This window comes from Lepidothrix coronata, unplaced genomic scaffold (genome assembly GCF_001604755.1).
Source record: "Lepidothrix coronata isolate B3197 unplaced genomic scaffold, Lepidothrix_coronata-1.0 Scaffold99, whole genome shotgun sequence".
NCBI lineage: Eukaryota > Metazoa > Chordata > Aves > Passeriformes > Pipridae > Lepidothrix > Lepidothrix coronata.
Window position 1 is genome coordinate 3,239,328 of NW_016690279.1, and position 139,065 is coordinate 3,378,392.

Below are 139,065 nucleotides of genomic sequence, written 5' to 3' on the forward strand. Positions count from 1 at the left end.
AAGAGACAGGTTTGTTTTTGCCTTTTGACTTTAAACCTGAATAATGGTTGCTGGCTGTTTACTTTATGCCTCAGAAATCACATTGTCTGGGCAAGATAGACCTCAAACCTTGCCAAGAGCTTATGTGGCTGTTTCAGTATGGCAACATTGGAGAAAAAGTACCATCCCATTAATAATGTGTCCTGGAGCACACATCTCTATTTAGGAGATGCTCAGAAAGGATTCTGAAAGACCTTGAGAGAACAGAAGGTAATCCTCCAGACAGCATGGGAAAATTCTTTAAGAAAGTTAACTGTGTATGGGAGAGGTAGGCTGGGTAGAGTCCTTGGGTTTGTATGTACTTCCTAAACAAACACCACATCTCCCCCTTCCCCCCCAAAAGGGGACCTTCTTGAAGTCATAGGGGGATATTCCTGCTGGCAAATGTGAGAAGTTAAACACCTGTCCTGCTCTGAGGAACCCCCAAGGTCTCAGCTATGTGCATATGTGTGTATTGTGTAGCTTTGCTTTGTTGAGCCTTTCTTCTCTAGTGCCCCGTTTGTGCCTTGTTTCTGGACTCTGAGCTAAATCCTGTCTGCTTCTCTTTGTGCCTTTTTTTGCTTTCTGCCAGCAGGACAAGCTGCTTAACCCTCTAGACCTGCCCATCACTGTAAGTAACTCAAGCCTGGGGGCTGGTCGTGTGGAGCTGTAGGCATGTTAGCTTTCCTCCAGCTGTGCCTCCTTGTATCCCAGGGAAGATGCACACAGGCTTCAGAGAGGGGATGAGCCTAGGGAGAAGGGTGGGGACATACTCAGACTGTGGAGGGGAAAAGAATCAGCAGCAAGAGAAACCTTGAATGACTTACTGTGAAAACAAGATCACACAGATGATTGTAAAAGGAAACTGGTGACTGATCAGGTGAACCAGTTGTAAAACTGGGACCAGTTCTTTAGCAATCTGAGTGTCTTTTAACTTTTTATACCCCAGATCTCAATGACAGTTTTATATCCAGCTGTGTCCTTGTAAAGATAGAGCTGTTTGTCTGTGAAGAGCAGTCACAAAATCTGTTGCTGACTGGGGGCTAGAGCATAAATTCTGCCTGATCTGTGACTTCTCCCTTATGGGAATTGTAGTATAAGAATGTTTTTTGCCTTGTGCTATCTCCATGGAAATCACCACTCTTGTTAAGAGGTTGATTTGCAGCCTTCTTATCTTGAGATTCTGGTACATTTTTTAGATTTTCTGGGTGGCACAGAGGATGTTCCACTTTTGCCACGGATGCAGTGCCTTCAGAGGGGAAACTGCTGTCTCAATAAATGTTACATAATTTCTAAAATTAATATATATGCTTAATACATGAAAATAAGAAAAATTATACTTATCTACTGGTAATTCAGCCAAGATACAAGCAGACAAAATTCCAAGGGATCTTTCACTTTTTTTTTGTTTTTCCCCTTGAACACAATCCACATGACCACAAAGGGCCATGAAGCTGATTAGGAAACTGGAGTACCTTTCATATCAATAGAGCCTGAGAGATTTGGGATTGCTCAGCCTCAAGAAAAGAAGGCTCAGGGAGGTCTTCTGTCTATAAATATCTGATGGAAGGGAATAAAGAAGTGGGAACTCATCTCAGTAGTGCTTGCTGACAGGACCAGAGGCAGTGGGCACAGCTTAAAAGAAGATTCCATGTGAACATACACACAAACACACAAAATTAGTGTTAGAGTGATCAACACTGGAACAGGTCACCCAGAGAGATTATGGAGTCTCCATCAGTGGAAATATTAAAATCCTGACTGGACACAGTCCTGGGCAACCTGCTCTACCTGATGTTGCTTGAATCAGGGGAGTTGGACTAGGTGATCTAAAGACATCTCTTCCAGCATAAATGCTTCTGTGATTTTGTGACTGTGTCAAGCAGCAAAGTGGGCCCTGTTGGACTCTCAGCAGAACATAGACCCCTTAGCAGTGGTTAGACTGTGTGTGTGCTCATGCTTCTTTCTATGCTGTTTAGAATTGTTTAATTGTCTTTGTCTTTCCCCCTTTTTATCTGCTTCAGTCACTTGTTACTTCATCCCGTGTACAAACTAAATCCTTCAGAGTAAGGATTCCTTGTGTCACGTGCATGAACAAATCCCAGCAGCAGGCCTTGTCCTGTTCTCAGTGCTGCATCTCACAAACTGTAGTAAAAAATAATGACTCAGAGGGCAGTGTGTTATCTCTAAAAGCTGTAAAGTATCTATCTAAAGTATCTATTTCATCTAGATACTTCATAGATATCTTCCACTCAAGCACTGAGTCACTTCGGTTGTCACACAAATGCTGCTGAACTTGCAGCCATCACAGCTTGGCTGTCAGTCAGTGTTATCACTGTCTTGGCTTAGGAGGTTTCTATCTGGATCAAAAGTGATAATAGGAACTTGGAAAAAGGTTAATGCACACATTTGACCAGGCTTTTTACAGTCTGTCAGGAGCAGGGTTGATATGAGCAGTTGGAACAGTCTTGGATTGCTCAGAATGTGCAGCTGATTGAATGCAATTGTCTGAGACTCCACATCTGCTCCCAACTCTCAATCTGCACTGCAGAGGAATGTGAAGAGATCTCAGACTGTCAGATCTTTTGGACCTCTTCCAGATGATATAATGCCCAACAGATTTTTCTTACCCAGAGATTTTGCTTGTAGCAGCAAACTCTTGATAACGTTCCCTTTTGACATTAGCACTTGTGCCGCTCTCCTTGCAGGTGTAATGAAATCACTGCTATGTTAGAAAGTGCATCTTCACAATTTACAAGGAAAGCACAGGTTAGGTTTTTGCAGGTGCATGTGTAATTGGTGCTGGAACTGGAGGCATCTTGCATCTGCTGTGACTGTTTGTCATCATTACTCCATGGCTGGGAAACCCTCCTCACCTGGGGAGGGAAGCCATGCAGTAAAGAGGGAAAGTGGAAGCTTTCCTGTAAGCATGAAAATTACTACCCTGCCTTTTTGTAAACTGAAATAAATGCTTCTGCAAATTGTGCTTAAACTGACTTCTGAACATCTCTTTGGGAACTGAGACAAAGGAAATGTAAATGTCAGAGCGGGAGGAGATGTGAAACCTGCATCCTCTAGCCCTTGTTCTCCTGGGTGTACCTTGGTGTAGAAAGCTGTGAAATGCTAATTGGAGGAACCTCTTGTAGATGACAGATTTTTCCTGGGCAACCCACAGTATGCTCCCTGCTGCCATACCTGAAGTATCATTAGATGTCCAACGTTAAGCTAAATTTGCTTCTGTGCTTTGACCACACCAGTGCCTTTCTCCACATTAATGTTTTGTAGGGGAGCCATCTCTGAGTTGTGCCATGGTAAAGATGATCCTTGCATCCCAACCTGATGCTTGCTTTGTGGTGAGATGCCATGCTAAATTGACAGTGTGTAGTAGAAGCACTTTGTTGTGTGCCAGTGCTATCTCCAGTCCATAGGCTTATTTCATTCTCTCCTTTCTGCACAATGTGGGCCTTTTGTTTTATATTTCACTCATGTTATTTCTTCTCTAAATTCCACAACAGGAAATGGCTAATGCATTTGCCCAGAAGCATCTGAGGTCTATAATCCTGAATGTAAGTATGTCTGGAATAACCCAGTGCTTCCTAAAGTTCCCTCAGTAGAGGTTTCACTTGTGCATGGTGTAAAGTCAGCTGCCCTCAGGGCACTTCCTGAAAACTGACTCTTTCAGAGGTGAAGCTGGGGTCACTCACTTGTTCAAAAGGGAGTCATCAGGATGCTACTTTCAGCTGTTACAGAGCATTATCATTATGCTTCTGGTGGAATATGGAGGTTAAACAGCTGAATCTTCACACAGAGAGATGTGCATGCAGCCTGGCATATGCCTAGAGCTAATACCTAAGTGTTTATTTGTACTCCCTTCATTTCCCTATCCTTTATTTTGCAGCATGTGATCAGAGGAAACCGCCCCATTAAAACAGAGATGGCCCATCAGCTGTACGTGCTCCAGGTCCTGACCTTTAATCTCCTGGAAGAGAGAATGATGACCAAGATGGACCCCAATGATCAGGTGACTGTTAGAGCTGAGTAAGATCTGATAGAATAGGATGTACAAGGGGCCTTATACCTGAGCTCCTTAGCTCTATAGAATTTGCAGTAGATGGTGCATAAGGTTCCAAAACCACCCCTCACATTGTAGTCCCTGAGATCAGGGTATGCTCATGACTATCCTGCTGCTTGCTGTGGGATTTTGAGATGTAAGTGGTCACTGGAAGCCATATACTCCTTTCTTGACCAGTGTGATGCCAGCTGTCAAACTGGTTACTCCACCTCTATGGAGGGCACAGCATCTGATCCATTTCTTTGCAGTATACGAGGAAACTGGGCACTTTTAAGTATCTGTTACTCAGTTCTTAGATGCATTGTAGTCTTTAGTGAGAAATGCCTTAGCATTATCTGAAAGCCTAGAAATTGCCAACAAATACTTTGCCTTACTCCAGTGTACTGAAACTTCCAATTTTGAAATGGATTGCCTCTTGTGTAGTGTAAATGACCTCTGGCATTTTTCTGTATTTCATTGTGTGACCTCTGAAAGGAGCGGTAGTTCTGTGCATTATGTGAAAATACTGCCCCAGTGATTGATCACGTTGGCATTTCCCTGCCTTCTGTCTTTCAGGCACAGAGAGACATCATATTTGAGTTGAGAAGAATTGCATTCGATGCAGAGTCCGACAGCAACAACGTCCCTGGCAGTGGAACAGAGAAACGCAAAGCCATGTACACCAAGGACTACAAGATGCTGGGATTCACTGTAGGCATCTAGAGAGAGGGCTGACTCTAAACCATGTGAAGGCAATCTAAACAATCTCCATTGGAGTTGTGGGGAAATAAGGAACAGAAATAGCTGTTTGCTTTACCAAACTTCTGCATCTGAATTTAGAAATTCAGCTACACTCAAAGTCCCAGGGAAGTTTTATGAACTTACCAATTAGTTAAATGCCAGGGTTCATTAGGCACATTCTCTGGAGATGTTTACTTACTATGTGCACTATGAAGAATGTGGAATCAGCCTTTCTTCTAGAAAGTTTGGATGGCATTGTCATCCAAGGTTACCTCTTGGATAGGTGTGAGAGAGTGCTTGATGGACAGGCAGTTGTAAAATTCATTCAGAAAATTTTCTCACACAATTTCTTTGAGCTAATTTGTTTGTATTCTTTCTACACCTTCTTTTTACAGAATCACATCAATCCAGCCATGGATTTTACTCAGACTCCTCCAGGGATGTTGGCATTGGACAACATGCTCTACTTGGCTAAATTTCATCAGGACACCTATATCAGGGTGAGTGAAGCTGCTGCTTTTTACAGATGCCAACAGCTCAGCAGGTCTTCTTAGTGTGTGTGGCACCTTCTTCTTGTAGATTGTTCTGGAGAACAGCAGTCGAGAAGATAAGCACGAGTGTCCCTTTGGGCGCAGTGCCATTGAACTCACCAGGATGCTTTGTGAGATCTTGCAGGTTGGGGAACTCCGTAAGTACCATTTATTTCCCAGCTTTACAGATTGCTGGGCTGATGCTTCTGGAAGTAGCTTACAGGCTGCCCAGTATTCACAAGCATTTGAACCTTGATCTCACATCTGTCCTGTAGGGACAGGGGCAGCTTGTTGGTGTCCCAGTGTCAAAATAAAGTAAGAAATTTGGTGTGTGTGTTCTCTGGTTCTCCTGAAAAAGTGACACGAGCAGAAAGTTTCAACTTCCTAAGCTTCAGCAGGGTGCTGTATAAAAAAAATAATCTAGAAACCATCATGAACTTGAGAGAAGTTTATTAGTGCTGACAATCTCAACACAGTATTCTAAGAAAATTAACCACTGTAAGAAATTCTGCCAGAGGAAAGTGGGAAATACTGCAAGCAGTCATTTTTGGGGACTAGGATGAAAAGGGCACATGAGTCATAGAGGTTTGCATGGTGAAGTGTGGAGATAGTTGCTGTTCCCAATAAACTGTCTTAATCTCTTGGAGTAGGTACTATCTCTTGGAGTAGGTACTATTGTGCACTGTCAGGTGTCTGTCTGTCACTGTAGTGGATTTTAGGTACGTTTTGTACAATATGCTCACGTGGTTGTGGTTTGTTTCTCCCTGAAGCCAATGAAGGCCGGAATGACTATCACCCCATGTTTTTCACCCATGACCGTGCGTTTGAGGAACTGTTTGCCATCTGCATCCAGCTGTTGAACAAGACCTGGAAAGAAATGAGGGCGACAGCAGAAGATTTTAATAAGGTCAGGGTGGTGAAGAGATATTCTTGTAAAATCTTTTGCAGATCAGCACGTGTTCACTCAGCTTGTACAATTCATTAAAGAGTAGGGCACAGAAGATGTGAACGGGGCATTGATGTGGGCTGTAAGGGGGGATGGCTCAACTTATCTTTGGTATGACCTGAGGTCATTTGTAGTTTTTCTTGATCTTCAAAGTCACTAGTATGTTGATACTCCTGGCCCCACTTATCCCACATCAGTTCTGTGTGCCCTGGTTCTGTGATGCCAGTAAGCAGCAAGAATGTGACTTGCTCTTCTCTCTTCCCCACCTCTTTAGGTTATGCAGGTTGTGAGGGAACAGATCACACGGGCTCTCCCTTCTAAACCAAACTCCTTGGACCAGTTCAAGAGCAAGCTGCGCAGCCTGAGCTATTCAGAGATCCTGCGGCTACGCCAGTCTGAGAGAATGAGCCAAGATGACTTCCAGTCACCCCCTATTGTGTACGTGCCTGACAAAAACACTGCCTTCTGTGCTTGCTCTTATCTCCACTTTCTGCTTACTCTTCTGTATTTTGATTGCCAGGGAGCTGAGGGAGAAAATCCAACCTGAGATCCTGGAGCTGATAAAGCAACAGCGCCTGAACAGGCTTTGTGAGGGAAGCAGCTTTAGAAAAATTGGAAATCGCAGAAGGCAAGGTAAGGGGACAGTGTCTACTGCATTTTTCTCATGTGAAGAACTATAGCAAATAAGATCTAATGAACTAATCTGCCAGCAGGCATGTTGCTGAAAGAGAGGCTGATTATCTGGGCTATCCGTATCAGCCAGTAGTTTGGGATGGCACAGATGTGCATTTCTAAGAATCCCTCATGAACAAGAAGCTGTGCTGAGGAGCTGGGGGAGCAGATGGATTGGGTGGAGAGGCTCTAATGTTAGTGACTGAAAGGCTTCCTGTGAATGATTTTGCTCAGCTTACTCTGCTTGGTGTGTGTTCCAGAAAGATTCTGGTATTGTCGCCTGGCTCTGAATCACAAGGTGCTACACTATGGAGATCTGGAAGATAATGCCCAGGGGGAAGTGACCTTTGAATCTCTACAGGAAAAAAGTAAGTCCTGATTACAGGCTGTGCACTGTTCTGTGCTCTGCTGTCTAGAGGCTGAGTATAATCCTAGATAAAGATGAAAGAGCTGTGGCTGAAACCCTGACTGAGGTGATACCAACTTTCAGTCCTTCCCAAATTCTTCAAGTCTTGGAATTGCTTGGTGTTTCTTTTTTAACAGCCAGCTGTTGGGATCTTACTGGTAATGTGTTTTGGAAAACTGCGGGAAGGAGCCAAAAAAACAAACAATGCTCAGTTTGCAAAGACAAAACAAAGTTCTGTCTCTTCCTGGTTAGGATTGCTTGTTTGGGAGTTTTACTTTTTCACTGTTAGTTCCAGTTGCAGACATCAAAGCCATTGTCACAGGGAAGGATTGTCCACACATGAAGGAGAAAAGTGCACTGAAACAGAACAAGGCAAGTGCTCCCTTTCTGCCTGTCATTAGTATCTATTTCTGTAGCACTGAAGTCTGAAAGAGAGGAACAGGAGCAAATGGTCTCCCACAATGCAGATGTGTTGTTTTCAAATCCTATCTCCTATCTGGGCCTTTTCCTTTGTGACTGCTGGGAGCTGTGGGCACTGTGTGGTTGTGCTATAGTCTATTCAGAATTGTTCACCAGTGTGGGAAAGTGTACTGAGCTGCAGCAAGGCAGCTCCTCTCAGGTTGGCAGGCAGAAGGTGCTGTAACGTTTTGTTCAGTTGGTGACTGAAAGATTCTTTTCCATTCAGGAAGTGTTAGAATTGGCCTTCTCCATATTATACGATCCCGATGAGACCCTGAACTTCATTGCACCTAATAAATACGAGGTAAGAAACACAGTGATCAAGCAGTAGAATATATAGCAATTAGCTTCAGAGATTAAGAAGAATCAGTTGCTTCTCATTAAAGACTTGAACAGGCTGTCTCCCACCAGGTTCATTCTTAGAATATGTTGGCGATGCTTAATGTGAATCATTTTTTTTGCAGTTACTTTTTTCATTTAAAAAGAAAAAAATAATCCCACATTAATTTCCCCTAGTCTTCACTGCTACTTTCTTTCCTCCTATGATGCCTAGAATAGGTTTGCTTTTCCTTGTGTTATGCCACAACAGAAACTCTTGGCCCTCTCCTACAGCCATGAGGTCACACTTAACCTCTAGGCTTGTAACTTCCACTGGAAATCTGTGGGCCCTGTTTTGGGGTTGGATATGGGGTTTTTTTTCCTATTTTGAAGCTATATAGGAGCATCTCTAATTGTTGCATGGATGGAAAGGTTCAACGTAACCTCTCATTTATGCCCTCATGGAGTCGTGAATTACCCTTTCTTTTCCACAGTACTGTATCTGGATTGATGGGCTTAACGCTCTCTTGGGGAAGGACATGTCCAGCGAGCTGACCAAGAGCGACCTGGACACGCTGCTGAGCATGGAAATGAAGCTGAGGCTCCTGGACTTGGAGAACATCCAGATCCCCGAAGCGCCGCCGCCGATCCCCAAGGAGCCGAGCAGCTACGACTTCGTGTACCACTACGGCTGAGGCACCGCGCCGGCACCGCCCGGGCCGCGCTCGGAACCGGGACCCGGGGGCGCCCGGGGCGGGGGACCCGGCGCCGCCCGCCTTTTGTATCGGTTCAATAATAACCAGTAGCGCTCCGAGCCGCCGCCGCCTCCTCCGCCTCTTTCCGCCCTGCGCGGAGCGTCACCGCGGCGCGCCCGCCCCGCTCGGGCCCCGGCTCGTCCGCCCGCCCCGCCCGGCAACGTCAGCGGCGGCCCCGCTTCCCCCGCCGGCACGGCCCGCTCGGCATCGCCGCCCCCCTGCCCTGCCCTGCCCTGCGCTGCCCCGCCGACCCCTCACCGGCATCCCCCATCCTCCCCATCCCCGCTCCTTCCTCCTCCTGCCGTCCCTCCCGGCGCGGTGCCGGGCGCATGGCGGCGGGGGCGGGCGGCGCGGCCCTGGGGCGGGCGGCGCTGGCGGCGCCGCTGGTGCTGCTCTACTACGGCTTCTCCATCGGCATCACCTTCTACAACAAGTGGCTGATGAAGGTGCCGTGGGGGTGGCGGGGCGGGCGGCGCGGGGCGGCGGCGGCGGGAGGGCGGCGGTGACAGCGGCTCTCGGTCCCGCAGAGCTTCCCGTTCCCGCTGCTCGTCACTCTGCTGCACCTGCTGCTCATCTTCGCTCTGGCGGCGCTCGCCCGAGCCCTGGCGCGGTGCCGCTCCGGCCGCCCGCGGGCAGCGCTGTCCTGGGCCGACTGTCTGCGCCGGGCGGCCCCCGCAGGTACGGATGGAGGGGAGGGGAAGGGGGCCGGGGGCGATGAGTTTTGGGCACACCGCAATATTAAAAAAAAAAAAGGCGTTAAGCTGTTGGAGAGCGTCCAAGAGGAGGGCCACGAGGATGGTGAAAGGTCTGGGATTAAGGTTTATGAGGAGCAGCTGAGGGCACTTGGCTTGTTCAGCCTGGAGAAGTGGAGATTGAGGAGAGACCCCATTGTGATCTTCAGCATTCTCATGAAGGGAAGCAGAGGGGCAAGTACCGATCTCTTCACTCTCATGCAGCTGAGTAAAGGGAGGTTTAGGTTGGATATCAGCAAAAGGCTTTTTACCCAGAGGGTGGTTGGGTACTACAACAGGCTAACAAGGGAAGTGGTCACAGCCCCAAGCCTGTCTGAGTTCAAGAAGCATTTGGACAATGGTGTCAGGCACATGGTGTGACTCTTGCGATGTCCTGTGCAGGGCCAGGAGTTGGACTCTGATCCTGATGGATCCCTTCCAACTCAGCATATTCCAAGCGGCTGCTCAGGATTTCCCGCTGCACTCTGACCACTTCTGGAGCCATTTGTTGTCCTGGGATGGTCAGGGCCAGTCCCCTGGTACAGGGTGAGCCAGGGGGTGCAGCTGTCTCTCCAGACCTGCATTTCCCTACCAGGTGCAGGGCAGGTGTAGGTGCTACCTGGAGCCTTAGCTTGAGGTGTGCTACCTTCATTGCTCATTACAAAGAAGTGTTAGTGCAGGGAGAGGCCACACAGAACATATCTTTGTGAAGGAGCCACTGGCACATGAGAGCAAATAATGAGAATCTTCTACAATACCTCAGTAAGTTGTTTCTGCAAGTAACATTTTCTCTTTAACATTGGTATCAAGCCATGCATTCATGTTATTTCAGCAGCTTTCTCAGGTTGGAGCCTGATAGAGAAGTTCATCATATGTGGCACACAGAACTGTAGCTGAGACCAAGGAGTGAAGCTCCTACTCAGAGCACAGAACTGTAACTACTTCTGCAGTTCTTTGGCTGTATGTTATGTTGGCTCCCACAGAACAGCATCTGGTCTAAGATCTCTGGCAAGGTTTGCAATGCCTTACATAAAATGCCCCCTGGTTTCTTGAAAAATGCTTTCTCCACGTCTGCAGCAATATTACCTTTCAGCATAGCCTGCCCCTGGATCAGCAAAACTGTTTCTTGTGGTAGGAAACTTATGTACAGGGGATTATAGACTGTAACAAATGCTGCACCCAGGGTTAAGAGTGTGTGCTAAGGATTGTTGCTTCTTCAGGCTTCTTGCAGTGGCCCTCAGACTTAGCAGTTACCATGTTCTGATACATTCAAAAAAGACTTTATGCAAATTTGTGATGGCTTTCAGTCACAGGGAGGGCAAGAGTTATTTCTGGCTTTTTAACAGTGCTTGTTCAGTGAGTGCAGTGCTGAGCCCAACATAAATCACAGGGAACAAAACAGAAACATAAAGACCTGAGAATATCTGAGCTATGTTGGTACTGAAGAGTTAACATGAAGAAAATTTTTTTTTTTCCCCCTTGGTACTGAAGAGTTAACATGAAGAAAACTTTTTTTTTCCCCCTGGTTCTGCTCTGATCTCTGTGTTTTCGGTCAAGTAGCAGGGCTTTGTGGTGGGTTTTTTTAGGTAGTGGATGACAGTTAACATCAGGATTTTTTCATTGATTCTTTAGCTCTGTCAACTTCCTTGGATATTGGGCTGAGTAACTGGAGCTTCCTGTATGTCACTGTCTCCCTGTGAGTACAAACATCACCTTGCCTGAGTGGGGTTTGAAAAGTGCTTTGTCAGGCTCTGTTTCTTGAATAGGTGTTTGACTCGGTGGGGTCAGCACACAGGGTCTGTGATGGCTTGTTGGTAGCAATGTAGAAGTGGGTGATTGGTTTCTAATAGTATTTTGATGGGAAAGACTACACTGGAGGGGACTGACAGTGTATTTTGGTTCTTACAGCTACACGATGACCAAATCCTCTGCTATTCTCTTCATCCTGCTTTTTTCACTGCTCTTCAAGCTGGAGGAAATGGTAAGGGTGCCACACAATGCTTTAGGGAGGGAGAAGGTCGGGCCCGGGGAAATAGGCAGTACATGCACAGGAAACATGTAAGTAGAGGGAGAATGCAGCTCTGTGGATGAATCTGAAAAGCAAGAGGTTGTGTGTCTCTGTTGTGTTTGATCTCACGCAGAGAGTGACGTTGCTCCTGGTGGTTCTGCTCATTGCTGGGGGACTCTTCATGTTCACCTACAAGTCCACCCAGTTCAACGCACAGGGGTTCATCCTGGTGCTCTGTGCCTCTTTCCTTGGGGGCATCCGCTGGACTCTCACACAGATACTTATGCAGAAGGCTGAGCTGGGTACGTAGGGTGCTAGGAAAGGGGGGGGTGGTGCTGGTAATGGGGAGGGGAATAAGGAGGTGGTAGCCCTCGCTGCAGAAACAAAACATCTCCTGTAAGGGAAGGTGTTTGAAACCTGGGGCAGGGGTTATCTGTTGATGGGTGATGAAGGTGGCTTGGTATCTGCAGCAGCACAGGTGTGGGCATCACAAACAAGGTGTGTGTCTAGGAATGGTGCTGATAAAGGCTCTGGGAGCTATTTTATTCCCTGGCTTGTTGCTACCTGGTCTGTTATTGATTCTCCTCTTTCAGGGCTCCAGAATCCCATTGATATCATGTTTCACCTGCAGCCGCTCATGTTCCTGGGGCTCTTCCCACTCTTTGCGGTGTTTGAGGGTGCGTGAGTTAATTAGAGAAAGCAGGGATAGCTTTATAGAGTGGTTGGGGAGACTGCTTAGCAGTTTGGTGTTTTGAGATGATTCATTTAGATAAGTCAACAGCTGTGAACTTTACAAAGCAGTTAGAGATCTGGAATTACCTTATGCTGGCAAATCATTAAAGAGTGCGTAGGAATAGTAGCCTGCCACACTTGTGGAAATAAGGGCTGTGAAGAACTGGCTCCACATCCTCCTGATACTGGAATGTGAGCAGCCCACCCCCATCCATCTTGTTGAAAGGAATTCTGGGAGTTGGGGAAGGTATTCTGCTACTCACTGTCTTGTTCCTAGGCCTGCCTTTGTCCATATCAGAGAAGCTCTTCCGTTTCCATGAAGCAGGAATGCTGTTCTCTCTGGTAGGGAAGCTGTTCTTGGGTGGAATTCTTGCCTTTGGTCTAGGCTTTTCTGAGTTCCTCTTGGTTTCCAGAACATCTAGCCTCACCCTTTCCATTGCTGGCATTTTTAAGGTAAGGCATGGTTCCTGTGCTAACACTAGAAGGCAAGTACTGAGTCATCCCTATTGGGCCTTATGTGATGGGAACTTCCTTTAGATCCTTAGAAATGATTGTTATTTTTGTTCTCCTCGCACAGGAGCTTGATGCTTTGCCTTTCAGTCTCTGCAGTGAAGTCCCTGACAGCAAAGGGCCAGAGATAGTGGCTGTTCTATAAAAAATACCATTAGTGACCAAAGTCTGTTGTGATGTGGGATAGACTAAAACACGTGGGCCTCATGAGCAGTGGATGGTGCGGAAGGGAGGAGGGGTGAGAAGGGCAAGCTCTTGCATCAGACCTGTATGTGAACAAACCATTGGTTTGAGCTATCTCTGTAATCTAGTTTGGCACATCCTCCCCTCCTGCTAGGAGTCCAGCACACATACTTTTGAGCTGAACTCTGACATGTGAAATCTGTCTGGTCCAGAAGTTGGAAGATTCCTCTGTAACCAAGCTATGCAGTCAGATGACTTAAAATCCCACATCCCAGTTTGACAGGTTGTTTGTTCCCAAAGACTGTTTTTAGAACTCCGTGCGCATGAAAGAATGTGCTGATGGAAATTTAGCAGCCTGGCATCTTGATCTGGGCTGCAGCTGTAAAACATCTCGTGCATATCTCCTCAGGTCCTGCCCTGCCACTTGTCATGTTTTTTTGTTTCCACAGGAAATCTGCATTTTATTCCTCGCCACACATTTGCTGGGAGACCGCCTCAGTCTCTTGAACTGGCTGGGCTTTGCTGTCTGCCTGTCGGGAATCTCCCTTCATGTCGTTCTCAAAGCCGTGAATTCCAAAGGTCATTGTTTTAAATCACTTTGTGTTTCTTTGTGGGCTTTCTCATAGCTTCACTTGGAGCTGTGTCTGGTTCCAGCTCCTTTGCCAGCGTCAGGTTTGTTGTGTGCTCCAAGTTTGTCACTAAACAGGCTGTGTCTGCACACAGGTGACAAAACACTGGAGCCACACAAAGAGGCCAACTCTGACCCTGACCTGGAGCTGCTGCTGCACCATACTGAACATGGGGACAAGGAGGAAGAGGATGTTGAAACCCCACAACAATGACTGAACATGAAGCACAAAGTCTCTTGCTCTGTTCTTACCAAACCTGCCTGATATCTGTCTAGGAGGAAAGTCCAAAAGTCTCTGTGACCACCCAAAGGAGAGCCAGGGCCTAGTGAGAGAATTCTGCTGCTCTGCTACAGTGTGAATCTGTAAATGCTGCACAAGAAACAGGCAAAATTCCTTTCACAGGAACTTTGAAGACAAGCCCTGGTTCAGTGGATGTGGAACAGCCCATGAGACACAGAAATGCTCCAGCAAGTCTGTTAGGGGATCCTGAAGGCTGAATACTGAGAGTGTAGACCATGGGCTGTAGAATGTGTGTGGACATACCTGGACTGCAGGCTGAGTGGTTCAGGGATGATTTTACTGTTTTAGGCTTTGGCTTCAAAAGAGAAGGTAGATATACCTTCCCTCCCCTTTTTTTTTTTAAATGTTTCTACAAAGTAGGAACTTCCATCCTGGTGGGAGTAGATGACTGTATAAATCCTTAGGGTTGTCCCAGTGAGAAGGACCCTTTGTGCCTGGTGACCTCCATGTTCTGTGTGCACAGTAAGGAGAGAATTAAATGCTGGTATTTGGGACCAATTGAACCTGCCAAGTGATGTTGGTTGGAGGCAGGATGAGGATGCAGGAGTACCTCTGGTGCTACAGGCCAAGGGGAGAGAGAGCTGTGTCACAGGAGGCCTAACTTGAGCAATAAGCTTATCAGAAAGTATGTGGGGTTTTGAGAGGGGGATTTTTTGTTTTTTAAATAAACTGTTTTTCTGATTCCCTTTTGTCTGTGCACTATGTACCTATGCTTCATGAAGCAGAGGTCATTTGTCTTCTGAACTCCTTTCCTTTTAGAGCTTCACTGACCTTGCTGCTGCATGCCAAATTGTTTCTGAGGCCTGGCAAACAAAACACTTGCCCATGAATAGGATCATTGATCTCTAGAACTAAAACTTCCTGCAGCCTCTCATATTTATGCCAGCCAAGTGAGCATACTGACTTGTCTGCCTTCATGTATCCTGGGAAGACTTTTAATATTATGGCTTTTGTAAGAATCTTCCTTCTTTGCCATGCTGGATTGGATCAGTTAATGCTGCAGCCTTGTCCAGGAAAGAGGGGTAGTGCAGGATTTGAGATGGCTTTTTCCTTTCTGCTAACCCTCAAGTGACGTTGGGCAGGTGGCCGGTTCTTTGCATGGCGGAATTTTCGCCTCTTTGAAAGTTTTGTTCAGTACTAACTTTTGTAGTTTTTGGAGTGGAAATAACTTAAGAGAGCTCCCCCAAGGGATAACAGTGTGATCTTTCTCCTGACAGGAGCTGGGTATTAAAGGGAACTCCTCGTATTCTGTCTGAGACCTGAACCATTTTGACTAGGCTGTCCCTCTGTAATCTTGCTTCACAGTTTTCAGATATGAACTCTTGATGACTTTAATCAAGAGCATGTCCTGCAAAAAAAAAAAAACAAAAAAAAAAACTGTTCTGAAGAAGAAAAGTTTTGTTATTAGTGATCATCTTTGATGATGTTCTGGTAACTGACTCCAGAGCAGACAGCAGGTGGTGCAGCTTCCTCATGTAAAGCTACTGAACCAGCACTTCCATGCCAGGTTGGCACACCAAGGTATTCTGTGCATCAAGTGGAATGCCTGGAGCTGAGAATGGCTTGGTGTGTCTCTAGCTGGATTTTCCAGTAGCTGGGACTTGTGATGCTTCCAGCAGGATTCACCCTGTTTATCCCACCAATAGGTGTGAGCCCCAAGCATGAAATACTCTACTCGGTGTGGTGCTTTCTGCACATGATCTGTGTTCAGCCATATCACAGCTGCTTTTTGCAGTTCCCCTTCTACTCTCCTAGAACTGAACCCCAGGCATCCTTCTAGTGTAGAAGGATGGGGTAGAATCTCGGGCTGGGATTTCAGGTCCCTATAAATGCCACGGTAAAGGCAACTGTTCCCAAGCCAGAGTTTGCACCAGGTACGGTGCTTGAAGATGAAATCTGTGCTTGTGAACTGTAGAGCCCTGTAGTCTCTTTGCTTCCAATCTCGTTTCCTTTTTAAGACAGAGGTGATGCCCTAGAACTGCAGCTCTGTCCTGGAGCTCTTGGAGCAAATCTTGATTGCCTGCAGCGAGGTGCACCTGACCTTGCAGGCTCAACTAGTGCAAGCAGCAGGTTTAGTGTAGGAGATCAGTGAGCAACATAAAAAGGCTGTGGCAGGTGTCCACGTGGGAACTGGCAGGAAGGGGTAAAACCTTTGAGATTCTTTGGGAAAATGGCAGTGTTCCTCTCTAGGTAACTCCAGTGGGGCATGGTGTGGGGCTCCTTTCTGTCCCTGTGTTGCCTGGCTCCTCTCCCAGAACCCTCAAGGGTTGAGGGGGTGGGTCCTGTGTGAGAGGCCACTACCTTCCTGCTGGGGTCAGTTCTTGGAAAAGGTAAGGGAGGCCTCGTCCTCACACTTGCTGTAGTCCTGCCTCCAAGCTGAGTCACCCTACACCTGGATGTGGTCTTGCTTGGCAGCAGTGCTGGGTGACTTCTAGAGAACATGGCAGAGTTGTTGGTAAGCTTTGGAGGGGTTGGGTGGGACTGTGCTGGTGCAGGGCAGTGCAGCAGAGTGTTAGAGCAGCAGCACAGCTCGTCTGTTGGATACTGTCCATCTTGCTTGAGTGGGCACTAATGTTTAATGAAAGGAAGAAGGAACCCCTGTCCACCCTCTTTTGTCTAAAGAAAGACATCTACTGTGCATTGAAAATGCCAAAAATGGAAAAACAGGCAAAGATGAAGGACTTGGAGGAGAAGGCAGGAGTGCTGCAGAAATCACACAAAGAAAATGAGAAGGCACAGTCTTGTAGTTGATAGTCTTGAAGTGCAGACTGTAGGCATGAAGAGGTAGGGTTGGAATCTGCTGAGGAGACAGGACAGAAGTACAGGGGATGGTAGTGGGAGGTGGGAGTACCAGTAGATTCTCTTTGCCCCTGGAAATAGCCCTGGGTGGCTTTGCAGCTCCTTGGCCAGAGGTAGACAAGGCTTCTTGGTGTTGCTGAAGCTGTGTGGGGCTTGGATTGATGCAGTGGGCTTGGGACTGGAAACACTGGGGAAACCTAATTGTGTGTGCAGGCACAGGGCCATGTCTCCGGCCCTTAAAAGATCTCTTTGTGCCACACTGTGGTCTCTGTGGCCATCTGAGAGGGGTGGTGAAGCTCACGGGTCATGCAGACCATTTTCTGGCAAGCCCTGAGTCAGGAGCCACTTTAGGGGGTGGGAGAAGTCATCTTCTGTACAGACAATCATTGTGTGCCACAGTTTTTGGTTTTGCCCCCCCCTTTCATCAAGGGAGGTGTGTGAAGGCTGAATGTTCTGGGCTGTTCTGGAGCACTACAGTGCTGGGGAGAGCACACACGTGTGTTTGTGCTGCCCAGACCTTCCCTATCTGTGCCAGCCCACGCACTGACACACAGCCATACCCAGGGAGTGCGGGGCTGCCACTGAATATTGATGGTGTTTGAACTCATTAACCAGCGGAAGCAAAGCTGAACGAGTCTCAGAGGTGCTGCTCTCCTTCCGCAAACTCTGTTCCTGCCTGTTAGACCAGGTGTTTACATGTGTGATGATTCTGCCTCTATACCCATTCTCCTGGGAGGCCTCGTTATTTGAAGAACAGATGCTTGGCTTCCTGCTAAAATTTCAATACCATAAACATCCTGAGGGCAAGGAGAAAGTGTCCCTGCAGACCCCTCTGCACTCCTCTGGTTCTCTGCCCAGCAAACAAGGTATGTAACATCAGCAAGTTACTGTGGGGAAGCCAGGCTATTTCCAAAACACACAGGAGTAGCCAGGCAGAGCAGCAACACAGGGCCTGGTGCCCAGCAGTAGGGCTGCCTCAAGATGTGCTTCATTTCTTGTGTCAGCTCAACATCTCAGTAGTTTGTATTATGAGGTTTGTGGTTGGTGCCTTGTGAGGTGGGGAAGGGGGAGCTCGGATGCAGATGGGTAGAAGGCTGGTTACCACCAGCCTGGGGCTGTAAAGGGGCTCACATTCATCTGCAATCTTTGCAGTGGCAAATAATTGCCCCTGACTCCATACCCCTGCATCTGCACTGAGGCTCTTCTTTTTTTTCATCATTGTGGTATGCAGATTTTCATGTTCACAGCCTTGCATCTATGCAGGTTTTTTCTGGGAACTGCACCTACCGTTGTCTTCTCCCCATCACTGTGACACTTCCATCAGCCACCTTCCACACTGCCACATGACCCCTAGAAAGGCAATGAAAGGAGAGGGGTTTGAGCAGAGGAGAGGGGAAAAGGCAGCTGGCCAAGAAGGGTGGAGAAACAGCAGAAAACAAGAAAAGTGAATGGTTGGAGATCTCCATCACAGAATGACTGAGGTTGGAAGGGACCTCTGAGGTCATCTTGTCCAAGCCCCTGCTCAAGCAGGGCCACCCAGAGCTGCTGCCCAGGAACGTGTCCAGATGCCTTTGAATTTCTCCAAGGATGGAGACTGCACAACCTCTCTGGGCACCCTGTGCCAGGGCTCAGTCACCCTCATGGGGAAAAGTAATTCTTGGTGTTCAGAGGGAACCTCCTGTGTTTGAGTTTGTGCCCATTGCCTCTGGTCCTGTCCCTGGGCACCACTGAGAAGAGCCTGGTTTCATCTTCTTTCCACCCTCCTGGCAGGTATTTATATACATTGACAAGTCTTCTCTTCTTCAAGCCGAACAGTCCCAGCTCTGTCAGCCCTTCCCTGTGTGTGAGGTGTTCCCAGGCCCTTTGCTGGTCCCTCTCTCCAGCATGTCCATGTCTCTTGTAGTGGTGATCCCAGCTCTGGGCACAGCACTCCAGCTGTGCCCTCACCAGTGCTGAATACAGGAAAGGACCATCTCCCTTGACCTGCTGGCAATTCTTTACCTCATGCACCCCAGGAAATCGCTCCCTTCTTTGTGGCAAGGGCAGGTCGTTTGCTCACTTGAAGATGCAGGTATGCAGCTAGAGGGCAAGAACTTGCCCAGCCTAACACTGCAAGAGGGTTTGCTGGAGCAGAGAGCTGTCCTGCAAGGCCCACACTAGCATAAGTAGCCCTTCCATCTCATTTTGTCCTCTCCAGCCTTGCAGAGCTGGGTAATTGCTTTATCTATCAGAGCTCTTTGCATTAACAGGCGGTAATTGGCACCTGTGTTAAAGAGCCTGGTTTCAATTACTGCTGAATGCAGCTCAAACTCCAGAGCTGGGAGATTACATGGGGGAGGAGCTGTAGTGCTCACGTTTACTCTCTGTCTTTCCACCAGGTGCTCCTCTTTCCCCAGAGATGAAGCTTTTTTTTTTTTTTGCATTTCTTTCTTGTGCCTTGAATCTGCAAAGCAACCAGCAAGGGCTGCCCGGAATGCGTGGGGCTGTGGCTCTCGGGAGCTCAGCGCGGGTGTGGCTGGCACACTGCTCCTCTCCCTTCTTCCCCATGTCGATGTTTCTTATAGAAGCCTTTACTGCAAATCCAAACTGAACGGTGGGGCAGCAAGGTATGGGAGGGAATTGGTCTTTGTAGATAGTGGTGTTCCCCCACCCGCAGTCCTGGGAGCTTTCCCGGTCTCTCCCCTCGGCTGTAAGTCTCTCGTTTTGGCTTCCACTGCATCAGCTCAGTGTGCTGGGCCCAGCCCCCTCCTGCTGCCATTCATCATTTCTGATCCAGTAAATTACAGCACCATAAAAGTGCACAGGGAATTGTCTTCTGTGTTTTAGAGTCACGAGCCCTTAAATTTCCATTTGTTTAGTGGGTGATGAATAGACAGTTGTGGTTGGTGCTGGAACCATGCAGAGTGGTGGGAGAGCTCTGGCTACAGGGTGACTAGTGCTCCCTCCTGCAAGCTCAGCACCAGAGGCCTCATCCGTTTGTGAGGAAGCAGCTGTCTGGGGCTCCCCTTTCCAACACAACTCATTGATTCAGGTCATAAGAGCCGTCAAAGGTGGGGTTTGGAGAGGCTAAGTCTGAATGTTAAGTCTCTCTGCTCTGTAGGTGTTTCTGTGCCAGTCAGTCCCTCTCCAGCCAATGCACTCTGCTGCATCTGTGCTGCTCCTGCCCCTCTTCTCCCCAGTGAGCTGGAGGCTGCACATGCACCACAATGCCTACACTGTGGGGGTGGGGGCACATGGGGGGTATGGCCATCCCTGCATGGTTTGCTTCCTTCTTTCTGTAGGTGTCTGTGTTCTTGCAAATGTAGTTTTAAGTCAGTCTTGCAGCACTTTGGACCTGTCTAATGGTTTTGATACTAGATGTAAACGTAGCTACGTGACTCGTGCCACAGTTAAGTCTAAGTCCTGCCTTGAGCAATAATAAATTCCTGGTCTAAGCTGCTCTGCCTGCACTGCCGATGCATGACAGTTTTTCCCCTCTTCCCCGTCTATTCAGACTGCAGGCCACTGGGAAGAGCCTGGGAGAGGCCTCCAGCTCTGTTCTGCTGCTCTGGGGTACAGCACAGGAGTCATTCCACTGCCCTGTACATCCACCACTTGCCTGAGTGGCAGGAGAAGGCACAGGAGGAGTTAAACAGTGCTGGAAAAATTGGCGTTTAATCCATTGCTGTCCCTTCTAGCAAACCTAGATGGGAAAATGCCTCCCTGTTGGAAATAGCGCCTCTCAAAAATGGAAATGCAGGATGGCTGGGGATTAGGGTGCCTATCGCTGGAAATAGTTTTCTTATCGTCTCTCTGAGCTGAATTGGTGGGACAGCCTCTGAAAATTGAATTGCCTTCTCTGTTTTGGTCTCTGCCATTGCATCCCTCCTGTGCTCTAGCTTTGCACCCACCTTCCCAGGCTCTGACCTCCCTTGTCCCCATCCTCAGCAGAGCAGACCCCTCTGAGAGGGTCTGTGCCTGTGGAGAGGGACTGTCCCAGCTGGACGGTGGACAAAGATTCATCCTTTGGACTCTCAAGCCCAGAAGGATTTGGTGCCTTTTCCCAAGAGTCCCTTTCCTCGACCTTGCAAGGACAGTGGTGGCCTGGCAGAGCCTGGTTTAGGACAAGCATGAGTGAAGGTGTGAAATGATCAGAAGAGATTGGCACTACTGGAAACAAACATTGATGATGAGGAGCTGGGACCAGGGTAGGTGGGAGGCAGAGGAGGAGATGAGGGGAGCTAGAATAGATCAAGGAGAGACCTTGAACACGTCAGAGCAGGAACAAGAGTGATTGTGAGGTGATGGGCAGCCTGAACCCTGGGTCTTTGCTGTGCCAGGTGGAGGCATCTCTCCCACCAGCACTCAGGCTCCATCCTGGGATGGCCAAGGTGGCTCTTTCGGTTCGTCCTCGCAGTCTCTGTGGTTCGAAACATGGCACACCACAAGCACCAGCCAGTCTGCACCCAGCTGTGTCCCCACAGAACCTGGGGGATTCACTGCTCCCCAGGCCCAGAGCAGGTGAGGCTGAAGGCAGATCAAACATTTTCTCGAGGTGCAAACTGCAGGGCACGGCCCAGGTGTGGGTGTGCCAGTGATGGGTGTCCAGGCACAGTGCAGGGACTTCTTTAAATGTCTTTTTTCCAGCATTCAGCTGGGGATAATTCTCTTTTACTGAGCTGTATTTTACCATAGGTTGCCAGTGCCTGATTTAATCCTTGTCTCTGTCACAGTATTTTTTTTTGGAGGAATTTCCCATCTCTTGTTCAAGTGTGAGCCATAAGCACAAGAGGTGCTGAGTGTCCACCCGCTGATGGCTTTTCAGTGCACCAACCTGCAGTCACGGTGCTGCTCCTACACACAGTTGCTGCTCTTGGTTCTTCACCTGCCAAAACACATTGAGTTTGAAAGTAAAAATTATTTAGGACTAATTGGAGAGTTTTTGCTGCTCTTACAGAGCCACCACCTTTGGTTAATGGAATCTGAAGCAGAACTCACTTTCAGAATAGCCCCTCTGCAGTGAGCTGGAACACATCAAGTAATTGCTGGCTGTCAGGGCAAACCATTAGCCAAGGACCTGGTTCCTCTTGGAAGAGCAGGCTGTGCTCGGGCTGCAGGGGCTTGCTGTCTGCCCCAAGAAAGAGAAGTCCTCCGTTCTTACTAGGGTGCTATTCTTGCCCTCTGATGAAGGACTGACATGAATTGCTGACAAATAATGGGAAAAACGTTACCTTTAATCACAAGAGTGCTTCCTTATGTGCTGGGGGGCAGCTGTGGCCAGGTCTACCCACATGAGAGGGGGGGAGCCTTTATCTCTGCAGAAAGGAAACTATGGCCAAAGGCTTTATGCTGTTTGAGGGCTCTGCTAAAGAGCTCATTCCTGGAGTTAGGATGCAGGTTTGCTCATTGATCCCCAACAGCATCCACACCTGCATGGGAGGACACACCAGTGTGTTACATGTGACACAGGCTCAACCTGCAGTGGTGGCCTGGAAAGGAGGGACACGGATGGGGGCAGACCAATGGCAGTCACAGAGCAATCCTTTATGCAATTTTGGAAAGTTTTATTGTTGCCAGCCCTGCCTGCACTGGAATGGACTGTCCAGGGAAGTGGTGGAGTCACCATCCCTGGAAGTGTCCAAGAAATGACTCAGTGGGGCACTTAGTGCTGTGGTTTAGTTGATGTGGTAGTGTTTGGTCAAAGGACTCGATGATCTTGGAGGTTTTTTCCAACCTTAATGATTCTATGACTCTACACTTCTGCACAGCCTCAGTCCTGCCCCCTGGCCCCGTGCCTGGGGAATGGACCCATGGAGTTTTCCCAGGAGTATTTTGCAAGGGGGTTGTTTCCCCAGCTCTTGGTCCTGGTCCACCTGCACTTAGTGGAGGCCAGCACAGAGCTACCCCTGTGTCATCTGTCAATGCAAAGGGTCACCAGCTGTGCCTGGCCTGGATGTGCAGGGTGCCCTATGGGGCCATCACGGCCCCCTGGCTGTGGTCATGTGTTTTAACAGTTTGTCCAAAGCAACTTATTATTTCATTTTGGGTTAAAACTGATAAATCAAGGTGACTTTGGGGAGAGAAATAATTCCTTTTGCAGGATTTGCATAATCCTGGCTGGTGATATGATAATGGTGTTTGTTAAAGACAGAACACAATGAATTAATACTGTTAAGTTGCTGCTGCAAAATGCAAAGCAGGTAATTTACTGTGGGTGCAAAGAAGAGTGTGAGTACAGCAGGCTTGGCAGTGCAAGCAGCAGGCCTGGAAGACTCATTGCCACAGGTCCAGACCCTGGCACAGTCAGCAGCAGGTACACCCTGCATTCTGCTTGGCCCTGGCTAAAGGTTGTGCTCAGCTTGTCCAGGGAAGGACTGGCTGTTTCAGTCCCTTTTCCCACTGTCTCTGTGGGGCCAGGAGCTGCTTTGTCCCTTGGATCATTCTGGAGAGCCAGCCATGCAGGGCCACTTCCCTGCTGGAGGAGGGACAGGGGAGCTGAGGGTGACGTGTGTCTGCTGGGTCTGAAGGGACCTCTGGGTACAGAGATGCCCTGGTAAGGAGATGGACCCTGGCACTGGTGTTCATGCCACCTTGGCCACCCTCAGGAGCCAGGAGACTCTGGAGGCTGTTCAGCCCCAAAGAGTTTTCCTCCCACATTGAAGACGAAGGCCCTGGGGTGGGTTCACCAGCCTGGAGACTGCTCTGCTCCAGCCTCAGCCCTCGGCTCCCACCTTGCTCAGCTGGGCTCAGCTGAGGGAATGGTGCTGCAGGACGAGCAGGGAGGAAGGGCTGCTGTGAGGCAGAGGTGGAGGGAGGTGCTCGGGAAAGGTGCACGGGTGCCTCGCTCATTCCTGGGGCTGGTGCTGCACTTCCAAAGCCATCCTTCCTGCCAGACCCCACTGGAATCCTAATGCACTGTTTATCTCTGCAGCTCCACGGCTCTGTGAGAGGGAGATGCTGCGAGGGAGCCAGAGCAGGATTTCGAGCTAATTGGATTCTATGTCTCCGTGGCTTCCCGTGTAGGCAGGCGACTGGGATTAGTGCAGTGTTTCTGAGGGATGGAGGAGAGCAAGGATGACCTGCATAGGGATTTCCTCCTGCATAGCCCCTGCTGACAGCTTCTGGAAAAGACTGTTGTGGACAGGCTGTCGAGGTAGAAGGGCCCAAAGCAGCGTGTCCCCACTCTGTCCATATCGATTCTGCTCTTCCTAAACCTTTAAACCAAGTTCAATCCCCTTCCCAGGGAAGGAAACCACTCAAACACCTCCTGAGCCTGAGCCAGGGGACTGGTCTCTCTTGCTGACTCCATGTGGGGGGAACCAGAAAGAGAAATCAAACAACTGGTGGCTCCTGCATGTAGCCAGCCAGCTACCTGGCTTTGCTCCCCTTTCCCTCCCCAGGCCTGGCTGCTGGCTGGGAGCAGTGCCCATTTGAACCTTCTCCCTTCCCCCCCCACCCCGTTCCTCGCTTTGTCTCGGAGCCTGTCAGGGCAGGATTCACCTCATTAACGGAGATTTATTCCTGTATAAACATTTCATTCCTTTAATTGCCAGGCACTCGTGCTGCAGGCAGCGGTGGTGGCGGCTCCGCGGGTGCGGGTGCTGGGACACCGTGCCAGGTGTGTGTGTGGGGTGTGCTGGCACACGTGGCACACGTGGCTGAGTGACACACCACGGTGCCCACATGTAGGAGCATGTGCAGGACCAGTCTGGGTACGTCTGTGTGGCCCCAAGCTCTGTGCTGGCAGATACCAGCAGGTCTGTGGGGTCGTAGAATCCCAGAATGGCTTGGGTTAGAAGGGACCTTCAAACTCATCTTGTTCCAGCCCCCCTGCCATGGGCAGGGACACTTTCCACTAGACCAGATTCCTTCAAGCCCCGTCCAACCTGGCCTTGGACACTTCCAGGGATGGGGCAGCCACAGCTTCTCTGGACAACCTGTGCTAGGGCCTCACTGCCCTCACAGGGAAGAATTTTTTCCTAATATCCCATCTAATTCTGCCCTCTGTCAGTGTGAAGCCATTCTGTCGTCCTGGCACTCCATGTCCTTGTCACAAGTCCCTCTCCACCTCTCTTAGAGCCCCTTTAGGCACTGGAAGGAGCTCTAAGGCTGCCCTGGAGCCTCCTCCTGTCCAGGCTGAACATCTCCAGCTCTCCCAGCCTGTCTCCAGAGCAGAGGTGCTCCAGCCCTCAAAGCAACTCCATGGCTGTAGTTCCGTGGCAGGGCTGGAGTACTTTCCTTGCTGTGCAGAGGAAGGGCCAAGGCTCAGAGGTGCCCTGGCTCTCCAGGCAGTGTAGGAGAATGTTGAACAGCCCATGTGTCAGCAGCTGTACACCCTGAAAGCTGTTGGGATGTTGGGTGTCCAGTATCTCTGCTGTATCCTGGATGGGGGGATGGAGTTCTGGAGCAGCAAGAGAGGCAAGCTCTCCTCAGGGCCTCTTGGCCTCTCTGGGGTGTACCTGGGGTCACTGTTTCATGGCTCCTGGCATGACAGGACATATCTTGGGCTCCCTGATCTGTGATCTGTGGAACAGTGTGTTCCCTGGGTCCTATTGCTTTGCCAGGGTGCTTATCCAGAGAGCACACACTGAGCCAGGAAGGAAGCTGACAGTGGAGAGGGAGTCTGAGCCTTCCTGTCTGGCCTAAGCCAAACCACAGGGAGATGCTTCCACGGTGAGGGCCAGGGAGGGACCCCCCCAGGAGATCTAAGATGTGGCCCATTCCTGCCTGCCCTTGCCACTTACTCCCCATGGCACTACCAAAACGCCACCATCTCCCGAAAGCTTCCTGGCAGTCCCTTCCCAGCCATGGAGCATCTCTGGGGCCCTGCTCAGTCAGGCATTGGTGCAGGAGGATGCACTCAGTCAGCAGTGCCTGCTGGGTTATGGGAGCAGGGGTGGCAGGTACCAACCTGCTGCTGCAGTTTGAGGTCTCTTCTCCCACATGTTCATCCAAATGTTAATTTTATGGATGCCTTTATAAATCTTGTGGCTTTCCCCTGTCCACAGGCTACATAGATTTCATCTTGTTGAGAGGTGACACTTCTGGCCTTTGGTACCGGGCTGTCAATTGAATATTCTGAGAGTAGTAAAAAACTTGGGACCATATTAACTCATGATTACTTTGCTGCTCCCTCGTGTGACTCTTTCTGTGCCATCTGAAATTCTAGGGTGATGAATAGGTGCCTCAGCTGCTGGCAGAGCCACAGGCATGGAACAGCAACAGCCAGGGCCAGCCTCCTGCCTGGAATATCTACATGGAATCCAAACTGAGCTGCTATTCTCCTGCTTGCCAAGAAGATGGAGGTTCGTGCCCACCTCTCTGTTAGACCTGGCAGTCTAACCCTGCCTCTGAGACCCTTCCATGTGTTCTGAGCAGGGTACACCTGCAAGTCTGCCAGACACACAGCACATTGACTGGCCAGGCTGAAAGCAAAGGCTTTGCTCTGCTCGCTGTGAGACAGCCTTGCTGCCGCCAAGCCTGGAAGAACATGTTTGGGTCATTCCATCAATGTAAAGGTTAAACGTTTAGCTGCAGCTATTGAAAACAAAGCAAAAGCAGCAACACCACCACCAGCAAAAGAATTGGATGCCTTATGAGTGTCTAAAGACCTGCATCTAAGAACCTACCGGGTACAGTGCACTGAGGTCCTCACTGTGCCCTGCCCTGTGTCAAGGGTTCTGCCTCTCTGCACTTTGCCACCTGTGGGCAGCTCTGCAGTGGCTCAGCCCCACTTCACCCCAGTTGACAGCTTTCCCAAATGGATTTTTGGACTCTAATTTTTGCCTGGGAATTTTGAAGAAGCGCCTGATTTGCTCTCTCTGCTGATTAAGAGACCTTCATGTTATAGCCTTGCTTTCAGCCACTCAACCTCTGTGAGTATGCCAGTGACCTACTCTAAGAGTTATTTGAATATAGGTCTTTTGTTGAGTAAATATGGACCTAGAGCAGGTTTTTTCCTACCCTGCACATCTCCTGTTTCAGTAAATCAGTAGATGGCTCATACATTTAACTCATATTGTTTTGCAAAAAAAGCACATCAAAAGTTTCTATTTTAGCATCATAGAGCAGGTTGTCTTATGGACAGCATGGCTTGCAGCTTTCACAGTTCCACAGTTTGTCTTATTAAAAGACAAACTAAAACCTCATCATGATGCAATATGCCTAAAAGTCCCATAATGCCTGAATTCCCTCTTCCTGTCACATCTGTGGGCATGTCACAGCAGCTGTCTTGCTGCCAGGCCATTGTCTCTGGAGTCTGGGCTCACCTTTTGCAGTCATGTGCCTGGAAGACCTGCAGAGTCCAAGGCAAACAGCAGGAGACACAGGCAGAGGTCCTGCTCCGTGTGTATTCCTGCCTGTGCTCTGTCTCTGTGTGCCTGTTCTTGTCACCCTGTCTCCCCAGGGTTGTTGCTCTTCCAGGCTGGTGCTGGCAGGGTCAGCCTGTGATGGAGCTGTTTGGGCTTGAGCCAAGCTCACATCCCACCCTGACACAGGAGGGGCTCAGGGGGATTGTTCACTTTATAATCCTGTCTGGAGCATCCAGAGCAGCACCAAGTGCTTGGACCCCCCTCCTCCATGCCCAAGGCTGACTCTTTGCTCCATGCAGGAAGCAACAGCTCCTGACAGTGCCCGTGTGAGAGCTGGCAAGGGCTGTGCTGAACAGGTCTTGGTGCTGTGGCAGCTGGCATCTCCTTGGGGACGGTGCCAGGTGCTGTCATTCTTGGTGCAGGGTGTTGGCATTAAGTGCTGGTCTGTGCAAACTGCTCTCCATACCCCGTGCCCCTCTCCTGTCCCTCTCTGGCAGTTGCTGCCCCTGTTAGGTGTGGGTATGATCCACTGGAATCCAGCTGGCCCTGGTGACCAGCAGACTGATCCACTGGGGGACTTCATCAAAAGGCTCAGTTGGGAGCAGCTGTGTGACTGCTGACTCCTAAACTGAGCTCTGGTGTGATGCCTTGCCCCCCCTGTGCTGCTGGACATCGGCCCAGCCACAGGCTGCAGCTGAATGAGGTGGATCTGGGGTGCAGGCACCCAGCGAGCACCCAGGTCTCTGCTGGGCTGTCACGTGAGGAGCAGCAGCAGATGGATGTGGAAAGCCTTTAAATTCAGCACATGATCAATACTAAACTGATCTTCTGGAGTCTCTTATAAGATTACCCCAGCTTCATGCATCCAATTGCAAAAAAAATCACTCAGCACACCAGGGAGATGTGAGAAACGCTGTGGCCCCCGTTTAGGATGCACAGAGCCAGAGTAAGTGACTTCACAGTTGTTTATTGCAGTAAATAATTCATCCACTTTACATTTAGTATTATTGCTACCCCCTGCCCCTACCTCAGTCCCTTTCTCTCAGTTTCCCTCTCTTGTCCTCAAATTCCCATGCTGGGTCATTTCTGTTGTCATGATTCCCTACCACACACACGTGTGTGCTCATACACACACAGAGGCACAAATCTGTCCTGGTCCAACTTTTCCTGACTGCCATACCAGGGAGAGCAGTGCTGAGGTGGAGACAATGCTGTTTCACTGCTCAGCTCAGTCCATGCCCAAGTCTGGCTTTGCCGCCTTGGTCTCTGCCCCAGCGCTGCTTTCACATGGTGCCAACGTGCAGAACTGTTTGGAATACATTAGCATTGCTAATAGTATTTCTATACTAATTAGTAATGACATTTGAACAAACTCTGTGGCGCAAATTATCAGCCAGCCAGGTGTGGAGCAAGGGCTGCAGCTGACACAGAGCAGCAAGGAAGGGGTGGGTGCTGCTCTGACGTGGGACCAACCTGGGGCAGGTTCACCTCACCTGGTACCTGTCTGGAAGCCCTGGGCTGCCCCACACAGCCAGAGCCAGGAGGGACAAGGCAGCTGGATGGGATCTGCTGTGTGGGGCGTGCAGCATCTGGGTTTGGGTGCCTGGAGGGCTCTGCACTCCCTGATCACACCAAATTGCCACTGTGGACTCTGGGGGGCTTGCTGAGCCTGTCAGCTCCTATGTCAGTGCAGGTTTTTCCAGCTGCTAAAAACAGGTTGATGGGAGTCCCTGCCATGGGATGAAGCTTTCCTAGTCCTGTCAACTGAGACAAGGTGGTTATATACATCTCTGAAGCCCTTGGCAGCATCCTGCTTGTGGATAGTTTTGCAGAAAAGACTGGGTATAAATTGGTGCATGTCTCTCTGAGTGGAAAATTGTTAGAGTCTGGGAGAGTGTCAGGAAGAGCATCACACCTGCATGCTCCAGGCAGTTGCTCCTGGCCATTCTGGAGACACAATATAGGCTAGAAGGACTCTTGGGCCAGACTTTTGCTGCTCCCTGTGGAAACCATTTTGATTGTGTCTAGAGCCCTACAGGCACCTTTTAGGAGTGCTCTCATTTGCACAGGTGGGTGCTGCGAGGCTCTAATCTCACCTCTGGTTCTCTCCACTCCTGATCACTATGGAGGGCCAGGAGTTGAGGTCATGGTGGCAGTGGTCTGACCTGAACTGCATCTTCAGGGATGGATCCTCCTTTAACAAGCACTGCCCAGCCATCTCCACAGGCTCTTTTAACACTCCTTCCAGCAAGGCAGCAGGTGATTTTTTGGAGTGAAATGATCCCAGCATCCATATGGTACTTTGGGATCTGTAAGTACAGGCCAAATCAGTGTTACTCTCATCCACTGCCTTGAGAGATGTCAGCAAGATCTCACCATCTGGGAGGCAGTGGCTGCTCTGGGTGTTTTGACTCCACGAGAGAAGCCCTGAAACGCCTTGGGGTCATTTTTTGATGTGCCCCCCTGGGGCCCCTCCTGGGCTCTGGTTTTTGGGGGCTGGAGGTGCTCAGCTACTTTGCCAGTTTTTGAGCCCTGCTGCTCCTTGCACAGGAATCCGTCTGCAAAGGGGTTGTTGCCCCTCCACAAGGTGTGAATCCAAGGCCTCCAATGCCTCGGGCATGCGGAGCATTGCACTCCCAACAGCTCAGGTAGGCACCTCCACATCATGGGTGGTGTCCCCAGGAGCAACCTCTAAGCTGTGCCAAGGGTTCTCCACCTGACCTTGGCCTGAGGTTGTCCACTATGTCACAAGAGGAAAGCCTGGTTCCTAACCCGGAATTGTAGCCAGGGTGGGGAGCATGAGGAGGGGTGTGCACAGCTCTGCCAGCCCCCCACCACTCTGCTGGCTGCCAGCAAGTGCAGGGGGATGGAGGAGCACAAGGCAGGTGCCCAGCATCTCTGCTGCCTCTGGAGCCAGCCCCTGGAGCAGAGCACTCCGGATACCCCTGCAGATGACAGCTGGTGGCACTCAGCACCTCTGGAGCCGTTCTGCAGGCTCTGAGTTTGCTTTCCATTCGAGGTGTGTGCCTCAGCTCAACCCCACACGCTTCCCATGGGGTTTGGCATGCTGTGCCCTTGGGGCTGCCTGCTGACAGTGCTCCTGTGCCAGCAGACAGCAGCTGGGGCTGGGGCTGCACTCGGCCGCGTCAGGCTGAGCTGACAGGCCTGGTGTGAAACAAGATGAATGGGCTGAAGTTGGTGAAAATTATTCTAATTTATAATCTGCTGCTTTGTGGAGCTCCCCAATTAATTCTCTCCAGATACATAAGTAGGCCACATGTTTGCTTTGCTTCAAATGTAATAAACATTACACTCTGTCCCCAGCTTTTGGTGCTGGTTGCTGTCAGAGCATTAGTCCCTGTAGCTAATTCCTCACACCTGTCTCCCAGGCTCCTGGGACCTAGGCTGGGCACGGGGCGGAAACACCAGGCTCCAGGAAACTTGTGGCATGGAGAGATAAACTGCTGATCAAAGGGCTAGTGCACAGTGCCTCTGAATATTTAGTCACAGGCAAGGCAGCCCAGCCCGCTCGGGAGAGGGCTTTGTTCTGACGGCAGCCGGGGTGGGATGGGGTGCTGGGATCTGTGCACCCCCAGGCCACGAAGAACTGGTGAAGGGCAGGGTCCATGGGCGATGCAGCAGTGATGGGGAGGCTGCTCTTCACAGCTCTGCTGGGGTCTGGGTGTCAGCACAGGGCTGCTGCAGCACCCAGGCACCAGCCTTGTGCAGGGAGAACAGCCTTGTGCAGGGAGAACAGCCTTGGGCAGGGAGAACAGCCTCTCTGGCTGGTGCAGAAGTGGCCCCTGCAGCCGTCCTCAGGGAAGGGTGCTCTGCTCCTGCCCTCCATGGTGCTGCAGAGCAGGAGCTGAGCACAGCCCCTGCCACGGAGCCTGGCCAGGAGCTGCAGCCCAGCTGAGCCTGGCCAGGAGCTGCAGCCCAGTTGCCCAGAAAGAGGCAGAGAGGGTCCCAGCAGGTAGCTGGGATGTTCATGGCCCTAAAGCGCCAGGATGCCCAGGGAAAGGCCTGTACTGCCTCTGCAGCCAAGGGCAGTACTACCCAAGAGTCTGGGCACTGCTGGCCCAGGCAGTGTTGTCAGAGGGAAAGAGAGGTCATGGGCAGCCCCTTGTTCTTTCAAAGGACTCCTGTGTAAATAGCAATAGAATCAATTTTGCAATGCCTTGCTGATCCCTCTCACCTCCTTCCTTACCCGCAAGGGATGGAGGGTGATTCCAGATTTGCTGATAACAAGGATGCAGAGAAGTTTGCAAGAGCAAAAGCCCCGGCTGTGCTCTGGTGCTGTGTTGAGCTGTGAAGAGCTGCTTTGCTTGATGAGGTGCCTCTGGTGGAGGGTGAATGAATTGGGGTTGGTACTTCTACCTAGTTTGATGCAACGATGGCTTATTGATTGCCGTGCAGAAAACTGGGGGAAGCTTACGTGGCACTTTGTTTTCAACATCTCCAGAGGAAAGAGAACTTTAAAAATAAGTTTAGAGTGTAGTTCAATAGTGAATTTCAGCACTGCTGCCACTAGCAGCTCTTCTCTCTCACCTGACTTTACCTCTCACATCCACAGCTTCTCTGCTGGCATCTGAGTGCAAGCAAAGGACCTGCCTGGCCTTTGGCTCCTGTCCTGCCCTGGGTGGTCCAGAGCCAGCCACACTTATTGGTGGCCCAGAGCCAGCCACTCCATGTCCTTCAGTGAGCCTTAGGGCAAGGACAAATTCCTGGAGCCCTGGTAGGGGAGAGGTTCTGGCTTCATACTCTGTGCCCCAGCACCCAGTTCTGTGCTTGCTGTAGGGCATGAGGAGCACCTGCCAAGTGTCTGAGCACACTGAGGGGATGCACTTCCCGCCTGTCCTTCATGGTGGGGCTGAGCATTCGCTCCACGCTTCCATGTTCTACAGGAGGAGCTGTGTTGAGGGCTCTCAAGGACAGAGATGCCAGCCTGGCCTTGAGGCACACGGCCCCCCCTTTTCCTGGAGCCCCAGACACAGGCACTTGTGTGCCCCATGCAGGCCTGCCAGGGAGGGGAGCCAAGCAGCAGCCGTTATCAGGCTCACACAGACCTTTCCCATCTGGCTCCTCTTCTGAAGAGTGATCCGTGTTCCCTGCAGGTGCCGGCAGCCGTCACCATCACGGGAGGTGCAGCCAAGGCGGGAGGTGCTGCTGCTCTGCCTGCAGAGTCGGGGGCTGCCCCCTCCAAGCCAGGCTGGTGCAGCCCTGGCAGCACCTCCAGCCCCTTTTCTCCCCTCAGTTAGGCAGGTGGGAGCTGGCAGGGAGCCCTGAGATTTGAGTCGGCTCATGCAGCTTGAGCTGCGTTGCAAGAGGCTGGAAACACAAAGCTCAGTCTGGGTCTGGGTCCAGAGCACTGGGGATGGAGATCTGGGGGGCAGCAACAAGAGGATGCACAAGGCCCTCGAGACTCTAAAGCCACCACTTCTCCCAGCTCCTGTGAGGGGCAGTCCTCCCCTGGCCCTGTAGGGGTGTGCCAGGGCACTGCACACCGGGGGGCAGGGATCTGCTGGCAGACATGGTCCTTGTCGCCATCGATGCTCTTTGTTGTCCCCACAGCCATTTGCAAAGTGCCACTGGCAGCGCGTGGAGGTTAAAGGAGAGCTGCCCACCAGGCTGGAAGGAGCTCAGACTGAACACCTTCCCTGTGGTGTTGTCAAGCCCTGTGACTGCAGAGCCACTGAGACTGAGCCAGGACATTGTCATCTCTCCTGTTTCCCCTGAAGCTATCCACGGAATTTCTGGGAAGGGCTGAGCTGAGTGGATGCCCACCACCCTGTTGTCAGACGCTCTTGCTTTTTTGCACAGCCTGGCCCGAGGCACAGGTGTGGGGCTTGGACTGGCTGTGCTGTGGAGTTGGGCTGCAGCTGTGCCACTGGCTGCAGACGCTCCTGCACAGCTCAGGGAAAGCAGCAATCCCTTGGGTGCCTGCTGCTAGCTCAGTCCCTGGCAGATGGGCAGGGGTGCTGGCTCTTGGGGAGCTGTGCCAGGACACGTTTCCAGGCCTTAGGTGGGAGAGTTTCTCCCTGATGGATGCAGTTTGCTTCAGAGGTGGAGCACTCACTGCAGGAGCAGACCAAAGCTGATGGGCAGAGGGGCAGCCAGGCTGGTGAAGCGAAACATTTCAAATGCTTTTCATTCCAGCTCTCTGCAGCCCATGCCTTGCCAGGAGCTGCTCTCTGTTTTCAGTTAACTTGGTAACCGCATCAGGACCCACTAAACAAGCTTTCCAAGGATGTTGCAGGAGCCAAGGCAGTCCTGGGTGTCTTGGTCACGTCCCTGGGGACAGTGCTGCTGAGTGTTGCTGGCACTGTGACACAGCTGCTCCACCTCTTGGCTTTGGGGATCCCCAACACCTTCTCTGGTGATACTGAGCCAGGGGTTTGGCTGCAGAGAACCCCCAGCTGCCTCCTTGGAAAGGACTCTGCTCTCAGCCTGGGTTGGACACTCCAGCACAGCTCTACTCCCTCTGCATGTGTTTCCTGCTCTTTTCTCCCTCCACCTACACCCACAGAGACAGGACAAAGGACCATGGGGAGTTAGAAAAGGCAACAGAGCTGAGCACTGAGAACCACCAAGCCCCATCTTTCATGGTACCCCACTTACTACACACACCCTGCCTGCACCCAGCTTCCCCATCCTGTTCTGGCTCCTGTCCTGAATATACTTTTACATTTAGTGACTCTCAGAGGTTTTTAAATTTAATGGGTTCCTTTTTTTTCTTTCTTCCTTCTTATCACCTGAGCTGGATCCTCTCTGAGCTACTGCCAGCTCCAGGGATTACAAGTGAATAATTTAGGTCTGATGGCACGTTTGAAGTTTAAGAAAAGGAAATGGCAAGTATAGCCTACTCCTCATCCCTACCCCAGAGCCACGGTGCAGGCTGCTGTTGTTTCTTCAGCGGTAATTTCAAGGATTCCCTAAGGAGCCAGGCTCTGCACATGGCATGGCCCCTCTTGGGCATGGCCATCCAGGTCCTGGCAGCCTGGAGGTGAGGGCTCCCAGGGCACCACAGGGACAAGGGGCTCATTTTCATCCAGCTGCCCTTACAGCCCACGATGCAGCTCCCCAGCACCAGCAGGAGGATCACTGTGTGTGCCATGGAATGACCTCCCTGCCTGTGGGAGGCACTTGGGGATGTGCCAGCCTGGTGCCAGGAGGGGTTAAATGCCAAACCAGTGTGTGTGTGTGTGTCCTGGCAGCTCTGCAGCATAGCCAGGAAGGGCAAACATGCCCTGCTGGAGAGCTGGGTGCTGGGCTGGCTGCTGCTGGAGGTGCCTCAAGGGTCACCAGCCTGTTGTCTCCAGGTGCTGGGGGAGGAAGGAGAGCCTGGCAGTGTGCTGAGCAATGGCAGCACAGAGCTTTTGGCTGGTTCCCCCACCTTTGCTGAGCACTGACACACTTCTGCTTGACTGACCTGCACAGGCTCTGGAGGCAGAGAACTCCCTCCCACGTCCAGGGCTGTGCTGCCAGCAGTGGGCTCTGGGCTGTGCTTGCACAATGCCAAGCACGTTGCTGGTTCTCAGGACAGGAGGCACAGGAAGATACTCTGGGAAATTATTTTTGCCTCCCTGCGATTCACTCTTCAGAGCTAAGTCACTTTTATCAGCTCTGGTTCAGCCCCAATGAAGGCAATCTTTCCTCATACATACACTTCTCTCTGCAAGGTGGCTCTGGCAAAATTTAAATATGAACTTTAGTGGTTTCCAGGAGCTCTTGGAAGAACTAACAAGCGTATCACAGGGTCCAGCATTAAATCCTTCCCTGCTGGGATGCAGTAGAGAACGGAAACTGTCAGGCAGTTTGAGATCCACTTAGCAATTAGTGCAGATGAAAGAAGCACTAACGCGAGAGCCCTGGTCTCTGTGCTTCTGGTGGGAGGAGGAAAGGAACGTGTAAGAGAAACATGACAAAATGTGACTGTGTATCCCACAAAACAATGAATCATTTTAACATTTCCAATCCTTTTCATGCAAGCAGAAACTGTCGATCAGTACGTGACAGAATTAAAGACCTGCAGTAAAACCTCGGAGCTGAGGATCTGTGAGAATTGTGAACACAGACTAATCTGTGTGATTCTGAATACAGCATACCAGGAGAGACCAGCAAATGTACAGGAGTCAGAAGTTCCAACAGTAGAAGTCTTCTGGGCAAAAGGGCTCCTCTGCCCACCCGGAGGAACACCCACTGGAGAGGAGAAACCATCACTGGCAACAGATATGGAGCAGCTACAGAAAGCAGGAGTATTTCCCAGAAAACTCCAAGGTACAACAAATGAGGCCCTAAGCCATATCCTTGTAAAAGCCTGCAAAATGTGATTCAGAATGTGTGTTCACAAAAGCTGCAGCCATATCCATGGCTCTGGAGGATTTGGGGCCGGCAAGAGCATCTCATAGGCTTTACACTCTGAAATGGTGAAAACAGCCAAGAGATGCCCTTCTATGACTCTGTGCCACGGCTAACTTCAGTCCAAAGTCAAATTCAAGGTAGGTTAGTAGGATGGTATCCCTAGAAAAAGGAAGGGCAGGCATAAAACAGCTAAACAGGGGACTTGTTGGTTATGTGCACGAGGGACATGATGGACTGTGCTTGAACCTAGTCGAAAAATATCTTTACTGGGCCATTTGAAAAGTAGTAGGGAAGACAAAAGTGCACAGTTTGGAAATACTAACTGGAAAGTTAGAATCATTCTTTGGTAACTGAGTGAGCACAGGGGCTGGACATGATGCACTTACAACATGTCTTTGGGGAGGCTCAGGCTCCAGCAGCTGCACTTTGGAAAAGCTGTAGAACCTTGTCTTACATGCAGAGAAACCTTCTAGTCACAAAATCAGGACAATAAATGGCACAAGAAAAGTGTAACTTTAAACTCAGTGCTGAGGGACTGCCAGGAGATGAAGGAAGCCAGGGAACTGGCTGTGTGTGCACACATACTGTCAGTTAAAAGCAGTGGATCTAATGGTGGAGGCTGAGCAGGATTTGCGTGCTTGTGTCCTCGGAAGAGAACAAAAGGAGGCTGTATCATGTCATTTAGCCCTTGTCCTAAGCTTTCCATCTACCTGAGGTTCTTGGAAGCAGCCCAGACCTGAGAGCCCAAACCTCTGCCCTTCCTCATTTCCTTTTCCCTGTCTTTTCTATATTGCATATCTAGGGCATAGCTCCAATGCAATGCCTGGCTGGTGAGCTGTGCATCCAGATGTAGTTCTTGGGAGCAAAGAACTTGGAATTGTGCCCTGTGCCACTGAGGGCAGGGCACTATGTGAACACACTCCACAGCACAGGTCATTCTCCCTCAACCCCCTGGGCACTCTCTGCCTGCACACTAACAGAGCCAAACACTTGCCATTGGGCTTTCTTCAGGCCATGGTCTGGGACTTGTCCAGCAAAGCAAATGCTGAATGACTGCCTCAAATAACTGCCCCAATCACTAATTTTTACAGGTTGAGTGGCAGCATTTCATGCTGGGCACAACAAGCAGAGGAGATGAAAGCTCAAAGCCAAATAGACATCACAGAGCCAGTACAGATGTGATTTATTAAAGAAATGTCTGGATTGCAGAGGAAGCAGAAAGGTGCATCTTGAAAGGAACTTTTAACGTCTGTGAGTGAAAAGCAACAAGGGCTGGGAAGCAAGGGAAGCTGCCGGGGGCAAAAGCTAATGGACCTGGTCCTGGGGTATGTTGTCAGCAGGGAACGTGGCTGGGAGCCAAAGGATAAGCTGTGCTGCTTCATCTGTAGCCATGAAAGCAAGAGCTGAGCAAAAGGGCTGCCCAAGCTGAGCTGAGAGGCAAGTGTTGCTGGAGAAGGGGATATCCCCAGGCTCCCACAGGGATCTGATGCGCTTTACCGTAGTTTGTGCAGAGAAACTAGTAACTACCATGCATTCAGCAGGGCATGTTGCATTTCTGCACCCTCTCACACTGGAGCAGGGATTCCAACTCCCACCTTGTTGTCCAGATCCAGTGCCTCAGCTGCCAAGTTCTGAGCAGACTCCCCATCCATCCCTCCTTTCCCAGTGTGCTGGCACAGCTTCTCCAGGCTGGTTCCAAGCCTTGGGTCCCCCATCCCTGCAAACAGGCCTGTGCAAGGAGGAGTGTCCACCTTCCAGCAGCTGTCCAAGCCCTTTCTCTCAGCTGTACATGCTCTGGCCGGGCTGAGGAACTTGTGGGGGAAGCCCCAAGCCTTCCCTTTCCCGTGCCAGCCTCCTGCTGCCCAGCCTGTCCGTCCATGCCAGTGCACAGCTGGGGCACTGCCTGCCCACGCTGTCCCCAGCCCTGAAGCCACTCTGAGCAGCACAATCTGCTGCATTAGGTCCATTTCAAGAGCCCCTCCAGGTCAGTTAGCAATTACCTGCACCAGATACACGCTTGGAAAGGAGCTTCTGATCTCTTCAATGCACTCGTTTTCCTCTTTCAATTTCAAATTCGCCTCACTGGAAATAGGCACTTCAGCCTCTTTTACAGACCATGGTAAATTAGGATTTCGTCCAGTTCTGTTGGTTTTGCTGATATAGATGTTTTTCTGTGCAGAGGCAATGCCATGGCCAATCCGAGGTGTGGCCAGACTCCCTCTGCTCAGACTCTTCCAGCTGAGCCTGTGGGTGATGTCATGGTACACAGAGTGTTTCTGCACAGACCAGTGGCCCCAGAATGTGCTGGGCAGCCTCTCCTGGGATGGGCACCCTGGTCCCAAAACTCTTGTTATCAATTCAGACTGGTGTCCCATGTTGTTGAGACATGGCCAGTGAGGCATTCCCTCCCTCAAAGAGTCAGCTGCAGTGCAGGTTTCCCATCTGCATACTCCAGTCTTGTCCTGGAAAGGAAAGGACGGGAAAGAAGGAAATCCAGTGTCTTTGCATCTGTCCTTATTTTTGTGCTGAAACCTGACTGCCATCCGCTTGTCACAATGATATTTTCTACAGTGACAACCTTCATGCTCTTCCAGCATAGCACTGGTCACACTGTGGGGATGCTCCAGCTGGTTTGTTCTGCTGCTCAGCTGAGGAAGACACGTCTCCTGCCTGTGCCCGAGGACAGGTTCCCAAGGGAAGGGAGGCTCACCGCAATCCTGCAGCTGGTGCATCTGCAGCAGTCTCTGGGGCCAGTGTGGAGCCATTCCCTGGCACCCCCTCAGAGGCTCAGTTTGGGGGCCAGGGCCAGCTGGCTGCCAGCAGGCACAGGCTGCTGGGAAAGGGGTCTGGATTTGCTGTTTGCCTCGTCACGGGGCACCTGCGGCCCGACGGGGTCACACCCCATCCCAAAACCAGGGTTCAGTGCTCAGAGGCAGAAGCAATTTTACATAAAGTTCAATTAAATATTTGCTTTATAATTGCGCAACAAATTATTCATAAAGGCATTGGAATCTAATCACAAGGCTGACACCGCCGAGTCTGCAAATGACACAGTACTTGGAGAGAATAAAGATGGGGGGGAGCTGCCAGGCTCTGGCGACAGGCAATCTGTGGGACAGTGGGAATGCTCCCAGGAGAAGACCCACAGCAGCACCAAAGAGGCTCAGCAAAGGCAGGGGCGTTTGGCTGGCAGAGTAAGTGGGGTGGCATGTGAGAAATGGCCCTGGGCAATAGTTTGGGAGTTTGGCTCATGTGTGCCCAGCAAACAGGGAAGCACTGGGCTGTGTCCCTCCCAGCCATGTTGTGTCAGCTCCATTTTCGTGTGGGCACGCTCTGCAGTGTGTTATGGAGCATTCCCAGCTCTGCAGGACCTGTGTGAGCACGGGATTGCTGCCTTCAGCTCTCGCCCCTATCTCCAGCAGGAATCACGGTGCTGCACATTTTAGGGGGTGCACAGACTCTCCCATAGCCATGGGGTGTGAAGAAAGTCATGTGGTGGTACCTGCCCATGGGGTCCATCCTAGACCTGTGCCAAAGCAGCATCCAGGAAAAGGCAGGAGGCAACCTGGGCAATCCCACAGTGCAGCCCTGAGGAGACAGGCATGTGAGACAAGGATGAGCAGCTGGCAAGAGGTGCTTGATAAGCACAGCAGGAGCAAATGTGACCAGCTAGGGACCCCCTGCAGGGAGTTTGGCAGGGGGACTTGCTTCCATGCAGCCTTCATGGCATCCTGAGCTGCAGCCCTGTGAGCAAAGTCCTCTCTGCCGGTCCTGACACCCAGTGCTCAGCTCCTTTCAGGGTGAACTTTGGAGGGCTGAATCCTACCCCCACGAAGAGCAAGAGTGCTGGGACTGAGCTGTGTGAATCTCTGTTGGTTCTGCTGGGATGAGGCAGGGTGAGGTCAGGGAATGAACACAGCTCTGCTGGGCAGGTGCTGAGTCCAGCAGCCACTGCAATCAGGTACCACTTTGCCTAACAAGTACCCAGATTCTGTCCCCTGCTGTGATCCTGGGCAGTGGGCTGCAGGCTGCCCTTGTCCTGCCAGGGAGAAGCCCTGCAGGGCACCCAGCATTAGGGAGGCTCTGACTGACAGAGGAGCTGGATCCTGGACAGAGCTGGACTGGAGATGGATTGCCTGCCTGCCAAATGTGGACATTAGACAGGGAGTTAGATTAATGGGAGATGGCTCTGCCAACAGAGAGGTGAGTCACAAAGCTTGTCCTGTGCTGAATCTGTTTCTCCAATAGGGAAGGAGTAGGAGGATTTAGCAAGATTAATCTCTCATAGAGTTGTGAGAATAGCCAGGATTCATGGGCTTCTCAGCAACAAATTTCCAAGTAAGCAGACAGCACTTTGGCTTGCTTGGTGTGACACAGCACAGATCTGTACTGGTAACTCTGGTTTCCCTGCCACTATCACAGGTAAGATCAACCATCCTCCCATGCTCACACATGAACCCTGCAGAGCACAGGCTGCACAGGAGCACCAGGCAAAGTGGATTGAAAGCACCACTTCCCTGCTGGCCTGCAGCTGCTCCACCCCAAACAAACAATGCTGGACCCTGCACAGAACAGGAGAAGGAGGTAAGAAAGAACTCCTTTTGGCAGCTGAGAGGAGCTGGTGACACATCAGCTGGGAGAGTTTGCCAGGTCTCTGCCATCTTTGCATGAAGAAGGAGTAGGAGCAGGGCTGGACAAGAGCCAGAGCATCTTTCCTGGTGTGACCAGCTCTTCCCTCTGGCTAGCAGATTGTGATGCAGCAGGACTGACACACCTGGCAGGACCTGATAGCCACGGGGGGAGGGAGAGCAGGTCGGTCACGGCTACTTTTTGGCAGATGATGGGGAGCTCTCAGACACTCCTGTATCTGCCCCTTTCAGAACCGAACACACCACAGAGGAGGATGAGGTCAGGAAGGGGAAATCTTGATAATTAGGTTTTATGTTGTGTTTTAAGGAACTGTGGAGAGAGAACCTCAGTGTTAGTGAACCAGGGAGATTTTTTCTGGAGAAGGCAGATTTCCATTCCATGTTGGGAGTCCTGTTTCATTCTGATATTTCTTCAGTTGTGTGTGTCATGGCTCTTCAGTCTGAGCAGTTTTACAAATGTGTTGTGGAGATGAAAGCACCAGGGAAAGCTGCTCAGGATCAAGTTGGAAAAGCTTTTAACTTTCAACTCCTTACAGACAAAGGCACATAGAGGAAGGGGGGGAGTGCAAAGACTGGGAAAAGGGACAGAGCAGAGAAGACAAATCACAACAAGAAAAGGAACAAGGCACTAGCAGAAAGAAAGGGAGAGATAGGGAGAGAACAAAGCAAAGAGGCCTGGAGCTCAATGAGATGGGGAGAGTGTATCAGAATAAGGGAACAGTGCTGCAGGTAGAGGAGAGCTAAGAAATACAAAAGAGCTATTTGAATGCTGGGATAAAACAAGGATGGGAATAAGAAGAAAAGAGAAGCCAGATGAGGACTAAATTCCTATGAATATAAAGGGGACAGCAGCAAAGTCAGAGGATAACCTGGCCATCCTTCTGTCACTGCAAATACCAAACATGACATGAAAGTAACGTGGGCTTCTGAGAGAGGCAGTGGGATGCAGCTGTGGAGGCTGCACTTGGTGTTCACACAGGTGGGGAGCCACGCTCACACCGGGAGTGATCCTGTCACGGGCGGTCCTTTGTTCTCCTGCTTTGGACCCTCCATTGTCCCTTCCCCACAGGGCCTGGGGTGGCTCCTGGTCTGTGCTGCCGTGTGACCTGGCATGCTCTGAGGCATTGCTGACTCCAGGTCTCACAGAAGGACTGCCATGATGTGCCTTCTTACAGGGCTCTCTGGGGCTCGTCTGGGAGCTGGGCTGGGGCAGCTGCCTGGACTTATCAGCACCCTGCATGGCAGCAGCAAGAGGGCATGGAATCACTGAGTCATAGAATGGTTGGAGTTGGAAGAGACCTTTAAAGGTCATCTAGTCCAGCCCATGTGCAATGAGCAGGGACATCTTCAACTAGATCAGGCATGGAGCTGCTGTGGCACAGAGAGGGTGATGGTAGGAGAGACAAATCTTCCCTGTCTCCAGGATAGGGGGGTCTTAGCAAAAAAAGAGCACCATGACTACAGACAAGTGCTGGAACCATCTCCACCCACTGTCAGACCAGGTTATTGGATGATTTCAGCCAGGTGTGCTCAGCTCCACCTGTGCTGGGAGGGGTGACCTCTCGTCTGTCCCAGGGAAAGGATCTGGGTGCCAGTGGCATTGTTGGCACAAGAGCCTTGCAGCTGTCCTAGGGCATTGAGCACACGGGCTCTGTTTGCAGACTGTGTTAGCAGTGGAGCAGCTGTGCTCCAGGCTTTGCTCCTTTCCCTACAAGAGCATCAGGCTCAAGTGGGATCTACTTTGGCAGCAGTACTTGCAGCTGGGAGGCCTCTCACTCTCTCACTGGGATTGAGGACATGTCTGAAGGGGATGATATGAAGCATTTCCTGGGTTGTCCTCATTGCCCCATTGACCTTTGAGCGTGGGAGTCAGGCAGCAGTTTGATGGTGGGAAGCCCAGCCAGTGCAAAGGTGGGAAGGACACTGCTGGAGCCTGACAATGGATCTGTGCCCTGCTTGTCTTTTGGTCCTGGAAAGGAGGAGCCATTCCTTCTGGATCCATGCTGGGGTTATTAACCTCTCTTTTGCTTGCCATCCACCTCTCCCTGACCTGCAGGCCACCTGCCTGTGCAGGAAGCACCAGACCCAGGTGGTTTGTGGATAACCTGCTACTGGGTCACCACTGTTTCTTGACCCATATTGGCCAAGCAGAGGATTTGTTTGCCTTGTACAAGGTGCTGTACATACAGAGCAACAAGGCATTCCCTTTTCTGGTGTTCTCTCTTGCTCTTTTCAGGGCCAAATTCCAAGACCCAATACCAGAGAATGCTGTGGACTCAGGAGAGCATTTTCTCCAGGTAAGAAGCAAGACCCTGGACAGCGGACACTGGAAAATGTCCCACTGGCAGGTGTTTGCCTGAGCTGTGGCTAAACCCTGACTTGCATGATCAGATTTATCTGTCCCCAAATAGTACTGCAGCCTCACCAGCCTTGAGCTTCTTCTCTGCTTCCACCTTCCACCTGTCCTGATCATGGCCAAAGGGTTCTTCAAAACCAGCACTCTGCTGTGGATCCTGCTGCTGGTGTGTGACTCCACCGTAGGCAGCAAGGTGTGCTGCCACTTCTGCCCCTGCCCCCCCTCCAAAGTGCTACTGGGCAAGGACAGTGCCCACCAAGCTTCAAGCAGGGCTCTGAAGAAGGCACCTGAGACCTGAGGTGGGTGCTGAGGATACCAACTGCCACAGCGACCCCTGTGCACAGCAGGATGGGGTCTGACAGCCCCAGCCCCAGTGGTGCCCAGAGCCCCTGACAGAGCTCCTGCCTCGCTGCCACTGGGCCGCCGAGGTCTGGCACCATTCAAAGGCTGGGGAAGAGTGGGCTGGGGTCTCTGTCCCTGACCTGCTGAAGCCCTGGCACGCCGGTTTAGTCCTGCACTCCATGCACTGAATGCGTTCTCAGCCCCGGGCATTGGAGGGGCGCCCTGACCTGGGGGGCAGGTTTGCCCCTTCCCCCGCCTCTGCCCCTTCCCCTGCCCCCGTCCGCGCCCCGCTCCCGCCTCCGGGGCGGCGGGGACGGCACTGCGGGCGGCGAAGGCGACGCGGGCGCCGGGGCGGGGGTACCGCGGGGCGGGGAGCGGACCCGCGCTGCGGGCAGAGCCTCGTCACCCTGCCGGGGACCCGCGGGGCTGGGGGGCCGCTGCCCCCTGCGCCGGGGCCAGGCGGCGTCCCAAGGGCGGGTCTCTAGGGGAGGCCCCGGGGCCGGTCCGGGGCGCGGACCCGGCGCTGCATTCTCAGAGTCTCCAGCAGAGGCTGGGCTGGGCTGGGCTGGGCTGGGCCGGGCTGGGTTGGGCCGGGCTGGGCTGGGCTGGCGGGGAAGGAGGGGAGGCAGGCAGGGAGCGAGGGGGAGGAAGGCGGCTCTCGCCGCACATGCATCCCCCGCCGCGCACCCGCCGCCCGCGCCCCGCCTCGCGCCCTGCCCGCCCGGTGCCACAGCCGGCTCCGCTCGCCGCCGCCGCCGGTCGGGGCTGCGATCCGCTCCGTGCCGGGGCTCCGCTCCCTGCTCCGCGCCCGGCTGCGGGGGCTGCCATCCGCTCTGTGCCGGGGCGCCGGGGCTCCGCTCCCTGCCCGGCTGCTGGGACTGCGATCCGCTCCCTGCCCGGCTGCTGGGGCTGCGATCCGCTCCCTGCCCGGCTGCTGGGACTGCGATCCGCTCCCTGCCCGGCTGCTGGGGCTGCGATCCGCTCCCTGCCCGGCTGCTGGGGCTGCGATCCGCTCCCTGCCCGGCTGCTGGGGCTGCGATCCGCTCCCTGCCCGGCTGCTGGGACTGCGATCCGCTCCCTGCCCGGCTGCTGGGACTCCGCTCCGCTCCGTGCCCGGCTGCCGGGGCTCCGCGCCGGGGCCGCGCCGCCCGGTGCCGCGCAGGATGCCGCGGGAGGCCGAGCGCCCGGCGCGGGGGGGCCGCCGCGGCCGCCGCCCCAGGTAAGAGCCGGCTCGGGGGGCGGCGGGGCGGGCACCGCGGGGCAGCCCAACTTCTCCGTCCCTCGCCGCGCCGCAAACTTTGCCGCCGCTCGGCGGGGCTGCGGCGGGCGCTCCCCGCGGGTGAGCGCGGGCTCGGCCCGGCCCCGGGGTCGCCGCCTCGGGCCGTGCAGCCCCGCAGCCCGGGGTGCCCCGGGTCTCCTCGGTGTCGGCGGGAGAAGCCGGAGGTTTGATGCCTCATGGGCGTCGCTGCCGGGCGCTCAGCGCTGGCACCGCGGGATCCAGCGCGGCTCCGCCAGCGGCGGGTCCCAGCACACCCTTCAGTTAAAGCGCTCCGGTGCTTGGAGAGCTGTAGCTCCTTCTTTAACCGGTGGCATTTTAAAACACCCTCTTCGGGCTCCTTCCTGCGCAAGAGCCATCTCCCCAGTTCTCGCAGAGACCAGAGCCTTTGCGCCCATCCCATTCCGCATGGGCTTTGCTTGGGGTGTGTGTGGCTGCAATGCCTGAGGAGCCCAGCCCGGAGCCCTCAGGGCTGGCCGGGTAACATCTCTCTTCACAGAGCCACGTTTTTTTTTCTAACAGCAAACTAAAAATAACTGTTCTAAAACTAGCACTTTCCTCATTTAAAATGTGGTTCCCAACTGGCTGCGCACAGGCCTTGTGGGAGCAAGAGCTGCAGCCGTGTCTGCCCCCACCGCCTGCCCCGGCCCAGCACTGCCGTGCAAGGTACCTCTCGCTGGGCGTCTGGGGAGCCCAACCCGTGGCATCTGGGCTCCTGTGGGCACTGGCAGTGGGTCTGGGAATGGAGGGATGCGGTTTTGATGCCTCCACTCTTCTTGTTTAATTTCTGGCGGTTTCCCCCGCACAGTCTGGGGAGAGCTGTTGTGTCTTCTTGTCCAACCTCATTGTGTGCATGAACAAGACTGGTTACAGGGCTGATGGTGTAGGCAGCAGCAAGGAGAGGCAGGCTCAGGAGTTCAGATGTAACTTCATGAGACAGTGCAGTGCACCTCAGGGAAGCCTTTGGACCTGAGAGGGCTACAAAGGATGGATGGCTCCACCAGAGCTCTGGTTCTCCAGAGCTTGCTTGCATGGCCTGAGGTGGTAAATGGGGGATGTGCCTCTCTGTCCCTGCTCCTGGGTTGGTACTGTGCTGTTAAAATACCATGCACTGCAACGTAGTCTTGCATGCCACTGAGGAAATCTCGGCTAATGACTCTTTGGGACCTGTTTCTATTTCTTCAGAGTGCCTAACACTCAGAGCATGGCTGAAGCCTGCAGTCTCTGTACTCATACATTTCGTGCCCAGCTCAGAGCCTGGGCTTTGCCAGGTTTTCCCTGTGAGACTGGTGGATGCTCTCCACCCCTTTCAGGAGAGCACTGGGTAAGGAGTATTTGCAGCAAACAATTATCAAGGCTGGAGATCATTGTCCTGGTACATCAGTTTTCAAATGCTGAAAATGAATAGCTTCTCTGGCTTTGAATCTGAAACCGTTTTCCCTGTGCTGGTGCTGTGTTTGTTTGTTTTCAAGGCCAAAGGGTGGTTCAGCTGCTCATTGATGAAATCCTGAAATGTTGACGGTACCCTTAGTGTAGCACAGGGTAGAGCCCACTGAAATCTGAATAAGCTGGCCCAGATTCTGCACTGACTTTTATATCACGTCCGCCTGTGCTCCGGTGAGGTGGGGGTCAGAGCAAGTGAGGCTTGGTCTCTGTATGAAATGCCGGTTGCTGAATAATACAGAGATGGAATTGGTGGGCTTATGAAAGAAAAAGTATGTGCTGTTTCATAGGTAAAAAGGGCCAGCTTTGTTCCTGCCTAAAAAAAAAAATATGCCCTTTGCTTTTTGGTGCATTGACACTTTATAATATGATATGGTGATTTCATACCTATGACACAGAAGTGGCTACTGAAAGAAGGTCAGTTTTAAAACTCTTTTTCAAAAGAAGCTAGCAGGCCTCCAGGAAAAAAAAAAAAAGAAAGAAAAGGTTGGTTTTAGCTTAAAAATAACAGTTAAAATCCTATTTTTCTTAGCTTCTTATCAAATAATACAATATTTTCATGCTTTAAATGCAATGTCATGATTGAAAAATTCATAGTTCTTGCTTGTGTGTAAGGATTCTGAGAAAAAGGGTCATAATTTACTGTTCTTTGTGTATATTGTCTGATTAGCTTTTGGGGGGGGGTTGGCACATTGAAAATAATATTGGGCTAGCAAGGGTTTTTTCATAGGAAATTTTACTTTTGTGCTCCTAGTCACTATCCCATAGTAGTAAAATTTGGCTGCAAACATTGCAGAGGGAATGTTTGTTTGTTTGTTTGTTTTTTTGAAACCCCTTTTACAACCCATGAACTTTATCTCCTTAGAAGGATTAGATTGTTCATGGAAGCTTTGAAACAAGACTGGACTTCAGGTGGGATTTAATCTGATATTATTCCCTTAAAGTACAATTACATATTTACTTTCAAATAATTCATTTTTATATTTTGAACGCCCATTTTTGGAAAGTAAAGAAAAACAGACTGAAAAAGAAGGAATGTGGTGACACTTGGTTTCTTTCAACATCGTGTCACGAAACAGTATTTGTACATAAGAATACAGCCATGTATGAATTTGTGTCATTATCTTTTAACCATGTGGTTATGCAGCTGTGGTTGGGTTTACAAGCAATGACACTTCTCTGCAGATAAGTCCACACATATCCCGAGGCACAGGCCCTTTTGAGTGATCTGCTTTCTTGAAAAATTAACATGTAAAGATGAGGTGGGTGTGAGTCCCAACAAGACTCCTTGCCTGAGGTGGTGGGTGGACACGGTGTAAGCTCCCTGCTGTTCTCTGGATCCCTTTGGTCTCTACCACCAGTTTCAGGAAGGGTGCCCGATGGGGAGGGATGTCACCAGCTTTGCCTCAGACCATTTGTTGCCCTGGGAGTGTCCTCCCTGTGCCCTCAGCACCCTCTTGCTCCTTGCTCTGCAGTGGGCAGGGTTCCTTTGGGTCACCCTGTGCTCAGGGCTCTGTGTGTGGCTGCCCAGGGCTGCAGGTGAGGGGACAGAGCTCTGCCCCGTGGGCTTGGCTACTCCAGCACCCACAGGGCTCACAACTGCATGTCCCTTGTGTTGCTTGTGAGGCACAGTCCTCCCTCCACCCCAGCAGAAAAGCCAAGTCTTTTTGTCTGGATTTGGGCAGCAAATTGCTACCTGTCAGCCTTCCCTGCTCCCGTGAAGACTTGGAGTATGGGGTTGAACTGGGACTGGGACTCACCAGTCACCTAGCATGGGCTGGGGGGTATCTATTTCTGCAGTTGTGTCTAGTTTGTGGGTTAGTTTCTGCTTCAGAGAGCTTTGGAGGGGTCAGGTGAGGGGCTCTCTGTTCCTGCTGGTAGCCACTGCAGAGACCCATCCTCCCAGTTCAGAGTTTCTTTTTCATTTAGTCATCACTTTCTATTATTTGCAAAATCCATAAAAGGAATACAGCACATTACAGTAATTTTCAATCTTACCCTTTGCAACAACTCTGCTTTCAGAGACTAGTCCAGACTTTACTTCAGCTTGGCTCTGTGTCCCCTTCATTTTCTTTCTTTTCACTGTCCTTTGTGCTGTGGAGGGAGAAGGGAGTTCTGTGTTAGAGAGTTCTGTGTTATCCTGTTGAGGAAGGGTTTTTGGATGACATTTTAGTGCTGGTTCTCCAGGACAATATCTGGGTAGCAAAAGGGGATTTTTCTCCACCAGTCTCTGCCTTCCCTCATTGCACAAGGCTGACTGGGACTCCTGCAGAGGGTCTGGGTTCTTTCTTTTCTGATGGAAGCTGTGTATCTTCTGGGTGCTGCTGTTCCTCTGATCCTCTTGCAGTGTGGTTGGAATTCTTCCTGCAAGATTCTTCCTGTCTCAGCTCTTCAACAGCATTGCAGCACCTTCTCTTCTCTCATTTGAGGGCCTGTGGGCAGGTGGTAGCTGGCAGCTGGGTGCAGAGCCCACGGCAGCTGCAGAGCTCCCTTTGCTGCTCGTGTTACCTGGTGCATGTAAAGGAAATGGGGATACAGGGCTCTGCTGGGAGGTAGGGGCATGAGAAGAGGTTGTTCACAGTGCATGGGTTGTCCAGGGCTGCCTGTGCCTCGGTGGCTGAGCATGTTTTTTTCCTTCAAACTTTGGGTTTCAGTGCTGCCTCTGCACTGGGTTGACCCGACCTCTCCACCGGTGCCCAGCATGGGGAGTGCGGTGGAGGTGAGTGTGCACCCCGGTACCAGCTGGGAACAGGTCTCCCCAGAGGCCCTAGAAGGCCTCTGAGCAAAAGGTGGAAAGGTGGGGGACAGACCTTGCTAAGCTGAGGCCCCTGCCTTGTTCTTCTTGAGAGTGGGGGTAGTTGTGCCCTTGGGCATAGGAGAGGCAGCCAGCCCAAAGCTGGTCCGTCTGTGCTCCAGCCCAAAGCTGGTCCATCTGCTCCAGCCCAATGGCTTGGTTTGACTAGATCATTCATTGCTGCTACAACTACAGGCTGAAAATCAAGGTGCTTTTCAGAAAGTGTGTCCTTTCTGCTGGGTGCCAGATCTCAGGACAGCTCACTAAACACAAGGGAAGGTTACAGTACTCGTTGCAACCTAATGACATTTTTTCAGCTAAAGGCAGCACTTCTGTGTTTCTAGTCCTGCCCTGCTGCTCCTGTCTGGGAAATCTGCACTTGCCTTCTCTCTGCCTGCTGTGCCCTGTTCTGCTGCCCTGCTTTTACTCACTTCCTTACCCCTCACTCCTACTCCAGCAGTACCATCCGTGAGCCTGGAAAAAAAGCCCAGCAGAGCTCATTCAGTTTTGATTCCACTCGGTGCTACACTTCCTAATTTCAGGTCCTAGTGAGAGAGCCATGCCTTAGCTCACACTCAGCAGGACTGCGGCTCTGGGCAAAGTGCCTGTTAGCACTGCTGTCACACTGTTGAGGGCAAGGTCTGCTCCCCAAACAGAGCAACCTTGCCTGTCTCACACTGTCACTGCTGTCACCTGTGCTGAATTTGGCCCTGACTGGGTGATGATGGAAGCTGTGGGTACGATAGAGGTGATGCTGGGTCTGGTGTTTGTCAGCAGCAGCCACAGATCTGTAGCTGTCCTGTAGAAGCATTCAGCCAGGTACCCAGCAGAGCTGGGAGCATCCTGCCCCTGGTTTGGGCAGTGATGTGTCAGGGTATGTCACTTCATGGAACAAGGTGGTCCTGTGCTCTGGCTGTGACAGTTTTGTGAGCCTTGCTGATTGGGAAGTCCTTCAGGGAATCATGAAAGCAGACTTGGTTGTTCAACAGCCTTTTGCAGACACCCCCTACCCCTCTTTGTTCCTCCTCCCTGCTACAGAGAACACAAGGGGAAGGAGACATGGGCTCACTCCTCTTTCCTTGCTGACACTGCCTCACTCACCATTGCCACTTCAGCCAGGATTTTGTTAATCTCTTCCTAATTGACTGTAGCCAGTGGCATTAACTGCAGGTGACTCAAAGCTCAAGGCCCTCAACTCACCTGAAGCTGCTGATGGCCAGAAGCTTTCTGCAGCCAATGATGGGATGTGAAGGGAGTCGCCATAGAAACATCTTGGGCAATAAATGGAGCCTCAAAAGCTCTGCCTGCCTTTTGGCAGGAGCCTGTGTGTGCATGTGGGTGCAGGTAGTGGTGTGCACCCAGCAGACCAAGGATGTGAGACATTTGGAAACAGCAGCTGCAGGAGCAAGCACAGGATCTGAGCACTGCTCTGGTAGGCTGGCATTTCCCCGAGGTTTTGATTGCAAAACTGAGTCAGAGCAGGAGGGTATGATATGATCCTGATACTGGCCTGGCAGGAAGGGGCTCACTCCCACAGCTGAGCTGTGTCCAGTGCTGTGCAGAATTCAGCCCCTCCTGGGCTCTGCAGCCCCAGCCTTGGGGCAGCCCCGTCCCCTTGCTGTGCATGGCAGCACTGGGGACTCAGCACAGCCTCTGTGGGTGACACCCACCTGTCCCTGGGCTCTCTCCTGAGCACTGCTGCCCTTCCCTGTGGTCTGGCACTTGGGAGCTGTGTGCAGGCAAACCCCAGCACAGGGAGGTCTGAGGCCCCATGCCCACCCAAGAGGTGTTGGAGCTGGGTACCTTGGGGTGTGTGTTCCCCAGGCCCTGGCCTGGATCTGCCCCCTTGGTGACCCCTGCTGCCTTCCTGGGCAGAGCCTGGATGCCCCTTGCTGGCCAGGGAGCCTGGGCTTCCTGAAGGCAGGCTGTGGGGCAGGTGGCTCCTCTGGCTCTGTCCTCATACCAGCCAGAGCTGGGGAGGGCAGATAAAGGTTTGGCTGCTCCTAAGGCTCAGACCCTCCTGGTCTGGCCATCCCGGGACAGAAGGAGTGTTGGGAACCCTGGGCCAGGCCCTTGTTCTGATGTCTTCCTCCTGCTCTGGAATGGCTGTGCAAGACAGTAACTTGTGTATGTGTGCCTGGGGATGCTGTGCTCCCTTCCCCAGTCCTGCTTCCTTGCGTCTCTGTCTGTCACACTGGGATTATCTCCCTCTGCTCCTACTGCAGCTGCTTCCCGGAATCCCAAATCCCCAAAATGCTGTTTCTCCAGTAATCCTTGTCATTAAAAGTGGCTCCTAAGCTCAGAGCACCTCCTCCTGTCCTCATCACCCTCTCTAGAGAGGAGCAGTTTGAGATGGCACATACTAACCATGAGCAAATGAGTCTGCTAACCTGGAACAGGGCACTGTTTTGTCTCCCCCCACCCACCACCAAACTCCAGTCGCCCTTGAGTCCTTCTGGGTTTTCACTATTCTGTTTTTCAGCAGTGTGAAAATGTGCTTTTTCCCCTGTTGTTACAGCCCTGACAAGGCACGTGGCTGTTGGTGCCAGTGTTGTGCTCGTGTGGGAGAGGGAATTGTTTCCCCTGTCACTGGAGTCTAGAAGGCTGAGGACATACAGGTGAGGGAGGGGGCTGCTTTGGGAGCTGGACTTCACCAGCTTTCTGAGCTTGGCTGCCTTCCCACTTATGAAATACAGCTGAACCTTTTGATGGCAGGTAGGAATAGCTGAGCATCAGCAGAGTCCTTAAGAAATTACATCCCTGCTTAAACTTTCAAAAGTCAGCTGAACACCCGTTCGCCACAGCCCTCCCGGGCTGTTCCCCAGTGGCACGGTATTTTCTGCAACAAAACTCCTGCTGCAGCAGCACTGTCCGAGGGCAGGGCACTCCTTCACTGGGCATCCTCACCTGTGCTGCAGGAGACGGGGACTCTTCCCGTGCCAGTTTTGGGATGCTGTGGAGGTGCGAGCTCAGCTCTGCCCAGGGCTTGTCCCCGAGCCCCCGAGGCGGCACGGGCGGGGGTCCGGGTGGTCCCCGGGTGCCGGAGGGGAGGGAGGGCGGGCGGGGGTCTCCTCCTCGGGCCGGTGCCGGCAGAGGGAGCCATCCTTCCTCCTTTCGTATGCACAGCCCGGCGTGCCAATTAACCAATTAATTTGAAAGGTGCTGTGAGAGGTGAGATTAGAACTAGGGTCCTCCACTGGGCAATGGCTCTGCTCGTCTCGCTGAGGCTCAGGAGCGAGCGTGTCTTTCCCAAATCCCTTCTCTCTGCTTTGACGCCCAAGTTCTCCTCTCAGGTGAACCCTTGGGTGGGTTTCATCTGGTCCAGCTTCTCCTGGCCATGCAAGACAGGAGCAGCCTCCACAGCAGGTGTGGTGGGGGCTGATGGCAGTGCCTTGGTCAGCTGGGGGTGTGGGCAAGGGATGAGCCCCAGACATGCAGTGGACCAGGTCTGCAACTGTGAGCCCCCCTGGACCATGGGATGAGTGACCAGGGACTGTGGCTGACCCTGCAGATGTAGACGTGGCCTTGCTTTGCCTTGCCTTGCCTTGCCCAGGATTTGGCAATGGATTAGCTAAGGCAGACGAGCTTGTGAGCTGGAGCTGTGAAGTCCTGCCTAGAGAACTGACTGTTGTGTTGGTGGATGATGCTGCTCCCCCCTTCCTTGGTAATCACAAAGCGATGGAGGCATGAAGTGAAGTGCAAGCACTGATCCTTCTCTGGCTGGAGTAGCCACCACAGGTGAGCATTTATGGATTTTGCCTGAAAAAGCTGTTTATGTTTTTGTGCAATGGGAGACCCGTGTCTGGCTGGGAAGGATGTTTGGAACCATCGGTTGAGGCTTTAATTGGTTTTGCACCTACAGTGCTAATGTGTTTTAGTGGACTAGATGGGAGGTGGGTGGTGCTTGGCTGCTCCAGGACAGGAGATATGAGCTGGTGTCATGGGACTGAAGGGGCTCAAAGCTTTGTGCAAGGAGAGTTGGCAGCTTCTCACTGTGCCGTGGCTGCTGTTTTCTATTTAATGCATTCAGAAAGGGTCAGTCTGACTTCCTCTGCTCTGGCTGTGAACCTGGCCTGCAGTGGTGCTGCCATGTGTTTTGGAACTGCTGTGGAATAACCTCGCTAAGCAGTTAAGCACCACACAGCCACCTGCTTACTCCCTCATTCCCAAGTGGGGCATGGGAAAAGGAAAGGAAGAGGAAAACTTTTAGCTTGAGGTAAAACTGATTTAATAAGTGAAGGAGAAGTGAAAGAAGAGAAAAATTAAGACAAGGGATGCAAAGGCAAACACTCACTGCGTTCTGTAGATAGACTGATGCCAAGGCAGTTCCTGAATTAAAGGTGGCTCACTAAGCTCCTTCCTCTCCCTTTTTATTGCTCAGCATGTCATTAGATAGCTTTGTAGTTGGTCTGGGTCATCTCTCTGGTTTTCTCCACTCCCAAACTCTTGTGCATCCCCAGTCTGTTTGCTGGGGGCATAGTGAGAAGCAGAGGAGGCTTTGACACTGCAGTTTGGCAGTAGCTAAACCATTAGTGTGTTATTGGTTTTGTTTTGGCCACGAATCTGAAACTCAGCACCATATAAGCTGCTGTGAAGCAAATTAACTCCTTCCCAGCCAGACCCACTACAGGACAGTTAAACACCCTTTAGTGCCCTTGGCAAAGAGCCCTCATCAGACCTGGGCAGTGGGAGATGAGGTTTCTGTCCTGTGGATCAGATGGCCAAGGCACACTCAGGCTGTGCAGGGCAGAGGCACAGCACTGCCTGTGATGCTGCCAGAACATGGTGTTTGTTGGGAGAAGCTAGAGAAACACCAGAGTGCTGGAAAACAACCCTTGGGAAGCAGGGCTGGATGCAGGCAATGAGCTGCTTGCTCAGCTGATGTGAATTAGCCTCAGTTCTTCAGAGTTCTGGCAGGTCAGGGTCTGACCTGTGACCATGCTGAGTATCTCCCTTCAGTTCCTGGGCACAGACTCCAGTCAAGTTTGCTTCTAGGGAGGCATTTTCCAAACCTTGGGCTGTCCCAGAAGCAGAAAATCCTGCAGCTGAGCCTGTGTTGTTCATAGTAAGCACTGCCTTGGTTGTGAAAAGCTGCTGTGAAATAGAAATGAGAGGGAGGGACCATGAAGCCCCATGGTGGGAGGCCTTTTCTTTAAACTGCAGCTGAGGTGGGCTTAGGCAGAGGTAGGACACAGTGTCTGGTCCTGGTTTCCACAAGGCAGCACGTGCGTTTCCCTTGTGAGCAATGAAAGGCTGGTACTGAGACTCATCCCTATCTTTTTTATATCTAGTCCATCACTGTGCTATCTGGTGCTTCCCCAGTATATATAGAAATAGCAACAACAGATTTCTTTGTCCTCTTCTAGCCAATGCCTGAAGTGATTGATAAGTTCATATGTTTTTGTGTGTGAGTTCTGTCTGTGCACCAACATGAGGAAAGCTGTCTCGTGGACTGATGCTCTTGGTGCCACCCACCACGGGGGCCCAAGAACTGTGCAGGTGCAGTGCTTGTGTCTGGCTTGGTCCTGAACCTCTCAAAAGTTTGGTATTGGCCCTGCTCAGGGCAGCTGTGTCTTGTTACTCAGTTTTGGAGTCACAGTGACTGCATGTTCAGGTGTGAGTTTTGGTGTCAAGTCACTGAGAGGTCTGATGGGAGAGGGGAGTGGCAAGACACGTACAGCTCTGAGACCAGCGAGGGGGAGAGTGGCTTCTTGGCTGGACACTGCTTGGCTTTGGATGCCCAAACTCTGCCTGAGGCTGCTGCCAGCCCAGCAGCCTGAGAAGGGTGGTGGTTTGGAGGGTAGTACACAAAGGAACACATTTTGTCTGCAATGCAGTCCTCCCTAGTTGGCTTCAGGCAGTCCAGTGTCTATCTGGAGCAGTGGGGGCCTGGAGACTGGCGTGGCAGCACACAGGGGATGTTTGTGCAATTTGGGATTTCAGCACTTTTGCAATGGCCTGCATGGCTTGGGGGTGGTGGGCTCTAGGCTGGGGACTTTGGGGGATGTGAATGGGTCCTAATGTGTCTGTCATCAAACAAGCTAGAAAGGAGTGTGGAGAAGGAAGCGAAGCAGCCCAGAGACAAGGGGAGAGTGAGCTCGGAGTGACCAGGGGTCTGCAGTGTAGTGACAGAGAGCAGGATGCAAACAGTTGAGGTGTGTGAGGGTGACAAAGGCAGAGAAAGCCACAAAGGAAAGTGGGAGTGTGACTGTACGTGTGTGCTTCCAGTTCTCCCCTTTTTCCAAGTGTGGAACTGCTTTGGGAAGGTGGGGTGGCCTTGATGAGCGCACACAGAGCCAGTGTCTATGCGTTTTGTTGGTTGTGAGGATCTTTCACTGCCAGCAGTACCGAGTGGCTGTTGGACTGGATGGAGAAAGTTGGGCCATGGGGGTCCTGTGTGTGCCTGGGGGTGTTCCTGGGGAGGCAGTGCCAGGCTGCAAACCTGCAGCAGGGCTGAAGGACTCGGAGCTGCAAAGGGCTGCACCCGCCCGTGTGAGTGTCTGCACCCTCTCTTGCATGCACATGCTCACGTGTTCCAGCACGATCCCGCCTGCTCACGTGGATGTGGATCTCCTTGGCTCTATTCTTTCACATGCACTTTGTCCATTTGCTTTTCTGTCCTCCCTGTTGCTGCTGTAATCTCTCTCTCTCTCTTCCTCCCTTTGTTCCCTGGGCTGCTTTGCTGCCTTCTACTTCACCATGTCCCTCTTTATTCCTTTTGATAATAATAACATTAGAACCTACATACAAGGCCCCAAGGTCCCTGCTTTGTGCAGATACATGAGCAAAGACCCTTCAAAGCCTGTGTGCTGGGTTGAGAAGGTTCTCATAGTCTCTCTGTTGCCAGGAGTGGCAGAGGCAAAGGGCTTGATTGTGAAATAAGGCCTGTGCAAAACCCCACACTGTGTCCTCTGTCCATCCTGGAATGTCAGAATGCTGGTCTCGTTTGATGGAGTTTTACACCAAAGCCCTGAACCCTTGTGCCTGATGGGAGGAACTGGACGATTAATCTCCCTTTATCAGTTGTGCTGAGCAGAGTGGTTGTTCCCCAAGCTCCCAGTCTGTCCCTTCCTCATTGTGCCATTGGTTTGGTAGTAATATTAAAGTGAAGCTACTTGGGGATTCCGTTCCAGCCTGCTGTGTTCACGTGCTTTGAGCTTTCAGAGATATTCTCCTTTTCAACTGCAATTTGCACATTTGGCCTCTGCTGAGAGGTGATGCTTCAATGGGATGCTGAAGTCTGGTGGTTGGAAAGCAGCATTTCTTGTTTTGCATATGTGGTACCCACTGTATTTCCTTTCCTTGGTCCTGTGTGGCTGCTGGGTGCTGGTCCACATCTGCAAATACAGCACTGCAGGGGGGGAGGAGGAATCAAATACTTTTTTCTTCAGCTGACAAAGTGGTCAGAGTTTCTTGCAGAGAGAAGGTTAATACTGTATCTGGCTTGCAGAATCATATCCAGAAACCTGTTGACTTGTTACAAGGATGTGGCTCTGGTGTGCTGGTCCATCATGGAAAGGGAAGGGCTCTGAAATCCAGAGATACATTTAATTTTTTTTTTTTCCCCTCTTAAAGTCCTCCAAGAAATGTGCATCCAGTCTGTAGTGGTCTCTTTCAGCTTTTTTCAGCCACACTCCAGTTTTCTGATGCTTGCTACCACTTTGGCTCTCTCGTAGGTTAACCTGTGTCCTGCAACTCCTTGCTGAGAACTGGATTTGGGAAAGAGCAGGCAGTAAAATCAAAAGCCATCACCTGTTCCTGGAATTTGCTGCTGTCTGCAACCCTTTTGGTTTATACACAGCAAGGGTCACAGAAGCAACAGGCTGTTTTGGCATATTTGCTTCCCCTGTGATTTCTCTTTGAGCAGCATGACCTGTGTGTGGGGTCATGACTCAAGAACAGTAAAAGCAGCCTGGGGATGGGCTGTAGCAGCAGGACCCTCTGTTCTTGTCTCTCTGCAGTAAAAAGCAGAGGGGCTGTAATGCCCATGTCAGCCTCTTCCTGGGCATGTGGGCCACTGTGGAGCCTTTTTGCAGGCACTTATGTTGGTCACTGTGCTGGAACTGGCTGTCAGCAGGATCATCTCCTCCTTTCTTTGGGCAAAGTGCCTCAGAGGGCCTGAGCACCCTTCCCAAGGAGAAACTTGGTCTTTCTTTGGAGCCACAGACCTGGGGGATGATTCACTTGCAGATGCAACAGGATTGGCAACTCTGGGTCCCTGTGTACGAAGACTTTGGGAATCCCGCCTGGAAGCACCTGTATGTTGGTGCTGGCAGCAGAGGGCAAAGCTCACAGAGAAGATGGCCAAGGTCCCTCTTGATGAGATGTCTGTCCCAGGCTCACCACCCTGGGAGAGAGGAGTGGTTTGCCTTTCTCTGGTGTTAGCTGTTCCTGCCCTTAGGTCTGCCCCTGGGTTGCTGTGCACCTGCCTGCAGCTCTCAGAGAGACCCTGATAGCTGAAGCTGGAGGGTGATTCCTCCCTGGACAAGTCATGCTAGTGAAAAATAAACTGGATCTGGTCAGATAAAATCTTTGAACAGCACGTGTAAGTACTGTCTGGGCTGCTCTGCCTCTCTAAGGGCGTGTCCCCCTTTGGATTTATCCAGGAGCTGTTTGAAATGTGGAGAGTGGCATCGTTCTGCTTGCAGTGGGCATGGGGAAGGTGTGATATTGCTGGCAGAGCAGGTAGAGTTGTTGTCTGTCCAGTACAGGGCATGTCAAACAGGACAGAAATGGAGCAGGACCTCGTCACCTGTTGTAGCATTTACTGGTGTGTGTTGGAAGAGCCAGGATCTGCCTTTCCTCAAGGGAAGGTGAGAGGACTAGCCCAGGGAAAGGCAGAGGGGCCAGTGTGCCTCTCTTTAAACTGTCCCACCGCTCCTGGTCTGCAAACTCTTCTCCTCCTGCTAGTTAATATTAGTATTCCGTTTGTGGAACGGGCGATGCAATTAACACAAAGGTACAGTCATTCATTCTGACTGGAGGACTCATGGGATCAGATGTACTGGGGATAGGAAGCGGAGGCTTTCTGCTGGGAAAGAATGTCACAGCACAGCGGACACAGAAATGAAAAGCTATTAATAATGATCCCGGAACTTCACTTCCATCAGCTGTTTATTTAAAGGTGCTCCGTATTCAAAGCCTCCTGATTTATGTGGGCAATAACACTCACAGTCCTGGGATCACTTTTTTAAGCAAGGCTAATGGGGTGAAACCATCATACTGCGACAGTAGAGATCAAGCTGGGAAAATGATACTGGAGAGAAAAATAAACTATTGCCTAGATAATCCCAGAGCTACGCTGGGCTGGGAGCTGGTGTGAGCTCCCTGCTCTTCCAGCATTTATAAAGGCTCTTACTTCCTTTTTTTCCTTGGTCTTTGTGAACAGAATTTACTGGGCATGGAAGGATATAAAAATTTGATTCTACCAGGCAGGATGCTAAAATGCTGCTTCCCTTGCATGCAAGTGAAGCTTTGTCTGTAGTAGAGCTGTGTGTGGCTGTTTGGCCACGCAGCGCCCCGGGTCAGGCAACCTCTCCATCTCAGCCTCTGGGGCTCCCATCCTGTCTTGGTCCCTTCTTGAGGGACTGGTTCTTCTGGAGAAGGGGGTCTCTGCTCTCTGCTGTGTGGATTTGCCTGCACAGTGGTGGTACAGGAGTGCCTGGAAGGGCAGAGTTGGGATGTTCTGTGCCATGGCACAGAGGGGAGGAAGGGCTGCTCTGCACTGGGGGAGGTCAGGTTCTGTGAGGGTTCTCTTTACGGGGCTATTAGTCCTGGCACCACCAGGGAGGGCTGCTTGGTGGGACCCAGGTGCTGGGCCGTTGACCTGACCCATGAATTTGACACGAACTCGTGGTGGTTACCTCGTCCTTTACCAGTTAAACCACAACAGGAGACTGGGCTCAGGGCAGGAGGAGTGTGACAGCGGTGCTGGTTTCTTCTGAACCTGCAGTAGAGCCCCTGGGAGCAGGAGCTGGTTTCAGCAGCTCCCTCTGGACGTCGGGCAGAGTGCCAGGAGTGCCAGATGTTGGCCACCAGAGGATACGTGACTTGTGGTACTTGCAGGGCAGTGAGCAGCTTTTGGCAAAACCTGCATGTTTTTCCTGGGGGTGTGGAGTAGCCCCGAGGCCGTGGAGCCGCTGTGCCTGTTGCCCTGGGCAGCGACTGACTCCTGGGACACGACTCCGAGTGCTGTGCGCCGTCAGGAGCTGCTGGTGGTGGTGATGTGATTAGTAGGATGAAGCAAATGATTCCAAATAAATAATGCATCTATCATTAATGGCTGAATGCAAAATTTAGCCTGTTGCTGTTGTCTGCAAGTTGCTTACAAGGAGGTCACAGTCTTTTAGTCTGCTGTGGGCTGGAGCAGGCTGTTCTCTGCAGCTCGCTGGCAAATGCTCTGCTTGGAGGATTCCTGGCCCCCTCTGCTCCAGAGTGTCAGTCCCTGGCCCAGCAGGAGGGGCCAGTCCATCCTGGTTGTACTTTGTGAGGGGGAGGTGGGCTTTGCTTTGAATGAGTCTCTACCAGGGTGAGCATCCAGAGGCTCCTGTGGGACTGTTCTCAAGAACACCTCGCTGATGACCTGGCTCTGCTCCACACGCATCCTGAGGGACCCAGGGAGGGACCTGGCAGGGCTCTGATCACCTCGACAGCCTCCAGGGGTGTGCAGGTGCCCATTCCTTGCTGTGCTGCTCTTGGAGGTGTTGACTTTCAAACAGACTTGGCCAAAATGTACCCTCTGTGTAGGAGACTCAGCTGACAGAGGTTTCTGCCAGCTGTGGTGGACTGTTCTGTGTGATGCTGTGACTTAGCAAAGCGTGTTTGCTTCCTGTTTGGGGGATGAGGATGTGCAATGTTCCACTTCAGCTTCCTGAATTCCTGTGGTACCCAGATTACTTCCTTTCTTCCCAGTGTGTTTGCTCAGAAATTCCTGTAGAGCAGGAAGGTTTGGACCTGGAGCCTCTTCTTCCACATGCCAGAAAAGCCTCAGTGTAGACAAAGTAGTGTTGGATTTTTAGCAGGATGCTGCAGAAATAATTTTCTTGCCCATTATACTATCTCGTTTCTAATTTTTGTTTAATGAGCTCATCTGAAAATAAGAAAATCATTGTAACAGTTTTCTTAAGTGTGAAAGATCAGGCTGAAATTGGCATTAGACTAATTACTTTCATTCTTCCACCTTTCTGACAGCTGTTTATTGCTGCAGGCTCATCCTGAGGTGCTGGGGAAGCCACTTATCTCTTCAGGTGCCTTTGGCCCAAGGTATCTGCAAGAGAAAATTGGGTGCCTCCTTCTAATCTGGGCTGTGCAAACTGGATCATCTTGTTACACAGGACAAAAGTGCTGTGCAAACTGTAGGTGTGACACCTGTGGTGCAGCCCCACAGGTCTGGTCCTGTTTTTTTGTTGCTCCCTTGTCCTCCCTTGTGACTTCCCTGCTTCATCAGGGGAGTTTGAGTTGCAGAATGACAGTGTGATGGCACGGAAAGGAACTTCCTTGGTCTTGTACTTTCCATAAAGGGGAGTTGCATGTCTCCTGTCAAGAAGACTGAGGGATTTCCAAGGACAGAATTGCTAAGAGGATTAAGATGTGTATGGAAGAAGAGTGAGTAACAGCAAGAGACCTACCTGAAAGTGGCATTTGCCTGCCACAGTATTTATTTCACCAGAGGACTGAGTCTGAACATGACCTTGAACTCTTAGAAGCCAACTGAAGGAGGTTTCTTTGAACCTTTATGGCTCAGTATAATATCCACTTGTTATTCTCTATAGGAATTTGGGGAGACTTTCACGAGAGGTGGAAAGTTGCAGACAAAGCTGTGAACATCTTCAATTTTCCATTTAATCACACAATATTGAATGATAAATAATTCATGCATCTGCCAAACACTGGCTTAAAAGAACCCAATTCCCTCCACATTTGTCGAAGTGGAAGAATTCCATTTTGTGCTTTTTTATTTTACGTCGTCCTTTAACTCCTGTCCAAAAGCCCTGTTGTCTGGGCCATCAGCTTTGATTCCACTTGCCCTGTTTTGGACTCATGCCTTTCCTTTCTTGTCGCTTCTGCTGTTCAGAGCTGGCAGGAGGGGAGTGATGGTGCTCCCTGTGTGTCCACGGGGTGCAGCCCCGGCAGTGGAGGCTTGTGAGGAGTTGTCTGCCCTGCTCTGTGGGAGCACTCCTGGCTCCTCAGGAGGTGCTTAGGCACAGAAGATGTGAATCTTTTGGGAATGCAACTTCTGACTCTCTGCAGGGTGTTTAGAAGGTGACTTTCAGATGTGGCTATCTGTCCAGATCCTAAAATTAAAGACTTGCTCTGAGCTCCGGAGCTTTCTGTCCGCAGCAGGAGGAACTCTGTCCATCCCAGCAGTTGTGACAGAGATGCTGTGATGGCTGCCTCCACCTCCTCTCAGAGATTGTTTTTAAAGACGAATTAAAAGTATTGTATTCACGTAGACAAGGCATGAAAATTCCATATTTGGAAAAGAATTGCTGCAGAGCGAGACCGTTATGGCTGTAAAACCCTCTTCCCTAGGGCAAGCATTGAGGATTTTCTTTGCAATTAAAATTTCTTTGAAACTTGGACCAGAGAAGATTTGGAGGAAAAAAAAAAAATCCTGAACTTTGAAAGTACTTCTTTCCAAACAATGCTTGTGTGAGAGCTTTAACAAACGCTGTTCCTCCCTGTGTGTCTGATAGCAGAAAGTGACTGAACATGAGAAGTCAAAAGGTTGTGAATAACTCCTGCTCTAGTCTCACTCTTTCTATTAGAATTTTTCAAGGCAGCATTAAAGGGGACAATATTATACTTAGAGCAACTTAAAAAGAAGGGGCAAGATGCGTGTTTAGTCATACAGTCCTGAGCATTGCATAGATATATATTCCTCTGCAAGAACAACTTTTCTGGACTGTGTGCAAGTTTATCTGAGAAGAAAGGCAGATGAAAATGTTCCTTGCTGGGAGAATAATTCTAAGGAAGTAGAAGGAGGAAATCCAGAGATTTACTTCAAGAAAAAGTATGACTAAACTTTTACTATGGATAATGGGCTTTCTGCCCTGTTGTCAGAGCTGAGGCTAGGGTGACATTAGTGAGAGAACTTGATTTTATCGTTGCCTGCCTGTCTTCTGTGCTCTTTATCAGGGCTGAAGACTTGCTGAAAGGCAGATTGCAACCAAACATTGCTTTGCACAGTCCGGACCTGCACTTGGGATGTGCTCATCCAGCAGCTGGTTACACAACCCTTTCACTGTGTAAGTAAAAATAAAAGTAATTTGAATATCTTATTTCAAAAGCCTCTACAGTTTTGAATCCCTTGGCCACTGATCTCCAGCATTTGTAACACTGTGATGCAATGTGCCATCCAGGTCATCTCTGGCCATCTCTCACTTGATTGTCAAAATGTATTGGGATTCTGGAAATGACACTGAATTAGGACATGCCTTCTGCAGGATGCATTTCAGTAAAGGGATGCAACAGGGGTACCAGAGTTTGCAGTGACAGAAACCTGTCTAGCTTTCAGCTGCTCTCTGTGGCACCAGTGCTCTGATATCTTGTCCAGCTTTATCTGAACGTTGTGTCTCAGGTGTCACTGATGGGATCTGCTGTGGGATGGGACCTTGCAGCGCAGTGACTATGATCATAATCCACCTTGCTGTGTGTGGGCATCCCACAGCTTTGCTTGCAGCAGTGCTGATGTCTCTTGCAGATTTATTGGCCGTGTGTGTTCATGTATTCCACCCAAAGACACTGGTTTGTGGGTGCTGGAGCAGAGGATGTTGGAGCAGCAGCCAGGTTGTGGTGTTGGTCCCTGGTGTTTTAAGCCTGCAGAACCCTCCTTGTAGGGCAGAGGGCTGGATGCCCTGGCCATTCCTTTGTCCAGCCCAAAGGGGTAATCATGGGATGCCTCTTGGATGCTAAAAAGAGCCGTGGGAAGCTGTGGGGATATGGGTGAGTGCTTGGCCATGGTGCTGTGGTCCAGGCTTGGTGTGGTGCTAATGTGCATTGTCAGGAGGCAGCGTGTGGGATGTTGGAAGCTTGCATGTGATACACTTGCCTGGTCTGGAGGTGACACTATCTTATGTCTGGCAAGATTGCCTCATCCCTCGTCTCTAGATTTTGAGGAGAAGTTTATAAAAGGAAAAAAAAGGAAAAAATCTGCCTCATCTTGTCTTACAATATCCAGTAGAGAAAGTGAGCTCCAGAGAGCTTGAGTTCATGTCTTAGCCCTAGGCCTGGAGATTATGAACCATCTTAAAGCTTTGCAGCAGCCTTGCCATGCTTGTATTACCTGCACACAACAGATACGGGCAGTGTGCTGTAGCCAGCCTGTTCCTTTTCCCAGGAAGGGGAGCATTAAGCGGATTTGAATCCTGTTTAACAGGAGGAGACGTGGTCACAGGCTGCGTGCTGCTGCACTGTAGGCAGCACTAGAGAAGAATTGCTGTTGAAGTAATTGCAGGCTTTTTCCTGCCCCGACTCCCAGCAAGGTCTGTCTGAGGCTGGGCTGTCGTGCTGCCCACGCTCTCGGGTGTGAGGCAGGTGGGCTGCCCATGGATGCAGACTGAGCTGGCACTGATGTGTCCCCAGAGCTGCCCTTGTGCTTGCACGTGGCCTGTTCCCTTGTGGTGACACAGCTGGCACGTGTGGATGGTGCTGGACCTGCTGCACACCCTCTGAGCTCTCAGGGAGCTGCTCTTTCCTTGGCTTTGCTGTGTAGCAGGTCTGGAACTGGTTAATGGATGCTCCCAGTTTGAACTCATTCAAAGCAGTGAGAGGACTGTGGAGATGAGGGCTGAGCTGTTGTTTCTGACCAGCGACCCTCCTGCTGCAGCCTTGTGTCCTCTGGGGAGTGCGACTGCCGTGGGAAAGCAGGAGAAAGCCCAAGCTTTCAGGAGCTCCTGTCTTGTGCTCAGTATTCATTCTGTGGTTCTGCCTTCTCGAGGGTGGCACAAGTGGTGTCTTACTCTTGCCTTGCTCTTCAGCAGCTTTTGTAGCATCCTTGTGGCTGTTCTGAACAGCCAGAGCAGTCCTGATGCTCCTGGCAGTAGTGATGCTGTTCTGCTGGGAGGAGTGAGGAGCCAAGGCAGAACGTTCAAGCCCACATTGGCTTAGACAGGTGGCTGAGGTCAAGGAGGGAGGGCTTTCCTTCCCCTCTGTTGCATCATTCAGCAGCTGCTGGGCAGCTCTGCATTTTCTGCCACTTAAAAGGGCTTGTCTTGGAGGAACAGTGCTGGTGTGGCCAACGATTCCAGTAGAGCTATGGGCATGAGGAGCACTGCATGGGCTCCTGGGTTGCTCCCAGGCCTCTGGGTGGGATTGTTCTCCCTGGGCTCCTGGGGCATCACTGCTCTGGCCCTGGGACTCCAGCAGTGTTGAGCAGTAGTACAGGACTGTGATGCACTGGGCAGCGCTATCTTTGTGTGCTGTTGCCTGCCCCTGTCTTCCCCCTCCCCCTGCCTACCTTCTCCTGCATCAGCCTGCATTTTTAAAATGAAATAAATATTGACACGGGCGGGATGCTATTCAATTTGTCCTGATCACTGGGCTGCGGTGAGTTCTGACAGAGCACAGTGTAAAACATAAGCTCAGGATGTAATTTCTACTGTCAACATGATGTACAGTATAGCTGTGCCAAATGCACACCAACAAACTGCACAAGCTCTTGTGGGAAGGGGAGGGGGCGAGTTGTGCTGATAATTGGGATGCAGGGATGGCAGAGCAGCAGGAGAGGGGACATCACCCTGGGCCTGGGGCCGTGTGAGGGTCTGGTGCTTCACTCTATGCATGAAAACCTGCTTGGCTTGGTGAGTGCCTGGGCATCCTGCCACGTGGGTGCATGTGTGCTGCTGCCTGCTGGGACCCTGCAGGCTGGGCTGGCTGCACCAGCAGCTCCCACCGGTTATTTATGGCCCCACTGCTCACGTGTGGCAGAGAGAAGTGGCACTTCCAGCTGTTGGTGAGAGATCTTCAATAACACAGGGAAATAAATTTAGTGCTTATCTTGGTTCCTATGCACAGGACTTTCTGTGGTGCCTTGATTCCTGCTGCTGCAAGGGCACGAGCAGGACTTGGGGGTCTTGGCTTCACAGCCTCTGAAAGGGGTCTGTGATGTGATAGCTGGAAAAAGAGTGTGCACACTGAGAAGAGGCATGACCCTGACCTCAGCTGTGGCCTGAACCTCTGACAGAAGAGACACAGGCTGAGAATTCGTGGGTAGAGAAGAAGGGTCTGGTCTGTGGTAAGGAGCCTGGCTACAGGTGTGTTTCTGGATCAGTGTTTTGAGGTGGCTCTGGGTGTGGGGGGGCTGGAGGTCACCATGGGTTGTGTAGATGGGCTTTGCAAACTGGGACCTGGACGAGGCAAATGAGGTTACACCACCCCCACCTCTGCCCATGGGAAGAGCACACAAGCAGCTCAGCTGAGTGTAGCTGAACTTTGGACCCGTGAGAGAGCCACCAGCAAACCACATTAGCAGTAAGAGGAGAAATCAGTTAAATATAAAAAGCAGCATAATAGCTGAGACTCTAAACAGAAGGTTGTGGTTCCCACAGCAACGCAGCCCAGCCCATGGGTGCTCAGCAGGACTCTCCTCTCTGTGGCAGGAGCTGCTCTGTGGAGTGCTCAGATGCAACAGGGCTGAACAAGTTGCCTTGGGAACTGTGGGCCAGCTTGTCCGCCAGCCAGGGAGCAACTCAGCTCCAGTGGAGCTCACCCACTGCAGCATCTTCTGCCCTCACTTCCTCTTTTCTGCCTGGCCTTAGTACGTGCATTTAAATTGTTGCTTTTACTGTTTTATTGGTACATTTTAGGATTGTGCTGCAGCTCTGGCCAGGCTGACATGGAAGGCACAGTGCCCGTTTCTGAGCAAGGAGCAGGGCCATCCCTGTGTGCACAGGGCTGTCTGCAGTGCGTGCCTCAGGTGGTGGTGTCGTGGAGGAAATCAGCTGCCACTCAGGTGTGAAATGGTGTGATGAGGAGAATGAAGGTGGCTCCTGCTGGGTCAGGGAGCCAGGGTTGGTGCTGCCTGCCAGCTGTGTGCCCTGAGCACTGTGTGCTGCAGGCAGTGGGGAATGTGCTGCCTTCGTGCCAGCTCGGTCGGGGCCCCGGATGCTGATGTTACTCGTGGTGCCAGGACCTGCACCATTGGACTGGCTTTCTTTCAGCCTCCCTGTGTGTTCAGAAGGCCTTTGGTGCTGCAGAACTGCTCCCTGGCAGCCTCACTGCTGCCTTGTCAGGCTTCTGGCAGGGCTTTATAAACCAGTGTGGATGGATGTGCTCCTGGATGGCAAGGAGAAGGTACTGGGTGGACAGAGTGGCTGGTGGCTGCCTCTCCCTAAGGCTCTGCTGATGTATTTGTCCTGAGAAATGGACTCCTTTTTAAGTTCTTTTTCTGGCAGTTGCATTTACTAGGTACAATTCATTTGTACTCAGACTTTGGATGCGTCTGGAGGTGTTGTCTGCAAAAATACTGCAGAGTGGCGGGGCAGAGATGCTGAATATGTTCTTCCCACACTTACTGTTTGCCTTGGGTGCTGACCTGAAACTCTTGCTCTGGCAGAGCTTGTGCTGTTCAGTTTATTGACAGCTCTTGCTGTCTGCGGAACTTACTCCAAAATAACCACAAATCTCCCAGATGTGAGAATTTGGAGAGATGCTGTTTGTGACAGTGGTGCACTGTATCTTGGTGTATGTACCTTCTGTGTAAACGTGATAAAGCTCATTTGTACGTGCACTGTTGTTGTGAGTGTTTTGTTCTGAAGCCTGTTGTGAGTCAGGCATCAGCTCCATTGCTCCAGAGCAGGGACCCTCATCTCTGTGAAGTTACTTTACCCTGTGAGTCTTCTAACAGTGGGAAGAGATGACTCAGTCCACCACCCACTTACAAGTCACCTCATTTCCCTAAGTCTCTGATATTAAATACTGTGGTGTCTGATAGGGCTCCTCACCAAATTGGCAAGTGTAGCTCATCCTTGGGGAGCAGGAGCAGGAAGAGTTTCTGCCTGGGGAGGCCTGGCTGCAGGAGACAGTCGTGGCATTGCCAACAACCTTACCTAGCTGGTGCAGAAATGTCTTAATAACAAATGGGCTGGCAGGGAGAAGGGGTGAGGAGGAATGTTAGTGCTTCTGCACCATGATTGCTAACATAAAAATACACTGGAGACCCTGTGTTCCTTGGAGCATGAAGCGCACAGGGCTGGCACATGTGACAGCTGATGTGCATGTGTGAGTGGAATATAGCATGTGTACATGGAGAGGAAATGTGTGTGCACCCAGATGAGGCACAAATACAGACAAAAGAGTGCCAGTGTGTGAGTTATCTTAGCTGTGCATGGGCTGGAATGTGTGTGAGCCCTTTGGGTGAATAGATCTGTGCACGTTGTGTGACACACTACCTGTGAACCACGAACAGGCAGTGCAGAACAATGCCTGGCACTGGTGCCTCGTGGTTCTCAGTGAAGTGTTAGTCCAGACAAGTGAATGCAGAAATGGCAAGGCAGCTCACTGGATGCTTTGGGAAATGGCCTTTTGGTGCAGTCACACAGGGGAATGGCAAATGTGGGTAAGAGCTGGGGAAATACTTGGGAGCTGTCTCTGCTCTGGGCTGCTGGGGCTGTTTAGATTCATGGGGGGGGTCTGTGAAGAGCACAGTCCTATTCCCTTTCTATGGGGAGTAGATGGACATCTAGTTCAGGAACATCTCCCTCTCTGGTCATCCTCTTTTCCCCTCCTATTTAGAGTAACAGCTGACAGGAGATTAGTTCTGCAGACTGGTGCATGTTTCATGAGTAGCTCAGGCTGTGGCTGGAATCGCAGAGCTCTGGTGGAAGCTCAGGATGTTGGTGCAGGGAGAGATGGATGCTGCATCCCCATCTCCTGATCAGGTCTCTTCTCCCCAGGTGCTGACTGGATGTACTGTACTCTGGGCCAAAGGCCTCATGTCTCAGTCTTTAGTGCCCTGCAGGTGCCTTCAAACTTACCCCGGAGCCCTTTTTAAACTGTTACCTTTGAAGTCAGCGAGGTGGTGATTTCTTGAACAGATGCTTTTTCTCCCGCCCATGGCTGCAGAAGTGAGAGGACAGCAAAGCTTCTGCAGGGAAGGCTCTCAGGAGCAGCTGGACAGCCTGCCCTTCTCATGGTCAGGTGCTGGCATCCCCCAGCGTGAGCCTTGTCTGCGAGGGCAGGACTGGTGTGGTCTGGTCCTGCGCAGGCAACAGCAGCTGTGCAGTGCTGGGGGTGCTCCTGCACATCTCCTGACAGTGTGGGCAGCGATGACCCCCTCCAGGCACAGACCCTGCTCCCGTCAGCAGCCAGGGCTGTGTGGTGAGGGGGTACCCTTGTCAGCGGGGTCCTTGGTCTCTGAGTCCTTGCTGGAGTAGATGTCCACAGTGCTGAGAGCTCTGCAACCCCCATTCTGTGTTCCTGCTCTGGCAGGACCTGTGGGGCTGGGCTCTGCTGTGGGGCAGGGCAGGGTGGGATGCTGACCAAGGCTGCAGGAGCAGCATGGGGGGACATGAGGCCCTGCTTGCACACTGGCACTGACACCTTGGCCTTTTCCAGGCTCCTGGAGACGCTGCTGGCCACCCTGCACCTCCCTGCGTGAGCCAGCGAGGATGGAAGTGACCGGGATCAGCTGGGCAAAGGACCCTTCACCGGGTGCTGGGGTGTCGTGCCCCTGAAGATGGGAGTTACAAATGGCCTCCTTGTGAACTGCACGTGTGGCACAGGCACCTGCACTGCCAGACCCCTCGCACAGTAACCCAAGGCTGCCCCGGGACAGGGGGGCGTTGGCCACAGCAGCTCATCCTGTTAACTCCTCCGTGAAAACACAGGCGGAACAGCTTTCCTTCGCCTCCCGTGGATGAGGGTTGCGGGTGCCTGTGCCCCGCGCGCTGCTGCGGCGTCCCCTGCCCTCCGCGGGGGTGGGCAGCAGGCTGAGCATCCCCCGCTCCCCAGCGAGACCGGCGGCAGCCGAGCACGGAGCCGCCCAGCTCTGCCCCCGGGGACAAATGCCAGCTGCCAGACTCTTCTCTGGAGACCCAGGAGCAGCCCGTGAGGCACCAGCACTGACTGCTCCCACGCTGACAGTGGGCAGTCCGGGACGCCTCTCCTCACAGATGTGACTCGTGGTGGGACAGGAGTGCTCCAGCTGCCGGGCACGGCATGCAGCAGGGATGGGGATGCTCTGCACTGACCGGGCAGCCTCACGCTGCTAGTGTGGACTTCCCTCCTACTCTTCCCTAAAGGATGCTAGCTGCCTGTCCAACAGCTCCTGCTCATGCATCCTCCTAGAGTGCAATGGCGAAGGGTCTGCAGGGCTTCTCGTGGACCATGCTGCTGCTGTTCTGCGCCATCCAGGAGCTGGGGTCCTGGGCCGTGCACACGGCGGTGGAGGGCCCTGGCCTAGGGCAGCCAGGGGACCCTGCGCTGCTGGCCGGAGGGCGAGTGAAGCGTGGCTGGGTCTGGAATCAGTTCTTCGTGGTGGAGGAGTACACGGGCACGGAGCCGCTGTACGTGGGGAAGGTAAGCCAGCCCAGTGTCTCCATGGGGCTGAGAGAGACAGTGGCAGAGCAGACATGCTGGCAGTGCAGGGGAGAGAGGGGACCTATGTGAAGGGTGCTCACAGGGGCCTGGTTAGAGAGGTGCTCTGTGGACTGGGATGGCAGGAGTCCGGTCCCTGCTGGGGGTGGGGAGGTTAATGTGCCCCCAGAGACTATGATAGGAGCACTCCAGAATTCATGTCTATATTCTTACAGTTGTGTGCTGGGTTCCTGTGGTGTTGGGGGTGGGTGCAAGGAGCCCCATCTCTTTGGGAGCTGCTGGCAGGTGACAGTGCCTTGCTGGGCAGAACTGGGTCTGTTGGTGGGAGCTTGTCACTTCACTGGTGTGTGACCTCCTGCGGAGGCTGGACATGAACCTTTGCTCCTTTCACTCCTCGTGTCCTGAGGCTAAAAGAGCACTTCAGCTTGGGGTTGCTGGGCTTCAATGTTTCCTGGGAGCTGTGGAGAAGCTGCCCTTGTCTCCCACGCGTTGGGAAGATGTGTTATTTGTATACTGGTGAAGGCAGTGCTGGCTGCTGGGACCAGTCGGAGGAGCACGCTGCAGTCCAGCTGGGGATGTGGGCTCACCCCAAAGTTCCCAAGAGCTTGTACAGCAGGGCTGGCTGATGGCCTCGGCCGTCTGGGCACGAGTCTGGAGGAGGCTTGAAAATGGGTTTCCTGGCCAGGGGCCAGCTGGGATTTCAGCGGTGATTTGTGTCCGTTTCAGCAGACGCTCCAAGCCGCGCTCCTCCACCGCCCTCGGAGCAGGCACAGCTAATTCCTGGCTCCCCTGGGAGCAGCGGAGGCACCGGGCCCTGTCACAGGCCTGGCAATGCCATGGCTCCGAATGAACCAAAAGCTACAACTCACCCATTTTGCAGCCTCTGTCCACACCACCCACCCCATCACCTGCCCCGCTCAGAACAAGTCAGCACTGAGATCACTCCCTGTGGATTCTGCTCCCCAGGGCTGAAAGCCACCAGGGCCAGGCTTCTCCAGGGGCTGGGAAAAGATGTGGTGCCCTTCTGGGTGGTCCCTAGCAGTGTGACAACCCTCCTGACACAGCCCGTGGATCTGGAGCCTTCCTGCACAGGGGGGACCCTGCAAGGTAGCAGGGGCTTGCCCTCTGTGGATGCCTCTCACACACCTACATGTGCTTTCCGAAGGGCCGATACCATTTCCATAAAATCTGGGTTCTCTAGCTAATCCTTCTTCTGAACTGTAATTTCCCCTGAGGCTGCTGTCAGTTTGATGTGGATTTCTTTGGGTTTTTTAAATAGAATTATGGGGTCAGCACTAGTTACAAACTTCTGCATGTGGACAGATCTATTTTAGATAGAGGAGAGGATTAAAGGGAAAAAAGCAGATTTAATTAAGTTGCTAATATTTAAAGAAAATTGATGAACTTGGGCTTTATGAGTTGGAGCAAACAGAGTGCGCCGTTATTACGGGCTAGTTTTTATTTGATTTTCTTTCTTTTCTAGCCCTGGAGTCATTTTTTATTTGTGTATCTGTGCTTCCTGTTTAATTGCTTTTAATAAGGAATGTGCACCTCTGTTCACATTTAATTTTGATTTAATTATTAGTATGTAATTAATGGCTTCGTAAAAATCCTGGTTGTAGTCTTTTAGGACAAGGAAACTCTTTTCCTGTTCAACAAACAGGACAGATCAGCCTTTTGTCTGCCCTCTGGACGCCCTGGTGCTGCGGGCACTGCTGTCCTTGGCTGGGCAAGGGGGGGTCCCTCTCTTCCCCGGGGCACAGTGCTGCTGGCATCCCCAGCCAGCAGTTCTGTGCCAGGGCTGTGTGACTTGGCTCTCCTGCCATGCCCAGGGGTGATGGGATCCCCGAGGCTGCCTGGGAACATGGTGCTCCCCAAGCCTGCCCGCTGTAGCAGCGAGGCCAGGAGGAGAGAACATCCCTGGGATGTGATCTGGGCCTGTGGCATCTCCCCTCGGGTGCCTGTAGTCTGCAGTCTGGCCCTCCCCCATTAGTTGTTGTTTAGCCAAGCAGCACAGATTTAGCTCTTTTAATCTTCCCTTGTAAATCAATCTCTGCAGCCCCCTGAGCCCAGGCTCCATTTTTCTTCCTAGCATTCTGGTTTGCAGGGATGCTGGTGTCTGCTCCGAGCAGTCAGTGATGAGCAAATATGTGAAGAGGTTGTGCTGAGAACTCAGTGTGATGCTGGGAAGAGGTGCTGGGTGCTTTATCTCTGCCCTAATTATTAATCATGAGCCTGATGTTCAGCAGAAAAATGCAGTTGCTTGCGCTCTGCAGACCAGGTGCTCCTTCTTCGTTCTGAAAAGCTCGTGGAGCAGTGGGGACTGGGGAGAGGATAACAAAGTGAAGAGAGAGGGCAGCAAGCTCTCCAGCAGCCAGCAGGGAGGGCTGGGACTTGGTGGCCAGTGTGGGATGACCCTCCCCACAGTCCAGGACAGGATGCTCCGGGTGGCCAGGGTGGGATTGACCCACCCCCTTAGGCACATCCCAAGTGGCTCTGAGCCACCACGATGGTCCCAGACACTGCTGGGCTCACAGCCCTGTTTGTGAGCTGAGTGAAGGTCTCTTTCCAGGCAAGCCTTGGGAGATGTGTCACCATGGGCAGTAATTTGTGAGTGTTCTGCAAAATGCATTGAATTGTCTAACGCGTGGGTCCCTCACTCATGAAATAAATACATAAACTGTATCTAACAAGACAAATATAATGAAGGCATCGTAAAAAAGAGGCAGCTCTGGTGTAAATTCTTCCTGGTAGAGCTGTATGTCTGAAAGGTGGGTTATAGAACTGCAGTTTGGAAGATTGAATGGCCCATAAACATTTTCATATTTCATTAGCCGATTAATGGACGGCTTTTTTCTTTTTTTGGAGGGGGCAACATGACTTTGCTGATTCTAGGCAGAAATTGTAGGAAACAAATGAAAGCAGCTGATGAAACCTTTCCGGGGGCCTGTCCCGTTATGGATTGTCCCAATTAATGCCTGTGCTGCTCTCTGTCAAGATGCATTCTGCCTGTCCAGTTACTGTTAATAGATTTCTCATAAGTGGCTGGATTGTAAAAACCTCATAACTCAGTTTAATGCCACCAATAAAATTATCTCTGGACGTCTGGCCTGGATTCCAGTCAGCTCCTGGTCCATGGGGAACTGCTGTTTACCCTTTCTGTTCCTTATTTCAAACACTGTCTTAATTAGAAAATGAAGCAGAGACTGGCTGCAAAAGCATCTTTGGCAGGGTCTGGTTTTAGTCCTGAACATGAGCCTGATTTGTCACACCCTCTGCAGGCTTTGCCCGGGTGGGGCTCTGGGTGTGATGTTGGGATGTTGTGAGCTCCTGTTACCTTGCCATGTAAACCCAGCCCAGGAGTGTAGTGAGTGTGTGAGCTCTTAGGCAGGGAGATTTGTCAGCACCAGCTACCCAGATTACGGAGGGTGGCTGTGGCTGGGGCAGAGGGGCAGATGGGGATGGACTTTGGGCAGCTGGATGTGTAAGAGGGGGTGAATGCTGATGATGAGGTACCTGTGCAGCTTGGGAGAGGTGATCCCACACTGCCAGAGACCTGGGTTCTTGGCCATACAGAAATCTCTTTCTTTGGAGTGCAGTTGAGTTGTCCTTTCCTTTTCCCTCATCTCCTAACTGCTTGTTGGTGGGGTTTGTCCCTGGGTGTGTGGTGTGGGTGGGCACTGGCAGGATTTCTGCTCTGCAGAGCAGGGTAGGCAGGACAGAAGTTCCAGTTTATTGGGTCTTACTTCATGCACAGGAGTTGTCTGGTGGTGCTCTCTGCCACTCTCCCAGTGGGAGAGAGGGGCATCACCCAGGCACCATGGGTACCTTGTGCAGGGGCTCCAGACCCTTGCAGTCTTGGCTGGAGCTGGGCACAAGCACGGCCCCAGCCTGCTCCCACCCTCTCCCTCTTTCCCTGGCAGATCCACTCGGACTCGGATGAGGGAGATGGCTCCATCAAGTACACCATCTCCGGGGAGGGCGCAGGGACCATCTTCCTCATCGACGAGATCACAGGTGACATCCACGCCACCGAGCGCCTGGACCGGGAGCAGAAAACCTTCTACACGCTGCGGGCACAGGCCCGCGACCGGCAGACGGATCAGCTGCTGGAGCCCGAGTCGGAGTTCATCATCAAGGTGCAGGACATCAACGACAGCGAGCCACGCTTCCTGGAGGGGCCCTACATCGGCAGCGTGGCTGAGCTCTCCCCCATCGGTAGGTCTCCCGGGTGGGAGGACGTGGGTTGGGAAACCTGCGCCTCTCTCCCATCAAAAAAACCTCGAGCCTTCTGTACCCCTTGAAACCACCTGCAAATCCCAGGGATTCCAGCGCTAGGGAGCCAAAAGGGAAAAAATAAATAAGGTGGCTTAAGAAAAACAAGTGGATAAATCCTCTGAGCTGATTGCCAGCCTGTGTCTGAGCGCTCAGTCTCAGCCCTAAGCCGTGCTCTGGGGACGGGTCGTGGCGGTGCCAGCTGCCCGCTGTGCACTGACTCTGGCTTTGCACAGCCCCCTCGCTCCTAAATGCTGGGAGGTTGGACTAAGCCCTTGCATGCCAAGGGGCTCATGTCTGCCTGTGGTTCAGATTAGCCTGTGTGGTGCTTTTTCCCCTCCTCAGGCCATCCTCTGTGTGCTGCGCTGCCCAGCCGTTGTCCCTTGTGTGTCCCCATGCAGCAGTGCCAGGCCCCTCTCAGCTGGATCCATCCCTCCTTTGATGGGCCAGGATTTGTTGGCTGAGATTGAGGAATTCATGTCCCTGTGACAGAAGTGTGGCTCCCCTCTGTTACCATTAGCTGCCCGTCCCCTTGGCACCAGGCCCCTTTTAAGTGTGTTGGTGATCAGCCTTGCTGAAGCACTGAGGGCCAGGCTGGGATGTGTATCATGGGGCTGCAGGAGTCCATCCCCCAGGATGGCCGAGCAGGACAGTCACCTTTGTGCTCACCCAGGTGTCAGGAGGGGTGCAGGGAGGTGGTGTGTGAGCTGCAGTGCTGCTGGCCTTGCTCCTGTGCTGGCTTGGTGCTGGATTCCCATGCTGCTGAGCACAGCTGGAGTCCAGGAAAGTGGCTGGTGCTGCACTGCCCGTGCTGTTCCCAGTCCATGCCAGGCTCTCTGTTACCCCCACTGACAAGCCTGAGCTCGTAGCAGGCTGTGTGTGTTGGCAGAAGCTCTAAAGCACTGTTCTCAAAGGCTGCATCCAGGTAGAAGACAGCCTGTGAAAGACTAACATCAAAGATAAGGCGGGTCCCCAACAGTGTCAGAAAGGAATGAGTTGGCACAGGAGACAGGAATGGTGCCAGGACTGTGGTGAGACCCCCAGGGAAGCTGCACCAGGGCTTGACAGGTCAGGTCAGGTGAGCTGCCAGATCCTGTCGTGCTGCTGCAGGAAGGTCTGGCTGCAGAGACATCCTGGAAGCAGAGCTCAGGGGATGGTGCTCGGGTCTGCACTGCCTCAGGACAGAGCTCTGTCTCTCCGTGGTTAATATGCAGCATATTGCAAAGCTGGTGCGTGGCCTCCAGCAGGTACAGATGTACAGGAATTGCCCGCACCAGAGGAGCTGCTGCTGCCTGGATTCTGTTGATGTATGGAGAACAAGCTCTCCCGAGGCGTCCCAAGCTCTCCTTCCTCTTCCCGTTACCTGCACAGAGAATGACCCCTTGAACTGCAGCCATGTGCTCCTGGAGAAACGAAAGGCAGCATGTGGGCACCAAAGCAGGAGGCATCCAGTTCCCAAAGAGAATAAAGAAATTAAATTAATCTAATTTGCTTGAACAACATTTTAAAAAGCAAGGAATTCTCAACTCTGAGTATTAGACAAGGATCCTAGTTCTTTGAAAATCACTAACAATTATGGAGCCGCCTGATCAGACTGATGTGAACAAGACATATCAAAGGAGACAGTTTCTATGCGAAATTGGAGATCAGAGGGAGAAAGAAACACGGTTTCACAACATGAAAGGAGGCAATTCCTGCAAATTAAAACACTCGGAAGTTAAAAGTAAAGAGAAGTGCTGTGAACGGCGTGGGCTGTGCTTCCAAGCTGTGTGCTTGGAGAGGGGAGCCGAAGCCAAGAGCCTGTTCTGCTTTCCGGGCTGTCTGCCTGTGACAGCCTCAAAGCCTTGTGCAGCCTGGCCATCCTGGGGAGCACACGGGCTCCTCTGGAGCAGCCTCCCCCTGGAGATGGCCCAGGGAGAGCCTCACACATCACCCTCACGTGGTGCTGCTGCACAGTGTGAGTGCAGAGCCGGAGGGTACCCACATGCTGCTGCTGCTGCAAGTCCCCAGCTCCCTCCCGCTTATCCCTCGGCTTACCCAGGAACAGGCAGCACGAAGGACAAGATGGACACGTCTTGTGAAAGCATAAACAGGCAAGCCTGACACAGAGCTTTCTGCTCAACCCTCTGAGGTTCAGCAGCTGGGAGGGAGATGGGGCTGGTCATGGACCTGATGTGTGAAGTTCAGCTCCAGATGCTGTAGGAAGGTGCTGAGGATGCAGGACATGGGAAGCTGCCTGGGCTGGGGAGGTGAAGTTCAGGGTGTTCTTATGGGAAATGCCCTGCCAGGCCCTTCTTGTGTGGGAGTGCTCCTTTTGTGGCATGAAGTCTGGGTGCAACTGTGATCCTGGCTTTGTTGTGGTTGGCATTGGTAGCAATGACTCTAAGCTGGGCAGATCATCTTCCCTAGACCTGTGGGGTATTTTCACAAGAGTGAATGGGGAGCGTGCCTTGCTGCCTTCCTGAGTGTGGATGGAAGTGATCCCAGCTTGGTGCTGGCCAAGCAGGGGTAGGAGGGCTGGAGAGCTTGAAGTGGCTATTAGTGTATCAACATCAAAGCCTGGGGACCCACAGGAAAACGTGCCTGCTCTCAGCTCTATTTGGGTTCAGCTGTGCTCTGCTGGGGGAAGCGACACCCCAGGAGCAGGGCTGCTCTCCAGCTTGTTTGTAAAGAGCTGCTCATTCCCTGTCTTGCTGCTCTGACAGCCTTTGCTCTGCAGCCCAGCCTGAAAAGTGAAGGGTGACCCCTTCTTTCTCCTCTCATGCTCCTGCCTTCCCAGACCTCGCTGGGGTTTGTGCTTGGGTGGTTTTTGTTCCCACTCCAGGCAGCTCTCAGACACACTCTCCATTCCCTGCCAGAAGCAGAGTCCTCACTCCCAGAGGTGGGTGCCTTCCTGGGGCGTGAAGAGGAATAAACCAAACACAGTCAGATCCGCTCTGTGACAGCAGGAGCAGATCAAAGGACATTATTTGCATAATGAAGGAGTACTAATTGGGAGGGAAAGTCATTTGATTTCCTAGTGTCTAAGAGGGAATAACAAATGAGAGAACTGCACAAACTCTCAGAGTAACTGGGAGTAACAGGGGGCACAGCTGCCCCTTGCTCTGCGCTGGGGCCAGGACAGTGTGTTTTGGTAGACAGCATATGTGCTGCTTGAGACTAAGTCAGAGTGGACTAAAGGCCTCTTTGTTCCAGGATCTTGCCTTGACAGTGGTCAGAGTGCACACTTAGGGAGGAGGAACAGCACACACAGAATGTGTGATGCTCCTCTTGATACTCTCCCAGCCAGCATTTGGTTTCAGCTTGGGAACTTCTTCAGTTGTGGTTGTTTTCTGTCCTGAACTTATCCAGACACACTGTTAAACTCTGCAAAGGGAAAAGAAAAAGGATTGCTGTTACTGGTGGATCAAAAGTGGCAGATGCATGATGGCCGGGAAGGTAAGGCCAGAGTCTGGGATTTGTAAAGGGCAGAGGTGGTGCCTGGAGACAACTCCAGCCCATGAGCCAGGCTGGAGAAGTCAGTGTTTTCTACACAATGTGGGATGTTGTTGGGATGCAGAAGAGGCAGCTGGACCTGGGTCTGGCAGGGAAGACAGCCATGGCTGTGGTGGGGTGGAGGGGTCCCTGCTCAGCCCCCCAGGGGAGCAGGGCTGGAGGGAATGCACTGGGGTCACACAGACTGAGGAAGGCAGGGGCTGGTGATGCTACCTGGGAGCAATTTTGCTGACTCCCCCTGTGCCTGCTGCTGGGGAACAGTCTGTCTGCAGGAGGGAGCCTGAGCTGCAAACCCTGTTTATACCTCCACTGCTGCCCTGTCACCTCAGATTTGCTGGCCAAGAGCTTCCAGACTGCTCCATGCTGGCACCTGAGGCTCAGCCTCTGTGGGTACCCCAGTGTGGATCAATCCAAAACATCTGAGTTGAGCAGAATCCAGACCTACAGCTGCAGAAGGTAGGATGGGACCCAGCCAACAGCCTTGGAACTGCAGGAGCTTCACCTTGTTACAGGAGATGCTAAAATTAGCTGTATTTTGGGCTCCTTTCCTGAGCTCCCTGGGGTCTGTTTAACAGCTGTCTGCTGCACTCAGGCGTGAGCCCAAATCCAGCACACGGTGCCTCCTGCAAGACAGCTCTGTTGGTTGCACAGGGTGGGTGTTAAAGCCCAGACCTCACTTCTGGGCTGTTTGGGGAGCATGCAGAGCCTGGAGTGAGGGGCATGCCAGGAAATGCACATCCTTTCATCAGAACATCACTCTTCCCTTGGTGTATTTTGCTCTCATTTCTCTGTGTAGCACCATGTCCAGATTAGAGACGATTTGGCTGTACAGACAGAAACTTGGGGTCAAGCCCTGACTCTAGCACAAAGCTGGCTGAATGCAGAAGTGATTATTGTGAAAAGAAATTGTTTAATCTCCAGGCTGGAAGCAGAGAAAAACACTTTGTTTACCATAGAACCAGAACACTTGCAGGCAGTCTGATTTTTTTTTTTTCCCCCTTGATAGAAAGTGCTTAAAGCAGTTGTGTGCATCTGGAATCTGCTGGGACAGCAAGTGTCTGGGAGCTGGGGCTTGCACTGTCTGTTGGTCCTTAGTGAGACAAGTCCTTCCCCATCTGCTCTGGGTCGTGGGGCAGACTCTGGATGCTCTGCCCTGTCCATCTGAGCACCTCATCCAGTCTGCATGTGCACAGCCCCTCAGGGAAGATGAGCCCCTTCATGAGATGCTTTGGTTTGCTCCCCAAGGCACCACGTTTACCTGCTTGGTGCCAGGGCTGGGGTGCTTTGTGCCGTGGGTTTCTGTGGTTGGACACCCCAACAGATGTTTCACAGTAGCACATTTGAGTGTTGGCACCCCTGCCAGGTTAGTGCCCTCGGGCTTGTCCTGCGGGGTGTGAAGGCTGTGCAGTGAATCTCCTCTGGGTCTGGCTTTCTACCAAGTCAGAATGTTCACGAGATTGCAAGAAACTCACTTCTGCTCCAGTAATTTTTAAGCTTCTCTAGTTCATTTTCTTCCCTGATGTCCCGCCTGCGTGTTTCTGGGGTGCATCAGCCACTGCTGGTTTTTGGGCCAGCAAAAGCTGTAAATTGCATTGTTCATAAAATCCCACCTGCCTCCTGCCCCACGGCACCCAGGCCCCTGGGATGGGAGTGCTGCACACTGGCATCAGCCCAGGGCACGTGGGTTTGCATGACACAGCACTTCTTGCAGGGTTCCTGATGTTCTGCGGAGGTGAAATGCCCAAGTGCTGTCCTGGAGCTGGTCAGATCCACACAGAAAGGGCTCTCAGCACAGCTGGAGAGCGTCCTTGGGCTCTGCCTGAGCTGGAGATGCTGGCTGGACCCCAGAGCTGGATCTAGAGAGCATCTGGAGACTCCTGGCTCCACCACGGAAGGGTGTCTGTGACTGTGGGGAGGGACGGTCGATTTTAGCAAGTGTTGGCTTTTCCTGCTGCTCATTTGCCTCTTTGCTGGCCCAGAGCCCAGCTGTACTTCTGTCCCTGGGGAAGTGACAGGTCCCAGTGGCTTGCTTGTGGATTCAGTGCAGGGCCTCTCTGCTTGTGGATGTCTTTGGAGTTTGCCTGTCAACATTTCTTTTAGCTAAATGTGTTTGGAGTGAGTGGCATAGCAAGTGGGCTGGAGCTATTAGCCTTCTGCATGCAGGGTCGCTGGAAACACCCCCAGAGGCTCCAGGTCCTGTGGGAAGGTGGTGATGGATGCTAGGAGAGGTGTGCATTGGTATTCCAAAGGTGTTCTGCAGAGCCCAGGACTTGTGGATTCCTGTCCATCCCAGACAGGGATCCTCTGGATCTGTGGGGTGAGCTGGCCATGGGAGGAGCCAACATCTTATCTCATTTTACATGTCTAATTATCCCTCTGGATACGAGCTCAGGCTTCTTGGTTATGGGAGGAGGGTGATACAGCACATGATGGATGTTTCGATTTTATTTAGTGTATCTTTTATGGCCAAGGCACATGCCAGAAAACTAAATAAAAGCTGTACATGCTGTACTTGCTGTGGGCAGTGCTATGCTTGGAGAGCAGGGACTAATATTGAAGCATGGTGGGAGCCAGGGAAGGCTTGTCTCTGCGGGAAGGAGGGGGCTGTGGTCAGCTGGAATTCAAGACCAGTGCTCTTCACATGGAAAGAGAGTGGGAGGGAGGGGTGGAAAAGGGGTAAGTGGGGTTTAAGAGAGGAGGCTGGAAAGTTGAACTCATAGGTCCTGATACCCCAGTAGGTGACCTTGAGCAGGATGCATTACACCTTCACAGACTACAAGTCAAGGCACAAAATGGGGTCAGTGTTCCCTACCTGCCTGTTGTTGCTCATTTGTTAATGAGATGTTGTGAGGGCAGGTGGGAAAGGGCAGACCCTTCATCACCTCCAGGGTTGCTGGCTGCTGTCCAAGGCCAGTGTGCCCCATCCTGCTGCCTCTGAGTGAAGGTGCCTTGCTGCAGTGTCCCTTAGGCTGCTTGGTTCCCCTTGCCCCAGAGCAAAAAGCTCTGGGGATTCATGCCTGAGACCTGGAACTGAATCTGCTGCCCTGTTGCTCCAGTTCTTGGGAGTGTCCAGCAGCTGTGGGCCAGGAGCCTCCTGTGCTGGCACAGGCAGACTTGAGAGCAGCAGCTCACCTGACCAGTCCAGGGCATGGCTTAGAATGGAGACACAAACTCCACTGTGGGTGGGCACAGATCCTGCCCCCTCTTCAGACTCTGGCACTGCTGCAGTTTTGCAGTTCAGGTGAATCTTGGAACACAGGAAGTACAGCTGTGCCTGGCAGGGATGAATTAGGACGTGAATTATGCAGCTGAGTGAATGCACCTTGTGAGAAGCAGCATGTGATGCAGAGCCTGGCACAAACTTTTAGTGGTCAGCCAGCCTCTAATGATCCTTGTTCTGGCATCTGTGGGGTGATTGCTCAGAGGTGGCTGGAATAGGAGGCTGTGGTGGAGCAGAGCACCTGATCTGTCTGCATGTGTGCAGTCCTGACTCAGGCTATGCTGTGTACAGGGCGAGTGCAGGCAAATAACCAGTGGGCTTGTGTGGGTGAAGTTTTGGTTCTCCTATTCCTAGGGAAGAACAACTGGTTCTTGGAGCGTGGGATGTTTGTGCAAGGTCAGCAGGCTCTGCTGTGGTGGTGATGGGTGCAGGAGTGGGTGCTGCTGTGGACACCAGGCGTGGGCTCCCATCTGGTTGCTGCCAGGCTGAGCAGAGGGGGAGCCCTGTCTGTTGTCAGGGACAGATACTCCTTTTTGTGATTCTCAGACTTTGGCACCTCCAGCATCCCTAGGAGGCTTCTCTGCTGTAGCTTGGAGAACCTCACGCCGTTTCCCTTCCCCGGTCCCTTTTTTTGCTTTCTGATCAGAAGCTTCCCAAGGGAACATGCCAGGGTGTTCTGCTGGTGTGGGGGTGATCTGCCTTGGCTCATACCTGCTGAAAGAGTTGTGTGATGGCAGGGAGAGGAGGAGGAAATGCAGCAGTAGTATTTCTTAAACAGTTGTTTGCAAGGCAGAGAGCCAGTGTTGCCGTGGTGTAATCTGGATGTGCCTGGCAGGGATGCACCATAACTTCACTGGAGACAGCAAAGCATAAATAAGTTGACTCAAACTAGCTTGTTGCTGAAGACCGATGAGGGGGATTCTCCTGTTATCAGCAGAGCTGCAGCTCTGAGAAGGCTGCCAGGGAGAATGAAAAGCAACCATGGTAACTGCTCATTTTCTTCAGTGAACACCCTTTCCAGGAGATCGGAGTGAACTGGGCTGAGGGGAGCATGTGCATCCCAGCTGCTCACAGCAGCACTGCTGTCTGCGCTGTCTCACCTCCTGCCCAAGCCCAGGCAGGGCTGGTGCAGGAGCTCCCTGGCTTGCCTGCAGGCTCTGGGCTTGTGGTCTCCTGACAAGGGAAGAGGAAGGCATCAGGGATTGGAGTTCTCCATCTCCATCTGGATGGCTTCAACTCCTTTTCTGCCTGATGCAGATGTGGCAACAGAGAATGCTTCTGACTTTGACTGGTGGCAGTGCTTGACCTCTGGAGTAGGGATGCACTGAGTCTGGTGCTGGAGGTGGAACTGGGTAGCCTGTTCTCACAGCACTTTGGTCACACCACCTCCTTCCTCAGGGTGTCTGTAGGTAGGATTAGGCTTTCCTTCCTTCCTCCCTTCTGTTGTCTCTGTTGATCTCAGCCCCTTTGCTCCTGCCCCCATCCTCGTGCCCTGGGTCCTGCTTTTGTCAAATTGAACATGATGTCAAATTAAAGCCATCACAGGGGCAGTTGGAGTGAAGTACCCAGTTTAATGAGGCAGCCCTGAAAATCAATAACTTAATTGCAGACATTTGATGGACTTTTATCCAATTTGTAATCCTCCTGCCCTGCTACGTGTAGAGCATGAGGAGGTGGTGCTGTGTCTGGCTCTGGGCAAGCAAAAGCCTTTCCTCTCCCGTGGCTGTTGTCCCTGTGCAGGTCTGCCTGCTGCAGAGGGGTGCTGCAGTGTGGGTCAGGCCTTAGCTGGGAGGATCCTCTGTAGGCTAGAGGTGACCATGTTGCTCTGTGTTGACAGGAAGGACAAGTGTGGGTATAACATCTCATCCCCAGCTCCTTCCAAGATGGTCCAGTAGAAGTCTACTGGGAGAAAAATTCCCAGCTATTCAGACCAGTGATCTCCTGGAGAGCAGGTCCTGCCCCAAGGTGGCCCAGGGTCCTGCCACCCTGCAGCATAAGAGGGGCATTCACAGCAGTGTCTGGAGTCCTGGATCCCAGGCTTTTGTGGGGCGGTGATGCTGCATTTGCACCCAACTGTTCTTGTTTCCCGCGGCATTTGCAAGCAATCAAGTGTTGGCTCCTGCTCTGAGGTTTGTGCTGCTCTTCTCAACTCCTCCCTGACTTTGTTTCCCTCTCTGTCCCTGCTGCAGGCACCTCTGTGATGCAGGTGATGGCCTCTGATGCTGACGACCCCACGTACGGGAGCAGTGCCAGGGTGGTCTACAGCGTGCTGGAGGGTGAGCAGCACTTCACTGTGGACAGCAAAACAGGTGAGCAGCACCCAGCTGGGCTGGGGCAGGACACCCTGCCCTGGCCACACATCCTGAGCTGGCTGTGAGCCGGCAGATCTATGCTCCCTGGTGATTGCCAATGCTGGGTGCCCATGGCAGGAGTGTTGCTGGGTGGGTTCCATGGCAGGGGCGTTGGAGGGGAAGCCCAGCAGCCCTGCAAAGTGCTGCCCAGCTCCACGCCCTGCCTGCAGCAGGCAGGACCCAGAGCTGCCAGCCCAGAGTGCCTGGTCTGCCCCTGCACTGGCAGAGCTCCTCTGAGCTCTGTGCCTGGAGCAGGAGTGCACCCACAGGCACATAAAATCTCACTGTAGAAGGTTTAAATACTACCAAAGAGGCCTTACCAAAGGGTGCATCGTTATCACAAGGGCTTTGATTAAAGGTAACACTTTAAATTAAGGATTGGTTTATAAATGTTCCATTAATATTTAATGAAAGAACAGTAGAAGCTGCTCCATTCCTTAATAACTTATAATAGGGGCTGTTGTAAAATGCCTCTGTAATAAATCCCTGGCAGATGATGCTCTGACATACTGGTTAGAGTAGACCATAACCAGGAGATGTTGGGGTATATATTCTCCTTGCCTCCCAGGAGTGTGACTCTCATTACCCTTAATGGGAGCCTCACAAGCTTGCTAAGGGGTGAGACGCTCAAATGCTAATAGGAGATATTTAAGGCACAAAGCATGCAATAAAGTGCCCACAGTTTAATGAAAAATTGTCAAAGGACAAGCAGGCTGGGGAGCTGCAGCTTGTGTTGGAAGACTGGACAGCAAAGTCCCTTCCACCCTATTGCTGAACCATAATGAGAGAGAGGCTAAGATCAACCCCTGGGCTAAAGTGCCAAGGCTCTGTCAGGCTGATCTGTGTCTGTGCTGATAGATATTTTCTAAGGCTATTTTTATGTAAGTCAGAGTGAAATTTATTTGGAGACTCTGGTGTAAGGAGAGTGTAAGGAAGGTCTGTGTGCCTGAGCCGCTGCATCTTCATTAAACCCTGCACTTCCTGACAGTGGTTTGGTGCCTGTGGGGAAGCTGGACACTGCCCTGGCTGTGCCACCTGCCCTGGCTGTGCCACCAGCCTGGCTGCTGCTGGAGGAAGGCTCAGATTTGGGAGTCTGGGAGCTCCTCCAGCAGTACCAGGGTATGTGGTGGGAATTGCCTTTGTCTGGACAGAGGCTGGTGCAGTGCAGAGAGGGCACAAGCAGCAGGTTGGGGCTGTACCTGCTCCTGGTTCAGAAGCTGCTGCAACTGGGCTCTCTTGTCTCCCAGATTTGCTTTGTTTTATACTGTGTGTTTATGAACAATAGGCTAAACACTGAAAATTCAGGTGCACGTGAGACCCTGTTAATCTGAGACGGCTTTGTGTGAGTGAAAGTCTGGCTGCTGGAATGGAGAGGGACCACTGGGAGCAAACTGCACAAGCCAGAACATGCAGAGGCTCAGCTTCCTGCCACATTAATGCTCTGTATTAAGGCATAAACTAAAATGTGCCCTGTGGGACTGTGGTGAGAATTAATGTCACTCTGGGAATCCAAGCTTCTTGATTCCTTGACTTTTTGTGTCTTAATTCTCAAGCTGGCTGTTTCGTACACTGGGGGGTTGATTTACTGTTCTATTTGCTTGTAATTCATAGCAGTGAAACTGCTGACAGTCTGCAGAAGAGTCCTCAGCCCCTCTTGAGCCTGTCTGTTCCCAGAATATCCGACCGCTAACGCGGGCATTGGGGCTGACTCCGGTGATGTCTGAGCTGCAAATGGCCCGTGGCAGCTGCCCCGCCAGGGCTGCGGGAACATGAGGTGCAGCTCTGCCTGTTGGCCTCTCAGGTTGTGGCTGCAGCCTGTCCTGTGGCCTCGTGCCCCTCTGTCACTGCCGGCCCACGTGGACATTTCTTCGTGTCCACCCGAGCACATCCTGTCCTGCTCCCACTCTGTGTTAGAATAGGGGTTTTTTTATGCTGCACGTGGGAATCCAGCTCTGATTGCCCGGGGTGGCCACGCTTCTGCCCTGAGCATAAGATTTAATTAACCATAGCAGCAGCATAACTCTCAGAGCCACCATTGTTATTAATGGCCATAAAAAGAACCATAAAACCCTGGCATGTTACATTTCTTATAATATATGGTAATGAAGAACAATTTGTTTTCCCTATTTGGTTTTGACCTCCTTCTCTGCCTTTCCTTGCATCTGCTCCCTTGCACACCACCTCAGCCCCTGACTCCTTCCAGCTTGGCTTGTTTCTTCCCTCCTTGTCTTTGCAAGCAGCTCTTTTCACACCCCCTCCTTCATAGCACAGGTGTGGCATGAACAAGACTGGTTTGCACACTCGAGCACAGGATATGGACCATGTGTAGCTTAGTTTGTCTCCTGTTCTTGGATGTTACCAGCTGTAGTGTTCAGCTGGGATTTCATATTCAATGGACCTTTCACAGGCAGACCCAAACTGTCTGGATAATGTGCTGTGCCAAGTCCTGCCATTCAGTAAGCCTTGAATACCCAGAGTGCCTCAGGTGTCTTTTTGGAGATAGATGAGTGACTAAATGGCTCCACTGGAATAGCGGGTGCAGCATCATGGCATTTGAGCTGTAGGAAAATTCCAGTGTTGAATGATGGTGAAGAGAAAGCACAGTTGATGCACATGAGCTTTTCTTTCTTTCGTATACACCAGCCACTCTCATGCCTTGAGAGTTAAGTTTCAGACACTGAAAGTTGTGCTGTGTACCCCAAATCAGGTTCAAGAACTTCCCCTGTGCGTGTTGAAGGTCCGGGCTGGCTTTTTTGGTATGTTAGTGAGGAGCTTTGTGTGCACAAACTGTGAAGACAAGACTTTCTGTGTCAGCTGTAAGAATATTCCAGTGGCTTCTCGCAAGAGCCTGCAGGCATTAGTCCTGTGTAAGCTTTGTGCTGCCTTCCTCATTCATTGTCAGTCTGCAGATGGGGTGCAGCTGATCTTTGCTCCTTGCAGCAGGTGAGCTGCAGTGCCCAGGCTGTGGCTGCCCTGCTCTGCTGGAGGAGTCTGTGCCCTCACAGAATGATCACACACCTCTGGCCCACTGCTTCCATTGGGAAACAGCCACTTCTGCCACTCTGGTGGGTGTTGGCTCTCTGATCTAATCTGATGGCAGAGCCCCCCTCACCACTGCTGGGCCACCATCCCAGCTCTGCCCAGAGGGACATGGGGCAGGAGATTTAGTGCCAGCTTCTGTGCCAGCTCCAGGAATCTCATCCTCACCAAAACCTTTGAAGCTGATGCTTTTAAGATGCAGAGATGGGCATGTGAGCGTGTGGCTCAGTGCATTTACGTGAGAGGAGAAATTTGTGCATTTAAATCTGCAGGCCATGTTTTCATGTTGCTTTATATCACCCTGCACCTCTGCAGATTATTCACCTTTATAGGGGCAAATCTCTCCTTTGGCAGGCAGCTGTGCCTGCCTGCTCATGTCTGTTCCCACGTCCTTTGCAGTGCCCTTTCTCATCCCTGGGCAGTGTGGCTGGAGACTCACTGCTGCCTGTGATCCCTGCCCACAGCCTTGGGAGGGAACCTGAAAATGCTCGACACCCAGGGAGGGACACAACCTGGTGTCCCTGCTTCCAGCAGTCTTGTTCATCTCCTTGCAGGGATATTTGCTGCTACACAACAGTCACAGCACATAATACCACAGGCCTCCTGATATTCGGTGCCTTCCTTAAAATCAAGGGATTGTCAGTTCAGGAGAGTGCATGGGAACCTGGCTTTTTACTGGAAGGAAGAGGTTATTCTTAAAACTTGTCATTCTGCTGAATGCAGGGAAAAAGCAGAAGGATGCAGAGGGTAGTTGAAATGCAGTCTGGCATTTGTGATGACTTAAGACGGCTCCTAAGTTCTAGAGCCTGTGTCCTGATTGAAAACTGAGCTGGTAAGGGCTTAAGGTTTTTGCACTGGGGAGAGCAAACTCAAGATACCAGCCTGCTGGGATGAAGCTGATGGTTATTTGTGTGCAGTCAATAGTTGTTTCATCCCTATCAGCCTTGCCCTTTGCAGGCTGACCTGCTCTGGGGCAGTCAGGCTGGACTGGGAGAGCTGCTCTGACTGGGAGCAGGCAGCAGCTGAGCTGGGCTGGTGAGCTGTTGGGTCTGTGTGATGTGGTGGTGGGAGGCAGAACGTGTTCCTCTGCTGTTCTTGCCAGTTTGTTAAAAATGGTCCCCGGTGACTGGAAACACAGCTATATCAGCATGTGTGTGTTTTCCTGTGAGCCCAGGGGGTTGTGCAGGTCTGTGCCCCATCCCCATCCTTTATCCACCAGAGCTGCACAGACATGAGGGACTCTGAGTGTGGGACGTGAGAGTCTGCAGAGAAATCACATTTATTTAAGGGGATTGCTCTTAATAGCAAGACTGAACATTAACAGTCCTTTTCAGAGACTGGTGCAGGAACTTCAGCTGTTTTGGGACCACAGTGTATGTTTGGTCATCTTGAGGAAATAAGAGTGTATCTACTAATGTGCCAAGGGAATTAATGTTAAATGATGAGGGATTTAGCTGCTAAAAGAAGGGACAAAGGAAGGGTGAGTGGGCTGGCCTGTCTGTTGGAGCTCACTGTGGGTGCCTCCCTCTGCACTGGCACAGGCAAGGCTGATTCCAGCCTGGAACAAGCCCTTGTTAAGTGCTCCTCTCTGAGAAGTGGCAGTAGCTCTGTCTCTGTAAGTGCTGCCCTAGAAGCTACAGGGCACACTGGTTTGAATAGGACTTGGCCACCTGCTATGAAGGGTATTGTGTTGGAGATCTCCAGCTGCAGCATCCCTCAGCCCCAGTGATTCTGCACCCTTCCAGGTAACTTTGGTCAGCTTGGCTATGCTGATGAAGCCATAAATGTTTTCATTTCTGGATTGCAGCCCTGTACCTTATTTGCTGAAGAGCCATGAAGCTCCTGAGCCTTGTGCCCAGCACCTCGCTCAGACCCCCCGTAGTTTCTGCCTCCCAAATTGTGCTGAGCTAAAGGACAGGAGTGGGGGCTGTGCATGGAGGGCAGATGAAGTGCTGGTTCTTGGGGCTAAGACCCCTCCTGCATGGGCTGACCTCCTCCAGGATGTGTGCTTCCAGCAGCACTTGTGTCTTGGCAGATATATTGATATTTCTGTGTCCCTGCAGGCAAGTGAGGGCACAGGTGAGGAATCTGCAGTCTGTTGGCAGGTGCCTTGCCACTCCTGGCCTGAGGCAGAGATGGGTTTGCTCTAACTGACCAAGCTGCTGAGAGGAATGAGTCTGTTTTATCCAACTAAATAGGAGGGGGTAGAGAAGGCAGACCCAGATTCTTCTCAGGCACGCACAGTAAAAAGACACAAATGGCAGGATGACAAGGCTTGTCACCATGAAGGTGGCATTTCCATCCCTGGAGATACTAAAAACCTGACTATTCATGGCCCTGGGTAATCTCATCTGCCTGCTTTGAGCTGTAGTTGGACCAGGAACCACCTGAGGATAGATCCATTTTTGTTACTCCATGACTTTCTGGCTTGTTGTTCCTCTTGCCCTCAGCTGGAAGGTCCTTTGTCCAAATGCTCTCCAAGGATGTGGACATCTGACCTAGAAGTACCTGAGAGCAGAGCAAAGCCCATAATGATGGGATTCCTGGAAGGCAGTTACCTGCTCAGTGCTTTGTCCTGCTTTGTGTTTATTACCCAAAGAGTGTCTGCTGTTGGAGCAGATTCGATGGTATTTATGTGATTCTGTAAGTGTCCCCTTGCCTGGTAATTATCCTGATTAATCTGGATCATGCTGGAATGCCACATGTGCCTTGTACCAGAGGGTATGCCACCACACATCTTCACTAGTCAGCTCTAACAGATGCTGACAAGAACTGGGGAGAAGAGTCGGAGCTGGAGGTTGTTCTTGCTCTGTTAGCAGAGCCTGGGAAGGACAAGGTTCGTCAGAGTTTCCGGCTGGAAAGAAGGTGGATCTTGGGAGATGATAGCAATGACTCTTCCATGCTCTGAGTGCCAAGGTGCCTGCCCCTGCCCTCTGTGCCCTGAGAACAGGTCTGTCACCATCCCTGGCAGCTGCTTTGCAGAGCCCCGGGGGTCAGGTTCTGGGAGCAGAGGCTGTCCTGGCTCTGGAAGGTGGGACCATGCAGGTTTGGTGCTGGTGGGTGTTTAAGGCAGTACCCATAGTGCCACATTCAAGGAACTGATGTGGAGCATGTGTGGAGACCCTGATTTGTCACAGCCACCAGCAGATAGTAAGTGGTACCTTGGCCTAGCAGGCAAAACCAGCCTGACTCTTGGGGTGGTGGCCTGGTGTGGCCCATGGAATTTAGGAACAGCCTCCCAGTGACAATCCTGCTGGGGCACAGGGCAGTTCATCTGCAGCAGACCCCTGCTTTTCCAGGATGGATGGACACATGGCACCTTGAGAGAGGGAGTTTCTGATCAGTCTGCACCGCTACCAAAGGCAGGGATTTTGTCTGCCTTGTGCTGCTGGAAGAACCAGAGCTGGCTGGGGCCATTTGCCCTGCTCTGCATGTGCCAAACAGCCTGGACTTGCTCCCCATTGGGATGAGTGACCTTGGAGGTGTTCTGGGAAGTGCTTGAGCACTTTCCTTCCATCTTGCATGGCGTATTATGAGCTATATCATTACGAGCAGCTCAGTTAAGTCATTACAGCCTTGGTGAATGCATGAGCTTTTTTCCCTCTCATCCCAATTCATCACTATTGTGCTGACATGAATCATTTTCATTATAAAATGCTTCAGACCCCGTTAATTAACAGAATTGCTTAAATTTCAATGAGATAGTGCCTGCCCAGAAATAAGGTTTTGTATTCACAGTGGAGTGGCAGGAGAGGCCTGTCAGCACAAGCAGCTGGGGCTGGTCCCTGAGCCCTCAGTGCTTGTGCAGGGCTGATCCTGCTGCCCAAGTGGGAGGGTTCCATCCTTGCTGGGAGAAGTGCCTGGAGAAGTGTTCTTCCCACCCTTTCCTGTGTCCCCTTCTGTGTGAGGTGGGGTGGGACTCCTTGTCAAGTGGCTTCCTCTGAGCAGAGCCAGGAGGAACGAGGGGGTCAGAGCAAACCCCGGGCCCCATCACAGGGTAAATGCCCACTCCCTGCTCCGTGGGGCTGAAGGCAGAGGAGTCCAGGTAATTACGGAACTTGAAGTGACAGAGGGACAAAGGAAGCTGAGTGAAATTGTGCCTCTCTATGAGAGCTGAGGAACGGCAAGGATCTTAAATGGTGGTTTTGTCTTTTATAATAAATGCTAACAATGATAATCATTGCAATAATTGCTAGTTTCAGAAAGGACAGGAGCAATAAATGTCTCCTGAACCGTGTTGCCCGCTCCTGCTGCACCTGTAATGTCATGTAAAGAGCAAGGGGGAGGGATTTCATCCTCCCAGCTCAGTGGCATTTCTGACTGCCTTTGGGCCACTGCAGCACTGACTCTGTGATGTGAGCCCTTGTCAAGAGGTGCACAAGGTCACGGCCGTACACCTGAACAGGGAAACTGGCACCCTGCTGGCTGGGGAGGGCTGATACCTGGAAGCCTCAGGGTCTGTCCCTGAAGCTACATCTTGGCTCCTTGCAGCCCACTTGCACCCATTTCTCCCCTCTGCTGTGCTCAGGTTGTGCTGAGGGCTTCCCAGGAGCCAGGTGACTTGGGGCTGCAGTGCTCTGCCACTGCTTGCTTTGCTGCACGTCAGCAAATGGCTTGGAAGGTGCTCAGAGCAACTGACGGTTCTCTGCTGTTTGCTCCACAAGGGAGGAGCTCCTTGTTCCCTTTGGGTCTGACCCCTCACTGGAGACCCGTTCCAGCAGCCCCTTCCACCATCCTCCTTAGCACCGGGCAGGATTACTGGTGGAACAAAGCAGGGATGGATTTTGCAGTTCACAGCAGGAGGAGGTAAAGCTGGTAGTTAAACGGAAAAGGCTGGAAGAGAGAGGAATCACAATAACATAAACCAATATCTAAATCTGTGGGAACACTAAAAACCTGAGCTGGAGGGGATTTTAAGCTGATTCCTTGCTGTTCTGGGATGTTGCTGGTACAGTGGGACTGGAATGTGGTGCTAATGACCTTGTATCCCTGTAGGCACTCCTGTGTGCCCCTGGTGCCACCTCAGGGCAGAGTCGTTTCTTTCTTTCATTCTCAAAATGTTTCTTCTCTACTTTGTTTCCATGTAAATGAAACCCTCCTGGGTGACTTAGGAAGTGGTAACTTTTGTCATTCACATGGTTTTCAGGGTTTTATTGCTCTTTGTTTCTTGTTTTATGTTCCTTTATATTTTAGTCCTGGTCAGTTCCCCCAAGTCCAGATGAATACTGGGGACCTATAAACACTATTTTTTAAGAGACTTCATAAGAAGTACTGCCACACCATACATTTTTTTTTTTAAGCTCCAGTGCATTCTCTGACACAGAGCATGTGTATTGTCACCTTTGGTCTCCTTAGAGGAACACTTGAAAGCCAGGAGTTTTTGCAGATAGACTTTTGGAAGTGCACTGTCCCCATCGTTCTCCAAACACACAGAGCCCCCCGAGGTGTGCTCGGCCGTGGCCCCGTGAGATAGAGGACACCCATTATTTGCTAGGGGTGCTGCAGCAAGCCTGGCTCTTGCTTGGCACATCAGGATACGTGGGCTGCTGCAGAGCTGTGCCAGAGGGGTTTGGTGACTCAGCCTGGGCTTTTACAGAGCCCTTGTGTGCAGACCTTGAGGCTGGCCCCAGCACAGCCCCCGCACTTGGGTAAGGGCGAGGATGAGTCCTCTTGTTCCTGTGACTCCAGCTCCCACCAAACCTCTGGCCCCCACAGATCTTCCATCCAGCTCCCGGGCTCCCTGGAGAGAAGCACAAGCCTCCTCTGTGCCAGGGTTTAACGCTGTGGGAGCTGCCAGCAGCCCACGGGAGAAGCAGCAGTTGAAACTCTTTTATGCTTCATGTGGAGACTTGCTGGGAGCAGGTTGGGCCTGTGGCTATTCTGGGGCTTCAGGGGGATTTGGGGGATGTTTCTGCCTGGCTGACAACCCCTGGGCTTGTTCTTCTCTCCAAAGCCCTTTTTTTCCCTTAGTTGGCTTCTGCTTATGTGACCTCTGTGAAGGGGCCCAGCAGACACTGTGACCAGCAGCACCAGGGCTGTGTTGGGGAGAGTGTCCCCAGCAGTCAAGGAAGGTGACTGTCCCTTCTACTTGACACTGATGAGACACAGGTGCTGTGTCTGGCTCTGGACTGCCAAATATGATTCTCTGGGCATACCAGAGTGAGTCCAGGGAAGGGCCATGAAGGTTGGTGAAGTACTGGAGCATCTGCCCTGTGCGAAGGGGCTGGGAGATCCAGCTGATCCTGCTCAGAGCTGGAGCTTGCCCAAGGTAATCTCCGGCGGCCCCTTCCAGCCTCACCCCCTCTGTGACTCTTCAGATCTCTGTGACCTGCCTGTGCTCACGCTGTGTCCTGCTGGTTCCCAGGTGTGATCCGGACGGCCGTGGCTGACCTGGACCGTGAGACGCAGGACCGCTACGAGGTGGTGATCCGAGCAACAGACATGGCAGGACAGCTGGGCGGCCTGTCAGGATCCACCACAGTCACCATCGTGGTCACTGATGTCAATGACAACCCACCACGCTTCCCCCAGAGTGAGTCCCAGCAGTGGTGGGGGTGAACTCCTGTCCTGGTTCCCAGTGGGTGGTGGGATGGGAGCTGCAGGCTGAGCCACGCCAAGCTGGCAGGGCAGCAGCACTGAGGCAAGCACAGCTCCTGGCCTGGGTCTGAATGTGTCCCTGCCTGGCAGCACGATGGAGGGGCAGCTGCCTTGACTGAGCTCATCCAGGGCCCCAGGCAAGACTCTTGTTCTGGGAGCAACCAGGGCTGTGTGGTGGGAGGGCACCAGCAGAGCTGGCCTTTTCCCAAGGCCTCTCCGAGCAACAGGGAGAAGGCAGCCAGGTCTGCTGTGCTGCTCTCTCCTGGGAGCTGGAGCAGGGACTCGTCTGTCGGCTGCTGGCCTGGCCCCTCCTGGCTCCTGTGTCAGAGCTTGGCACACTCTGCCCCAGTGCAAGGCACGGTGACACTGCTCATGGACAGCAGCCTGGTGACACACAGTTCTGTTTTCTTAATTGCTGCTGGTGGCCTATGGCTCGAACTTGTGTGTGATCTGGGACCCTCCTGAAACAAGGTAGGGGGTGTGGTCCTGCTGTGAGGAGTGGGCTGTGCAGTGCAAACCAACTGTGCAGCCTGGCAGCTCCTGCCTGGCAGGCCAGGGAAGGGGCTGCAGCTGGAGGAGGCTCAGCTCTTTGGCTGTGTCTCCTAGAAATCAGAAGTGGTAAAGGAATCCTTGCAAGGAATCAGAGAGCACTGATTGCAAGGCAGTCTCTGTATGAAGAAATCAGCCTTTACTTCACCCAGCACCTGGCACATCAGTACTCCCCAATTATCTTCCCTCAGCCCTTGTTTTTGGCTGGGGTATGTGTTTTTTCTCCTGCTGGGGCATTCAGGGACTATAGACACGGTGGAGTTTGTGCAGCCCTCAGAGCCTAGGGGTGCCCAGGGAGGTTTGCAAAGGGTCCTATCAGACTTGGGGGGGTTCACAGGCAGAAACAGTGACCCTGGTACCTTTTTCTCCTCCAGAGATGTATCAGTTCAGCATTGTTGAAACGGCCCCCGTGGGCACTGCCATCGGCAGGGTGAAGGCTGAGGACTTCGATGTCGGGGAGAACACAGACATGACATATCAAGTGAAGGATGAGGAAGGGGTGGAGATGTTCAAAGTCACCACGGACAGCAATACCCAAGAGGCTGTCATCACGGTACAGAAGGTGAGAGATGAGGAGGGCTGGTTGGATAGGGATGGCACAGGTCTCCGGGAGGGCCCTTTCCATTGGCGACTGCTGCAGTTGCATTTGAGCTGAAACGAATGCTCCTCTGAGTGCTGTTCTGGCAGTAGCAATTGCATTTTTGTGCCTGCTGATGCAGGGAGAGAGACCTGTCTCTGCTCTGCCTGGATGGCAAAATGCAGGGCAGTGTCTGGCAAGAGACACTGAAAAGAAGCAGCACACAGTGCCTGCTGGAGTCCCCCAGGGTGGCTTGGGGGTGGCAGTGAAGCAGAGAGCTGTGTGGAGGGGACACTGTGGGTAGAGCTACAGAGACAAGTGCTTACAGCTGTTATTGATAGCATCTGTTAGGGGAGAAAAATGCTCACCTAATTCCTATACCTGACCAACAGCACTTTGACTGTATCTGCTTTTGGTGGCAAAAACAATCAAGCAAATACTTGGTGCAGGCAGAAAAGAATGATTGTTCTCCAAGGCCACAGTATGCAGCTCACCTACCCTGTAGAAATAAGAGAGTGATTAATGATCAGAACTCGCTCATGTGCAGTGCATGCTCTGCTGTCTTCCCAGTGAATCCCGGCTGCCCACAGCCTGGGCACCCTGTTGGGGGCTCTGGGGGAGTGGGCTGGGGGCTTCCCCTCCCTTCTGCCCCCTCAGTGTGGGTGGTGCTGGCAGGAGGGCGAAGCAGAAGCCCCCAGGCTCCTGCAGAGACACTGCCTGGGAGCGGGTGGCTTTAGGGGCTCTAGTGCTGCCCTGATGTCTCTGGTGAAGGAAGGGGCAGCAGAGGGGCTCCTTGAGCTGGCTGTGGCTTACCCTCTTCCCTTGTGCCAGCCTCTTGACTACGAGTCAAAAAAAGTGCACACTGTTGTGGTGGAGGCCCTCAACAAGTTCGTGGACCCGCGGTTCGTGGACCTGGGCACCTTTCGGGACCAGACCATCGTGAGGGTCTCAGTGTTGGACGTCGATGAGCCCCCCGAGTTCCGGCCCCCCTCCAACCTGATGGAGGTGCAGGAGGACGCACGAGTTGGCTCTGTCGTGGGGGTGGTCACTGCCCTCGACCCGGACACAGCGAACCACCCTGTCCGGTAACGCATCATCCGAACCTCGCGTCATCCCCCTCCCTGCCCTGGGCGTGGGGTCACCTGCGAGGGACACGCGTGGCCGGGGGGGGGCCTGTGGCCGTGGCTGGGATGGAGGAGGTGGGACAGTGCAGGTAAAGGTGGCAAGTGCTGCACGTGTGGCCAAGTGTGTGAGAGTGTCCTGTGGGACAGGCAGGTGGCAGGTGAGTGGCAGCCTGTGCACAAGCCAGCGCAGCCGTCTCCCAGGTGACAGGTACATCACTGACGGGTGATGGGTTTGTGAGTGCAAGGGAGTGTCAGGGAAGGTGGCTTGGGTGATGCTTGCATGTCCTTGCTGCTGACAGCAAGGTGTCTGCAGTGGTGCCTGACACAGGCCAGGCTATAGGAGTGGCAGGAGGACAGTGGTGAAGGATGATAAATGAGGTGAGGCTTGCGAGGTGCAGAGCCACAGCCTGGCTGTGTGTGCGTGCATGTGTGCATAGGATCAAAGATCAGAGGAGTTTATATTTGGGCAGGGGACATAATCCAGGCAGCAGCTTATCTGCACAGGACATTTCCCATTTCCATTTAATTTGTGGCTAAAGAGATTGTTACCTTGTTAAATTGTTATTACCTAAGGCACAAAGCAGCCTTCTGGCTCTGCCAACTGGCCTGAGTCACGAGCATTTGGGTTGGAAATCTGGTGTTCAGAAAACATCCTCAACGTGTGGAAAATTTCCTTGAAATGTGTGTTCTGGTGCCAGGTGCCGGTGGGGCTGCAGGCGCCCGTGGAGCCTCTCACTTCCAGGGAGCAGCAGTGGCTTTGCACTGAGAGCTCTGCAGGGACAGACTGGGAGGGACAGGGATGTGAGGTGGAGGGGGACAGGCCGGGGAGGGCTCAGTTACAGCGCTAGTTGCTTGATGATGCTCCTGGGTGCCTGCTCAGGGCAACTGTGGGCAAATGCACCGTTTCACAGTGGGGTGAGGGAGGATCTCCTGATCTTCATGGAAACGAAGACTGAGAGGGTTAGAAAGCTCAGAAAAGAATTTGCACGTGGAAAGCTGCCATCCACATATGCCTGGCAGCTAGCAGAGAGTACTGTGTCACAAAACTGGATGCTGAAAGTTGACTTTGGGGTGAATGAGGATGAAATCAGCCATGGCGTGCCAGGAACTGTGTATGCGAGTGCTGCACCACTTGCACTACTGGGTGCTGACTATTGGATGTGTTCTCGACATACCTCTGCTCACCTTGTGTGACTCTCCAGTCAGGCCACGTGTCTGACTTCTTTCTGGCCTCTGAGCATGTGGCTGTCAGCTCACACCCTTCAGGAACGTGGTCTGTCCCCACATCTGTGTGTGTGCACGTGTGTGCATATGCTTTTTCACTTGACTGTTTCTAGCACTGCTACAGAACATAGATTTCATTTTCTGACCTGTAATTGTAGGAAAGGGGCCTTGGGGATAGAACTACTCTTATTCTTGTTTTTTCTTGTTCTCCATTCTGTTTCCCTGTGGAGCTTGCCGCATTGTTTGCAGACAGACCAAAAGAAAGCAGGGGAGGGAGGCTCTCTACTGCTGTGCAGAAGGCTATGGGGACTTGAATCAGAGAGAAGCAGATTCAAGTACTGCGCAGGAGCAAGATGGTTAGAGCCCAAACTTTGCTATGGGAGTCTCTCCTACAGTGAGCTCAGTGCCAGACTAGGCAATGCCTCGTGCTCAGGCACAAAAACCCAGCCAACAGGACTCCCAGGCATCTGCTGCAGCTTGGGAATTGCCATGTGTTTTCCCTCGTCAGGCTTGATGCATTCAAATACATGTCCTCCCTCCAGCTATCCCCAGGCAGGTAGCTCATCCTGTGTCCCCCATGCTCCCCTGGGACACTTGGTCTCTATCTGTCCATCCCTTCACTCCCTGCTGTCAGGAGCAGTGGCAGTGCAGCTGGGTGAGCCTTCCCAGCCATCTTAACACAGGCCAAGTGGAGAAGCAGGTTGATATTGGTCGTGCTGATGCAGCACCAATGCAGGAGGAAGGTGCAGTTGAATGTCTCCTGCTTTCCTGTCCTCTGGCTATCCAGGCAATTTAATAAAATACTTTGCTGCGTAGGCAGCTGCTCACAGCTTCAAAGTGGTGCACAAACATTAATGCCAGCACCCTGCAGCACCAGGATGTGACACTAACCCGTCAGCAGGAGATGGCAGGAAGTCACCTCGCGTTTCAAGTGTGCTGCTCCGGAGTACAGTCACCAAAAGCCAGCACTTGTACTTCACCTCTGATACATTAGAGAGCAACTGGTCCTGACAGCATGACCAGCATTTGATCCTCGGCTCCTTGAAGTTGGAATGAACCCTTTGAAGTTGCTGCAGTTCAGCGGATCCCTTTAACTTCCTGCTCCTCGTCTGCCGGAGGTGGGAGCAGAGGCACGACTGTGCTCCTGCAGTGGCTGCTCTCCTGGACTCTGGTCTGTGTGTTGGCTCTGCCTGTAAATAGCGGAGAGCCACAACCTCCTGTCATATCGAGATGCACTCTCCCCTTGAGGCAGGAAAGAACAAGGATTGCCAGAGACAGCAGAGCAGAAATCAGCTCTGTCAGGGTTTCCAGGTCCTGCTGACACCAGGCTGCCAGTAACGAGGTTTGGGAGGTATTTTTAGCCAAATGGGAAGGGAGGTGCCCTTGGCTCTTTGTTTCCAGCCTCAGGCCTGCAGGAACAAGGCTGTGTGATGCCTACTGTGCTGCCCAAAGCAGCTGCCAGAGGCACATTCCAGCCTGGTGGCTCCCCTGCCCTCCTGATGATCCACAGGTCCCACAGAATGTGGTCACTTGGTTTGAGAACAAATCCCATCCCACAAGCCAGGCTGGGTGGCAATGACCTGTTACAAAGATGTGAGGGCTGAAGGGGTGTCCAGCTCCCCTGTTCTTGGGGGACATCCCTGGGGCTCTGCCTGCTGCCCCACTCCAGCTGCACATGGCTGCAGAGCCCCTGGTACCTCCTTGCCTTGGGCAGGAGGAAAGCTGGGGCACCCAAGGAGCTCTCCCCATATCTCAGAGAAGGCCACCCTCCCAGTGACACCAAAGGGAGCCATGCTGAGCTCAGCACAGCCAAGGGGTTGTATGAACCTTTGCGAGGCACAAAACTCGCTGTGGTATCAGTGTGGGAAATGCCCTTCTAGAGGTCCAGTTCCTTTTATTTTATTCTATCCTTGTTTTTTTTTTTGCCTATCAAAAGCTGGAACTGTTCCTTTTCAGAACAAATTTAGTTTCCAGTTGGCTTTTTGGCTTTAGCTGTGTATTTTCCGGGCGTAGTGCAGTTTTTCTCAGCTGAGCCATTGTATGAAGTAATACAGTGATAGACTGTCTGTGTATGTGAGGCTGTTTGTATGGGAGCCTTTTGTTTCTCTCTCTGCAGCGGGAGCCTGTGCTCTGATTGTGTATGTTCCAGGCTTTATCAGCACCGGGAAGATGTTGCTTGGGATTTAAGGTTCTCAGAGATATTCTTGTTTGGCGTTCGCCAAATCCGGAGACACGTGTTGGACATGGGCATTTTATAGACTGCAAGAGCACAGCAAGAACTACAACCTGCTTCAACACAAAAGGCAGAGGAGGAAAAAACAAACACAACAAAAAGCTTTTCACACAGTGTTTGAAAAGCTCCCTATTAACAAAACACATGGCTTAAAATGTGCTCCTTGGTGCGTTCGGGGGAGAAGTGAAACAAACTGCTTGAGAAATGCATTCATGAGAAAGATGAGCACCAAGAAAGCTGTCGAAATTAAACAGTCACTTGTAACATCCAAACCAACAGGCAGTGCCAGCAGGAAGAGAGGGAAATGGAGTACAAGGTCTGCATCCCAATCAGAGCTGAGGACTGCGGTTCCAGATATGGAGCACCAGCTGCAGGAAGGATGGGCACAGGTCCTGTCTCTGAGTACCTGAAGGATAAGGGATTAAATGCTGCCTCTTCCCAGGTGGGACCGGTGAATATGAAGCTGGAGGAGCAGAGGTGGAGAGGCTGGTTGGTGAAGGTCGTATTGCACAAAATGATGGGAATGAGTGCAGCGGGATGAGCCATAAGCTGTTAGAAGGTGAGGTCTGTTGTGTGATCTGCAGCTCTGAGAGGGTTATGGCTATGGCTTTGGGGGGAGGATGGACATCCCTGTGGCCCCACCAGTCCCCAGCTCCCACACCAGCCTAGTGCTCCAGAACCTCCCTGGCACTGGGACCCGCAGAGAGCTGCAGACCCACCTCCACAGACACAGAGCGTGGCAGCAGGCTCAGCCCTGCTGCTGTGGCCAAGGCAGCACATTGAGCTCCATCTCCTTCCCCGGTTCATTGCTGAGGAGGTGGCCATTCTTTGCAGCAGTGGTGACAAAGGGATCAGATTTCTGGTTTGTTTTTCCCTGGCCATGGGGTACAGGCAGTCTGGCCTCAGCAGACAATTCAGAAGCGACAGAAGACAACCTCAACAGCAAAGCAATGAGAAGCATAAGAACAGGTTCTTGGTGGCATGACATGGAGTGCTCCCTGCCATCCTCCTGCCCTCCAGCCAGGCGGGCAGACCTGTCAGACGTGTCTGGGCTCGGGGTGTCTCCCATCACTAACTGGGTTTTAAAGTGTCTCCCATTGCTAACTGGGTTTTTCTGTGTAGATATTTTTTACAGACATCTCTGTTTATGCAGCAATGACACAAGAGTGATCAAAACAGGCATGTGCTTACTCAAGAAGCAGGGAAGACGTGGGGAGGGTGAAGTACCATCTTGAACTTAAGAGTATGAAAAAGTGGAATGGAAGGCAGGACATGTTTGAGGTCGGGTGATGTGGGAGAACAATGAAAGCGGTTATGTAAATACATCAGTTATGCTATTGGAAAGGTATTGGGTGTTGTGATCCCAATTTCTGTTCCTCTTTCCAGCAGAACATTGAACTGATGTACAATTCAGAGCAGCCAGACCTCTTCTTTCCCTTTGCAGTGAGCAAGCAGAGTGGATGAGAGGCTGTGGTACGTGCCAAGACAGTGTCACTGTCCCTTCTGGAACTGGCTGTGTGCCTGTAGAGGCTCTGCTTCCAGCTGAGAGTTGGGGCAGAAGACACAGGCAGTCCCTGGCAGGTAGTTTGGAGATGCCTGAGCTTGTACCTGGCTTTGTGTGACAGATGTCCATCTCCTCTGAATGCTAGGGGGGAGGAGGCCACGTGGGTGCAGAATGTGCTAGAATGTGGCTGTGTGCAAATGCAATTTAGATAGTGACTTCTGAATGTCTTTCTTTAGCTACAAGCAAGTGCTGTTGTATTTTCTCTCTCATTCCCCCATCTGTCTGAAAGGGAGAAGGCTAGGGAATGTAACATGGAACTGTATAACACATTAAACAGCATAGGAATGCCTTTGTGTGTGCCTCCATCAGAGATGGAGCTGTGTGGATGGACAGGGGCTCTGTAGGAAGCTCTCCCACTGCAGCTGGTCCCCTCCCAGGGCTTGGGGCAGAAGAGCAGAGGGCCATCAATGTTCATCCTTGCCTGCAGAAGGTGAGCTGGTGTTCCTCGGCTGTGAGCCATGTAGATGATGGACCCACAGACCACAGCTGGACTCTGGCTGCCACACACAAGCCCTTGGGAAAGCTGCCCTGCAGCATGCAGACCACTTCCCCCATCCTCAACCTGCTGCTGGCCTGGAGCCTGTCCTGCTCAGCTCCTGTCCAATGGGGCTTCTCAGTACTGTCCTACCTCATCAGCTTTCCAGTTTGCTTTGTCCCTACATTTATCTTCCTTCTGTGGTTGAACATGTGACTGAAGGCTTTAATTTATTCACAGCCCTCCTTTTGGTAATTTATCCTTTGTACTCTTTGCTGTCTTGTATTATTTAATTCTGTGAAGCACTCTGGGATTCAGTGTGTGTGAAAGATGCTGTACACAATAACATTATGCTGTATTGTTTGTGATTTGCAGGCCTTCTGGATTTCTAATTCTGATTGCAGTGGTGGTGTGTGTTATTTGTGCTATGGCTGTGCTCAAGGGCCTCAGCTGGATCGGACTTCCCTTCCAGCCCCTTCCCCCAGGAACTCACATCTCACTGTGCCCTGATTTAATGTTGGTTTGCTTAATTCTGTGTGTAATGGTTGCAAATGCAGGACATGCCACTGGGACAGGTGTGGGCTTGTGGTGTCGTGGTGAAGGCATGGGACTAAACCTGGTGTGTGACTCCTTGTGAGCTGTGGGGTTGCCCTCGAGGAGAGTGGGAATCATGTTCTCCGGAGGTGGCACAGGGAGCATGTGGGCTCCACCCCTCAGGGACGGGGCTGTTTGAGGCAGCACTGGAGCAGCTGAAGGAGAAGAGTTAGAGCTGCCTGTGAGAAGTCTCTGCTGAGCAGCTGGGGACAGAGCTGGAGGAGCTCTTCAGCCTGTTCCTTGTGGGAGTGGGAAGCTCAGAATAGGGCAAATCTCGGGGCTGCTGGCATGATGTGCTGTGTTGATAGGGGGGTGCTGGCTGCTGCCCACCTCTCTGCTGCCAGGATTGCTGCACCAGTTGCTCAGGTTCAGTGTGGGTGCAGAGGAGACCTCATCCTTTGTGCCTGCTGTAACTGCATTTCAGGGTGTCCACGGGTCTGGCTCATGTGTGCTGTTGTGCTGCACTCCAGGTCTCTCACTTGGGTGGATGTGGTGGCAGGATCAGCAGAGAGGGTAGCAGGTGAGGTGCACATGCTCAGCTTCAGTTTGGGTTTGTGCTTTTCCTGAACCTACAGCTCTGAAGCTTCCCAGAGTCACGAGTGAAGTTATAGCCCACAATTTCTGTATCACTCTGTCTATCCAGAGCATAAGGTTCCCATCAGAGCAGGTTTTTCCCCTTGTCCACAGTCTGTGCATAGTTCCACTTCATGCACTGAAAGCCACATTTTCATTTGACTTGAGAGCTCTGGGCTTCCAACCTGGCAGAAACGTGCCCTTCCTGTCCCATCCTGCAGCACAGGATGATTAGAGCGGTGAAACAGTATATTCCAGTACTTCTGGGGCTGATGGCAAGGGTGGGCTTGGCACATCCAGCTGCTCACCATTTCCCCTTTTGCCTGGTCACAGGTACGCCATCGACCGCAGCACGGACTCCGAGAGGATCTTTGACATCGATGCCAAAACAGGTGCCATTGTGACAGGAAAGGTCCTGGACCGGGAGACAGCAGGGTGGCACAACATCACTGTCCTGGCGATGGAAGCAGGTGAGATGGAGGAGTGCTGTGTGGAGAGGGAGAAGCACTGGGTGCTGTCAGTGCAGGGGTGGCCAAGACGCGAGTGTTAATCAACACTGAAGTAAAAAACATAAATGCAGCAGCACTGAGTCTGACATCTCCCTAGACAACCTAAAAATACTCTTCCAGACTCGAGCATTAATAAGGGAGCATGGTCGAATAGTATATTTGATGAACACTAATCAAATTTGTGTTATCTATGCGCCATCTCTGCCAGTCATCCCTGTGCAGCTCGTTCCCCGCAGTCACACCTGCTGAGTGGCACTGGGGGCTCCCCGGGGGGGATGTTCACATCACCTGCATCCCCCAAAATCAGTCATGTGCTGCCTGTGGATGTCCCATCAGCTGGAGCCCTGTGGCACTGAGTGGCTGTCAGCACTTGCTTCTGCTGGAGCTCATGCTGTGTGGGATGGTCCCAGCACTGCAGCAGTGGGAGGGGAACTGTGGGGGCAGAGTGTCCCAGGCATCATGCTGGGAAACAGAAAGGCATTGCCATGTTCTTCCAAATTTTCCATATTTTGGATATGCAAGTCACCAGGGCATGCTGGGCCCTGCTGTGCTCTGCCTTCCACCCCACAGTGGGTACCAGGGAGCCTCTGTGGCTGCAGAGCACCTCCTGATGCCTGCTGATGTGTGCCAAGGCCAGTCTGTCTGTGGGTAGGAACCTAGGCTTCACTCTAGGAGATCCTCAGGAGTTCTGATTCTTGGTTCTTTGCTTGTTCTTGAGCATTGAAGGTGCTGTTCACGTTCAAGGAGCTGAATCAGGGCCTGACTTGGGTCCCAGCGGTCAGATCTTGCCACCCACCCCAGCCAGGCAATGGCACAAGCCCCATGGCCCAGGGAGAGGAGGGTCAGTGGCCCTGGTCAGACCCCTGCTGCCCGGGGGGATGTCCCTGCCTCTGCCTCGTGTCACAGCCCCTCTGTGCTGACACTCTGTGCCAGCTGACCGGGGTCACCCTGCCCTCTCTGGCTGTGGCACTGGCACTGTCGGGAGCCCTGGCTGGCCTGGAGATGGGCGGGTGTGTTGGCACTGCCTGGCCATGTCAGAGGGAGGGCAGCCCACTGCTGAGCCATGGCCTGTCCTGGGGGCTCCATGGGGAGGCTCTGCTGGGAAGAGGGGAGGGTGGCATTGCAGCACAACTCAGCATCCAGAGGAAACGTGAGGTGACAAGAATCAGAAGGACAATATTTACACGCAGTGGCTAGGATTTCAGAACAAGTCAGTAAATGCTGTGGCTCCCCTCTGGCAGAGAAGCCTGTCAGGCTGGATTGCTTCAAAAACCAGGGAGACTCTTCAGTGCTCTGACTTCTCCCGTGGTGAGCTCTGACTCATCCGTTTTAACTGCCCAGACATCCCTCCCAGTGACATTATCCTTAACGTTTTGTAATCATGAAATATTAATGACTGATATTGAATTTAAAGTACAATTTATGTCTGAATCCTCTGGCGGAAAGGGCAGTTGTAAAGGTACAGCCTTCTGAGTGATGGAGGGGTTTCGGAGGGGGCTGTGCAGCAGCTGTCAGGCTGTGCCTGGTGAAGTGGGGTCAGCTGCAGCAGTGGGAACGTGGAGTGCAGGGTGGCTGGGAGCCACCACACTGGCAGCAGCACAACCAGCAGTGCAGTTCCTGGCACACAGGTGTCGGGGGCCAGGGGTGCTCACCATGGGCATGCAGGGGCTGCTGCACCAGGCTGGACCTTACCAGGTACAGCAGAGGCAAGTGATAAAATATTCCCCTTCCTCAGTGAGATGTAAACTTGGCAGGAGGAATGGAACGAGCCAACTGGGCATCCTGCTGCCCAGACTCGGGGATGGGGGGAACCCATGCCCACCTGATTCCCTCAGTGCCAGGCACAAGATGTTGCATCCCCGTGGCCGCCTCGAGCTGCCCTCCCAGTCTCCTGGCAGGTCTGTCCTGAACAGGGTTTGACTGCTGGTGGCTGAAGGACAGACAGCCCTCTGGCAGCCCTTGTTCCCACAGGGAGCCCGTGAGGGTCGAGCAGCTCCATGCAGGAGCTGTGCCCCGACCCTGGACAGTCCTGTCCTGCAGCAGAGACTGTGTCCAGGGGCATGTGTCCCACCTGCAGATATCACAGAGTGCATTTGCCTCTGAGAGCAGTAAGAAAAGCTGCAGAAGGTGCCTGGCTGTGCCCATGAGCTGGCTGGGCTGCTGCTGCTGCAGGAGGAGTGGAGGCAGCTCTGCCCCCCCAACCAGGCACCCCCAGCATGAGCTGCCTTGGCCAGCCAGGGACCACTGGAGTGTTTGGCCTCACAGTGTGGCAGCTGGCAGGAAACATGGGGGCTGTTCAGCTAATCTGGCCTGGGACCAGGCCAAGCACTTCCACAGATAAATCTTCATCTTGCTCGCAAGCTGTTTACCTTCCTTGGGCTAATATTAGTGATTCTCTTCCTGTTTTCCTCTTTGCTCATGTAAAATGATGAGGCCTTGACTGCTGTGTCCACTGCTGGTAATTGAGATGATAAATCTTCCTGCTGGAGACTGGCTTTAATCAGAGCATTGTGTTTGGATGCGATTTAATGACTCTCATGCTGCTGAGTTTGGGCAAGACTCAGGAGAGGTGAGAGCCATTTATGTGTTACTTGGCTTAACTGCTGCTTCCACTTTGTATCCCCTCAGCAGGGAGCCACATTCTCAGCTCCAGCCTCTGATGTAGCCTCCTGTCAGAGGAGCCATACCCCTGGCATGCCCCTGCTCTGTCCTTGCCACCAGTGCTCTGCTTTGCAGGTAGGACCTGCACCGAGAGCTACAAACCCACCCTGTGCTCCACAGCCGTGGCGTCGGGGCTGGAGAGCAGAGTGGCCCATCCCAGTCTTCTGCTCTGCGTTTTGTTTTCCCAATTCGCTGAGGTAGCGAGGAATAAATTCCACTCCTGCCTCTCCTGACTTCCTTACTATTATAAAAATTTTGAATTCAGTGTTGTACCAGCTTGGTGTTGACACAGAAGAGCAGGTCGTGCGCTGTGCCCAGCAGTGTCTGTGAGCTGGGCTGCCCCAGGTGCTGCTGTGCCCTGGGCTCTCCTCAGACCCAGAGAAGCTGCCGAGCACCCCTTGGTGTGTGAGACTCTGCATGGCTCTGTGCAGGCAGGAGGGCAAATGGCACGTGTGCCTCGGCAATGGCTGGATTTGGAGCTCCACAGGAAAGGTTTGGGGGTAAAAATGCAAAGCGCTTTATTGTGAGTTTGTGTCCAGGTTTGGAGGGGTAATAGCTGCTGCAACCCAGCACAGTAACCGCTGGTTCCTCCTTTCCTGCCATGACAGGGGTGGCTGAGTATCCCCGGTCCCCTCCCATCCCTGTGAACTGCTGCTGCAGAGCTCCAGCCTTGGTGTGCAGTTGCCCAGAACTGCCCAGTGTTGGTCCTGTTGGCACTCAGTCATCCACAGCTCGGGGGAGGGCAAGTTGGCATTTTGTGTCTGAACATTCAAGATGAGAATATCGTCCTGTTTAGATTACTTCCATGATTATTTACATTGAGAAAAATACTTTGGGATGTGGCTGAAGCATTTGAGTGTTGAGCCAGAGTGTTGCTGTGCAGCAGGGCTGTGACCATCTCCTGCTCCAGCATCCTGACACTGCCTGTCCTGTCCCAGCACTGCCTGTCCTGTCCAAGTGCTGCCTGTTTTGCCATGTGGCACCTGGGCATGGGGGGTCCAGCTGGCACTCAGTGCATGCCCTGAACCATGCTGGTAATTGTGTTGAAGCAAGTGCAGATGCAGCAGCATGGAAGCGCTGGGCAGGATTCCGTCCCCCACCCGCAGCAGCTCCAGTGGCTCTGAAATAATTCTTCCCATGTTGGCAAAGGCAGCTGCCAGTCACCAGCCTGGATCTCCCGTGCTGCACGGCTGTGCTTCCAGCATCTCCCTCTTGTTCTGTGTATTTTCCGTGTCTCTTTCCTCAGTCTTTTCAGATTAATAGCATTCCAACTCCTGAAGGAAATGCAGAAAAACGGCATGTTTAATTTTAATTTAGGAAAGCGTTTAGGTAGCAGCCTAGTTTCCTCGCTGCTGTCAATCAGGTTTTCTCAAGGCTGACATCAATTAGTTTAAAAATATTGAATGTAATTTTGCCTGACACAACATATTGCAGCCACTGCAAAATATAATTTATTTTAGAAGAAGAAATAATTAAACTAATTTGCATGTCAGTCAGCTGAGCTGGAATACCGAGGAGAGATGCTGCAATGGGAGGTGTCTTTTTTGCTTTCCAGTTGCCCTCAGCCTGCACGTGCCACCCTCGCCCCGGCCCTGGGCCAGGTGCTGCTTGGCAGAGCCCTGCGAGGGCAGGTTCCTGTGCCACCCACCCAAATAGCTTCATCCACCCCCTCTGCTGCTCTTCCTGTCACTAGAACCTGCTTGCTGAGCCTTTGCTTGTGTTCTGGAGCGTGTGTTGGGTGCGTGCACACAGGTAGAGAAAGCACAGGTCAGAGTTTCTGCCCTTGCAGGCTTGAAGCCTGCATTAGTCAAGTGCTTTGTGCCTTTCATCACAGATGTACTCCAACAATCCTAATCGCACTTCTTGCTGTCATAAATTCAGTTTGTGCCACGCAGTTACAGAAAACATATTTCAGATGTTTTGAAGATAACTTTTATCAAGTACATCCAACCATTTTTCATATCTCCCACCCATGACTCCAGGTAGTGGCTCAGAGGAAGAGGGAGATTGATAAAGCATTTGGGGAACCTTCAAATATACACTGTACAGCCAAAAAAAAAAAGAAGCTGATGTGGGCCTCGCTGGAAAGGTAGACAAGGGTGCAGTAGTTGCGTTTCTAACCTTGATGTTTCTGGACACGTCAAATTTTAACCCTGTCACTGACCCAGGAGTGAGCATGAGCCTCAGGCTTCAGCAGTTTTGGAAGGGCCAAAAGGAGAGCTTTGGTATGACAGGGTGCATTAAGAAAGGTCACTGTGCTGTGCCCAGGGGACGTCAGGCGGGGCTCAGTGCGGGTGCTCAGCTCTGTGCAGATCCTGTGGGTGACTCCGCTCGCGTGCGCGGCGCAAAGCGCTCCCGGCAGCTGCAGCTGGAGCTGTGGAAGAGCACGGACCTGTGGTTCTGCTTGGCTCTAAACATGCTGATCACATCCCTCCTGAGGGGCTCTAGGAGGTGGTCTCGAAGTGAAGCTGCCATGCTCAGGTTCACCTGGGTGCCCAGAGCTGGCCCTGCAGAGCCTCCATGGCACCCAACAGGTTCTGAGGAGTGTTCGGCAGCACTGGGATTGGCTCCTGCTCCCAGCCAGCTCAGATGTTGTGGGGCACTGAGGGAGGAACCCCACTCCTCTGGGTTACAGTTAGGAAGGGGAAGAGGTGGGGTTTTGGGCTCTTCCTCCCTTCAGGCTCTTCTTCCTCCCTTCTCTTTCTGCCTTTCCTCCTGTGTCGGCAGTGCCAGCTTGCTCCAGAGCTGAGCAGCAGGGATGGTTATCCATCTTCCTGTGGGCTGAGGAGGGGGTGATGAGATGCTGTCGTTCTCCTTCTTGCAGGAATTGGACCCTTTTTCCTCCTGCTCATTTGTGGGCATCAGGCGTGCACCCCTCCGCCTCCCCAGGCTCCCTTCTCGCCCTGCTGCCTCCCCCTTTCTCTCTCTCTGAAAGCAACTGCAGTTTATTTCACTGCACCAACATGCCTTTTAAAATAACACATAGTTCCAGGCTTTTAGTCACGACTTCTGCCTCCCTCCCCCAAAAACAACCATCTAGTTACCAGAGCAGCTGGTCTGGGTGAGAGGGAGTGATAACATGAGAACGGGGTGAAGGCAGCTCTGGGGAGGGGGCTTAGATTCCCAGCTAATTATGGAGCAGTGCTAAATCTCTTCTCCTCTGGGTCCTCCCCCACCTGATCTGCAGGGGCCAGTAATAATGTTATAGACAAACAGGCAGCAGAACTCCTGCCCAAGCGTGGAGAGAGGCATTAGTTCTGTCACAGGTGCAACCTCTGGGTAAAACAAAGGAGGTGGAGTGAGGGAGTTCTCATTTCTGGGCATGTATGAGATGCTTCAGCAAACATCAGTCCCTCCAGAGTGATTTATAATCCTGTGGCACAGTCTCGGTGTCCCTTGGAAGTTGTGCTCAGGGCAGTGATGCTGCAGTGAGTGGAGGTGGAAACACTGCCCCCGTCCCACCTGCGGACTGAACCTGTCCCAGCCAGCGGTTCTGTGCACCCCAAGGGAGGAGGGGAGTGGGCTGTGAGCCCCTAGGACCACTGCCTGTGCGAGGCTGGGCTGGCAAGTGTGGGGTTGGGGGGACTGCCCTCAATCTTACTGGGTGACCCCCCTCATGCCAGCTGGTGGATGGTGCTGGGTTCAAGTTGAAGCTGCTGATGACAGTACAAAAAACAGTGTCAGCATGAGAGACTTGGGTCCCTCAGCATGAGGCAGGAGCCCTGTGCCTCAACGGGGCACAGTCACCACCAGGTCACCTGGGTGTAGAGGAGGTGGAGGGACAGATCTCACCACCACCCTGTGCCCTCAGTTGATCTCAGCTGTTTCACATGCTGGCTCTGTTCACTCCGCTCTTGGATGTTGCCACCAGCCCCCAGGGCCTGTGGGTTAGGATCCAGGTCAGGGGATGATGTTCTCATGTCCTAACCTTCTTGTGCTTTCTCTGTGCTGTTTGGCTGCAGCACAGATCCTCACCAGTGGTGACTGGCCCTTATGGCCAGGACTTGCTCTAGGCTGTTCAGCATTTTCAGGGGTAGATCAGGCTGATGGTGATGTTTCGTGAGTCCTTGGCACACAGCCCAGCAGTTGGGATTCTTTACAGGGAGCAATGAGGCTGAGTGATGCTCTGCAGGTGCTGCTGTCCTGGAGGTGGTCCGTGCCACAGGCAGAGATGCAGTGCTGTGTGACCCTCGGTGCTGTGTGTCCCCCGGTGCTGGCTGCAGCCACACAGCCACCAGACTGGGATGGGGAGGGTTGCTCACTGACAGCAGTCAGCACTTTGTGCTGAAGCCCTGCTTCTCTTTCTGTTTCAGATAATCACTCACAAGTGTCAAGGGCCTCTCTCCGTATCCGTATCCTGGATGTCAACGACAATCCACCTGAGCTCGCCACTCCGTATGAAGCTGCTGTGTGTGAGGATGCCAAGCCAGGCCAGGTAGTGGGTGTCCCCCAACCCCGGTCTCATGCTGCAGGCAGTGCTCTGGACCAATGCCAGCCTGCCAGTCCATCCCCTTCTGCCTGAGACTCTTCCCATGCAGCCCCTGTCACACTGGGAATTGCTCTGTCCGTGTCCCACAGCCGAGCCCATCTCATGGCTCATCCCGTGCCGTGGCCTCAGCCAGTGATGCCACTGGCTGGACCCTGCGTGCAGGGCCCTGGGAGAGGCTGCAGATGCCACCCTGGTGCTCACCTCTGCCCTCTCCCCACAGCTGATCCAGACAATAAGCGTTGTGGACCGGGATGAGCCTCAGAGCGGCCATCATTTCTACTTCACGCTGGCACCTGAAGCCACCAACAACCACCACTTTTCTTTGCTGGACATCCAGGGTAAGTCCTGCTGCACCCCTGGCCCATCAGCCCTTGGGCTGAGTGGCACCACTCGCTGTGAGGAGGCAGATGGGCCGTGGGCTTAGGGTCTGTCTGTGCCAGGTGGAACTCCAGGTGCTTTGGGCATGCCACAAGGCTTCTTGCCAACATGAAATGGTGGGACTGGTCAGCTAGCAGCTTGGATTTCTTCAAGGAGGCTCTGCCAGCTTTATTCCCTACTGCAAGCAGCTCCAAAGCTCCTCTTGTGCTGTCGGGTTAAGCCTTTGGTGTTTTCAGGGCTCTCGATCCCTTTCTTCATGTGGAATCTCCAGCCTGCCCGCAGGCAAGGAGATGATGTGGATTTATAGATGAACACACTCACGTTTTGAGCATTATGATTTATCCCTCTACAAGGTAAATCCTGGAGCGTGGGTCATCCTGGGGCTGCCGTGTGGGTGGGCAGCCCCATCTCCCTGACAAACAGGCAGTGTGGTCATACCACAGCCAGCCCGTGGCCATGGTGGGTCCTCTGGGATACAGCCTGCAGAACCTGATTCCCTGTGAGGTGACGGCTCCAGGATGCAGTTCCTCTGCTTTTCCTGGGGCTCATCCTGTCCTTTGGGACATGCAGCCAAGCATGTCTATTCCTTTGGGGTTCTCTGTGTCCCTGGACTCAGTGGCATTTGTGTGGACAATAACAATCCAGAAAAGTAGTTATCAGGCTATTTTTGACTGTGTTTAGGGTGCATTTAGGTGCTGATTGCAGCAGTAGGTATAGCAGGGACCCCTGCAGATACTGGGACCTTCTCCAGCCAGATGTGCACACACTTGTCACAGAGGCCAGCCCTGATGGAAGCTAGCAGATCACATTGAAATTCTTCTTTGGTTTTGATTGGGTTTTCTTTTAAAACCATTTTCTGTCTCTGCTTTTGCAGCTTCATCTGTCAAAAGTCTGGTTTAGTTTGTTCTAAGCTTATCAGAGGAGCCTTCTGCTGATGTAAGATCGTGCTTGCTCAGTCCGGTTCCGTTATTAGGGACAGTCAAGCTGGAAAAACTTCAGATGTGATGGCAGAAGGGCTGGGTGTTGTTTTGTGTCCTGAGAAGCTCAGCTGTCCCTGACCTGAGCCCCTCCCCCCGTGCTCAGGGGGCAGCTGTTTACAAGACCTTTGCTTCTTATCATGTAAGAAGGCTTTAATCCTCAGCGAGATTTTGCCCCACACCCAGCGATTAACTTCCCTCACTTTCTCTGAAGGACCTTATGAAAATGTGCTTGAGTGCACTGAGCTGCACCCGGGTGTCCATCCCTGCCCAGACACAGGGCTCCAAGGAGCCCAAGGCCATGCTCCTGGCTCTGGGCCAGGGTCTCTACCATGGCCAGTTTGCCATCCCAGGGCCACCACTGCTGTTCTGCTGATCTGGCAGGGCATGTGGCCGGGGGTGGCTGGGGTTTAGCAGGGGCTGCTTGGTTTCCCAGCCCTGTGTAGGGGTCACACCTCGTTTGGGCCTCTGGGGTCCACCAGCCCCAGAGCTGGCATTGTAGTAGATTCAGGACATTGGCTTGTGTGCCACCATTTCCCCCAGAGCTGCTGCTCTCTTGAGTGGGATGAGGTTCTCGTGGCATGGGGTAATTCTTTGTGCTAAACGATCCCTCACGCTTTGCGTGTGGTGTAACACTGCATAAAATGAGTAAAAGCTGGCATCACCTCCGCCTCCTGCTCTTGGGAAAACAAATGTTGTTGCTGCAGGGTTATTCCCAGAGTGTTTGCAGACCCTCCTGAGTGCTGAGCAGTGCTGTCTTCCACAGCAAGCGGAGGTGGCTGCCTGTGCAGATGGAGACACCCCTCATTTCTAGCAGGCATGTGTCTTGGTGCCACCTCCCTCTCTTTGATTTCTGCCCCCTCCTCCAATTCATCAAGTGCCCTGGGTACACTCGCCTTTGCCTCTCCTCTCACAAGTCCCCTTGCTGCATCCTCCCTTGTGTTCCTCCGTTGCTTCCCTCTCGTGCATTCACCCCTCTTGCACTTGTCTCTACTCCCCCATATAAATATCAGTGGTGACAAACTGCTACCACCAGCCCATCTGTTTCTTTGTACAAATTTGTAGCCAGTTTTGAAACGTGATTTATAAATATTGCTTTTGCAGCCAAGGAGTGACACTGATGGATGTCAGCACAGATGGATTCGCTAAGCTCTTGCTTAAATCTGTTTTTTTTTTGCTTTGCACCTACTTCCCTTGGCTCCTTCATGGCAGCAGAAAGCCACCTCAGGAGGTGACTTGTCCTCAGCACCACCTTGGGAGCACCAGGGCTCTTCCAAGGCTCCTCAGGGGCAGCGTGGAGGGGTCTGTGAGGGTTTTAGGGAAAGCCCAGGGCGATTAATGGGGCAGCCCATTCATCAGGTGATGGGCTTGTGGAGTACCTGCTCGTAAGCAGGGGTACAGCTGCAGTGACACGGCAGGTGTGCTCCAGCCTGGTGCTGCCCAGGCACAGCCCCAGCAGCACTGCCTGCCCAAACCCTGCCAGGCCAGGCTCTGCTGCTGCCAACTCTGCACAGAGCAGGAATGGCCCTTGCAAGGTGCCTGCAGTTCGCACCCACAGCCCCAGCAGCACGCAGGGCTCCTCTGTCTCCAGTGCTCTGGGTTGGAGGCATGAGAGCCAAGGGTGTCCCTGCAGGTGACTGTGTAGCTGAGTTACAGCTGGTTTGCAGGAGTTGGACTTTTGGAAGCAGTGCCATTGTCCTGCGGGTATCTCTCTACTGGCATCTTTCTCTCCATGCTTTTGCTCTGCCCAAGGGACTGCTCACAGACTTCCTGATTCTTCAGACAAGGAACAAATGTCACCTGTGGTAACAACAGTCACGATCCTGAAGGAAGATGCCCAGCAAATGGAATGACTAAAGGAAGAGATGGAATTAGAGAAGCTGACCATGCTCAGGTCCAACTGGTGCCATTCCAAAGACATTTGCTATCCTCTGTCTCCTAACTTGCCTTTTGCTGGGTCTTTCTGGTCTGAGAAAATTGATTACAGAAGGATCAAAGGCAATTAAAACCTGAAATCATGTTCTCCAAGAAATGCTAATTGTGTTGGAAGGAATGGTAGAAGGCATCCAAGCCCAGCAACCTGGAAGGAGTGCTAGGTAATATGGAGTGACACATGGAGCTACTGACTCCAGGGCTCAAGGGCTAGGCAAGCAGATGTCTGAACTCTCTGCAGGTCTCATTAAGAGCATGTAATGGGTGATAGAAGATTTGAAAATTGTAACAATCAAAAGGAAAATGTTGGGATTTGAGGACTGCCTGAGGATAGAGGAATCTGCTTCCTGCCCCGCAGGGATGCCACTCTCAACACAAGCAGCACAGATGCTGATTTGACCCGGGGGGGTGGGGTCCGTGTGTAAAAGAGCATCAAACCTCCACGGGGCTGAGCAAACGGGGAAGGAGCAGCAGTGTTGCTGTGGCCTGGCACCCAGAGAACTCAGCAGAAGGAAGAGGCAAAAGGGAAAAACAGGATGTTTCTTCTACCAGCTGCACTACCTGGGGCTGAAGGAGGTCTGTTCCCTTTGGACAGCCCTGGCAGCAGCATGCCCGTGGGCCTAGACGGGTGCCAGGGGCTCCTCCCTGGAGCTGGTGTGCCTGGGCACTGGTGCAGCAGGGCAGCTGCTGGAGAAGAGGAAGGCAGATGCTCACAGGGCCCTGTGAGTGCAGGAGAGGGCAGGGACATCAAAATCCCTCCTGCTCTCCTAGCACTGCTTGAGATTGAGTTATGAGAAGGATTTATTAGTTCTGTCTTTGAGGCTGCCAAGAGCCTATTTGGAGAGGGAATCTGAGAGACTTAATTGTTTTATTATTCCTAGTGATGTTAAGCTCCCACCAGAGTATATTGTGTTTCTAAACTTTCCTTTAGGGCAGCCTTGATGGGTCCCTGCTCACTCAGCTCGCATCATTTCCTGCCTTGTCCAGTGACTTGTTCCTCAGGGGGACAGAGGGGCTGTCTCCTGCCCATCACACAAGGCGATGTGATGTGACGTGGGATAATGTCACTGTGTGATCGGGGAGAGGGTGGCAGAGGAAACCTGCAGAGAAAATGTCAGTTTGTGCAACAAGATGGCAGTGATAGCAAATGGTTTGGCTGGGGCATCACAGGACGCTCAGCACAGCCTTTGGAGCGGTGTGACCGCAGCAGAAGGTGCAGCTTTGCGGGGACTGGGCAGGAAACCAAGTGTGGAGACCCAGACTTGTCTGTGCAGGGAAGCTGTGGATTAACGTCTGCTCCCGTTCCAGTGTGGGCAGCACTGCTCCTCGGCCTTGTCACCCCAGAAATGGACTTGGCAGGAAGCTGCTGAGGAGGAAGAGACGTGAGGGCTGCGGGGCCAGGCCTGCCCGGGCTGTGCTGTTGCAAACCAATCTGCGCCAAGACGCATCCTGAAGAAGCTGCTGTGGGTCAGCTGACTGTAAAGAAACAACCAAGAGAAATTACATTGTTTTGTAGGAGGTTGCTTTGGGTTCATCTTCCAGGATACATTTTCCCAGACCTGGGCAAAATATTCTTCACTTCTGTGGTCAAAGGGACTGCGATTGCATGGCAGCAGCACGGCTTTTTTTGGAGTATCTCAGAGGGGAACACAGAAGTTTGCAAGTAATGGGAGTGCAAACACTTAACAGAGCAGACAGTTGTCCGTGGTTCTGGAGAGCCTGGGCACAGCTGGGGGGCAGTGGGGGGATGGCTGAGCCATTTCCATGCCCAAGGCAGCTGGTCTGTGCCAGGCTGGGCTCTGGCTGTCCAGCCTTGGTGAGCAGTGTCACAGGTGTAGATGTGAAATTTCTGCAGATCTCCCTCCTGTAGGAAGGGCTCGTGTCACCCTGTTCAGAAGAGAAAATGTGGTTTCAAGATGTTTAAAATAGTGTTTGTAGCTGGGATTTTTGTTGCTCCCTTGCACCAAGTTTTGGATCACAGAGCAAACCCTCAGGCCCTTCCTGAGCCGAGGTTTCTCAGAGCAGAGCTGTCTGTCATGCTGCTCGTAGATTTAAGTACTGGCTGCTTTATTGTGACTTGGTGGGTTTGGCAGTGGCAATATTTCTCCTTCCCATCCCTGGAGGTGGGGGCTGGGTGGTGCCACGCTGCCTGAGCCGTCTCAGTTGAGCTGAGGCTGGTGTCTGCCTCTCTGCCACTTGCACGTGTATTTTCCCCTGGTTTCTAGAGACTGTTTCTAAAAATACAGCATGGCAGGTCCCTAACAGGAGCTGGAGCTGGCTGTAAACAGAAGGGAGTTGCCAGCCTCGGGCTGCATTTCCAGAGAGGTTTGGAGCTGGTGCTACCCCTGCATTTACACAGTGCTGAAGGGCAGCTGGGAGAGCTCCCAATCACTGTGTTCCTTCAGACCTGGGCTAGAGATGGGCTGAGCTGCAGTGGAGGTGCAGGGCTGTGTGCTCAGGGATCCTCTGAACCAGAATCTGACCCCAGCCCCGGTCTGGTGACCTGACTGATGTGCCAGTGCCAGCAAAGATGACCCTCCTGGGCTGTGGCCAGAGCCTTGCTCTCTCACAGCACTTTGGTCTGCCCTATATGTCCTGTGACTTTGTCTCCACTGGATCCAAGAGTCCGAGGCTTACCCTTAGCTGGGCTAGCTAGGAGTTAGTCCTGGTCTCTTGCTGAGATGGTGCCATTAACATTATTAATATCTCCCTGCTATGCTGCAGCAAGGCAGGGGGAGCAGCACCAAATAAGATCTCGTTACCTTTGTGCAAATGATTAGCATAACAATAATTTTTTTTCCCCTAGCTCATCCTTGGTAGGCCATAGGCAGCTCTCAGCAGCGTCCCTGCACCCAGAAGTTGATGCTCCCCAGGCACCTCTGCCCAGGCTGGTGCTCCCCTACTCGTCCTGCCAGCTCTGCCCAGTTCCACAGTGGACAGTACCATGTCCTGTTCCAGGAGTCTCAGCCACGGTGACCGGTGTCCTGCAGGGCAGGAGATGGGCTCTGTACTCTGCTGTGCCCTGGCTGCCCTGCAGTGCCTCCAGGACTTGCTTCCCAGCTGGCCAGTGGGTCTTCCCCCCCCTGCACTCAGTGCATGCCCCTCTCCTGGCTCGCCTCCTGTCCCTGCCGTGCCCCGTGTGCTCTCATGCAGCACCCAATCCATACGGCAATTTCCGCGGTGGCAGCAGCCCAAGGGCCAGAGTTATAGTAGATGTCTTTTCCAATCGAAGAGCTGATTCATAGAGAAAGGGGCTGGTCCAGCACAAATCATGTCTGATGAGGACAGTCTGTAGACAGCAGCACCTTGCTGCGAGTGGGCCAGTCTGCGTTTTGTTAGATAAAGACTGCAGACAGTCAGCAGTGGCTTCTGAGACCTGACTGCAATTGTCACCTGCTGATCAGCCCCACCCTGCCTGCGTTGCTGCTGGCAGCACCCCTGAGCAGGGAGTGGATCCGAGTGTCAGTCGCTGTCCCTGCCCTCCCTCCCTGCTCCCAGTCTGCAGCAGCTGCTTCTTGGGCTCGTCGCTGACACCGGGGCCCTGGAGGGTCCCGTGAAGTGGCCGTGTTAATGGGATCATAATGGGCTGTGCAGTGCCAGCTGAGCCCCTGAAGCAGCAGGGTGTGAGCAGATGGGGAGGAGGATGGCTGACTTGGCTGGGAGGATTGGAAGGAGCTCTGCCTGCTCCTTCAGGAGTTACAGAGGATCATAGGGGTGTTTGGCCCTCTGGCAGAGCCCTTCACATACGTCTCTTGGGTTTGGAAGCTGTGTCTGCTCTTTCAGGCTCAGTGCCACCTGCACACCCTGTCTGCTCCGGTGTCCATGTCAGAAACTGATTTTTATCCTGATTCTGACTCTGTCCCACTCTCAGATGGTCTTTTGGAAGGTTTTTCCCCTCTCTCTGCCCTACCTGCTTCGTTTGTCAGTGCAGCTCAGACACTCACCTGCTGCTGCTCCTGTGTGAGGTTCAATCCTGGGTGTGCTGACAGAGAAACGCCTGGCTGGCCCCAAGGTGCCAGAAAAGGGGCATGTGCTGGAGCAGAGCTGGGCACCTTCAGTCACTCAGGCTGCAGTGCTGGGGAGCCATGAGCTGGGTCCCTGCAATGGAGCAGGGAGAGGCCCCAGCCTCTCTCAGGGCGGCTGCTGGGGATGGTGCACAAAGAGCTGCTGTTCATCCAGAGCATGGAGGAGCTCGTGGAGGGTCCTGCAGGCTGTGACATGGGGGTGACCTCACTGTGGGTTTGCTTGTTCCCTGCAGACAACACGGCTGCGGTGCACACACAGAGAGTGGGCTTCAACCGCCAGGAGCAGGACGTGTACCTGCTCCCCATTCTGGTGGTGGACAGCGGCCCCCCGGCCCTGAGCAGCACGGGGACTCTGACCATCCGTGTCTGTGGCTGCGACAGCAACGGGGCCATCCAGTCCTGCAACAGCACAGCCTATGTCGTGTCGGCCACGCTGAGCCCCGGCGCCCTCATCGCGCTGCTGGTCTGTGTCCTCATTCTGGTTGGTGAGTTCCTGCCTGTCCCCCGGGCCCCTCTTGTCCTGTCCCAGGTCCCCTCCGTCAGCATCACATGAACACGTGCAGGCTGGTGCTGTGGGCATGGAGCAGGCTGCATCTGTCTGCTCCCTGGTAGCTGCAGCATGGGAGGCAGGAATCTCAGCCCTGCCAGTGGGGGACCAGCAGGGAAGCTCCCGTGTTCGCCCCAGCTCCTGTGTGCTGGGCTCCACGAGGCAGCCAGGGCAGGGCTCCCTGTGCCAGGCAGGTGTGCCCAGCGGAGCCTGGAGAGCTGCTGTTTCCATTCCCACCTGGATGGGCAGGAGCCAAGAGCTCTCTCCAGCTGCCCTGCTGTGCCCACTCAGGTGTCTCAGAGCAGACAGGGTGTGGGTGCTCCAAGGGTCAGAGTTTGAGCGTGTGTGAGCACGTGGGCAGGACATGGAGCTGGGGTGCAGGCAAACCAGAGCACTGCCCAGATCAGGCCTGTGCCCCGGGAATGCTGCTGCCAGCCACTGACACACTGGCACAAGCTTTGCTGGGCCACCACAGCACGATGTGTAGGTGCAGGGGGAGCATGGGCTTGTGTGCACATGGGAAGGGGCTCTGAGCATGGGGTGTTGTGCTGCCCTCAGGTCTAGCAGAGGGCAGTTGATGGATGCAGCTGCTGAAAGCCCTCAGGCCCTGGGACTGGCTCCTGGCTGGTTCCAGGGGCTGTTCAGACACCTGTAGGAGCCAGCGTGTTGTTTGGTGAGGTCTCCTCTGCTTGGCATGGCTCCACTCCCCGTCTCTTGCTGCATCTCCATTCAGAAAACCCTTTCCCACAGGGTGCACTTTACACTGGTTTCATTTTCCAACGCAGCGCAAACAAATTTCTGCCTAATTGCCCAAACGAATAAAGTGCACATCGGTGCTTTAAAGGTGATGGGCTGAATGGATGATGATCCAGGACACAGCTGCGGCTCACTGCTCAGGCTCTCTGCCATCTGCTCCACGCTCACCCACCCAACATTTGGCTGCTGCTGTGATTCATGCACCCCCTTTTCCTACTCATCTTCTGCAGAACCCATCCGTTTGTCTGTCCAGCCATGTGTTTATCCATCTGTCCCTCCTGTCTCGGCGGTCGCGCTGCATGGGAAAGGAAGCTCCCGGTCTGCACTGGAGCCCGGGCAAACCTCTCTCCAAGCCAGTTCACAGCACGGCTGCTGCTCGATGAGCCTGGCTGATCGGAACCGTCTGGCATTCCGGCGGGGCTCCCCGTGCCAGGGGGTGCTCTGCCACTGCATCTGCTGCCGAGCAGGAGGTGTCCTCACCCCGCGGGAGCACAGCTTCCACGAGACCCTGCACCCGTCTGACCATCTCTTCCTTTCCCAGTGCTGGTCCTTCTGATCCTCACGCTGAAGCGACACCACAAAAGCCACCTGACTTCTGAGGATGACGAGGACATGAGGGACAATGTCATCAAATACAACGATGAAGGGGGCGGCGAGCAGGACACGGAGGCCTACGACATGTCAGCCCTGCGCAGTCTCTACGACTTCAGTGAGATCAAAGGTGGCGATGGAGGTGGGGGGCCAGGAGATGGGGGCCCGGGCAGAAACCCTGCCTCTGAGCTCCATGCCCTCCCACAGTGGGTGCAGAGCCCGGACCTGGACTTCTCTGTGTTCAGAGACTATATCTGCAGGAAGGTGGAGCAGGCGGACGAGGACCTCTCTGTGCCGCCCTATGACTCATTCCAGACCTATGCCTTTGAGGGCTCGGACTCCCCTGTGCCCTCCCTGAGCTCCATCAACACCTGGTCCAGCAGTTCGGAGCAGGACTTCTCGTACCTGAGGGGCTGGGGGCCCCGTTTCCGGCAGCTGGCAGCGCTGTACGCGGGGCGCAGGGGCGAGGAGGACAGTGAGGAGTCGTAGCTGCCTCACCAACCCCTGCGAGGCTCCTGGTGCCTCCTGGACTGCGGCTCCCGCACCGCGAGGTGCCACGTGGGGACCGTGGCCAGACTCCACGGCTGCCACAAAGGGGCTGCGCCGCAGAGCCGGGGGCACTGGGGGACTGCTCCTCTGCAGCTGCCTCCTGCTTGGGTGGGCTCCGCACCCCCGAGGAGGGGCTGGGGAGCCCGGAGGAGCCTGGCCGTGGTGTCTTCATCTCCTCAATGCCAGTCCTCATTAGAGCACTACGCATTAACTTAAGAAAGAAAATCTAATTCAAGAGAGTTTGGAGACGATTTCTCCCCCCACAAATTATCATTTAAATAGATCTGTTCGGTGAGCCCCATCCAGGAGAGGAAGAGCAAACCGGGAGCCTTTTGTTGTCTAAATTGTTTTTGTCACTTGAGTCAGAGTATTTGAAGAGCTTTGCTTTCTTTAAGAGCTTTCCTTTCAGAAGGAAACAAGCTTTTAACTTCTGTTAAGATTTCCCCCCCTTAAGTTCACTCGCTTTTTTGGAGTCTTCCTTCTCTCTGTTCCCTGTGGGCCTCTCAGCAGCCCCCAGCTGCCAGCATGGCATTGGAGGGATCACATCCTGCACAGAGCGGCCGCTCACCTCAAACCACACTTCACCCCCGCACTGCAATCTCTTCGCCCCTGTCTTGTGGTCACAGAGGTGCTTGTGATGTGAAGGGGCTGTCCAACACTCCCTGCACAGCAGACATTGTCTGCAAGGTCCTGGAGTGCCCCACAAGCCCCAGTGACAGATGGGGACATCCCACCCATGACCAAGGCATGGTGCTGTGGCCTGAGCCGCGGGGCAGTCACAGTGCTGGGGAGCACCGTCGGAGGGGCCCAGAGAAGCACCCCCAGTGGGCTCTGCCAGCCCCTCATGTGGGACTCAGGGTTTACGGAGCTCTCAGTCAGGCACTGGCTGTCACCAAACGGTATGAGCTGCACAGGGCAGCAGGCAGGACATCAGTGCTACCTGACCCACAGCAGCTGGGGAGAGCTGCATCCCATGGAGGACCATGCTGCAGGGTACGAGATAACCCCAGCCCCTGACTGGGGGGAATAATTCCTGCTTACACCCAGCTGACAGCAAAGCATCATCATGGGCGACAGAAAAGCCATCCCCAGGAGGTGTACATGAGGCCAGGTCCTGCTTGTGCTGCTCTGCCTGCTGGCTGCAGGCTGGGCAGCAAATCTGTAACACCTTGTGGTCCCTGGGGTGTTGCCACCCCAGCACAGTGCCCTGCAAGAAGCCAGCATGAGCTGCCACAGTGGGGCTGCCTTTGTATGAAATTCCTGGGTTTGGAAGGCAGGTCAGGAAGATGCCAACAGGACGTGCCATTGCTCCTTGGGCTGTAGATGATGCTGGAGGAAAGCACGGGGTGCCCTGTGCCTTCCCAGCCTGCCGACTACCCCGGGGGGACTGAACAGCACGTGGAGCGATGCCCTCACACGGCGTCTCAGGCAGTGCTGGCTAGTGCAGCTCCTTATCTGTTCATGTTGGGAAAAAAATCAATTATATCCTTGATAGGTAACTGATAAGGTCTCCCAAGGCCTGACACATCCTGGGCTTATCATTGGGTTTGTCCTTTTAGTTTTACCACAGTGTTTTCTCTCCTTGGAGAAGGTTTAACTGTAAATGTACGTGTGTTCATTTTTTTACCGTGTGTTGCTTCCCGGCTGCTGGTGTTGGTCCTTTGGCTGCAGCATGAGACCTGACAGTGGAGAGGGACAGGACCTGTCCTTGTCACAGTGCCTGCCCTGCCCGCTGCTGCCACGGCCACCTGTGCAGAGCCCCAGCTTGGCTCATACCAGGACCAGGAGCTCCTTTCTCCATAGGGCCTCCCTGGTCCCCCCGAGGAGGCGGTGGATGCCGTGGCTGGCACCCAGCCTGGCGTGCTGCTGGTTCACTGTGATGATGCTGGGGAGGCAGCGGGGCTCTGGAGGGCCAGCTCTGGCCGCGCTGCCTCGGGCAAGTCATGCCCTGCACCACCCCCTGCCCCCCCTCCCCGTGCAGGAGAATGGAGAAAGCCCTCTCTTTCCTCAGGAATGTGTTCGTGTTTTCCCTCTGGGCTGCAGATCCGTGCCCGAGCCCCTCCGGCACTGGCCCTTCCTCTAGCCAAGTGTTGTGCAATAGCAGGGCTCTGTCCTAGGAGATGGGGTCTGACAGGGTCCGTGTTTAGCAAACCTCCCACCGGGTTCCCCCCATCCCTGCCCGGCGCATGCACGCACGCTTGCGTTTTAGTTTCTACCCCAGTGTAAATAGGGGAGGAGCGCGGTGCCGAGCCGGCCGCGCCGCGCTGCCCGTGCCCCCTGCCCCGCACCCGCGGGGGGAGCCGGCAGCTGCCACCATGTCTGATGGAGTCACACTTCGGTTTTTGTTTCTCTACCCAGATGAAATTAGAAGGTTGATTTCCTCACCCTTGTTATTTTTTTCAAGGTCTTTCTGGGACCTGGAAATAAATTATTTCCTTGTCGTCCAGCCCGAGTCTTATGTGCGTATTTTGTCTGGTTTCCTTTCCTCACATTGCACTGTCAATGTGGTCCCATCAGCACCTTTCCAGAGGGGCCAGGTGCTGCCTGTGGCAGAACAAGCTGTGGCAAAGCCCAGCACAGCCCATCCACCTGCTGCCCGCAGCACATTCCCACTGGCAGGATGCTGCATCTCTGGCCTCTTCCCATTTTTCATTGAAACGCTCATCAGAAAAAGCTTCTTCAAGAGAAGGGTAATTTTTTTCTGTCTGAATTTGAAGGAAACGATGAAAAAATGTGCCCTTGGCTTTCTCTATTCCTGGGCCCCGAGGCATGTGGCTGCTGGCCATGGAGGGATGGAGCAGGCATGGAGAGGAAACATGGCTGAGCTCAGTGGTGGCCTCAGTGCAGGTCAGCAGATAGAACAGGCAGACTTTAAACCGCTCCATAAAGTGATGGTCATTTAAACAGCAACTTGCATCCTGGCTCCAAAACAGGATTATTGATCCCCCGGGTCTTTGAGTGTTTCCGTATCCTTCGCCATCCCCGTGCCTCCCCTCCATCCTGCTCCCTTGATTATTCACTAAATGTTATGGAAGAAGCATCTGGTGACCTTTGATGACAGCAGTTAGTGGGATGCTGCGACAGAAGGGGTTAGTCTGGAGGCCGGAGGGTTTTCCAGAGGCGCAAGGTGTGCTGCCAGACCTCAATGTGCACACAGTTTTCCTTTTCACAGTTTCAGTGAGTGCCTCTACAGCTGCCAGCCTTGAGGAGGCCTTTCTGCCAGCGTCACCATTAATTACCCCCTCACAGTGAGTCCGCCAGCACTGTGCTTGCAGCCACCTGCTCCAGCAGGTCTGAACACTTGGCCGGTTCCTGTTTGCAGAGAGCTGATGCTTGCTGTGTGTTTCCACTCAGGTTTCCAGCCCAGGTCCTTGACAACATGAACTCTCATTCAGCTGCAGCCCACACAAACATGTTTTCAAAGTCCTGCTGTCCCACTTCAGGCACCCAAACACCTTGGAACTCTGGAGGTCAGTGCCTGGAGTGTTCTGGGAGCTCCATGTTGAGGAGGAGGCATCTCCAGTCACTGTACTCCTTGCAGTGACAAGGTGACAAGTGCCTGGAGTTGAGTGGCGAGCCTGGGCTGTGCAGAAGGATTTGCTTCTTGATATTGTGGAGAAATTGAGAAAGCTCAAAGCAACAAATTGCCAGCCAGAACCAGACCCTTCACTACAAAAGAGGAGGATTATTGAGAGCTCTGATTGCAGAAGCATCTGTGAAGATGCTTGGAGAGCTCCATCCCTCCTCAACAGGGCCCTTTCTTTGGAAATTTTCCTATAGCAGCTCTCTCTCTCCAGCAGTCGCACAACAGCCTTGTTGCAGAGCAGGACAAGGGCAGGTCCCTCTCCTCCCCCTTCCACAGGAGAGGAAGCCAGTCCTGCTCTGCAGATGATGGCCCTCGCCATGTGGGACACGGCCTGTGGCTGTCTGCTGGCAGTGGCAGAGGATGGTGGCACTTGCTGCTGTCACATTCTGAACGGGTCCTGCAGGGCTGGTGCTGCTGTTCCCCATTGACCACTGGCTTTTGCAGCCCCAGCACAGGGAGGCTGCATCAGTCACCTCCAATGCCTGCACTGAGCCACGGCAAGCTCCAGAAGGCAAGGTGTTCCAGGCCTCCTCCAGAGAGGTATTTGCAAAAGATGGATGTGATCTGCTGGGATCATTAAGGGGAAGTGAAAAAAGGGCAGTGATACCTGCACCCTCAGGAGGGAAATCCATCTCTGGTAACTGAGTGCAACGAGGCTGTGTCAACCTCCACCTCTCGCTCCCGCTGGCAATACACTGCTTGGGAAGGTGATCCCTTCTCCCCCGTATCCTCTGAGGAAGCTGCTTTATCACTGGAAAGCTGACTCCTCTAACCACCTCCACTACAGCTAATATCCCAGCTCCCTACGTCCTTTCATTTACCAAGCCCTTGAGCTTCCTTCAGGGTTGGTGTCAGACTGTCCTCCCTGCTCAGCAAAATCTCAGTTTTACACCTCTGCCCTGTGCTCAGTGCAGGCAGCAGCTCTGTCTTGTCAGGGCTCTCTTGCTGTGCCACAGTGCTCCAGTTTGTGCTCTCTACTTGCTGTGGCTCTGCTGCCTCCCAGCCCATCCCAGGAGTGTTCCCAGCATCTGGAGATGACCTGGCCTTGTGCTTGTGCTTGGCAGCAAGTCTTGCTTCCCTGGTCACTGGCAGAAACGGTGCAGTGTTTCCAGGCAGCTGTCATGGCTCTGTCCCCACAGCCAGAGGAGTTGGAGAGAAACAAAATCATTGTATTTCGTGTGGCCCTGGAATCCCGCTCCCGGGCAGTCAGTGAGGCTGAAACCACCCCTTGCCCTGCTTAGCAGCCAGGTCAGTGTGGTAGAGATCTGGTGTTCCTGCTGCCACCGGGACTACATCCATTTGGGATGCTGGTGCCGTGCCGAGCGGCCGTCATCTGTCATGCACACGTCCCAGCCTGGGCTTTCTGCAGCCTAAAAATCCCTTTGCAGATGAGTGTGGATTTAATGACTGTTCTTCAGGTTCTCGGGGAAGGACCTCGGGCTTTGCAAAGCTGAATCCAGCACAGGTGGACAGAGTCTGAAGCAGCTGGGATACACAGGCAAAGCACAAACAGGGGCCCTCACACAGGAATCACACAACCCTGGCTTTGCAAAGGGCCCCGTCCCATCCCACCTGTCCTCACCGACGCTGGAACGCATTTATGGGGGGTCAGCATCTGGCATTTAACATCACAACCTTGAGCAGCAAGGAAGGGTAAAAGCAGGAGCAGGAGCCCAGTGCTTTGGCATTTGCCTCCCCTGGCAAACATGTCACCATCCACCCACCTCTTCTGTTGCTGAGTGCCCTGGTCTGCCGTGGTTGGGAGGCCAAGTGGTGGTTCTTAGACATCCCTCATCTGTTGTCAGTGACAGCAAGTGTTTGTGGCTCAGGGGTTGTTAACTGCTCGTGTCCAGCTACACTGTGGGCTTATAGACATCCATTTTTCATCTCTTCATCGGTGCTGTGGAGGAGCTGCTCAGGTGAGCATGAATTGGTCCAGCTGTTCACTGGGGGAACAGCCACCAGCCATTTCTAAGCAGAATGCATCCCTTTAGCTAGTGTTTCTACCATGGTAATTCGGGAAGTTTTAATCCCTTTTCTGCTGGAGGAAACACGCATTGCCCCCCACCCCAGCAGAGCCAGTGGTCAGGAGTCACTCACCTTTAGCCAGGAGCCAGGCAGCTGTTGAAATCCCTTCACACTACACACAAATTAGGCATTGAAAACACTCATTACAGCCAACATGACACGCCTTCATTATTCCAGAATAATTGTCTGAAAGGCTCAGCTCAGAGCACAAGCTTCACTTGGTGCAGGAATGTGATAAAAAGAAAACAGGAAGTGCAATCAATGCTTGTAATCCTTTTAAATAAAAAGGTACTTGCTAGTAGCTGCCAACATCTTTAAAAAGCTGTGATTTCCCCGGAGAGAGCCCTTATCAGCTATGACTGCGTGTCATTCTGGCTGTCTGTCAATCCATCAGACTTCAGTGCCACTGACATTAAGAAGCCAGGCGTTAAGATTATCACATTTACCCGTAATGTAGCACAGATTGTGTTGACATTTGGGAAGTATTCCACCACAGGAGCTATTTGACTTCAATGCTTTCTTTCTGAAGAAACAAATGCTTTGAAATATTTGAGGGCAGGAGCCTGCTCTGCCTGCAGGGTGCTGGCGTGGGGAGCAGGAGGAGGGTGAGGGTGTGCGGGCGATGACCGTGAGCAGGAGAGATGCTGACCATGCGTCGGTGTGGAGAGCAGACTCAGGCTCTGAGAAGGCTGGGGGGGGCTGAATCCCAGGAATGCTGCTCTCCCATTCTTTCTTGCACCTGTCACAGAACAGTCAGGTACATGGGTTGGCTGAGGAGGGATCCCCTGCCTGCCCAGGACAGCCACAGTGCAGAACCCGCTGTGCCACAGGAACCCAGAGAGCAGCACCCTCTGTTTGCACTGTCCTTCCTCCTCCTGGCATTCCTCCTCCCGGGAAGGCCTCAGCTCTGTCCACAGCAGAGAAGGGGATATTCCAGGCTAGGCCATAGAAACAATGGTAAATGACCTGAAATGAACTGATTAATCTCTTTAAATAACTGTGAAACCGTTCTCCAGAAAAAGTTAATCTACTCTAAATGGCTCTGGTGCTTTTCCTGGGCTCCAATCAATACGTGGTCGCTTGCTTTTCATGTGTAATTCACAGTAATTGCAAAAGAGCGCTTTCTGAAGAAAATGACACTCTGCAAGCAGAAATGCAAAGAGACACAAGGACTAATTGTCTTTAAATCCCAGCACAAGGCACGCTGTCGGACATGCTGGCAAGCTGGAGGTGCTACAGCATCACAGCTCCATGTCCTGGGCTTCTCTCCGGGAAGCTGCTGGAGGTGTTGGAGCGTGTTGTGTCCAGATGGTTTAGCTGGGAAGCTCAGCTGCTTCCAGGTCTGGCTGCCAGGACCTTGGCCTGTGGACCCCCAGCCCAGCAGCTGCAGAGAGAAGGTGGCTGCAGGATTACAAGTTTAGGCAAAGACACATTCCATTCCTGCCACCACAAACATCACTGGGGCCTGGAGGCAGCCGTGCCCCCTGCCAGGCTGTCCCATCCAGACCAGCACTGCCCCTGCACAGCAGCATTCTGCCATCACCCGGGGCTTCTGTGGCCCAGGATGAGCCCTATGTGCAGAGCTGGTGCAGCCTAGCACGGGTCACATCCCCAGGTCTGTCCTGTCCCCTTCATCTCCTGCTCAAGTTTTCCCCAGACTGAATTACCCCACCCTTGCTCAGCCTCGAGCCGTGTCTGCCTGATAGTAGGACAGACACCCCCTTCCAAGGAGTCCATTGCTTTTCCATCATATGCTGTAAAACCAGAGCATAATTTTCCAGGATGTCATTCTAGTAAGAGAGCTTATTACTTGTGATTTGCCCGTAAAATAGCCCGGTGAGTTAGGCTGGTGTGCCTGTGGGTTTGCACATCCATCCCTCCATCCCAGGGGCGGCAGGCTCTCCGCAGGGCAGGGGAGCAGGTCCAGGGGCTGAGGTGAGCATGCCACTGTGATTGACACACTGCTTTTACCAGCTGTAAAGCCTCTGACATATTCCTTTTGGCTCGGTGCAGATCTGCACTGCTGAGCTCCAGCACAAATGTCATTAAAACATGTTCTACCCATGGTACCTATAAATAATTGAGGCAGCAGGTCTGCGCTGAGCTCTGTGCTGCAGCTTTCTGCTCCTCCAGCGAGGGGGCCGGGAAGATGACCTCTCCTCCCACTCACTATCTTTGAGGTGAAGGGGCACCTGGTGTTTGTCCCCACACTCATTTCTCTGTATTCCCAGGCCATGCGGGAGCTCTCAGGGCTAGGGGTTCTGGGGTGCTCCCTGCAGGGAGGTGAGTGCAGACCACTGGGCTCCAGACCTTGCCTTTGTGGGCCATGAACAATGCCTGGCTCCTGCACTGGGCACTGTCGTGTGTGGCTGTGTGGGGAGCACCCAGCACCCAGGTAGAGGGACCCCAGGACTCCTGGGGTGGGCAGTGACTCCTGGCTGCCTGTGCCCACCACTTCCCAAACTGCTCAGAGTTCCAGAGCTGCCCAGGGTCTCACTGCCTGCAGCTCTCGCTGCATCAACACATGGCCTGCGTGTGTAAATACTATCTGAAATAGCTTAATGCACTTGGATGCATTTCCAATACTGTCACTAAACGTGTGGGAAATTCACAAGCCTGGCAGGGAAATCCATGGCTGATAACATTTGTCGCTGCTGTGGCTTTGCTAGTGCAATCCATCCCCAAGCACAGCTTTCCTCACCTGGCCAAGGCTGGTGGGGGCATCCTGTCCCTGTGTGAGACCCACCACAGTGGGTACCCATCCTGCTACTCATCTCATTCATGGTTCAGACCACTCCAACCTTTCTGCAAGTCCTGGCACAAAGGGTAAGTGCCACCCTTGACCTGGGCTCCTGCAGGCCAGCTGGGATGGGCCATGGGCTGGCAGATGAGGTTGCAGGCAAGGCAGCAGTTTGGGACACCTGCATGGGACACCCATGTGGGACACCAGTGGGTTGCTCTGGCACTGGTGAGAGGGGCGAGTTCACACCTTCAGCACCAGCCCCCTGCACCTCCTATCAGGCAGTTCTGGCTCCCTTCATGCCCACAAGCAAGTTTTTTTCCTTCCTCCCTTCTCATGACAGCCACCAGCTCCCCCGTACCAGTGGGAGTCACTCGTAGGCATTGCACTGGGAACTTGCAGTATAAATATGAAGTGCTAATAACCCACTTGGCTGTTTTGGGAGCAGCGACCCCAGGGCGATGCTGTTCCCCTGGCAGCCTGCACCCATCAGCCTGAACCCAGACTCTCCACAGCTCCTTTCAGCTCCCTGGATTCAGGTGAGTGCACGTGTGATGGAGCTGTATCATGGCCACACGCAGAGCTGTAAGGGGGCTCATCTGAATTGCCCAGTATGGAGCCACACCAAGGTGTTCTGGTGATTGAAGAACCCCCTCCTGTGCCAGTGGCATGTCCTGGGCCGGGCTGGCAGCCCTGGGCAGCAGGGCTGAGCGTGGCTGTCCTGCCCCTGCACACACGTGTGCAGGGTGGTGGGCATGTGCAGAGGCAGGTGCTGTCTGCGTGTGGAGGCGTGCAGCCATGCAGCCATGCAGAAGCACGTGTGTGCTGAGGCAGACGCTGCGCTGTGCAGCGGGTGTGTGCCCTGACAGATCGTGAAGGTGTATTAAATAGCAGCTGTCGGGCTCTTCCCGAGCACAGCGGTAACACAGTTGGGACCATTGTGATGTCTTCTTAATTTAAACTCCTGTTGTCTTTCAGCCACGTGCTAATGAGGGCTAATGGGGAGATCAGCGTGCTGTTTGCCAGCGTTGCTGTGTGCATTACCATGGCCCTGTCACTCCTGCAGCCTGCCTGACCTCACTGGCCAGGAAAGCCACACTGCCTTTCTCTGTCTTGCTTCTCTGATGGGAAGAGGGACTTGGGGTCTGCTCCCGCAGGAGAGAACTCTGGTATAGCCAAGTTCTCCAACCAGAGAGCAGCAGGACTAATTTGGGGAGCTGCTGCTGTTCATGAGCAGCCCCCAGGCTCTCCAGGACTCCCTTGTACTGCAGCATCAACAGCTCCAAAAGCCCAATCAGCCCCGTGGCTGGGACTCCTGCAGTGCTGCCATGGCCCCTCCTGCCCCTGCAGCCCCAGGACAGTCACACTTCTCCTCACAGAGAAGGGACAGCTGGCTGCTCATCCACTCTACGTCACCCCTCATGCTGCCCCGTTGTGCCTCAGGGTCTGCACAGGGCACAGGGGTCGCTGGTAACCACAGGAGTGATGGTTTGTCCACATCCCAGTAACATTTTGTCCCCTGCGTGCCCATCCTGGCCATGGCGCTGGTGCTTGGGGACGGAGCATCTCTGCACGGGACAGCTTTGCTCCACAGGGCTGCTGTGGGCACCACGGCAAGGATGGGGCCATCATCCCTCCCTCTCCCTGCCTGTGCCCAGCTCTCCCTGCTTCCTGCTGCAGATGCCAGCTGTGCAGCAGGACCCTGTCCCGGGGCTGGTGGACGGGACACCCAGTGGGTGCCAGTGCCGACCTGTCGGAGCAGGAGCAGGACACAGGGAGCTCCATGGTGGCAGCATCCCTGGAGCTGCTTCTCCCAGCACTAACCCACACATTTATCAGGATTAATGAAGCGTACAACAAACGGTCGGGGAGGCAAAGAAAGCAGCAGAGACAGTGGCTGGCAGCAGGCAGGAGGGAGATGGGGGGTGTGCTGTGTTGACAGGGGAGCAGTGGCACCAAGCCACGCATGCACTGGCTGGACAGGGCTGCACACAAGCAGTGCAACTCCCTGGGTGCAGGATATAAAATTCCTGCATGGACACACGGGAATACTTGTGTGCACACAGGCATGAAGAAAAGAGAGACAGTCTTACCAGAGATCAGCCATCAATGCTTGAAAAAAGCCATTGAATACTAACACAGCCACTTATGCCATATTTGCATACTTGCTTAATAAAAAATTATGGCCGTTCAAAGCCCAATCATTAATAACCCAGCATATTTTTGTTTAACTCCCTCCCTTTTTTATTACAGACTAAGCTGTTTTCCTGCTTATTCAGCAAAAATTCTCTACTCTTCCACCAGGACGAGACGTGCAATAAATATGTACTTATTAAGTGTGCATTACAACTGCACGAGCTGGGAGAAGTAATAACAGGCCCAACATAAAGCTGAAGTATTTATGCATGTACCTAGGGCCACTTTAGCTATTTATTTTCACAAAGAAATTAAATTAGATGGTTTGATAGCTCTCAGTGTGATTATGGTGGGAATTTACATAGGGCCCAGCCTGTCAGCTGGGGGTGTGTGTGAAGGCACAAGCCCACGATGAGGACAGGCTGCAGACATCCTGCCAAGCCAGGTGTGCAGGGCAGGACCCCCTGCCAGGAGGGTCAGTGCCCAGCCAACCTGCTCTGCCTCCCAGCCAGGCATCCCCTGGGAACAGGAACACCAGGCAGGCAGGATGGACATCAGACAGTGAGGATAGACACTGGGCAGGCAGGATGTGGCTGCTCACTGCTGGTACCACGCAGTGACTCTTTGTGGGAAACGTGGCCCTTGGAGGAAAACCATGGGGATGTGAAGAGAAGCAAGTTTTCTCAGGAAAATTGCCTTTTCAAACCCTTCTCACTTGAAAGAATCCCAGCGCCTTTGTGAGTGTGTAACACCCACTCTCCATAGATGCCTTTGTCAGGAGACATGACACCTGCCCCAGACAGGAGAAGGGATGGGGAGGGCAGGGTCACCCCCCTGTGGCCCCCGGCCCTCACCACCCTGCGGGAGGCCCCCTAATTAGTGAGCGACCTGATTAGCGCTGATTGCACACCCGCCGCCCGCCGCGGTGAGAGCCTGCGGCACTGCCTGCGGTGCTGCCTGCGGTGCTGCCTGTGGCACTGCCTGCACTGCTGCTACCTCTGCCCTGCCACGACCCCACACCAGCCCCGGGGGCCACCCCAGGGCACAGCAGAGGGCACCGAGCCTGGAGGCACCGAACCTGGGGGCCCTTCAACTGTTCACCCGAGGCTGGGGCTGGGGCTGGGGCCACCTGCTCCCCAGGGAGTGGCTTCCCCTTGTGCTTGTCCTCTTGGTGTCTGATGTCCCCCCATGCCTGTCCTGCAGGTTCCTGATGTCTTCGAGTTATTAAAGATGGGATTTTTAAATAGCACGGAGGATGTACAAGTTTTGCGGTGTCAGCACGGGGGAGTGACAGGAGTTGCTGGGAACCAGCCCAGCCCCTTCAGTGACAGTGTCCTTTAATTACAATTGATGGCCTGGTGTCTCCCTTCCCTGGTGCTCACCAGCTCATTGCCTCGCAGCAGGACAGTGGGATCCCAGGCCCCATCCAGCCGTTCCCTGGACTCAGGCACAGTCTGCTCTACTCCCCTGATTGCACACATTTAATCTAATCTAAACAAAACATTGGCAAGATGCCTTCCCAGAGGCAGAGGTGTCTCCGAGAAATGCCCTGTGCCTGCCCATCCACCCATAACATGGCATCGTGGTCCTGGTCACCCTGTGCCTTCCAGCAGCTGCTTCCAGTGGCGGCTCGTAGAGAAAGCAGCAGCTGCGAGACACGAGGTGGTGTTTGCTGGCACGGGGAGCGAGAGGAAAACTGCCTCTGCCTGGGGCACGGCTGGGGTGGGAGCACACGAGCTGAACACCAGGGCTGGCTGTGGATGTGCTGGCTTGCCAAGAGGAGTGTGAGAACCGCCGCTCACTGGTGGAACAGGAGGGAGCACAGCTCAGCAATTACAGCACAATTAGCTCAAACAGCAGGTTGATTGTAAATTGCAGCTCTGTGCCAGCTACAAGTACGGAGCGAATGGCTGGCGGGAGCTCTCCTGCAGCCCGGCTGTCTCTGCTCGGGCCCGAGCCAAGTGGGAGGTGTAGGGCCACGGCTCGCAGCATCCTCTGTGGGGTCTCCTGGCACCTGGCCCCACACCCCACCCCCTCTCTACTGTGGACACAGGAGAGGTGGTGAGGAGCCCCGTGGGCTTGCTGGGGCATGGTTCCTCTATGGAGGGCTGCCAGGAGCCACTCCGCAGGCAGGAGATGTTTGCCCTTCCAGAGGCTGCAGGGTACAGGAGCCACACTGCCTTCCCAAAGCATCTCTTGCCCCAGCAGAGCTTCTGGGCAGCCCCTGCTCCATTCTGGGGCTCTGGACTGCTGCTGGCTCAGGACCTGGCATGAACAGTGCCACTCGGGGGGCCCCAAACCAAGTGTCGTCCTTGATGGAAAGATGGTAGTTGTTACACTCCTCCTGCACCCCGTGCAAGGAGCAGCCATGAGAGACAGCACCTTGCAGAGGGGGGACCCCCAGAGTGGTCCCTGTGGGGCAGGGAGGGACACTGGGGTTCATCTTGGAGGAGCGGTCACAGCCTAGAAGAGAGTGCAGGTGTTGTGCTGCCAAGGGGATGATGGCAATTAACGTGTGCACTTTTCCTGGGAATGACCCTGCCTCAAAGCAGCCTGTTCCCAGCATCTCATCCCATGCTGTCCTGCCTGGCGTACACAGGACAGGCACAGCCAGGGAATAGGAAGGAGCCCTGGGGCGGGCAGTCCCTTGTGCCCAAGCAGGCACCTTGTGCCCTTGTGCCCTAGCCCTTGTGCAGAGTGTGAGGCAGCCTGGCTGCTCTGGCTGGCCACGCAGACAAGGCAGAACTCCTGTGCAGCCCTGGGGAGGAACAGACTTCTGGGGGCCCCACACCAGAGCCCCTCTCACTCAGCTGTACTGGGAGAACCTGTGCTACAAGTGCAGGAGGGCTCAGCGCTGCCCACAGGGCTTGCGGCAGCCCCTGTCCCCAGGGAAGGCACCCCTCCGAGGGATGGCAGGGGGATGCTCACAGCCAGCTTTGGGGATGGCCAAGCCCTCAGCAGTGTCCCATTGGCTCCATTCCCTACACTGTGCTGGCAGTGGTGCTCATGGAGCTGTCTGCTCAGCAGCAGAAGCAGACAATCACTGAGCCTGTGTTCTGGGGAGAGGCAGGAGGGCCCCTGTACCCCGGCTGTCCCTGTGCGTGGGCTCTGGAGGGGCCTGGGGCGGGCGAGGGGCAGCGCCTGTCAGCCTGCTGAGGCTGATGCCTTCCATCTCCGAGTTACTGGCTCGTGTCAGGGCAGAGCTGGAAATGTCAGGGACTGCTGCAGGGTGACCGTGCAGAGTGGCAGATGGTCAATGATGGATTTGTCACTTCAGATTCAGGCGGTTTTTAAATATTCAGCAGAATCGGAGGTGACAGCTCATGGCAGCAGGCAGAATTTCTGTACGTCTCGGTGAGACCTCCTGGCCCCCTGGGAGGGGGGGCACAGCAGGACAAATCCTGGCACCTCGCGGCACAGGGTGAGGACAGCGCAGCCTGGGACCATGCGTGGCCAGGGCTCCCTGTGCTTCCCGTGGCTGGTGACCCAGTGGTGGCACAGGCAGGAGGCTGGTGATGTGCCTGTTCTGCCCCAGCTGCTCCCCACGAGCTGGAGCAGCCTTGCAGTACCTGTGCTGCCTGTAGCCACCACACTTTGTCAGTGGCAGTGGGTTGGGGTGTCTCCAGGGCACTGGGGGTTCCCACTGGCTCTGCGCAGGAGCTGGCACACCCCAGCCCTTTGGAGATGGCTGTGGCAGACACATTCTGAGGAGAGGCCCAGCGAGCGGCAGTGTGCAGGCTCCTGGGCCAGGAGGACTGGGGGAGTGGGGAGGCCAGGGGTGTTGGGAGTGTGGGCAGAGCTAGTGGCACGCTCAGCTGAGTGTGCAGAGTATCCTGATCCCCTGATCAGGCTGAGAGAGATGCTGCTCAGCACATCCTGCAGAGCCACTCTCCAGAGAGATGTGCCTCTGGACAGGGAATGGGTCACCTGCTGGGGCACGTGCAGGTGCTCTGCAGATTCACAGTGGCAGCAGCACTAAGACAGGGGCTGGTCCTGCTGCAGCAGGTCAGGGCTGATCAGGGGGCAGCAAGGAGTGTTCTACTGAGACAGACTCCTTCCAGAGCTGCTGGCAGCAGCCCGGATCCCACTGATGGTTATGGGGAGTAGTTGCCAGCCACTTCTCCTGGCTGGTACTTCTTCCAGCTGCACAAATCATCATGTAAAGACCGTCCTGTACCTGGCCCTCGCTGAATGTGGGAAGGACATGGCCCTGCAGAGCCAGCATGGGAACTGTCTCCTGTTTGCAGGAGTCAAAGAGCCAGGATGGAGTGTGGACCCTGGCTGATCCAAGGGACATGTGGCTTCCCCTCCCTCAGGACATGCGTAGCTACCGACACAATACAGAGAGCAGCGGGAGGGATGCTTTGAGGTCAGTGTGGCAATGAGCATGCTGGCATTTGAGGGCAGACAGTGCGTTATTGACTCTGCATCCCCTGTGCCTGCTGCCTCGCAGAGAGCTCTCTCATGCCAGCTGGGTTGGCTCAGCTGTCCCGCTGCAGCTCATCGGGTGGAGCCCTGACCGCGGGGCGCTGCCGACCATGAGTTTGCATCGAACTGCAAACAGTGCAGGTCCTGTGTGCAGAGATGCCTGGCTGAGAGGCATGAGCAAGGGCACACCATGCTCCCACTGCTTCCCCTCTGCTGCAGGCAGTTCTGGGCAAAGCTGAGCACCCAGCCAGCCCCAGGAGCACCTTTGGTTGGGAGTGGATGGGCACTGCCAGGACTGACAGACCTTGCTCTGCTGCCAGGGGTGAAACTGCAGCCCCTTTCTGCAGCTGCCTGGCCCTGCAGAGCCTGATGTCCAGGAGTGTGATGGGCAGTCCATGATTAACGCTAAAGTCAAGCCTTTCCACCAGATCCAACCTGAGAGTGCTCTGCACCAGCACTGCAGCCCCTGCCAGGGAACCTCAGGAGTGTTCACAGAGCACCCCAAATGCTGCAGCTCTGCAGCACCACTCACTCCACAGAGCCGACTCCTCTTCATTGCTGTGTCTGCTGTAAGAGCCTGTGCCCGTCTCCTGCACGGGCTGTGTGATCACAGTGACTTCCAGCAGGGCCAGTTCTCCGCAGCCCAGCTGAGTGCCAAATTCTTCTTCTGTTAGGTGCTTCTCTGATCAGCAAGCAGAAGGCAACTTGCTGGTCAGACTCTCCTGGAAGAGCTGAGCTTGGCTCTGGCTCCAGCCTGCGCTTAGAGCAATTTAATATTAGCAGCAGGAGGGGATGGGGAATTAATTTTGCTTGTTGCCACCCCTTCAGGCCACACCTACGTGTGCTGGATAGTGCAGTGTGCTGGCTCTCTCCTTCCTCCACTCAAACAGCTGCTTGAATTTCCTTGTCCTGCCTTCATCCCTCCTTGCATTAACTGTTTCTCATCACGAAACACTGAAGGGCTGCAGCCAGCTCTGCCCAGCAGGCTTGGCCCTTCTGCTGATGGAAAAGCATGAAGCTCTCAGGGAAAGCACAGGCCATAAATCAAGGGCAGCAGCAGCATCAGGCAGCCCTTGGCTCTGAAGGGGCCATGCAGGGCTTGCGAGCACAGCTCCAGGTGATTGCTGTGGGTGCAGAGTCCAAGATTTACAGGGAAGCCCCACACAGCAGCAGGATGTCAGGCCACAGAGCACCTCACGCTGTGTCCCCATCCCCAGGAGACAGCACAGGATGTGCCCCAGCCTGGGTCGGGGATTGGTGGGGCCAGGGGGGCACTGCCCAAGGCAGTGGGGCTGAGCACTCACCCTGCAGAGGGGCACGAGGCTCCAGCTGGTTCTGAAGAGGTTAAATCTTTCTAATCGCTCAGTAAGACCTTCTCTAAGAATTTATCTACTTTCTGCCTTCCAAGAACATATGGATAAAATCCCCCTGAGCGGGACTTACATTTATAGCATCTATTACTGAGATCAAGGTTAATCCAGAGTAATCTAATGGGGTGAAAAGGACTTTATATAAATCTGTTTTAATCTATGGGACATGATAGCCTGACAAGGCCATCAGAACACTCCTGTGCCACTGCTGGGGCAGGGAAAGGTGCCAGGGTTGCTCAGGGGATGCAGGAGAAAGAGCTGGCTCATACAGCACCCACCGGTCCGAGCACAGCAGGCAGTGCCAGGCGACTGGCAGTGTGGGGATGTGGCTCTCAGGGCCAGAGCCAGGCCAGCTGTCCCAACGTGCAACTGCTGGTGTTGATTCCAGAGAGATTGAGTGGCTCTGTCCCTGTAAGGATGCTGTGCCATGAGACAGGGAGGTTGTAAATGCTCCAAGTTATGAGCTGTCCCTAGTAGGTGCAATTTATCTGCACTTAGAGAGAGGGGATTCAGCAGGGAGAGACAGAAGGTGAAATTCATACGTCTCCCAGCACTGCGGCCGCATCCTGAGTGCGTGCCCATGCTGGGGAATGGTGCTCTGCCAGGACCTGTGCCTGCAGCACGTGCACAGGGCACTCCAGGCACACAGAGTGGAAGGAATGCCTCTGCCAGGATGTCACACTCTCGTCCCTGCTGCACCCCACGTCCTCCACAGCCCGGCCAGCACACCCATGCTAAGCTGCCTAGTGCCAAGCACTGCTCCCACTTCTCCTGCTGCTCCCCCTGCTCCCTCTGCTCCCCATCCTGCCACTGACTCGCTCCAGTCTGAGCCCTGCAACTGTGCCTGGGGATGTGCTGAGCCCCAGCCCCAGTCCCGTGCTGTGCTGTGCTGCCTGCCCAGGCAGTGAGGCACAGGAGTGAGTTCTGCAGACAAGGGAGGCCAAATAAGACAGTTCTCCAGAGCACGGTGTGTCGTTTTACATCTGCTCAGATGGAGACTAAGTTATCCAGGTCCCTGAGTCCCAGACCCGCCAGAAGACAGTATCTCAGCTAAACGATGCAAAAATGATTTAATGGAGGGAACTAATCAAGGAATCCAAGAGAGACTGCTCACCAAGGGCTGATGCAAGATTCAATTAAACTGCAGCCTTTGTGGGTTCACCATTTTAATTTTCCACAAATTAGCTTAAAAAAGGTATGGAAATGAAGATATTAGATTTTTTTTTTAAGTCAAAAGGAAAAATCCTTTGAGGATTATATTAGCTATTTCGCTTTAACAAACATAATTTCTATACTCATTTTCTTGTTTTAATCTCAGCTGTTGAGATACTCTTTCCATTCCAGAGCCAGTGTCGGTGTTTTGAGAACAAGATGGGGAAGGCTGTTAACCCTTCCTGGAGCAGGTCCTACAGCCCACAGCAGCCACGGTGCTGGAGCAAGGGCAGCACATTGGCACCAGCATCCTTCTGGGTCAGCTGGGTGCTGATGTGGAAGTACCAAAGGAAGCCTTGCCATCTGGCTTTGTCCATGGTCATGGCACCAGCAGGTGCAGCTCAGCTGCACAGTGGGACCAGCGCAGCAGCTGAGTGTCCCACACTCTGCTTGGGACCTGCAAAGCAAGCCTGTCCTTGCCAGCTCTGTGCCCTGTGGGCAGCCCCCAGGTTTGTTAGTGGAAGCAAGTCCAGCCCCACAGTAGCCAGTGTTCTCTGCTCCGTCCCTGCCTGTGCTCAGCTGGTTGGGCAGAGGCTGGTGTTCAGTGTGGATGGGGCTGTGGATCCACTCGGAGCCGCAGCAATGCTCAGCTCCAGCCGCCCCACATGTCCTGTAACTTCACCTGCTCTTGCCCTCAGGCAGCTGGAGATAAACATGGAGTAACAGTGTTGTGTGTCGGCTGCAATTTGTCTTCTGCAGGAGTCTGTCTTGCACTAAGGCTCTCCTGTGAGTAATAACAGCTGATGTTATGGCCGTGCCTCCACTGGCACCCCCCAGTCTGGCACGGCTGGCCCCTCCCTGCTCGTGCAGTGCAGCCCTTCCACCAACTCCTGCTCCACCAGCAGCTACAGCACCGGGCTTGGCTGGTGGCTGCTCTCTGGCAGGAACAGTGCCCTGAAAGTGTCAGGGCTAGTGGCTGGCTCACCAGGCCTTACCTGGCTGGACAGACTGCTCCCTGCCCTGTGTTCCTGTCCCTGGGTTCTTGCTCATCAATGGGAAACAAGTCCCCAGCAGCAGCATCACTTACTGGTGCAGGGGCTTGGGCAGGACCACAGTGGGTCTGGCTGGGCTGCCCTGGCCAGGGCTGGCATGGCAGGGCCATGGCCTCAGGCACGTACCACGATGCTGAGAAGCATCATCCGCAGACCCCCTCCTCCCTGCCTGTTCCCTTCCAGGGTAGGGACAGCTGCTCACCCTTTCCTCCCACCACTGCCTGCCCCTCTGGCACTGCCCATCAGGTCCCACATCCACCATCCCACTCTGCTCTCACCTTCCTGTCCCGCACTATCCCCTCCCGGGCCCCCCCTTACCCCCTGGCAGCGTCATCTCGCCCCTGGGTGACCTTCAGCTCTCAGCTCCTGCAAGCACCTCCCTGTCCCCTTCCTCCACGCCTCGAGCTGGAAAGGAGCTTCATTTGTCACTGTCTCTTTTAAAAGGTCCAATCTCTTCTGTGGGGTCACCTGGCTGCTCTGCCAGCAGCTCCTCGCGCTGGCACAGCTCTGCTGCAGCCACCGCAGCTGCCAGTCCAGGATGCGTCATCTCTGTCCCCTTGTCCTTGGGGTCTTGCCGTGGTCCCCTCTTCACCCAGGGATGGAGGAGCAGTCAAAGCCCAGCCCAGGGGTATCTGCAGTCCACAGCTGGGGCCCAGGGCACCCCCTCTCCTCCCCAGCTGTGGAGAGGGGTGGCAGAACTCGTAACATGGGGCCTCACCCTCCCGGAGATGGTCCCAGAGCAGCAGGTTGTGCAGGACCAGCTTGGCCCTGTAATGTGGGTTCAGCAACAGAGGCTGTGCCCGGGACCCTCCCTGCCCTGCACACATTGAGCCCTGAGCGGAGCTCAATGCAGAATTAATTTGTCATATTGACACCGATCGTTTATTAGGGAGCAGAGTGGAGCCCATTCATTTGAACAGAAAACATTTCATCTTATCTCCTGCCTTTTCATGCCTCAGCTCTCACTCTTTAACCTTGGACAACGAGACATTCATAATTTCCTCACTGGCTCTATGGCTCTTCTAGATAAGAAACTTATTTTTTAATCTTTCTTTCTATTGAATTTTAAACATGTTCCATTACAAAACCTGATGCACATAACAACATGCTTCTCCCAGCAATAATGTGGCCTTGCTGTGCTGCAGCCTGTGCCCCAAGCCAGGCTCCTGGCCCCGCCATTCCCTGGGGACCCAGGGTCAGGGGACTGGCACTGCTTTCCCAAATAGCTGTGGAGGCTCTGGGAGTGGCGCAGGGGCAGGCAGGGCACAGGGGACAGTGTGCACACAGGGGTGCTGCCAGCAGCCGTGGGGAGAGTGTACAGGGCTGTGAGGCTGCCTCTGCCCTCTCCAGGGTTTGCAGCCAGTGGGACTGCAGGGGAGCAGGCACCATGAAAGGAAGATGCTGTCACCAGCCGATGGTTTTCAACAGTTCCCGTTTGCTCTGACATGGTCTGAGCTTGGGGAAGTGGTTCATGTTTGGGGACAGTCACTGGGGAGCCACCATGTGACTGGGAGCTCTTGCAGCCCCACACACGAGCCCGACTGCAGCCCCACAGAGAAATGCAGGGTGTGCCCCAGCCCAAGGCCACGCACAGCTGTGGAGGGATTGGTCTCATCTCCACTCCACATAGCCACTGCCCTGACAGCAAATAGCCCACCAGGGCCCCTGCAAGGAGAGGCCATGATTGCTTTACGTGTGCAGGAGAGCCACAGAGATAAGGCTTTCACCTCCAAGGCTCTGCTGAAAAATTAGGGATGGGAGGTAGGAGGGAGCAAATTGAGATAAATGAGTGTGCTGCGTGGCATCCTGCCCGCAGGATGCTGAAATAAAAAATCAGTAAATAAAAAATCACCAGTCTTTATCTGGTCAGAGCCTGAATAGGCTGCGTGATAACTATAACGGATGAGGCTGCCGTGAGGGCCTCTGAGAGGGACCTGCTGCCCCTTGTGCCATGCAGGAAGGCACCTGCTGGTGCTTGTTTGCTGGGGACATGGCAGTGGTGGCATGAAGGGCCAGGGCAGCATCTCTGCCATGGCACGCCAGGTCCTGTCCCTCCGAGTGCACTGTGCTGGCTGCTGCTCCAATCCCAGGTGGCTCTGGGAAGGGTTTGGCTCCTTCCTCAGCGTGAAATGCACTTTTCCAAGTCGTCCTTCACAGCGAGGGAAAAGGCAGATCAGATGCCGAATTAGCCTGCAAGAGCCGTGTTCCCGTCTCTCTTATCTAACTCACTGTAACAAGCTCTTTGCATTTATTCTACCAAATGTGCTGCAGAATTGCGTTACAGCTCATGGCTGCGAGCCATCTGTGGAGAGAAATCCAGTTATACCTTGTATAATAAGTTCCTGACAATCTTACAGAGGACTCCGGGTCATAAAAGTCTTCCAGTTTTATCGCCAGTAACAGACACGGAGAGAAATTAAGTTGTCTTATCAAATT

At 53.1% G+C, this 139,065-nt stretch overlaps 3 protein-coding genes across 5 annotated transcripts in view; all 3 read left to right on the forward strand.

The window, feature by feature from the left end:
- The window catches only part of ELMO2 (engulfment and cell motility 2), an 18,603-nt gene extending 9,645 nt beyond the window's left edge, over window positions 1-8,958 (forward strand). Inside the window, exons 9-21 of the mRNA XM_017822569.1 lie at window positions 614-649; window positions 3,534-3,584; window positions 3,917-4,039; window positions 4,646-4,780; window positions 5,206-5,310; window positions 5,390-5,498; window positions 6,111-6,247; window positions 6,561-6,724; window positions 6,807-6,919; window positions 7,219-7,326; window positions 7,654-7,736; window positions 8,050-8,127; window positions 8,636-8,958. Coding sequence (XP_017678058.1) covers window positions 614-649; window positions 3,534-3,584; window positions 3,917-4,039; window positions 4,646-4,780; window positions 5,206-5,310; window positions 5,390-5,498; window positions 6,111-6,247; window positions 6,561-6,724; window positions 6,807-6,919; window positions 7,219-7,326; window positions 7,654-7,736; window positions 8,050-8,127; window positions 8,636-8,836 — 1,443 coding nt within the window. The 3' untranslated portion in view covers window positions 8,837-8,958. The remainder of the gene's footprint in view (window positions 1-613; window positions 650-3,533; window positions 3,585-3,916; window positions 4,040-4,645; window positions 4,781-5,205; window positions 5,311-5,389; window positions 5,499-6,110; window positions 6,248-6,560; window positions 6,725-6,806; window positions 6,920-7,218; window positions 7,327-7,653; window positions 7,737-8,049; window positions 8,128-8,635) is intronic.
- A 244-nt stretch (window positions 8,959-9,202) lies between these two features.
- SLC35C2 (solute carrier family 35 member C2) lies at window positions 9,203-14,673 on the forward strand. Of its 2 annotated transcripts, none has more exons than XM_017822816.1 (9): window positions 9,203-9,342; window positions 9,424-9,574; window positions 11,260-11,323; window positions 11,536-11,608; window positions 11,769-11,937; window positions 12,229-12,312; window positions 12,645-12,820; window positions 13,510-13,639; window positions 13,784-14,673. In XM_017822816.1, the coding sequence occupies exons 1-9, from the start codon at window positions 9,226-9,228 to the stop codon at window positions 13,900-13,902; spliced, it is 1,083 nt and encodes a 360-aa protein (XP_017678305.1). In that variant the 5' UTR covers window positions 9,203-9,225; the 3' UTR covers window positions 13,903-14,673. The 2 variants fall into 2 exon arrangements, with proteins under 2 accessions (XP_017678305.1, XP_017678306.1); XM_017822817.1 differs by having other exon boundaries at window positions 9,252-9,342; window positions 12,645-12,709.
- Window positions 14,674-51,967: 37,294 nt separating this feature from the next.
- CDH22 (cadherin 22) lies at window positions 51,968-120,383 on the forward strand. Of its 2 annotated transcripts, none has more exons than XM_017822828.1 (12): window positions 51,968-52,036; window positions 67,853-68,815; window positions 72,757-73,051; window positions 82,013-82,132; window positions 91,578-91,745; window positions 92,734-92,921; window positions 93,768-94,021; window positions 101,057-101,193; window positions 108,207-108,328; window positions 108,603-108,720; window positions 115,928-116,179; window positions 117,539-120,383. In XM_017822828.1, exons 2-12 carry the CDS (start codon window positions 68,591-68,593, stop codon window positions 118,075-118,077), a joined length of 2,418 nt encoding a protein of 805 aa, XP_017678317.1. In that variant the 5' UTR covers window positions 51,968-52,036; window positions 67,853-68,590; the 3' UTR covers window positions 118,078-120,383. The 2 variants fall into 2 exon arrangements, with proteins under 2 accessions (XP_017678317.1, XP_017678318.1); XM_017822829.1 differs by having other exon boundaries at window positions 115,928-116,157; window positions 117,539-117,669.
- Window positions 120,384-139,065: the final 18,682 nt, after the last annotated feature.

Coding starts and splice junctions, on each gene's coding strand:
- SLC35C2 (XM_017822816.1), top strand. CDS start 9,226: ATGGCGGCGGGGGCGGGCGGCGCGGCCCTGGGGCGGGCGGCGCTGGCG. Junction 9,343..9,423: donor ACAACAAGTGGCTGATGAAG/GTGCCGTGGGGG, acceptor TCGGTCCCGCAG/AGCTTCCCGTTCCCGCTGCT. Junction 11,324..11,535: donor CTGTATGTCACTGTCTCCCT/GTGAGTACAAAC, acceptor TGGTTCTTACAG/CTACACGATGACCAAATCCT.
- CDH22 (XM_017822828.1), top strand. CDS start 68,591: ATGGCGAAGGGTCTGCAGGGCTTCTCGTGGACCATGCTGCTGCTGTTC. Junction 91,746..92,733: donor CCCACCACGCTTCCCCCAGA/GTGAGTCCCAGC, acceptor TTTCTCCTCCAG/AGATGTATCAGTTCAGCATT. Junction 108,329..108,602: donor AGGATGCCAAGCCAGGCCAG/GTAGTGGGTGTC, acceptor CTCTCCCCACAG/CTGATCCAGACAATAAGCGT.